The 144,179-nt window shown below is 41.8% G+C and overlaps 2 protein-coding genes across 8 annotated transcripts; both read left to right on the forward strand.

The window, feature by feature from the left end:
* Positions 1–4,988: 4,988 nt before the first annotated feature.
* slc6a9 (solute carrier family 6 member 9) lies at positions 4,989–94,095 on the forward strand. 4 transcript variants are annotated; one of them, XM_086202846.1, is made up of 15 exons: positions 4,989–5,088; positions 5,757–5,884; positions 26,735–27,073; positions 78,104–78,260; positions 80,401–80,532; positions 81,323–81,593; positions 82,446–82,578; positions 82,763–82,897; positions 82,999–83,102; positions 87,079–87,316; positions 87,921–88,055; positions 88,143–88,242; positions 89,221–89,321; positions 90,230–90,400; positions 92,459–94,095. In XM_086202846.1, the coding sequence occupies exons 3-15, from the start codon at positions 27,044–27,046 to the stop codon at positions 92,699–92,701; spliced, it is 1,950 nt and encodes a 649-aa protein (XP_086058972.1). In that variant the 5' UTR covers positions 4,989–5,088; positions 5,757–5,884; positions 26,735–27,043; the 3' UTR covers positions 92,702–94,095. The 4 variants fall into 4 exon arrangements, with proteins under 4 accessions (XP_086058972.1, XP_086058971.1, XP_086058973.1 ...); XM_086202845.1 differs by lacking the exon at positions 4,989–5,088 and adding an exon at positions 5,464–5,609 and having other exon boundaries at positions 5,766–5,884; XM_086202847.1 differs by lacking the exons at positions 4,989–5,088; positions 5,757–5,884 and adding an exon at positions 25,428–25,575.
* Positions 94,096–115,791: 21,696 nt separating this feature from the next.
* LOC147261018 (leucine-rich repeat-containing protein 24-like) lies at positions 115,792–131,951 on the forward strand. Of its 4 annotated transcripts, none has more exons than XM_086202849.1 (5): positions 115,792–116,240; positions 123,666–126,924; positions 128,135–128,413; positions 128,751–128,919; positions 129,763–131,951. In XM_086202849.1, exons 2-5 carry the CDS (start codon positions 126,703–126,705, stop codon positions 131,004–131,006), a joined length of 1,914 nt encoding a protein of 637 aa, XP_086058975.1. In that variant the 5' UTR covers positions 115,792–116,240; positions 123,666–126,702; the 3' UTR covers positions 131,007–131,951. The 4 variants fall into 4 exon arrangements, with proteins under 4 accessions (XP_086058975.1, XP_086058976.1, XP_086058977.1 ...); XM_086202850.1 differs by having other exon boundaries at positions 126,730–126,924; XM_086202851.1 differs by lacking the exon at positions 115,792–116,240 and having other exon boundaries at positions 118,945–123,851; positions 126,730–126,924.
* The last annotated feature ends 12,228 nt before the right edge of the window (positions 131,952–144,179 follow it).

Here is a 144,179-nt window from a genome sequence, read left to right on the forward strand (position 1 = left end):
AATACAGCACTTTCTACTGTCTGTGCTTGATGACAACAGGCATGCCTCCAACCTGAGGGTTTATGTCGCTGCTTTCTTAGCTGGACATGTCAGAATGGTGAACCAGACTGTGGGGTCTCACTATCTGGTTAAGCAGTTCCTGAAGGGGCCCACAGGTTTCAGCCACCATGAGTCCAAAGAAAGTCTTCAAGGGACTTATATCTTGTGCTGAGGCCATTATGCCAACCCCCATTTGAATCACAGAGTCCAGCAGACCTGAAGCAGCTGGCTCTGAAGTCTGCCTTCCTCCTTGCCATTGCATCAGCTAAGTGTGTGGGGGATCTCAGTCTGCCAGACGTGTATGCATTCTTGGGGTCTGGAGTCACCCTCTGGCCAAATCCAGCATTCCTACTCAAGCACTTGTTTCCTCATCATATCAACCAACAACTTCAGTTTGCTGCCTTCAGACACACTGGCCCACAGGGGAAGTCAGGCAGTACATCAGTCCTGTTGTACCCCTTGTGTTCGCTTAGGGCATATTTTGCAGGGGCTGCTGACTTACGTGAGACTGACAACCTCTTCATGTGATATGGAGGTTGCAGGAAGGGAGGTGCTTTCAAAGCAGAGGCTCTCGCATTGGGTTGTGAAGGTGACTTTCCATACTTCCCTGTACCTGGGGATATTAACCCTTAGGGACCCAAGCTGATTTTGGGCTAATTTTACATCCATTGATTTTGAGTTATTATCTTGGTGATTATAAGGTCAATCTCTACATGCTATAGCTTGTTTGTTTGGGGTTTTTTTTTCAGGACATCCTATGCTATCCTGATATGTCATCAGTTCACTTGGTACTACTTATATATATATTCTTAAATAATGTTGAACACAAAAAAATTTTCGTATTACAAAACATTTGGATTTTCTATATGTTTCTCATCATAGAAAGTTTCCAGCACACATATCTTTGCATGCTGAGTTGGAGGAGTTTCCCTGGAATCTGACAATATAAGCACCATGATGGTGGGATGTTCTATGACTTCACAATTTGCAAAAACACATGGTGAGAAAAAAGCCATTTTACTGAAATAAACACATATTCTGCCTATGATGAAAAATATGATCATCGCTCTACCAAGCACGTCTTTTCAGTGTCTGACACTGACCTGTAGTGACCTGACCTGAACCGATTTGCACATGTGCATTTCCAGTAGCTGCCGTGCATAAGCTACTGGAAATATGCATGTACAGTGCTTGGAAACTGTTTTGAGAAGCAAAAAAAAGGACGCAATGTCATGCTTATACTGGAAACTCTGTAGGAATTTGCAGTGATCAAAACCAGATTATGGACGAAGTTTGTCATAGAGAAAAACATGATAATCCAGCAGTCGCTAAAATCTGTTGTTCTTCTCTATAATGCGATTGATAAGTACAATTGAACTCCTGGAGTAAACAAATAAGGCAACTTATTATTTTTGCAGTCTTTTATCAGTCTAGTTGTAAAAAATTGCATTCCATGCACATGTAAGTGTCTTATATCTTCGTAAAGCTCTGTTTCATATGATTTCCTTGCCATATCTGTCCAATAATAGTTCATGAGTTATTTAGATGAGAGTGAAAGGAGTGCACATCAATGCACAGTTTTTTCCGAACCGTATTTATGATTAAATTTAGCCAAATTCAAAAAAAATATTTTCTAACAAATACTTGAATGCAAAAAAGTGAATAGTACGTGCCGGTACTGTGTACCACCAAAAGATTCACTGGTATGTAGTACTATTAACAGGGGAAAGGAATTATTTATCAAAACCCACTACAGCAAAGATGGTTCCTGTCACACTGAAGCAAAAAACATGTTTGCGAACATTATGTCGTCTTAAACAACATGTCATCTGCTTATCATTTGCTTCAAAGCCGTTTTGCATTGCTATGCCGCTCATTGATGGGAGCGAGACTCCAGTTCCTTTTACTGATGTTTTATTTACACCGTAGAACCAAAAGTGCAGACAGACAAAGACAAAACAACATCGGCTTGTAAAATCATTAGGAAAATAACACTGCTTTGTACTGCAGCTAATACAGATAAAGAAAACACAAGCGGATACAAACGTCTTCAGCCTGCTTCTAAACCAACAGCATAGTTATCTAATCTTATGTGTACTATTTCATATGTAACTGAAGTGAAAAACTTCAAAGCCTGAACTGACAAAAAAACAAACAAACTAGCAAGGTTACAGTACTACTACAGGTGCTCTTCAGTCCTTGTGTGAAGTTTACCTTAGCTGGCAGTACTTCCTGTTTCAGAATTTCAAAATAAAAACAAGTATTTCAAACAAAAGGTCATAGAAGGGCTGCAATTGCAGTTTGGGAACCTTAAATAGAGTTTAGATCCGTGCCTGATGAGAGAGAGCCCAACTGCCTTTCATTTCTTAACATTACTACTAGTCGACAATAGTGCAAGCATTGGCTAGCTCACTGCAGCTGACTGACTGGTGTTTATTGCAAAATCTCCCAAGGAAAATGTGTAACAGAAGAAGTTGTGATTTGTCTTGTAATTCTGTTTTATTCTGCCACCACAGACAGCACTTGTGTGTTACGTGATGATCAGGGACTCTTCTGTAACACAACAGTATGCTAACGTGTATGCGCATCTTACCTCTTTTCCAAAATGTTTGTTGTGTTGTTTTAGGATGTTTGATTTCTAATAAAGACCAAATATTAAAATTTGGATGAGAATATTTGAAAGTGCAAAGACAGACATTTATTAACTTGTATGGTGATAAATTGGATTAAGCTGTTGTGAATTGAAAAACAAAAATGTGCTAAGCCTCTTGAAGGCTTTACATTAACCATTTAAATAAATCTTTTACCATACACAATATCAGTGTTTCTGCTTTCTTTCTACTCTATACAGGAATTTAAACAGCAATTAAAATACTAACACATTTCCTTCAAGGGTGCATCAAGTTGGGGAGAATGAACAATATGAAGCAAAGAAGTGTAAAGCATATAAAGACACTGGAGGGAAGTGCTTTGTAATAAAAGAGGAAATGACACAAAATCAAGAGAAAGCAAAGAGCAACAGAGGTAATGCAAAACCACAACAGAAGAACAATAATATCCAAACTCAATCCATGACAGTCCACAACTACAAAAGGACAAAGTCCTCACAGGACTGTAACATAAACAGAGAGAGAGAGAGCCAAGGGACAGACAAGGAGGCAAGAGAGAAGGAAGATTATTGGAAATGGAAGAAACATTTTAAATGGGTTTATTTGACACTGTGTTGCTGCGAGGGACTCTGGTAGGGTTTTTAAAGCCATTTAGTCTCAAATTAGGGTCCAGACTACACCAATTCAGCAAACACTGATCACAGGTTGTCTTTAAAGTGCAGGAGCCCAAGAGACTGGGGAGTCCTTCTGGGGCCAAGCCTGGACTGAGGCTTCACTGGGGAGTCTTCAGTATTTGGGAACGTCATTCATCCGCTCAATATTCTAGAATTTATATGTATATATTATTACATCCCAAAAAAATATTTAAGTTGGTTTCTTGTCTTCTTACAAATTATTTTCATTTTTGTCATTTTATTAGCATTCTATTAAGATTTAAAAGGCCAGAAACCATAATATAAAGCTTTACCTATTTATGTCTATTGGTGCTGACATTACAACATACAGTAAGTGCTTTATGATTTAGTTATACAACCCTTGAACAGTTCACTTTAGTGGGATTGAGGTTTTGTGTGTGCACGTGTGTTGTCAAGGCAGCAAAGTTATGTGCGCCCCCGTTTGTTTATATAACCCAAAGGATTCTGGGTTTTGTCAACTGTCATAAGGTCAAAAGTCAAACTCCACTCAGTGTACAATCCAAGCCAGTGATGACATTTTGAATAAATCATATTTTCAGGTAAAATTATCCTCAAAATCATTTCAGGCAACATCAGTGCTCTCATACAGACTTCTATGTTGAAGAGGCTTTCTCTCAGACATGCTGCTCCTTCCACACTCAGGCCCAAGAAGGCCACCGAAGATAATCTTTAATGCCAGTGACAACCTCTGAAGTCTCAGTAGGAGTTAGGAAAAGAAGATGGCAGGGCTGAGAGAATCACCACACTTTCAATAAACGTCAGGAAACGATGGCGGATTTTACTGACATGTCTGACTCATGAAACGACAATGTTTTGTAAATGGACAACAGAACACACTTCTTTGATTCTTCGCATCATTTACAGTAAAAATGTGACATCATCGTTGAGGTTCAAATTCAAATTAAAGCTGTCTCTGACAGATGTGAAAGAAAATGATTTGAAGAACGGCATTTTGTTAAATGTGTTAGACGTCCCATCACACACACACACACATTCACAAATCCATGCATCCATCCATTTTCTTCCACTTATTCTGTTAAGGGTGGCGGGGGGTGGAGCCTATCCCAACAGCCTGCAGGTCACCAGTCCATGGCAGGGCCAAAACATAGAGACAGACAACCATTGGCTCTCCCAGCCACGCCTACGGTCAATTTAGAGTCTGGATTAACCTGGTCCCCTCTTGATGTCTTTGGACTGTGGAGGAAGCTGGAGTACCAGAGAGAACCCAGCAGGAACAGGGAGAACATGGAAACTCACACAGAAAGACCCCGTGCTCCAGCCGGGGCTCGAACCCAGAACCTTGTAGCTGTGAGGCGAAAGTGATGGCCACTGCACCACCGTGCTGCACCAAAGTGAAAGTATTTCAGAAAAATGTTCAGATATTTTAAGGGAGGTCTTGAGTATTCAACAGTACAAGATACATACACAGACAAAATGTACATTGGAATTCTTAATATTTCACATCTTTTCCTCAAGTGTTTGCCTTATAGTAGTTCTCTAATTACGGTTCTTATGCACTTCATGTTAAGTTTTTCTTACTTTTTAAGAGACCAGGGATATATTTGATGTTGACCGAAACCTCATTATAATATAATATTTGGAGCGCCACCACAAATCTTTCAATTCCTCAGTCGGCTCCCTCCTCTCACCCTAGCCTCTGACCACCAGCGCGCCTGCAGCAGCTCTCCTTTTCCACCGCCGTGGCTTCCCATAAACCCTTTAACCTGATCGGCCTTAAAGACAAGGTAATGCCCGATCTGCATGCCGAAGTCTTCGGAGTAACGTGATCCATTCTTCTTCTTGTCATCCCATTCTCCTCGTTAGCGAACGCTCCCGAGCATCCATGTCTCAGCAATAGCTGAGGCTACCTACCACACCTGTCTGTCTGTTTGTGTGTCTGTCTGCTTGCAGCATCGCATTGATCTCGCTTCACCTGCGGTCATAGACTACTGCGTTACTCACTTACTAAGCCCACTGCACTGCATATGAGATGCAATCACATCGGATGCCACCCCTTACACACTGCCTGCAAACACAAACCACAATGCAACACACACACACACACACACACACGGACGTGTGTGGGAGCTGTTGCAGCGTGCTCTACAACAAAAGGAGCAACATATGCCATCGCTCCTCCATCCGGCATGTTCCTCAGTTTTCAGTCTATCAGTACTCCACTTGTGATTTGGAGAATTCGCCTGTGGCACTTTGTTTGGCTCAGAGAAATGGAGATATTCCTCCTGGCTTCTATGTAGACATCGGCGTAAGAAGGCTGATTTCTGTGTTTTCAATATTTTTAATTAGACCCAATGAGTACACCGCTTATTGATACATCTTTGTCACATTGTGTGTGTGTGTGTGTGTGTGTGTGTGTGTGTGTGTGTGTGTGTCTTTCTGTCACTCAAACGAGGGGCTTAAGTTTCCGACACCGCTATGACCGAGGACTGAAGGAAGAAAAAGGTGATGCAAATTCCAGTGAGCCAATATTTGAGAAAAATACGAGCAGCTCAAGACTCAGGACGGGAGCTCGACATCTCAGTAAGCAGCGTGTCATCTGTGACACTTGAAATCATTTTGTTTCTCTTTTGATGTCTTCTAACCAGTAAATAATGAACGAGGTGTCATCAGATCGCGAGTAAAATAGTCAACTTTGTCATGTGTCGTGCAGAACAACGCGCTTATAAAGAGTTCAAACAGAAATAGTTTCCTAAACGTCAAAGGGTGTCATTTGGCACCATGCTTGGGTATTCCTATTGTGATAATAGTTATATTATTCAACATGGACGAACACGTGGCTGGTTGTGAACTTCCCCCTTGCTGTGACATGGTGGAAATGAAACCATGACAACTACAGATAGAGTTAGTATGAAGTGTGATACAACGGCCAAGTCCTCCCTTCATGAGGACTAACAGTGTTCATTCATAATTAATGTGTTACAGATCATTGTAATTATTATTGTTATTATATAATTATTTTTTGTTTTCTGACCTATAATGTGTTCCACCGAGGTGTTCGTAGTATTATGTCCATCTCATTTATATGTTTTATGGACGAAATATTAGGAAATAATCTCAGAATAAATAGGCAAGATTCAAAAACAGTTAAAAAAAAGGGCGAATTGTTTTTTTTGTTTTGTTTTTTTGCTGATATTAACAGATATGGCCATAGTTTTGTTGTTGTATTTACCAAACATAAAAACTTTGAAAAGCATTAAAATACTAAATTACTCATTATGTAAATAATAACATAAAATATCTAAGTGAAAGACATTTCTGCAAAATATATCCATCCATCCATTTTCTACCACTTCTCCTGTTAACGGTGGTGGGGGTGGAGCCTATCACAGCAGCCTTCAGGCGAGAGGCAGGGTTCACCCTGGACAGGTCACCAGTCCATGGCAGGGCCAACACATACAGACAGACAACCATTGGCTCTCCCAGCCACGCCTACGGTCAATTTAGAGTCTGGATTAACCTGGTCCCCTCTTGATGTCTTTGGACTGTGGAGGAAGCTGGAGTACCAGAGAGAACCCACGAAGGCACAGGGAGGCCCCATGTTTACGCCGGGGCTTGAACCTGGAACCTTCTAGCTGTGAAACTACAATGCAAACCACTGTGCCACTCTGTAAAATATGTGCAGTATGTTAAGAACTAATTGTATTTTATTGCGGTTAGTTGATTGCATAAACTTTATTTCAATTTAAATAAGCATGTGTCACTAAAAGATAAAGAAGAAAAACATGGTATCCAAATCCAGCTGCCAAAAAAATAGGTCTTTAGGATGAACTCTTGGGTGACCATCACATCAAAATGTAGGTCTTCTGGATCACATATCCAGCTTAAATTGAAATCAAATGTGGAAGGTGAAATTTATTTCAACTGTTTCCCGACAAGGAATGTGATCAAAATAGGTCAGTGATACTGAAAAATAACACTGCTGTTTCCTTAACTCGCTTCTCATAATAGACACCAAATATACCCTTCATATTATGCTGTACTCTGATCTTTCATCTATAAAACCCGACATCACAGATGACAAAGACAATGTGTTCCTTGAATTCCTTTGATGTTGTCAAATTCGTTCCTGGACTGAAGGTGAAATTAGTGTATGTCAACAGAAGTTGCACATGCATTAGTGGTAGTAAGTAGGCCCAACCCCTGACACAAACACACCACCCCCTCCACCTTATCTTAATCCACAGAGTTGGTTGTTTGCTCACCACGTGGAGGGCTCTGCTGGTAGCACATGTTAGGGGACAGGGACCACATAATCAGTGTAGCCTATGAGTGTAGTTAGAAAAGATATTTTGCACCAAGAAAAACTGACAAGTGCATCAGAAATTACGTGAAACAGGAAAAAAAAAAAGCAACTTTTTACTTTCTCTTTACTTTTTGCAATGCACTGTTTGGTGGACATTTGTAATTTTTTAATTAAAAATTGTTTGCATTTATTGTTCATCATAACATTTTGCATTTTTACATGCACACAAATGTTCAAGTCAAGATGTTGATTTGATCATGTTTTGTGCTCCATACTGTGGCAGAGCTCTGCACTCTCCTGCAGTTGGGATCGGATAAGCAGTGCTTTCAGGCAGAATGGCAGCATGAGGCAGGGAATGTGATGCGCAGGTGGGCTTTATATTGTTGCAAGAGAGAAGAGCATTTATCTGGGCTATGACAGAGGTCTGTTTTTTCTGTCTTTACTGGGAGAAACTCCCTTTTTAACTTTGGATGTAAAAGGCAGGTAGAAGTTGTAGAGCAGGATGTTGCTTTGTTATAGTCTAATATTGTAACTCACACCCTGTAAATTTCACCTCAGGTTCTCAGTGATTGGCACCAAATGTTATCTCTGGACATACAGTCACTTTGCACTTTATTTGGAACGATTCCCTTGTAGGACTAGGTATTGACACTGATTCTCTGAATGCTTCAGAAAACCGATTCCCGAGGACCCAATTGGATTTATTTTGTTACAGTATGGATTTTCATAAAGGCAAAGGGAATATTCTCTTAATACATATCAGAAGCTTAATCTTTACTATGTTATTATCTTCTTTTAAAACAAGCTAAAGGCCCCATTTAAACCATGTATGGCACCAGGCAGTAGGCGGATGTCTTAATAGTGCCTTGGGGTATATTCAGCCTCATTTTTGTATTTTAGAGAGCACACAATCAGAGTGCAAACCACAGCGCAAGGTGCAAAGAGGCCGTGGTAAGACACCTAATTATTCATAAGGGTGTATCTGGCTTGACATCAATCAAACCAATCAGATTTCCTTTCAAGCCAAAGTTGTGCCAGCACTAGGCAAGTTGCTGTTTTAGTGGCAGAAGGGTTTCAATTTGGGAGAAGTGACCATTTCTCATTTGAAGACATGGACCTACAAGGCCTTATTGCTTCAAAATACCACTCTGGATCGTTATCTGTAAGATTATATCAGAAAACTCCACTACCACCTGAAGTGCACATGGATTTGGGTTCTGATGTATGAAAAGTCCTCCACAGTGCTTTGTTTTATCATCAAAAAACTATAAAAACAGAAATGCCATGCCTACATTTGGGTGGGACCAATTAAGCTGTAATAAGTAGCATGCCAAGCTAACTGATCAGTCCAAGCTAGCTAATATGAAGGTATTTACAGTTCTGAAAGCAGACATTAATTCAGGTAGTATTTTCGATTCAATGCTGCACTTAATGATGCTGCTTGCTCCCTATCTAACATTAGATTTAGAAAATGTTTTGAAGGTTTCTGCTGCAATGTCTGATTCTCATCATGCACAGGGATGATTGTGGCCACTATATTAGTTTAAGAGTGACTGTAATTCAGTTCTGCAGCTCCAGCTTGAGTTTTTGAGTGTGGGAAGAGCAGCTGAACAGTGGGAATGTTTAGGAGCTACACTTAGGCACCAACACCACACACACACACATACACACACACACACACACACACACACAGACACACACACACACAGACACACACACACACACACACACACACACACACACACACATTTATCTCTACAGTGCACCACTTTCAAAAAGCTGGGAAGCTGGGCTCACAGAATGGGTAGTTGTTAGCACTAGAGACCAGGTGAAAATGGCAGAGGGCTGATGGCAGTGGGGGCAAAGTAGGATACTCTGGCAAAATTTTTAGGCCCTGAGCGCCAAAGGGGGCAGAGACCCTATTGTCTCTGCTTTGTTTCTTTCTTACTGTCTTTCTTTATTATTCTGCCATTTTAGACCTCAATTTGAACCCCTAAACATGCTCAAAAACTTTCCAACGGCTGAGCCAGCGCACCTCCTGGTGGTACAATATATCACCATACTGGGCATCTGTCTCATCAACAAGAGTTTTGAACTGAAGGTGTGAGAGCGCCTTTGAGCGAATATTATTGTCAATGCTGACACCCTGCATCACGTTTTTCAGGCCGATGTTTTTAGCGCACCGTTGCTCCTGATGCAAAATGCAATGTTATTTAAAAATCAAGCCACCAAACTCACAGACTTTGTCCGGCACAAGAGCAGCTATCCCCGCTCTCTTACGGACCGTGGCTGGGGCTCCATCAATTGGGATGCCAGATAATTTTTGACACTTCAAATCATTCTTATCCATAGCTTGCTGCACTGCCATAAAAATATCAATACCTCTTGTCATCTCTTTCAAGGCCCACTAGTCCTTGGCACACTTCAAAGTCCTCATTGACACCTCACAAAAATACCAGTGCTGAGTCAGATATGTCGGTGCTTCCATCGCATGCGATGGACAAGGCAGAAAACTAGGCTATCTAGCCCCGAACATCTTCGGCCATTTCCTCAATTCGGTGGCTGACCGTGTTTCGTGACAGGCTAATCTGAGAAAAAGCCTGTATCTGAGTTGGACACATAACTTCAGCAGCTATTGTCAGACACTGACGAAATCAACTGCAACAAAAGCTCGTCCACTTCTGACAATGACTTTGCTGATGAGACTGGCCAGGGTGGCATTTTCTTGTGCAGTGGATGGCTGAAGTAAAGTTTGCTGCTGTGTGTGTAGCTTTGTTAGCAAGTTTGCTACCTTCAGCTGTCAGCCCAGCTCTGAAAACATTTATGTGCGAGTGACATAAGCCCTTTGACTGGGCCACACCCAATGCTTGTAAGGGAGTGAAGGCCCATTTAACGCTGCTAGCAGCTTTAATTTTGTGTGCCACAGTGGCCAGGTTCAGGCTCGGACAGCGTGTGATGAGGAGCTGTATATCCCACAGAATCGAATTGATACTGCACCCTAGCATCTGAAAAAGTTCCCCTCTGGTTCACCAACAATTGTTAGTAACCCAGGGGCAAGAGCTTGCTAGGTGTGATGATTAACTAGCCACCGATTGAAGCTGCAATGCCTTTTCTACAACTTCCAGCAGAGGTAAATCATCAGGAGCATTAACAGTCCCCCCTTGGTTTAGGTTTATTTGTGTGTTATACCAGCGGATCCCTTAACAGCGTCCTCCAGAGCCCCAAATATTCAGAAGCTGGCCAGACCCCTCAGATCAGCAATGTAATGGCAGGCCAACTCATCTTTATGTTACCACCTCTTAAGAGGATCTGTTGCAGAGTGATGCTTTGTGTGGCAGTCATGTGAAGCATTCATCATATGTGGGTGTGGATCTAAGATCCCCAAAAATATGCTATGTCACTACCAAGGTAGTGAATGAGGATGGCTGTCCTCCATTCATCCTCACTCTCTTTTAATTATGATTCGAGAATCAATTATTTTAACCTAGTCTTACTTGATAGTTCTGTGTAAGATGAAGTGATTGTCACTTGATTTATGTGCATAACTACTTGTACAGGGAAGTTGTCAATGAGGATTAGTCAAGTAAAGGCAAGTCAACTTTATTTTTATAGCGTCATATCATAACAAAAGTTCTCTCATGACTCTTTACAGGTAGAGCAGGTCTAGTCCCACACTCCTTCAATGAATTTACGCCAACAATTCTCCATCAGCAAGCACATCCTGCAACAGCAGCGACGAAAACCTTCGTTTTAACAGGCAGGAACGTCAAGCAGATACAGGATCAATGGGGATGGCCTTCTGCTTTGACCAGTTGGGGGGAAAGAGAGCAGGAGGGTGGGGCAGAGAGAAAGACAGATAATGGAGGAGGACAGATAGACAGAAGGAAAGAGAGGGGCAGAGATAAAGAGAGAGAGAAAGGAAAGAGAATTATGGATAGACGGGGACGTGAACTGGTGATACTAAGGGTGGCAGCTTGAGCCTCTAAAGGTCTGTAGCCTCCTCCAGCAGCAGCATCAGTCAGGGATCTGGGAAGTGGGGAAGCACAAAGGCCCTGGAGAAGAAGACAGACTAGTAACACATATACTTCTACTTTTAAGAGACAATTGAAGACTCAATTGTTCAGAGAACACCTAGGCACTTAACCTGACTCTTCTCCTCTTTGGGGTAGAATAAGTCAGAGGGTCCAAGACCCAGCACTTAGTGATTATGTAGCACTAACTGTGTTGTGTGATGTTGTATGTCTGTCAAAAAAAAAAAAAAAAAAAGGGGAGGGGGCGACACTTCTTCTGCCACTAGATGGCAGTACCTGTGACCAAATCACAACTGAAGCACTTTTGCGCTTCCTATGGACTTTTCCTTAATTAAGTCTAAATTCTTGCTTGTGTTGTACGTCGCTTTGGACAAAAGCGTCTGCTAAATGAAATTGTAGAATTGTAGAATTGTAGAGTACAAGAAAGGCAAAGGCAAATTTATTTTTATAGCACCATTCATACACAGGGCAATTCATAGTGCTTTACAGAGGGAATGAGAAATTGAAAGTTAGAATCAGTTTAAAATCGAAAGAAGACAGAGAGGAGGAGATAGAAGCCCAGTGCACCATGGGAGATCCTCCAGCAGTCTAAGCCTATAGCAGCATGTGTAAAGACTAGCCGAAGCAGCCTTAACAATAAGCTTTATCAAAAAGAAAGGTCTTAAGTCTGCTCTTAAACATAGAGAGGGGATCTGGGTCCTGGACTGAAACTGGGAGACGATTCCACAGAAGAGGTGCTTGATAACTGAAGGCTCTGGCTCCCATTCTACTTTTATAGACTTGAGGTGTCATGATATGTAGAAATGAGTCACTACCATGATGCAGTTCATGTAGACGCCACAAGGTAGCGGTGTGGAAAGATTGAGCTGGGCAGTAAAAGTTATGGTTGAAAACCTGAAAGCCGTGTCCTGTGTCTGCTCTGGAAACCTGTCAGAAAACTGGAGAAGATTTTGGCAAAGGTTTGAGCTGTATTAGCTGTGACTGGAGGTGCTAGCAAGCCACCCGAGGTACAGTCATCTCTATTACTCCACATAGGTGGCGAAGAGGCAGTTGAACTCTACAATACCTTCACCTTTGAGGAAGCCGGTGATAAACTTAAGCTGGATAAAATAATGGAGAAATTCGAAGATTACTGTAACCTAAAGAAGAACATAACCTACGAACGGTACAGATTCTTCACGTGTGCAAGGGGATATGTCGATCAGCCAGTGCGTCACAGAGTTAAAGCTGAGGGCTAAATCATGTTAGTTTAGACTGTTGCAAGAATCCCTAATCAGAGATCGCATAGTGTGTGGAATCACATCAGATGCAATGAGAGAGAGTTTGCTGCGGCAAGGTGATGTTGAACTCAAAGAAACAATTCAGCTTTGTCTCGCTGCGGAAACTACTGAAGCTCAAATTAAGAAAATGCATGAAGAGGATCACGGTGCACAAACACAGGGAGACAAACACGTGGATGCAGTGAAACAAAAACAGACACGCAAAAAAGACAACAAATGCAAAATGAAGCAGAAAGACAAAGCAAGCACATTTAACTGCAAAAGATGTGGAAATGAGCATGCATCACAGCAATGCCCTGCTTTTGGAAAAAAATGTAAGAATTGTGATAAAATGAACCACTTCGCCAAAATGTGCAGATCGAAAAACGTACATGCAGTTGATGATGACGACGTGGATGAGCAAGCAAGTCTGTCCGTGGGAGCTGTGCATGCAAAGACACACTGACAATCAGATGAATGGACTGTAGAGCTGCAACTGGACCGCAAAGCAGTACAATTCAAACTCGATACTGGTGCTCAAGCCAATGTAATTCCTTACAGTTTGCTACGAAGACATGATTAAACCTGCAAATATGAAGCTGTCAACATACACTGGAAACGAAATAGAATATGAAAGGAAAGTGCAACTGGGTGGTGAAATACAAAAAGAAAAGCTTTGTGTTGGAGTTCATTGTTGTCAAATCAGAAGCCTAGCCAATACTGGGAATTCAGGCATGCGAAGAGATGGGCCTCATCAAGAGAGTGATGACACTGAATAAAAGTGGAAAAATGGACATCCTAAAAGAATATGCTGATGTCTTTGAGGGCCTAGGCTGTCTGGAAGGAGAACACACAATACATATTGACGACAGTGTGACACCAAAAATACACCCACCGAGGAAAGTTCCAGTCACTTTAAGAGAAAAACTCAAAGCAGAACTGAACAGAATGGAAGAAATGAAAGTGATTGCGAAAATCTAAGAGCCTACACAGTGGGTAAATCCGATTGTGATTGTGGAAAAGCCCAATGGACAACTGCGAATCTGCTTAGATCCACGTGATCTCAATGTAGCAGTAATGAGAGAGCACTACCAGTTACCAACGGTTGAAGAAATAACCAGCAGACTGTCGAAGGCCAAACCTTTCACTGTACTCAACACAAGTTCAGGATTCTGGCAACTTAAACTGGATGATGCCAACTCTCGCCTATGTGCGTTCAACACTCCTTTTGGCCGTTACAGATTCCTCGGTCTGCCTTTTGGAATTAATTGGGCTCCAGAAGTGTTTCACAGGACAGCGAGACAGCTGTTTGAAGGCATTCAAGGTGTTGAGATCCACATAGATGATCTGTGAGTCTGGGGGGAGACAAAAGAAGAACATGACCACAGAGTCAGACAAGTGCTCGAGAGAGGAAGAGCCAAAAACTTCAAGCTGAACAAAGAAAAATGCAAAGTTGGCCTGGATGAAATCAAATACCAAGGTCACATCTTCTCAAAGGATGGATTAAAACCAGATCAGAGCAAAATTGATGCATTAAAGAAAATGGCAACACCAGAATGCAAGAAAGATGTGGAGCGCTTTCTAGGCATGGTGACTTACCTTGCAAAGTTTATCCCAAACATGTCACAACACACAGAGCCATTACGTGAGCTTACCAGAGATGATGTTGCATGGCAGTGGGAAGGTGAGCATCAGAATGCATTCAACAAACTGAAGACAATGCTCACTGAAGCTGCTCTGCTCAGATACTATGACGTCAAGCTTCCAGTAACATTGTCAGTTGATGCTTCAAAAAGTGGACTGGGTGCAGTTTTATTACAAGAAGACAAGCCAGTTGCTTATGCATCACGTGCATTAACAACAACAGAACAGCGCTACGCGCAAATTGAGAAAGAGATGTTGGCAGTAGTGTTTGGAGCAGAACATTTTCTCCAGTACGTGGATGGCAGAGAAGTGAACGTGGAATCAGACCACAAGCTGCTTGAAGCGATAATGAAAAAGCCCCTGAGCAGTGCTCCAGCAAGAATACAGAGGCTCTTGATGAGACTGCAGAAATACCAAGTCAAGGTACAGTACAAGCCTGGTGCAGAAATGTACATTGCTGACACACTATCCAGAGCATACTTACCTGAGACCAGTTCACCTGATAAAGACATTGAAGCTCAGGTGCACATGGTAATTTCCAACTTACCTGTGTCAAATGAGAAATTAGAAGAACTCAAAAATGAAACGAAGAAAGACACAACGCTGAGAACTCCGACAGAGACAGTTCTGAACAGATGGCCAGAAACAAAACAACAAGCCGCAAAAGAAATACAACCGTATTGGAACTACAGAGAAGAAATTTCAGCAGTGGAGGGAATCCTGTTCAAAGGAGAGCGAATCATCGTTCCTGCAGCAATGAGAGCTGAAATGCTACAGCGCATTCATGAAAGTCACTTAGGCATTGAAAGCTGCAGACGCCGAGCGAGAGAACTACTCTTCTGGCCAGGTATGTCACAAAGTATCACAGACATGGTGAACAGCTGTGATGTGTACATGACTCATTACAGAAAACTGTCCAAAGAACCATTACTGCACATCCACATCGTGTTCCCGAAAGGCCCTGGCAGAAGATAGGTGTTGACCTATTCACCTTTGACCAACAGGAGTATCTCCTCTTAGATGACTACTATTCCAAGTTCATTGAGGTAGAGTGGCTGAAGTCAGTCACAAGAAGTGCAACAGTTATCACTCATCTCAAGTCACAGTTCGCAAGACATGGAATTCCCGAAACAGTGATTTCAGAAAATGGACCACAGTTCAGCTCACGGGAGTTCCAAGCCTTTCCAAAATAGTGGGAGTTTTCTCATAAGACAACAAGCCCTCACCACGCACAGTCGAACGGAAGGGCTGAAAGGGGAGCACAGACTGTAAAACAAATGCTGAAAAAGGCTAAAGCCGATGGGAAAGATCCATACCTGTTGTTGCTGAATCTGAGAAGCACACCTATGGAGGACATTGGAGCGTCACCAGCCCAGCTGTTCATGGGTAGACGTGTGAGAACCAGACTTCCAACAACACTACAAATGTTGAAACCACAAACTGTTCCCAACACAGTGCAACAAACACTTGAAAAAAGACAACAGAAACAGAAAAAATACTTTAATCAAGGAACCAGAGCGCTACAGAAACTTCAGATTGGAGATAATGTCCGGATTTGGCAACAGGGCACATGGAATCCAGCCCAAGTAACAGGACTTTCTGAACAACCAAGGTCGTATGTCGTCCAGACACCCGATGGCCAGGTGTACAGAAGGAACAGAAAGTTCCTGATGCAGTCAAGAGGAAAAAAAACAACACAGCCATTGACATCGACAATCCAAACAACACACCCAAAAACATGGACAGTCAAAATGTGAAACAGCAACATGCGAGTGACAACACGCTGGGAAAATGTGACATGGACATACAAAGTGGAACACCAAAAAAAGTCAGTCCTACAGGGCCTCCAAGTTCACCAGCAAGAACAAGGACTGGACACATTTTTTTTTTAAAAAGAGAGATTTCATGATATGTAGAAATGAGTCACTACCATGATGCAGTTCATGTAGACGCCACAAGGTGGCAGTGTGGAAAGATTGAGCGGTGCAGTAAAAGTTATGGTTGAAAACCTGAAAGCCGTGTCCTGTGTCTGCTTTATAAATTAGCATCTTAACAATGATAACCTAAAGTAACCCTGCATCCAGGGAGCAAAGGGTTCTAGCTGGATAATCCGGGCTCTTTCAGATATGAAGGTGCCTGATTGTTGAGGGCTTTCCATGTTAGAAGAAGAATTTTTATTCTATTCTGAATTTAACAGGGAGCCAATGCAGAGATGCTAGTACAGGAGAGATCTGGTCTATCTGATCTACCAGTTCTAGTCAATATAAAGCAGCAGCATTAAAAACCAGCTGGAGTCTATTACTACAGCCTGATAGGAGGGAATTGCAGTAATCAAGCCTGGAAGTGACAAAAGTATGTGCTAGATTTTCCTCATCTTTTTGAGACAGGATGTGTCTGGTCTTAGCGATGTTACGATGATGAAAGAAGGCAGTCATGGCGATTTGCTTTATGTGGGAGTTAAAGGACAGATCCTGATCAAAATAAGTTGTTCCTAAGCTGTTTTGGGTCCAGTAATATAACATTGGTTTTGGTAGAAGGAAAATATGGATCATCCTTGTTTTTATTTCCTTTAGACAGGCCTCCAGTTTTGTCAGATGATTTGTGTCATGTGGATACATTGATAAGTACAGTTGTGTTTCATCTGCATAACAGTGAAAATTAATGTTTCCTTAATATGTGACCTCGTGGAAACAGATACAGAGTGACGAGGCCTGGTCCAAGCACAGACTCTTGTGGAACACCATAACTGACTGTAGTGGTTTCAGAAAAAAAAAATCAATAAATAATAATAATAATAATAACAAGTACAAACTGAGATCGACCTATTACACATGACTTAAACCAGTTTCGTGTGGTTCCTTTAATGCCAATGACATGTTCCAGTGTCTGTGATAGGATATGATGGTCAATGGTCTCAAAGCTGCACTAAGGTCTAATCAGACCAGCACAAAGATGAGTCTTTCATCCAATGCCAGAAGGAGGTCATTGGTAATGTTGACTCGTGTTGTTTCTGTGCTATGATGAACCCTGAAACCTGACTGGAAATCCTCTAATAAGCTGTTGCTGTGGAGAAAGTCACAGAGCTGTTTAGCGACTGCTTTTCTCCAAAATCTCGGAGAGAAACACAAAATTTGTTAGTGGTCTGTGGTTGGCCAAAATTAAGGATCCAGGGTTGTTTTTTGAGAAGGGGTTTAATTACTGCTACTTTAAAGGATTGTGGATCATAACCAGATCACAGTGACACATTGTCAATGTCATCATTACACATCAAAGTGCGCTGTGTCTCAAAATGCTGGTGATGTTCCCATAAATCACTGTCTCAGAAATGTGTCGCCGGATCTTCTCTTCACCGCTGATGGTGAGCAGCTTGTGGACTTCACGATCTTGCCAGTGCACTGCCATGATCGATAAAAAAGATGTGAACATCGCTACACAAGTTGTTTATAGACACGGTGGTGCTTGCGCAGTTCACGTTAGGGTTCCCCGATTGGTGGGAGTTCCCACGCATAGATTAATTCACGTAAGATCATACATATTTAAATTGTTTGAGAAAAAGGAGTGAAATTGAGACTCTGGGACATCAACAGGAAGACTGATCTTATGGCAGAGGTCAAAACTTTATTGAGAGATGAGTGAGCAGCTCTCGCAGCGCAGACCAGCCCAATTTGTTTATTTAATTATTTTTTTCTGAAGCTTCCACAATGACAGCATGACAGGCAGCACAGTGACAAAATCAAATTGCGACAGGATGGTCGCAAAAACCCGAGACAACGCAGGTTGCCTTTTTTCACACTGCAGGTGAGAAGAGTAGAGTTGAGCCAAGCCGCTAAATACCAGGGTCGCTTGGCAAGTTGGTCGACCCTTTCAGAATGCCCAAACACCAGTGTTGACCCACGTTTTTGGTGCAGTGTGAAAGGGGCTTGAGATGAGAGATAGCACTTAAGAGATTTGATGCCCTGGATGACAGAGAATCTTCAGCAACATGTCTACCTGTGTTTCAGGTCACTCTGTTTGTCGTTGTCGTTGTCGTCCTCCGCTTTATCCAGTGGGTCCGAGTTGCGGGGGCAGCAGCCTCAGCAAGGAAGCCCAGACTGCCCTCTCCCCAGCCACTTCAACCAGCTCTTCCGGGGGAATCCCGAGGAGTTCCCAGGCCAGCCAAGAGATATCATCCCTCCAGTGTGTCCTGGGTCGCCCTCGGGGCCTCCTCCAGGTTGGGCATGCCTGGAACACCTCCCAAGGGAGGCGTCCAGGAGGCATCCTCACCAAATGCCCAAACCACCTCCACTGACTCCTCTCCACCTGGAGGAGCAGCAGCTCTACTCTGAGCACCTCCCAAATGACTGAGCTTCTCACCCTGTCTCTAAGGGAGAGCCCAGCCACCCTGAGGAGGAAACTCATTTTGGCCGCTTGTATTCGCGATTTTGTTCTGTCAATCATTACCCAGAGCTCATGACCACAGGTGAGGGTTGGAACGTAGATTGACCAGTAAATCGAGAGCCTCACCTTTTGGCTAAGCTCCCTCTTCACAACAACAGACTGGTTTAGCGTCCGCATCACTGCGGATGCCGCCCCAATCCGCCTGTCAATCTCCCGCTCCGTTTCGGTTTTATTTTGTTAGTGCTTCCCTCTCTTATTCATACCTTGGATGTGATGAGTGTTTACCTGAGTTTCATTTGCCTTTCAGAGATCTCAAACCAAACTAGTCAGTCTTTCCTAGCCCTTGCTATCAGCATTTTTACATGTAGTTACTGTAGGAACAACTTCGTGCATTCTGACATTGTTCCGTTTTGTTTTTATCAACCATAGAGATTTTTATGTTTTTGGAAGTATCAAGAGGTCATCTTTTTTGGAAACAGTCAAACCAGCTCATCTATCACCATTTCTGCTGTCCAGAGCCTTTCCCTCTGTCCTTGCCCTGCGTATGACAGCTCATAGCTTTTAAACATCATGGCATCGTCTTCATAATCATATTATATACATATAATTAATGATAAACTATACTATAATTTGTGAAAGATACATAAATGATTATAGAGATGTATGTATATATATATATATAATTTTTTTAATTCAGGAGGAAGTGCAGCGACCCCAAATTGAAATAGGAGCCTTGCAGATGGCAAAACAAAACGAATGTGCTAAAAAATGAAGACAGTTCATATATGATAGCTTCTTTGACAGCCTGTTTGTACAGAATTATTGTGGTGGTGCTGAGCCTCATGTTTTGCGTGAGAGGAACAGAGACTTAAAGGGGAAACAGAATGTACTCTTTTATGGAATAAATACTTGATTTGTAAGAGTCACAACAATGGATCTACAACTGTGTGACTTGGATGCTTTCCAACCTATCATGCAAACATGTCATACCACTGATTAGAAAACAATGGCATGTTATCTTAAAAAAACATGCTGAGCCAGCTGGCTTTGTTTTTGTCGGTTTAACAAACCACCATCATGTTGGGATCCTTCTTCATATGGAAGGACAAGTCTCCACTACTCCAGGAGCTGTTGTCTTGTCAATCTTGGAGGAGATATGTTGTAATATAGGTGTGATGACAGCAAGAAGCAACTGCACAAAGACAGCTTCTGCTATATAATCAATTATATCGCAACTGGAGAGGTTTTTTTTAACAAGAAGAAAAAGAGCAAAATGAAGGCGTTAATGCCTTCTGGCAGTGAAAGATGCGTTCATTCTTCTACTCTGCTCAGTGGCCTTTTCTTCTACAACTGGTTCATTCATCAGAATGGTTGAAGTTAGCCTGTGATAGATAGAGATAGATGGCTCATCTAATCCCCTCCCTGCCAAGTCGAAATAGTGACATCTATACGGATAGAAAGTCTATCAATAACTTTAGTTTCCTTATATCACAAAAGAGTAAACAAAAAAAAGAACTGAAGTTTTTCTCAGCTTCTCTACAAGCTCACAGAGGATAAATTAATTTGCCTTTTAATTCCCCCTCTACATGATTTACAGTACATGTGAGAACAGCAGTCATCCTTAGAGCAGCCACACCTACAAGTGTGGTAAGTATTTGTGTCCCATGGGTGGTTTCTGGGCCAAGGTCACCGTTTCATTTAAAAGATAAGACAGGTCAGCCCCTGCTTAGATAATATGTGTGTTTGTGTGCAGTCTTGTTGTAGCAGTGGCTATTCATTGATTGTCTGAAAACATCAATGAATGGGTTCGAACAAAAAGCTTTGAGAGTTTCATTACTGGAAGATTAACTGTGATAGTGTTTTTGCAGCAGTGCCCGTCTGACTTTGCCACAGCAATCAGTATCATGCAACCATGAAATCATGCAATTTATATTTAAATCCCATATCTTCCATTTTCCATTTCATACTGTAACAACTCAGTTTTTCCATCAGTTTAAATTGATGCATATTTTGCTGGCTCTATTTACTGTTTTTAGAGACTTAACAATTTCTAAGTTCTATTTACTTGTGCATAGTGAAAGGAAGAGGCTGTCTATCATGACAACACAGAGCCTGTGGAGAGCCAGTCAGATTGCTCCATATTGACATTATTGATAACTGACACAGCTACTTTTCAACCTTGATATTATGCTACATTTTAATTATGACTTGCTTGAAAAGATCCTGTTTTGTATCAAACCTTCTGTGCTGTCCAGGTCATACTGCGGTCTACTGTCAAAACTGAGAGCAACTTATGAATGATCTGTGTTGTAACTGTCTGCACGAGCCAGTGATTCCTGACATTTTTTTTCCTTAAAGAAATTAGTTTTAATTCAACTAACATCTAACAGTTCAGTATCATTCAGTTGTTTCCCATGTGACTTGCAGTTCTTTGCCTCAACAGGTCATCCTAGTGGGGCCCTAACAAAGAATGGGGTTAATGTATTACTATGCAGCATCCTTCCTCTTCTGGGCTAATATTTCCAAAGGTCTAATGCACCACTGCGGGAAAGCAGCAGTGACCTGAATGCTCAAACTGTAGCTTTTGTGCATGGTGACTTCATTTCATAAAAGAAGAAGGGCCAGAAATTCATTTTTCAAAATGTCTCCCATAAACTAGAACAATAAACATTTTGGGGAGATACAAGGGTGGGGCAGTTGTCTAAAATATATAGAAACAGACATTTACAACTTGTCACAATCTTTATGCATTCATACACATGGCATTTAAAAGTAATTCATTTTGTTTGCAATGCAATAAATTATGTTCCATGTTTTAGGAATTTAGTTTTACTGAAATTACATGGGAAATTCTTCACCAGACACTTTTGTTTCAAGCCATATTTGCTTTGATTTCAACTGTTTGAAATACTCAATAAACAGCCATAAGTCGTCAATTTTTATAGTTCAGCATAGGGGCGGCATGACTCAGCTGGTTCAGTCCTCACTTCCCCTGGTGACCATGTCAAAGTATCCTTGAACAAGCACTGAACCCCTAATTGCTTCTGATGGCCCTGCGTTGGACTGGCCCAATGTCAGCTTGGATAGGCTTTAGCCAACATGACCATTAATGGATAAGTGGTATATAAAATGGATGGATGGATGGATGGATGGATGGAGGGATGGATGGATGGATAGTCCAAGGTACGGTACACACCATGTCAGAACTACAATATATAAAACATAATATTTATCTATTAATTGTAAAAGAGGTAAAAGTAAAAAATAAACTGGTAATATTTTGAGGTCATATTGCCCAGCTCGATGTAATCCTAAGGAGCTCAACTGCAGGTCTTAACTTGTCCTCAGCTTGAACTTGGTTGTTGTCCTCCTGCTCACTCGATTCCTCTTCACATTGCATCTGTTCCTGGTCTTGCATTAGCATCACAGCCTGTCTATATTCTATTTAAGTTTGCTGTATGACCAACAGCATTGTGTTAATGTTGACATTTTGTAAACACCAGCTGCTCAAAGCCACATTACATACATTGCATACATTAAACAAAGAGAGCAGCTCATTTCAGTGTAATTCCCTCCATAGTCTGAGTCAGTTAGCTTGAGACGTCATGTCAGAAACCATATGAGTGTGCTGACTTTTTATGTTGGAAGTGGTGCGTCTGATACATGTGCTTGAATGCAAATGGTGGCTGAGCACTATTAAACATTTCCCTCAGTTCTTTCTGATTGAATGTTGTGGATTATAAGGACTAGATTTGCACAAATTCCTTAACTTTGTACGTTACTTGGCTGAAATTCTGGCCCCGAGAAAGGATGAGGATGTAGATGTGTGTAAAGTGTTAGTTACATGTGCTCCACACAAGTCAAGTCGAGTCAAGTCAGTTTTATTTGTATAGCACCAAATCACAACAGAAGTTCTCTCATGACTCTTTACAGGTAGAGCAGGTCTAGTTCCACACTCCTTCAATTAATTTACACCCAACAATTCTCCATCAGCAAGCACAACCTGCAACAGCAACAATGAAAACCTTCCTTTAAACAGGCAGGAATGTCGTGCAGATACAGCACCTGTGGGGACGGCCTTCTGGTTTGACTGGTTGGGGGTAAAGAGAGCAGGAGGGTGGGGCAGAGACAAAAGACAGATAATAGAGGATGACAGATATGCAGAAGGAAAGAGTGGGACAGAGGTAAAGAGAGAGAGAAAGGGAAGAGACTGATGGACAGACGGGGACGTGAGCAGGTGGTGCTATGGGTGGTAGCTTGAGCCTCTTCAGGTTTGTAGCCTCCTCCAGCAGCACCCAGGATCTGGGATGCAGGGAGCCCGAAGGCTCCAGAAAAGAGGACGAGTTAGTAACACGTATGACTATGATTTATATAAGACACATATAGGAGGACAGAAAGGAGGAGAGAGAAACCCAGTGCACAAGGATTGGTGCAGGCATTATGAAGGTGCAAAAGTGTGTTGATCACAGTGATCATGCTCGTATGAGCTATCATCTTGTATATATCAGAAATGTTTACCATGTACACCTTCATAGTTCAGTGCACTGTCAGGGTAATGAATTTGCGACATGCAAGGGGAGATAAAGCAAAAAATTGGATCCCCATATAAAGGAGGTTGTGTCAAGGCTTGAATACTGATTTGTAGGTACTTCAATGAAAAATACTCATTCTGGGTGAGTTTTAACTAGTTATAATTTTTTTAATGTACTTCTGAAAAGCCTAATAGTTGACATAGATAAGGGAGTTCTGCTTTATGTGTCTAATAAGGCCATAGTTAGTGCAAGTGTTAAGGTTTGGCAGCTGGAAAAAAACTAAAGTGAAAATCCAGTTACAAATATGTTAGTGATACTCTTACTTCTTTTTTGCAAATGTGTGTGAGAGGCACATACTGTAACTAGTTCATGGTTCTGTATGGAGGGGATGGTCATGCATTCTCTGAAAGGGATTCACTTACAACTACAGCCAAAACTTCTGTCTGAGGTGTTTCTGTTCTCTGCCATTTTAAGGTGGATCTTTGTCATTATTGTTTCTGCTTAAAGGTGCGCGAAGCCTTGTTGCACCGTTTCAGTGTGATTTCATTTTTGTCTCAAATCGTAGGCATCTCTCCTTGATCCGCTCGCTGCCTGCCCATTGAATACACTGTGAAAAAGTCTGGTCTCTAGAGATGACACAGGGCTCACAAACGGCAAACAAACACTGAGTGCACAGGATGTGCACATAAACATAACAAACCGAGCTCCAGCCAAACACTGACAAGATGGTTGGGGATGGTGGGGTTAGTGCGGATGCATACATTGAGGAATAAGCAGAGTCAGTTGAGTGGGGTAGAGGCTATGACACATGTAAGCCGTTTTTCAATGTTATAGTTTGTTATTTCTTGCTTACTCTATAGGTCCTAGCTAGCACTAGCATGGATTCCAGGAAAGACAAATTCTACGAGAAGTGTCTCTTTCACATAAGCTCGTAAAATAAGTTTCATTATATCAGCGGTCACTCATACCCAAACAAAATAATTTTAAATACATCAGCTGTAACTCATAACTTTATATCGTACAGATATTGTATAAAGACTTTGAATATAAATTTACTCACCAAACAGTTGGAGTTTGCTCACTCATCTTACTGACGTTAGCCAAGCACAGATCCACTATCCATGTTGATGCGCATTTTGACCCACGTCAACCAGCTCGCCAAGAGACCTGGGTGTTTAGCGGCTTGGCTCAGCTCGTCTGCAGTGTGAAAAAGGCAACCCGCGTCGTCTCAGGTTTCACGCAACCTTCCAGTCGCATCCTGATTTTGTCACTGTGCCGCCTGTCAGGCTTCACCTGTAGCTTCTTCGGCTCCCTTCCAGACGATCCAAAAACTCCATCCTCCTTCTCTGCATTAGCGCTCAGACATTTTCCAATCTGCGCCGAGTTTGTATGCTTTGCAAAAGAGACAACATTGCAATGCACGCAACAACAATGCTAACGTTCGACTCAAAGGAGTCCATGGTGTCGTTTGTTTACCTCTCAGTGTTCTGGCGCACGTTTATGTAAAATGATGACGTCAGTGCGATGATGTATGAGAGAGAAAAACACAGGCATGCAGCCCTCATAGCAGGAGTTCAGACCCAGGTCTTCTGGAAGCTTGAATGCGGCCTAATGCCGAGCAAACGTGGGTCCAAAAACCCACGTTGACACGCGTTTTTTAGTGTGAAAAGGTATTACAGAAACGTGGCGAGAGGGGCGAGCTTGCTCTGTGTGTGGTATTTACAACGAACGTCAACAGAAGTGATGTAAGGCAACAACGCTTACTGTACCTTTAATTTTGGTTCAAATCCAAAGACACTGAAACAAACTTTCATTGAAACGATGTGTCAGTCACTTAAGTTGTGGCCTGTGAACATCCCTTGAAAGCTTATGCACACGTCAGGTCTCTGGGAAGTCAGGTCTAATCTCTTACTGCCACTCCTCCTGGGATCACCCAATAAGCTTGCCTCAATTCTTGCAGCGTGTACATACATCAGTAGAGTTAGCCTGTGAGGTGAAACCAGAACACACTGACTTGATCACTTCACATCAGTTACTTTCTCACAGATCAATTGATTCTGTTTTCTCATGCTGAAGTTGACATTTCCCTCCTCCTCCTCTGTCTGCAGACATTCTAACATACATGGTAAGGTTTTGAATTTTAACCTTTTTTTTATGTTGCATGCTTATGTTGCGTACAAGTGAATGGTGGCTATTTTACTTTTTCAATCTTTTTGCTGGAAAGCTTTTAGTACATAATTACGAGTTTTTATTCACTGAGCTAGAGATGGAGTCAAATAAAAGCTGACTTACATCGTCTACATACTCCAGGCTCTGGACGGTAGCTAGGAATGACTGCAATATTTCCAAGTTATCTGATGACACCTTATTCATTATCACACATCTGAAACTGATTATTGGATTGGTTATTCAACAAAAAAAAAAATAATTAAAAAACTATGATCCCAGTTGTGGTTAAAAGTTTTGTTTTTTTTTCCTTGAAGCATTTTTCAACTGTATAGAACTTGAGAAATGCTGTATATAATCACTTATTTTAAAATAAGTTAATTATTTTGTTTGCCTAAAACAGAAGATTGGTTTTGCATGGAAACTGGTTAATTTCTCAACAACAAGTTTATAGTCCAGCCTGTCACACCGGGTTTTTGTTTGTTACAAAAATAACACCGGGGTCGTTTACAGATTACAATGGAATTTTTTTTTATGAAACGCTAATGCTTATGCAGCTCTGTGGTTTCTATCATAATGTGTTATTCATTCATTTTACTGGTCATATGTAACATACATTTTAAAGAGAATCTGCACACCAAAAATGCAAGTTTGAAGGTACTTTCTATCTTTTCAAGTTTTTTTTCCTCCAGATTATATATTCAGTCATTTTCTTTTAAATCCAGGCTGCTTTTGAGTGCTCTTTTCCCAGTTTGGCTTTCATACAACACTCGTCAATGGGCAGTCTAAACGTTCCCCTAACAGTTAATCTCTTTACACAAAAGGGCACTTTGTTATTGCAGCTGCTTTGCTACAAAATGCAAATCTGTTACTACACGTTGTCTAAATTCTTTCTCTTTCCTGAAGAGAAATTATGTTTACACCTTTTTGGTCAGTTCTTAATTTATTTATTTTATTTTTTTTGGTTTTACTGAGCAGGGGGTCATAAAAGTTTGACAAATTGTTTTGCACATGACCCAAGTGTCTATAAACTGTTACCTCTACCGCCTCTGCCCCTCATCACCCCCCCTCCTCTCCTCCCTCCATCCCTCTCCGCCTGTCACATGTTCTTTTCACAGCATAGAAAAAGTTTCTGGATTAGGGCAGAATTAACACAAAGCAGCAACGCCACTCCAGCTACATTCCCAAACAACACTGAAGAGGCAGAGGAAGGACGGTGACCGAGAGAGTTACACGACGGGGTGAAGACGCTCGAGCAAACGCCAACTCTGAAAGACTTCAAATCGTGATAACCAGAGGCAGTCCAGTCCATCCCAGGGAGAGAGTGAGAGAGAGAGAGAGAGAGAGAGCGAGAGAAAGAGGGAGAGGCATTAGAGGTAGAGACAGCGGAGAGGCAAAGGGGATCTTTGCCGACAAGGTCCTGAAGGATGGAGGAGAAGCAGTTCTCTGGGATCTTGGTGAGTTGAACTTCCTCGTCAGTGAACACATTCACACAGAATAAATCCTCCCTCCACGTGTGTGTAATGCTTAGTTTTTATTAAATCTGTTTGAGAAGATGACTTCTTTAAATATTTTGTGCTTCTGTTAACTGTATAATTTCTCTCTCTCTCTGACACACACACACACACACACACACACACACACACACACACACACACAAACACCACAACACAGAGAGATGCATCACTGGTGGGCTGCAGCTGCTGGACCACCAGTTGAGTCTCTTGGTTTCCTGTTTCTCCTAATTTGAGCAAAAGTGGCTACAGCACTTCATGGTCACTTATACTCCAACTATATTTTAATTTACCTCATTTGATATGTTTTCACACCCTTAAGCTGAATATTGCATTTTTTTAAGACAGCTCTTTATTCATCCACAACACCAAATGTTGTAGAGCAGTTTCTCAGTACGTTGCAAACAACGCCACTTGTTCAAAAGTGCCAGTGTTTTGGTTTTGTCTCAAGAAAAGTGTTTGTGACAGAAATGTCTGAACTCAGTGCAAGATTGATATGTACGTGTGGGAATCCACGTTTTTCTTACTTCATGGTAAATTTAGATCATCTTAGATTCCCTGCATCGTAAAACCAGTAGTGTAAATGCTGCATTTTTCTGATCTGTGTTCACTTGTTGTATTTTTAAGTTTTTGAAATAGCCATCAACTCATCTCCCACACCCCAGTCTTGTTTACCTTTAATCTCATTTATCTTGTGACTTTTTTGAACTCCTTTCCCTCTTGCTGAGATAAAAATCGTAATGACCTATGAACATAACAGGAAAGTGTTATCAGTCTCACTTGACCTGAGCTCTTGCGACTAAATATTCGAAGGTGGTGGATGAATGACGTCATTCCTGTTCTTAAACTTTTCTATGTTCTAGTGACTAATTGTCAATCATTCACATTCCTTAGTTTGAATACAGGGATGGGGTTCAGAAGTAGGGTGTCTTGTCACACTTTTCACATTTTTTACATCAAACAGCAAATAAGATTTGTCAGTGAGAAGGCACACTGTGAATCTTTTCGTTCCAATGCTCTTCTGTCACATACCTGTCCCATCTAATAGATGCATGAGCTGTTTTTCTTTTGTTCTTTATTTCAAACTCAGAATTTAAATCAATTACAGAACAAAAATCTGATTTATCATTGAACTTGACTCAACCTTGGAGTGAGCTTAATTAGTTCCAAGTACAACTGAAAATAATTTCAAATAAAAAGGCAAAAGAGCATTTGAGCATTTTAGATTAGGTTCCACTGGATTCACACTGCGTAATTTTTCATATTACATATTACACTAAAATCCCTGAGACAAGTTAGCCCAAACCTGCCATGATGGTAGTTAGCTGAAGCCATGACAATATTAAAAGTATACCAAAACACACCCTCTACCAGGTACAAATGTGCAGTTGTGAAGATTTATAACTACAATATGAAAAAACAATTTGAATTGATAATAAAATTCACGTTAACACCACACTCTTCTGGACTGAGCTTTCAAATGTTCCTCCTGGAATATGCTGGAGCCACTCTCCCAGATTGAGGGTCACTGCCAGTGTGCTTTGACTGTTCACCACCTATGTCCGGTTGGTTTGCCAGTAACTGTTTGTCAGTCTGAAAGCTGAAGTCCCACAGCACCTTAGTTGTGTTGTTCTCAACCACTTTTGGCGGTATGTTCCATTGGGATTTGGGTTAGTTTAGCTAATGGTAGTCTATGGTATCCGACAATGACATTGAGGTGAGTGTATAGTCCAATACTAGAGCAACAAGGTCTATTGCTTTGGCTGCAGTGACCATTTTCCTCTCCTGGTGCTTCCCAACCCTCGCCGCATTCTTCTCTTCAAAACGCTGAAGTCCAGCTTGGCAAGGTCTCCTCCATAGAGACATTCCAAGACAGAGCATTCCAGCTGCATGTGCTGTATCTCACACCTCTTGAATGTTCTTTTGAGCTGGTTCTTGTAACGCTGCTTTTGACCTCCTGCGGATAGCTGACCATGGTGTAACTGGCCATGGAGAAGCTGGCAAGGAAGTCTGCCCTCTGGCATCCTGATGGTATGGCCAACCCACCACAGTTGGTACTGGAGAAAAGTAGTCTCCATGCTTGTGGTACCAGTTCTTTCCAGGATTGGAATGATGATGAGATGATGATCCCAAGATATTTGAAGTCTGGGATCACGCCTAGAGTTGTGTTGTTGATGCTTAAGACAGGTAATGAAGGTCGGGTTGGGGAAGGGGAGTTCCACTGACAGAGTACCCCCGTCTTCACAGTGTTTATGGTGAGACCCAGTCTGCTATATGCCTTCACAGCAGCTGTTAGTGTTGCTTGCAGAGCCTGTGGTGTATTTGCCAAAAAGGCACAGTCATCTGCATACTGTAACTCCACTAGGTTTTCAGTTTTGACCTTTGTAACAGTCTTGAGTCTCTTCATCTTTGTCAGCGTTGTTCTCCGCTTATCTGGGTCCGGATCACGGGGGCAGCAGCTTAGCAAGGAAACCCAGTCTGCCCTCTCCCCAGCCACTTCCACCAGCTCTTCCTGGGGAATCCTGAAGAATTCACAGGCCAGCCGAGATATTAAAAACACTCCAGCATATCCTGGTTTGGCCTTGAGACCACCCTGCAGAGGAAACTCATTTCAGCCACTTAAATTTGCGATTTCATTCTTTCGGTCATTACCCAGTGCTGATGACCGAAGGTAAGGGTTGGAATTTAGATTGACCAGTAAATCGAGAGACTTGCCTTTTGGCTTAGTCCTCTCTTCTCCACAACAGACTGGTTTAGCACCTGCATCACTGCAGACGCCACCCACATCCACCTGTCAATCTCCCACTTCATCCTACCCTCACTCATGGACATGACTCTGAGATAATTAAACTCCTCCACCTGAGGCGGGACCTCCCCCTTAACCTGAAGTGGGCAGGCCACCCTGATTCTCATCACAGCCGCTTCACATTTGGCTGTGAATTGCCCCAGCAAGAGCTGGAGGTTGTGGTTTGATGGAGCTAAGAGGACAACATCTGCAAAAAGCAGAGACGACATCCTCCCGCCACCAAACTCAACACCCTCTACCACCTGGCTGCACCTAGAAATTCTGTCCATAAAAGTTACAAACAGAACTGGTGACAAAGGTGCAGCCTTGGCGGAATCCAACCCTCACTGGGAACAAGTCTGACCTACTGCCAGCACCGCAAACCAGACTGGTTGAAGTCCCTCAGTAGGACAATGGAGTCCCCAGTTGGGGTGCATCCGGCACCCTTCCCAGGGACTCCAAAAAGGGTGGGTACTGTGAACTGCTGTTCAGTGCATGAGCAAAGACAACAGTTCGGATCCATTCCCTGGCCCAAGCAGAAGAGCATCCCCATAGAGCCAGGATCTGCTCGATGTTCCTGTCTGTTGAAAGGAAGGTTTTTGTCACTGCTGTTGTGGGATGTGCTTGCTGATGGAAGCTCGGCCTCTCACACAGAGCAACTCCAGCAGAGGAGAGAGTCCAAAGCCTCTCAAGGACTTTGGTTACCAAACCGGAGCTATGTGTCGAGGTGATGTCAATTATATCCAACTGGTAACGCTCAACCACTTCCACCAACTCTTGCTCCCTCCCTGCCAGAAAGATGACATTCCATGTCCCAAAAGCCAGCTTCCATGTTTGGGGATCAGACCACCAAGGCCCCCTCTTTGGTCTGCTACCTGATCAACATATCACTGGACCCTCCTGGTCCCTCCTGCAGGTAGTGGGCCCACAGGGGGGACGAGTCAATGTAACCTTTTAGGGCTGGGCCCAGTCGGGCCCCATGGGAGAAGGCCCGGCCACCACGTGTTCGCCCACACCTTGGGGCCCCAAAAACCCTCTGAGCTGGCTACACATTCTCTTTTCCTTTCTTCCCATGAAGGGTCTTTTGAACCGTTCTTGTCTGGCCCTTCGCCTAGGACCAGTCTGCCTTGGCAGACCCTACCAGGGGCAAAATGCCCCGACAGAATAGCTCCTGGGGTACTTAGGGAACTCAAACTCCTCCACCATGATAAGGTGACAGTTCCAGGAGGAGGAGCCTGGAGTCTCCTGATATTAAAAAGATTCCCATCTCACCTGTAATCCACCAGAACACCACTGCTGCCTTCAACCTCTTTGTGCAGCAGCCAAAGGACACTCATGAGGAAGATGTTAAAGAGTACAGGTGCAAGTGCATAGCCCTTCCTGACACCTGTGCATACTTTGAAAGTCCTGGAGTCCTGTCCTCCTATTGACACCTTAGCCATCATCCCCTTGTGGAAACTTTGCAGGCAGTTTACAAACTTTTTCAGGCAGCCAACCCTGAGACGGACCGCCCAGACCAGGTTTCCGCTGACCGTATCAAAAGCCTTTGATAGGTCCACAAAAGCTGTGTACAGGTCTTGATGTTGTTCTCTACACTTCTCTTGTAGCTGGCAAGTCCACAGTGCTGCTATTCCCTCTGAAGCCACATTGAGACTCAGGCAGTAGATGTTCTGTCGTGCGCCATATGAGTCTGGACAGCATCATTTGGGTACTTCTAGTACATACTGGGTACAGATATTTCTGAGAATTATCCACCAAAAGGAAAAGGTGAGTTAATTATTCAGTTTCACCAAGAAAAAGCTTCAGTCTTCAAGGAAATAGCAAATTAAAAAAGGTCTGCATAATGTTGGACTTGCTGATATCTGACATACTGAATTTGTATAACTTATTTCGGCCAATAAGCAATATTTGCTGATGTTGATAATATCTGTAGAACAACAAATTTATGTGATAATCACATTTTGTATATTTAAAAACACATTTCGAAAGTGAATAGTAAAAAATACGTTTTTTTTCTCAAGTAATATTGGTCAACATACATACAGTATTCTGATATATTAAAAGAATGACAAAAATCTGCAAATACTGATGATGTAGCATTATTCTGGATCTCTGATTTAAAATTTTACTCTCAGTCAATAAATACATCAAATTTAAAATATAAAATCAGCAACAAGTATATCATGTGATCAAATGGTGGAAAACTACGTGTAAAGGCCGAAGAATATGTTGCATCTTTGTCTCAGTTATTATTTTTTATAGGCTAATAACCAAACTACAGACATAATTCTTTTCAAGAACCTCCTCTTGTCACTGCTATGAATTTAAATTTGGTTTTCATCAAACAATTTGTTCCTTGGTCAACTCTGAAGACTCATTCTTTAGGTGAACTTTGCAGGTAATACAAAAGCTAAAAAGATCATTTATATTCACATGCATTCATGGGCTGGGTCCTACAATTAACAGATAATTAAAATATTTTTTATGAATCATGTTAAATGAAGCTAAGATGAAAACACAGTTCTGTTTACAGTGAGCCCAGATCTTGTCCTGATGTAGTTTTCATTCCTTCCAAATGTCTAAATTATGATGAGTCATAATTACAAAACAACAGTCTTATCTATATAAAGTAGGTAAACATGCCACAGCGCTGTGGGAAGATTGTACAGCACCACCAGCAGTGACAGTGGAAACCATCAGGCCTCTCACCAGCTCACAGAAACGTACAATGCTAACATTTCATTCTGTTGCTGCTTCTCATGGATTGGCACACACATCTCTCCTCTTGTGATTGGAGCCATTGTCCTCAGCAGTGGTAAACAGAGATGTATGAAGCATCAGCAAAGAGCAGAGTGAGTCAGAGAGAAAGTGAGAGATAAAACTTAGAATTTGCTTCCACTTTTTTGTTGTCTTTACCATCCTTCTACCTATCAGCAGTATGTAAATCCTCCTCCTTTTTCTCCTTTTCATATTCTCAACAAGAATGATATATATTTATATATGCCTTAGAGGGGGCTGCACGGTGGTGCAGTGGTTAGCACTGTGGCCTCACAGCAAGAAGGTGCCGGGTTAGAGTCCCGGCTCGGGCATGGGATCTTTCTGTGTGGAGTTTGCATGTTCTCCCCGTGTCTGCGTGGGTTCTCTCCGGGTACTCCAGCTTCCTCCCACAGTCCAAAAACATGCAATTGGGGACTAGGTTGATTGGATTCTCTAAATTGACCGTAGGTATGAATGTGAGTGTGAATGGTTGTTCGTCTCTCTATGTTGGCCCTGCGATGGACTGGCGACCTGTCCAGGGTGTACCCCGCCTCTCGCCCGTTGACGCCGGGATAGGCTCCAGCCCCCCCGTGACCCTTAATGTGTAGGAATAAGTGGAAGATGACGATGGATGGATGGATGCCTTAGAGGTAGAGTGGCCATCTACCAACCAAGGACTTTGATCCTTACTTCCGTCTGTAACCATGTCAAAGTATCCTTGAGTGAGATACGATACCTCTAACTGCTCCTGATGGCCCATGCGACGGACTGGCAACCCATCCAGGGTGAACCCCATCTCTTGACCAATATCAGCGGGGATAGGCTCAACCGGAACTTTCTTGACAGTGACAGTGCTAACTATTGCACCACTGTATTCATATATATATATATATTTTTTTTTTTTTTCAGGTTCAGTCAACTCATTTGAGCTCTAATCTGAGTGTGTCCTGTTGTGTCCTTCTGAACATAGCGCTACTTTTCTTGGTAGCACTTTATTTACTGTTTGGTTAAATTTATTTGTGCTGGCACAGATGGTTGGTGGATGGACCCATCACTGTAAATCTTGTGATACACAAGGCGCTCGCTTCCTGCTTGGCTCGGCTGGTAGCCTTCTGCTGGGTCTCTTTCTGTCCAGACTTAATTCCTGTTCAAAAGGAGTCTCAGTAACCTCAATCTTCCTGCGTTGTCTTTGACTGCCCTGGAAGCCTCCACTTCCACCGAGCGGACGAGCAGATGGTGCCCTGGCATGAGCTTTTATTGGATGGATAGCTGTCTCTTTGTCTTTACTCCCTGGTTACTCCTTTCCACTTGTTGTCTTAAAAACGTCTCCTGTTTGGATGGATGTATAGGGATGTGAGAGTAGGAGGAGAAGGAGGAGGAGCTGAACTGAGGTTTTTCTTATTTGTTTGCTGATGGCTGTATTTATGCCTGGTTTTGCAGACACTGCTTCCCCTCCATCACCATTAAGGCCAAATGAGACAGAAAAAAACATTTAATGTTCCATATTGCAATACTCTCTATATTTAAAAATTTAGTTTTTAATTGTACTTTACTCAAATGTTTGACCTTCACTGTGCACTCCCACAAAGAATGCTGTTCTCACATTTATCTATGGAAGGGGGAAAGTTAATCTGATCGCACCTAGCAACGTGTTATTATGAGCTTAATTTGTTTTATCACAAATTTAAAGGATCTCTCCTGTAGTTTTCAACCTAGGCCCTTTTTTATGAGCTTGGTTTAAAAGGATTCATGTAGACAAATCTGTAAGAATTGCTACTGGCATGTGGGACAATTCCATCTCAAAGTCGGCCCACTAAAATTAGAAAAAAATCATGGAAATGGTTACATTTGCTCAGTTTTTTTTTTCATTTTACCCATTTCATACAATATTAAATGCGCAAAAGGGGATATAAACACATTGTCTAACAAGCTCTAATGATAGTGAAACAGTAACTCACGTGCCTGACCAGCTCTTCTGCTGCTGTCTTCTTTCCTTGATATTCCCAAACTTTGCCCTTGTCTCATGCAACATGGCCAGTACTAGCTGGTACTTCAGAACAATTACAGCGTGTCCAGCTGAAAGTAATTCCTCAAAACCTTTCTCACTTTACCCACATAAAAATGGGGGGGTCTACTTAGAGTTAGTGAAAAAACAGCAACATAATAGTGGGGAAGTTTATTACAAAACTATAAATAAACAAAAAGAATTGCCCCATAAAGGTAAAAAAGATGTAAACTATGAATACAATCCACATGAAAAAAATTGAATTCACCAGTAGAAATAAAAGTGCTGTACTAAACATTTCACTATGACCACACTACACAAAAATGTTCATGATGAAATAACCATTTAATATTGCACCGCAAGACAGATTATTGCTCAGAATGTTGCACTAAATTATCATAAAGTTATGAGTGCTGCAATAAGTTGTTGTACTGTTCTAAGAATGTGCCGCCACATGTTACACTATCGTAGTTATAAGACTGTTTGCTTCAGAAGTGAAATTATTGCAGTTTTTTACAAACCTCAAGTCCGTGTAGTGTTTGCCATTGAGGCATTTTGTGAGTTGGATGTGGTATTTGTTTCTCTCCTTAATTGTCTTTGTGATCAGTGTGGCAGTGACTGTGAAAGATGGGTTGTGGACTGTGGAATGGTGCTTATGGGTGGAGATACTCTGTTGGTGGAGATGCTCTGTGGGTGGAGGTGCTCTGTTGGTGGAGATGCTCTGTGGGTGGAGATGCTCTGTTGGTGGAGATGCTCTGTGGGTGGAGATGCTCTGTTGGTGGAGATACTCTGTTGGTGGAGATGCTCTCTGGGTGGAGATGCACTGTGGGTGGAGATGCTCTGTTGGTGGAGATGCTCTGTGGGTGGAGATACTCTGTGGGTGGAGATGCACTCTGGGTGGAGATGCTATGTGGGTGGAGATGCTCTCTGGGTGGAGATGCTCTCTGGGTTGTGCTCTCTCACCTTGCACCCAAAGGCCTTCCATGTGAACAGAGTGGCCTGGGTGGTGTCAAGCCCTGAGGATGCGCTTCTGGAAGGCAAGTCAGAGCTCATGTTTCTCTCTGATGTTTGGTGACTGAAAGGGATTATCAGTTAAAGAGGCCCTATTGTTCTCATGTCAGGGACTTTTAATACGGTGTTGGACCCCAGTGGGGCACTATTGAAAGATTCAATCATTAAAAAAAACTCCATAATTATCGCACATCGCGGTCTGTTTACTCCTCTATTCTGCCTCTTTCCTGCTTCCCTCTGAAATGCTCGGATCCAACACCCCCACCACACACACACGCATGCACACACACACACACACACCTTCTCTGCCCCACCGCACCAACTCTGCTGAGATTGGTCAACATACCGAGGGGCCTGCCCCCCACACTGCACAGTAACACGCCTCCTCTCACATTCAAGGAATTTGTCTCACCGCCTTGTTTACAATTTTAGAATTTTCAAAATGTTGACTTCAGTGATACAACCATACACCTTGCACCCGGAGTCTGACCCTGACAACGACTTTGGCAAGACGTCTCTGAATGGTAAACGCTGAATTCCACCACATCTCATATTATCTACTAACTTGTAACTCCTAACCACACTACTCTGTCACAGTTTTTTAGTCACAGTGGCCTGACACAAAACTTCAGCAAAGTCTCTAACGCTGCAGTGTGTGTACCTGCTGCTTTTATTCATGATGAGAGCAATTCTTTCACTGCAGTTCAGAGATAAAAACAGACAAGACACTGACAGAATCTTACTTCCAGCCTGTGGCCTGTGTCCTCCTCATGACCTTGTTAAGATGCGACAGCATTTGCCTTCAGGATTAGCTTTTTTGCAAAACCAGCATCGGACTGAGGTTTGTTTTCAGAAACTGCTGTCCATGAAACGCTGCCACAGGAGTAGCGAAGGCGTAAGAATTATTTGCTCCCCAAAAACAAAAAAATCTTCCCATTGATACCTTAATTCATCTTATTTGGGAAGTCCATGCAAGGATAAGAAGTGTTTGCACCCGAAAAAACACTTTCTGTTAGCCATTTTGACGACAACACCATCGTTCTGAAGTTTGCACCCTACAGGGCACTGAGACCAGAGCCAGGTGAGTTGGTGTATATGGAGCTTCCCCTGAATTTGTGATGTCACAAAATGAGACTTTTGAAAAAAAACTCTCCAAATCGGAGCATTTTCAGCAGTGCGGAGCTGCCTGAAACTGACCCCGGGATTACTTTAACACACGCCTACCTCATGATATGACGATATGATGACACTTCCACGTCCTCTAGAACAAGTATCCAACATTTTAAACACATTTATGAGACAGCAAAAGCATAATAGGTCCACTTTAACTGTTTGGCTTTTCTAAACCATGTAGTAATGTCGGCAGTGAGGATGCGCTAAGCAAGCGTCTGTAGGTCAGGGTGAAGGGCTGGTATCTGAGCCTCACCTTCTTTAGCAGACTGGTGATATTTAGACACTTTTTTCATTGATTTTTTGTTTTGGTTTTTTTGGCCCAACTCAGATTGCTGGTCATGAAGGATGAGAAACTTTCCCTGTGTTTTTCTGGTCTTTTCTATCTCCTCCAATTTATGTTCATTCAGTAGATTGATTTTTTTTTTTTTTTTTACATGTTTGTTTGTTTGTTTTTTCTGTAAGGGATGGGCCTAGAGCAGGGGTGGGCAACCATGTGCCATGGAGGGCCGTGTGGATGCAGGTTTTCCTTCCAACCAAACACTTTAACAGGTGATTCCACTGATCAACACTCTTCTGTGGCTGAAGGTGTGTTAATCAGTGGAATCACCTGTTAAAGTGTTTGGTTGGAAGGAAAACCTGCATCCACACGGCCCTCCATGGCACATGGTTGCCCACCCCTGCTCTAGATGTTATACAGTGATTCTAAATTTCAACACATCACAAATTCAGTTACAGCCCAAACAGCCAAAACAAGTTTTGATATCCCTGGAACCCACAACTCTGGATGTCAGCACATGGTCAACTTATATGAAGTTTGGATGAGAAGTTTACATTGTCTCTGAATGGGTGGTTGACATTCAGCAATGCAACTAAACCTGTATGTTATACAAATGTGGACATTTTAAATATGCAGAAACGGTGTCACTTATTAGACAGAAACCTGTCATCATCCCAAAGTCTTGCGTATCCCATGTGTGCTCAGCCATCCTGTGCAGTCATGAGAAAGCAAGATAGTGTCACTGTGTGTGTGTTTATGTGTATGTGTCTGTAGCATCTCCAAGGAGTTGTGTTGACTAATGTGTGCTTTAGGCTGTGAAGTGGAAATGAAAAGAAACTGTAGAACCCACTGCTACAACCTCCCCCCGGGTCAGAACACACATAAACACACATTCAAATGTGACACAGTCACACACACACGTGGTCCACAATAATACGTACGTAGGCACATCAACATGTTAGTCGGGACCACTCTCGTCCCAAACAATGACATGTTTTGGAATCGTCAATGGCTACTTCACAATTACTTTTGGAAGAATGACTTGGATGTGGGTGCACGAACGATTGTGGAACAAGGTACTGTCACATTTAGATCGGTGTGGAGAATGCACAAATTTAAACAAAAACTAGAACATCTTAACCAATTAGGCTTACTTAAACATATATGATACCAAATGAATATCTCAGAAATAATGAGGCAAACACTTTCTTAAAACAACTCTCATTAAAATAAAAAGGCAAAAATTAAAGAAGGAGCTCAGTAGGAGCAGTGTTGGATAACATTTCTGTCATCAGTAACTTGTTACATAAGACTACTCCATTATAAAGTAAGGTATTACAGTGTGACCTACTGAGAAAATTACTTTGTTTTAGTACTTTTGCATTCATGAATATGAAAAGCTCTTTGCATTCCTACCACATATTGACATAGGGATAACAGAAATGATCTTACTAAAAGATGGAGACAATGCAGCTGATAGTTGTAGTATCTTCCCCTCCAGCAAGTTTTATGACTTCCCGTACACGTAGTTTTGTAAGTGACAGCTTTAGCCAAACAGCGATTGCTGTTCCAGAAGTGTAGCACTGTCTTAGGATCACTCTCCTCAACCTTTGGCCTCAGAACTAGGGTGGCCTGCAATTGCTTCTTAAATATATAGAGTTCTTTGTAGCTGACATACAGCCTGGCACATTTCACTGCTCCTGTCTTTCAGCCACAAGTTCAAAATAATGCAAGTAGTTTCATGATGTGATTTCTGTCCTGTCTGCCGCCTCACTGTCTGAGTTGTACTTGTGACCCGCCTCTGACCTTCGACTAGTGCAGTTACAGCCAGAAGCACAGCCGATGTGCAAATGTGCCAAAGATATATATATATATATACACAAATGTTATACATTATTTGTAGAAGTATAACTAAAGAAGTCATTACATCAATTGCTAAAACAACCAGGTTAAAATGACCAGTTACAACAAAAATCTGAGTGTCCAACACTGGTGCTGAAAGATTTCTCAGGCTTGTTTGAGTCAGATTGGTGCTTGGCAATGTATGACGCCACACTCAGACTGGGGATTGGCAAGGACCTGTAATAGGAGATGGGTCACAATATATATTGCATTAAAATGTATAACATATTGGAGTACGCCACATAATTGCTGAAAAATTAAAAAAGCTGAAAGTACAACTCTATGTGTACTCTAAATATATATACATTCCATTAGTAATAACTCAACGGATAAATGCAGTCAAAACTAATTCATTCAGAATCTCCCCCTATGTATTTGAACAATATTTGCAAAGTTGTACTGTGTTATTTAACACACGAAATATAACTGCAAAAATATTGTTCTGAAAATAAAAAAGCACATTAGTTCTTTTGTCACAAACTGCACAGTAACACATAGAAATGTAGCTGCCTTAACATACATAGGTCACAATGCAAAACTATCATGATATACTGTGAAAAGATAAAGATACTTGGCAATTCGAGGGTGTGATATTGATACAGTTTTGTGCATAAAATATTGCAATACATGATGTGTTTAGTGGCTCAAGGCCGTGAGGCTGCTGTACCCTGTTTTGTGTGTTTTGTATGTATATTTTAAAAAATGAATTTGTACCCTCTGGAACATGAATCTTCTGTAAAGTGTGACCATGTGCTCGACGTAATATGAGAGCACTACTGGGCTACTCTCTGCCTATCCGTCCTTATGTAAGACACATACTGAGTTGCCAGTCAGCCAGTTTAGTGAACAGCAGTGCTCAGCAACCGTGCTGACTGCCTCTGGGGTTAGAGGCCAACAAACAGATGTGAACTATCTCTGAGAGAAAGGGCAGGTGGGGGGAGGAAGAGTCAGACATGATTTCTGTGTCTGATTTCACCCTTCGACTGACCAGCTGAATGAGAACCACAAGCAGCTGTAGAGGGGACAGGCAGCGACCAGTGTCAGCTTAATGACAGCCACTGTGGCTAACATACAATTGTGGGACAAGGGGCACAAATGCCAAACACGTCCACTGCTGGGCACTCTTTAAAAGGTAACCCACCACCAACCAACCCCCGTGCACACACATCACAGTAAGGAGAAAAAAAGGAACTCCTCTTGTTTGGACCTTTTGATTTTATTTGGAAAAAACACTCAGGCTGAATTTTTTTTTCTGATTTTCTTCCTCTCGCCTTCCTTTTTCTGATTAATGCCCCCCCCCCCCGCCCCCCCATAAAGAGAGACAAGTGAAGTAGAAAAAAGAAACTTCACTCTCTTCCTCTCTCCTCCTCTGAAGTTGGTGAAATTATGGACAGGGCGCTGACATTGTGTGGACACAACAGAGCTCTTAAATCTCACCAGTTTCTTTTAGTGTTATTATTTTCAATGCTTTCCAACTGAACTCCCTTCAAAGGCCTTTTCAGAATTATATTTAAGTAATTTGTTGCGCTTGAACCCAACCTGCTCCCTGAATCTGTGTGTGTGTGTGTGTGTGTGTGTGTGTGTGTGTGTGTGTTTTGAATGGCAGCTATAACCCTCAGACAAGGAGGGGGTCTTGCTTTTCTCAGGGTTAGACAGCCCAACCCCCTCACTCAAAATGGTTTTTGCCTTTTTGAAACAGTAAATGTGTAAAATAAGCTCTGACGTAGAGAATGTTTGGTAGATGGAAACTCCTATTATGAATACATTAAAACAAAAGTGAATATTTATGTAACAGAACAGCTGCTTCTGCTGCAGGTGTCCCAAACTTTGTCTCTCACCAGTAGTAGCATGTCCAATAGTTACTAGTACTTCAGAACAGTTACAATATGTCTAACTGAAGTAATTCCTTAAGACCTTTATACATTTTTCACATATGGATGGCTCCGCTTCTTCTTCTACTGTGTGTGTGACACTTATGTGTATCGTTGCCTTTACTGCCATCTTCTGGCAGCATTATATGTGATGGGCTCCTAACCACTTGATGGACAGACACCTCATGCGCATTTTCCTTTTTTTGATATATCTACAGCTCACGTCAAATCTGCTTGACAAGGCCGTGGCGTAACAGGAATGTAACTGTGGTCTTTGTAACATTACAGTCACATGGCAGTGGCAGAAAGTTTACAAATAGAAGTGAAAGGATTTCAACTTGAAATCTTTACAATATCCTCAACTTCAGCTCATGCACTTTTTGGGCAAATGTCATGAAGTGATTGTATGTGGGTACATAATGTAGGTAATGCTGCCATGAAGAAGTTGATGAAGTATTGCCATCTTGCATAGTGTTTTTTTTTTCTTTTCGCTTTAATGAACAGGACATTTCATAAATCTCTCTCTGGTTTTAGCTCTTCTTCTTTTGTCGCATTTCAGGCGACTTCTGCCACGTGCAGTCAACTTCAGTCACATGTACCTCATTTTCATTCCCAGCAATGGTCCCATATGTTTGTCAAAATGTGTATGTTGTGTGCTTTTTCCAGCCTGATTTGTTCCCCCTGCCTTCTCTCCGATGAGCCCCGCTCTCCCCGGGGGTCCAGGCCGAAGCCTCACGCTATTTATACAGACCTAACAGCTGGGGCCCTCCCAGCTAAAGCAGTGAGGGATGAGGGGTCGGGGGATGGGTAGGGAAATTATCATGGAAACTTCAGGTTAAACCAAGCGTTGGAAATGTCTCTCTGCTCCCTCTTTTTCCCTGTCTCTTGTCTTCTTCTCCGTCATTTCTCTCAATCCCCTGGGAAACCAGAGCGACCAGGTCAGGTCACTTTCAGCTGAGGTCAGCTGGACAGGCAGACAAACATGTCGCACTCATATAAATCCTGTTCGCCATCCCATTTCCCTTTTCACTTAAATCTCTTCTTTATCTCTTTGTTTCTTTTGATCTGCTCTGAAACTGATGTTTTTCCAATTAAAGCGCTGGCCGTTTCGGAATGAACAAGAAAGGCTGATTTTTCCCTCCAAGTGCGCTTCAACACATTTTGTCCTTTTGTTGTGCTGAACAAAGCCAACCTGCTGTTGCAAAACTGCTCTTTTTGTGTCTCTTTCCTTTTATTCTGGTCTGTATAGTGCATGTCCTGTTGTGAACTTCGACCATGTGAAGTCCTCACTGCTCTGCCCTTCCCTAATTTTGTCCTGCCTTCACTTCACTTCTCTCATCCAGTCTTCTCTCGCCCGCTCGTCCCTCTAATCTCTCAGTTTTTTTCTCATGTTAGCCGCTCATGAGAGGAGAGAGAAATCAGGCTTATGGATGCTTCTTTCAGTCCAGGGCCTGTGTCACAGAAAGACGTCCCATCACAGGCATGGTGAGCTAACGAGAGCTGAAGAGATATTAGCCTAATTGTTGTAAGGGACAGATATATATATTGAAGGGGATATAATAAGTCCAGACATGACTTTGGATCCTTAAGATTAAATTTCAGTATAGACTAGAATTTCTTCTCAGAGTTTCTTAATTATGTGTCTTTCTGCATTTTACTATGGTTCTATTGCCTGTTCAGTCTCAAATGAGCCAAGGGCCAGGATTATAAAGCAGTACAGGAAAGTTGCTGAGGGACCGACCATACTTGCTGAATAATCATAATCTCGCCGTTGGTCAGCAGTTTAGTGTCAATGGCTGCTGCTACTTAAAAATGAACCAGCATGGAGAGATGCGTGGCACTGTCTCAAAGCAGCCATCAGCGAGCTGTCAGCAGGATTAAAGTGACGGTGAAGTCTACGACAGTGAAACCGCTTGTGTTCGCGACAGATTGATGCTCGCATCGCTCTGAGGAAACACACACGCCTCAAGCAAAAGCTACACTGAAATGATTGAAAAACAAAACGCTGCTTACAAAAAATACCTTTGTCTTTCTTAGGTTCATCAGAGATGAACTGAAGTCCACAGATTATGAATGTTTAGAGTCACCATCAAAGACGTACGTTAGTTTAGTTGTTCCTGTTGGTGCTGCTGACCAAGGTCCTGGCAGAAGGCCTAGAGGCCAGTCCCTGGTCGCTCACTGCTCTGTAGAGGATTGGTGAAATGAAGAAGACAAATTTTGATGTGCAATGTACACGTAACAATAAAGACTTATGACACTCTAGTGTTCTTCATCTATGTATTTTCAAATCAACACTTCTGTCCGCAAGTGTATTTTGCTTTTGAAGTTCTCACAAACATGTCTTCAGCTTACAAAGACATTTGTTACACTTGACCCCAGAGTACAGAAAGAGCCACCCATTTGTATTTAGCTTGAAGCTAATAGCACACCATAACCAACATTCCACACAACAGAAAAAAAATTGTCCAAATGTCTCCTCAGCCTATCATCTGGTATAATCGCCATCTCCTTGATCCAGCTGTATGCTCAGTAATCCACAGAATCCTTTATCCCAGTAAAAACGGTTTAAAACTTCTCTGGTTTCGCTCCAACGTGAACTAGCATGAATGAGGGTGTTGATTCATCTGAATGCTGCTCGCTGATTTGTCACTGGTGTCACTAGATATGTGATATCAAAATATTGGAGATATTTGTTCGAAAGGGAAATGATGTTAGTTGACGTTCCTTTGTCTTTCCTCCATTTCTGAATGTGAAGCCACTGATCTACCATCTGGATGCCTGAACAAATCAGGTAGTAAACAATACAAATATGAAATTTGGTGACATGTTTTTACTGTTTGGGAAGATCATGTTTGGCTCAATTCCTGGCTCTTAAAGCCTTTGTGCGTACTTGATCTCTTTTTGCTTTGTTCTCTTCTCCTGTGCTTGTCAAAGTGGACTGTAGATTGCACTTGTTTAACAATGTCCACGTAGTCCAAATAGGTTTAGAAATGGAGTTGAACATTGCAAATAATTGCAAGGTGATGATGATGTAGTATTTATTCAGTTGGACATCAACTTGTCGCATTGATTGCCAACTATATCGATTATAGTGATAGAAAGAGTGTAAATGAGTTGCATTTCAGATGGAGCCATGGCTCACGCTCCAGTTATGTATGTCTTCTCTGACTATCAGTCGTGGCCTTTTTGAATCAGAAACCTTTTCAGCTCACCAAAGAATGGCTTGAGAGAGATTTATATTTCTTGACTAAACGGTGATATTTGAATTTATTTGTTGACACAGATAAGAGTGCTCTGAAGAGGGAGAGAAAAAGACTTAAATGAGAGGGGATAATTTTCTCCCTCATCATCTTCTTGAGGGATGCACCTTTATCTTTCGTCTGGCACCCCAAACCCCACCATGATAATCATAAAGTGTAGACTTGAAACAGTTCTTTCTAGAGGAATTTTAATTTCTCCTCAAGCAGGCTCTTCTTATCTAAGGGCACCTCTGGTTCCACCAGATATAAAACAGACCTTTTTTTTTTCCTTTATTTTTTCTTTCAGGTGTCAGACTTTTTTTTTTTTTTTTTTACTATTTTCCCTACAGTTATTACAAAGTGGCATTAAATTGTTGCTTCTTAAAAAATAAAACTTATTTTGCTCTTTGCATTCAAAGTGTCCTTCTGGCAATATGTCATACCATCAAGTTTACTTTTAGATTCAGCCTGCAAGCACATTTTATTGCTGACTTGATGTCCAAGCTGCATCAGTCTACCTGGGTTACTGCATTCCTTTTCCAGTCATCAGTCAGGTTACTGGCTTGTCAGGGTGAGCCTTTTTGTTATTCCTTCTCACGTTGAATGTTGTGGTGTTTAGGCCGATGTCTGTGTTGGCCCCTCCACCACCTATAATCAATGTTGGCATGTGATTTGAAGTTAACAAGAAAGCCTCGAGGAAAGAGGAGAACCCTCCTGACCTTATCAGTGTCGTGCTCCAGCTTCTGTCCATTGTTTGAGGCTTGTGAAAACCTCACGGGAAAAAGAAAACATTAACATTAAAGAATAGGAAATCAATTACATGTGGTGAGCAATTCGTTCTGTTTCATACAAAATCAAGTAATTTCATTCATTAAAATTTAAATGATCAAATAATAAGATCCATCAATTTTTAGATGATGAGGGTTGATGAGAGGCTATCAGTGTTCAATATTGTTGAATGGCTTTGACAACAGGGTTACATTTCTGCAACCAGTCGTCCACCACCCTCAGCTACGTCACAGGTCACGAGTCCCACATAACTGTTGGCTCCGCCCATTATTGTTTCACCACAGTAGAAAAAAATTGCTGTGGTTTATTTGTATCTCAAAAAAAGCCAAACATAGTCGACTATGTTTGGCATTGGCAGGTAAACCTCATTGTGTGTGGGAAACTTGTTTGCATATCCATGTTTTTGTAATATCTTAACAATTATTCACTGAAGTAGCCCAGCAGACCTGCCTTGATGCATGATGACCTTCACATCTTTGTCAAAAAAAGAAAGTTTGTTGTTGTTGTTTCATGTTGTGAGAGAGACTTTTAAAACAGCAGTACACAAAAAGGTGGAAGGGGCAAAGGTTCGGACAATGACCATTTCTGGCACAAAATGTTCTTTTGGATTGCAATAAGCAAAGAACGTTCTGATTCTGACAAAAAGTGGTGATGCTGTAAGAATGACAACTCCAGAACGCGAGACAAAGAATCTGTGGGAGAACTAACAAGTCTTGACATGGTTTCTGATTTTCTGTTGCTTCATTTCAAAGTGACCGTGAGTGTGGACATGGCCAATCGGAGTTTATCAGACCACTTCTGCTATATTTAATTGACCGTGGGGTCCTCTCAGCCACCGTATAGACAGCATCTTACTCCACCCGCCACATCAGAACCCTTTGACTACACCAACTTCTTGACAGTGACTTTTTTTCTCTCCCATTATTTTTTCTTTTACTATCAATCACAGAGGAGACAGTGCCAAATAGTATTTCCTCAGTTCCTCCTTGTGCGGCATGTCACCCTTGCATTCAGTAAAGTCTGTCCACCCAGTTTTGGCCAACATTCTGCTTGCCTCTGTCATGTTTCCTTTTTTAGCAAGGGCATGCTGTGTGTATAGGCACCATATATAGACATTTGCATCATAAAATAGGGTGGAGAAAGGGTGTACTATGCTTCTTCTGCTTGTATGCTCAATTTTTAACGCAGATTCATATTCTTGGATTTATGCATATGCATGGTTTCTTGTATATTTATTTGTGTACATCATTCTCCTGATTTAAATCCATCTGTACATCTGTTTTATATCACTTATCCTGTGTTTGGGTTGCCGGGCAGCTGGAGCCTATCCCAGCAGGGGCGGTGTTCACCCTGGACAGGTCGCCAATCCATCGCTGGGCCAACACATATAGACAGAAAAGCATTCATACTCACAACCACGCCTACAGTCAATTTGGAGTATCCTATTAACCTGGTCCCCAATTGATGTCTTTGGACTGTGGGAGGAAGCTGGAGTACCAGAGAGAACCCACGCAGGAACAGGGAGAACATGGAGACTCACACAGAAAGACCCCGTGCTCCAGTTGGGGCTTGAACCTTATTGTTGTGAGGCGACAGTGCTGACCACTGAATCACCGTGCCTCCTCCTGATTTAAATGTTCACTATGAATATTTTTTGATGTAATGAACAGTGTGCCATTGAAAAAGAGAGATTGCTCTCAATTGGCTCCCCTGAATAAATGAAGGTTTTGAATTCAATTCAATGTTTCAGACGGAAATCTGAGCAAGTCTTTGTACTTGAGACTCATGGTCGTTTCGACAATGTTTCTAAAATCGTACATTGTCTGCCCAGCTTGGGGTGTTTCTGACAAAATTAGAAGGAGATTTAACCATAAACCATGAAAAAGACATTTCCTGTTGCCACTAGGTGTAGCTATACATTTCAGTATTCAGTATTGATCTATAGATTTTTAGACTGGCATGTTTGTCAAATGTGAAGTTTGAATAAGATCGGTCCATGTGGAAGGGTGACATAATAATTCCAATTTTCATGGTGAGTTATGAAAATATCACTGAGATCTCTATTACTCCCGCTGGTTGAGTCATGGGAACCAATGGCGTTTTTTTTGTTTTTTTTTTAGGTCTTGTCATGTTTCTTGTGAAACACAAGGCCAGGGCCAGGGGGTGCTGCGGAGGCTTTTTTCACACCTTTGCACAGACCCATAAAACACATCAACTATCACCAGGCGCAATGCGCATGCAAAGTGTCATGCGTTTTTGAACATGTTAAGGCCTCCAAAAAGGTGATTCTTTGCCTAAGGGGAGGAGAACAATGCCTCGCATTTCAGTAGGACCAGTTGACGTTCAGGCCCTAATGATATTATAGACTCTATGTTTCATCCTCACAGATTTTAGCAGCTTACTCGCATGTGTTGTTTGCAACAACTTTGCCCGGTAAATATGCCAATAAAAAAACATTGTTGCAAAGTAGGTGTTTGTTTGTACACAGAGTGCAGGGAAGTGAGATCTAATTTCAGGTCGTCATAGGAATTGCATATGGAGACTCATTTTAAAGCCAAGTTTGAACTCACATTGTCAGAGCTGTCCACTTGTGGTGAGATCTCAAACAGGGGCTCTCAGTAGTGACGATTCTTGCTGCTCAATGCAGTTGTTCCTACTCTCTGCATCTGCACTGAAGCATATGCAGAAATAAACAAGTTGGTGTTATCAGCATCGTCTGGGCTCCTCTAGTTAGAGTTAAATTAGTGAATGCAATCAGTCGGTAATCAATGAAGCAGGTTCACCCTCACTTTCAAATCAGCCATGGCATTTTTTTTATGGATGGTTCGCCAATTCCATGTTAAGTTTTCACTGATTGTCTTCACTAAGGTTGGGTATTGTTAGATTTTACTGATTCCGAGTCCGATTGTCAATATCGATTCCCGTTCCAAACGATTCTCGGTTCCGATTCTTTGAGATGGAAGTCAACAGGTCACAGCCTATTCATCAGGAGAATTTTTTGTTTGTTTGAAAAAGCCTTAACACAGGACAATTTATTTATTCACATTGCCAGTTTTAGTCAAAAAACAAAGATCTGCAGCCCAAACGGATGTATATGTATATGATGGATGTACGATTCTGCTGGCTGGGGTCGCCAGCTGCTTAACATAGCAGCAGTAGGTTGTGACTGGCTAACGTTAGCATCACTTTGCGAGCGTTCAACAACTATAAACAGATATACAGTTTTAAGAACTAGTCATCTATCACTTTAGCAGGTTTGTTAAGAATGAGACAACCATAATTTTCACCTACCTGATTCTGATAGCAACGAGGAGTTGCTGGCTGATGATGAAGTTTGACTGTCCGAAGCACAGGAAGCAACGGGTACAGGAGAGCGACGCCCCGAGTTGAACACAATCCACCCGCTAATTGTTACACCATGCAGGCGAAGGTGTTTCGTCATGTTTGTGGTGCATCCTCCTTTGGCAGAAGTTTTTTTTTTAAGATGTTGCACTGTGCTACTCAAATTAAAATGAAACCAGACTTTCAAGCGTTTTTTTTTTTTTTGTGGTCCGTGTTCAGACGACTGATCTTCTTGCTAGTAGACACGCAGAAAATGCAAAGCAGAGTAATACATGCCCTGAAAACAAACTGGTGCAGGCACTCAGAACTGAAAAAGAAACAAAATTTAAAAAGCTGCTTAACAGTTCTGGAACCAGATGTTGGGAACCAGTTCTCAGAACCCAACCCTAGTCTTCACACTTGATGCTCACATGAGAACTTTCCATCCATCAATTTAGAGTAATCATATTGCATGTCTTTGGACTGTGGGAGGAAGCTGGAGTACTGCAGAGAACCTGTGCAGGCACAGGGAGAACATGGAGACTCCACACAGAAAGATCCCGAGCTCCAGCCGGGATTTGAACCCACAGCCTTCTTGGTGTAAGGCGACATTGGTGACCACTACACCACCATGAGAACTAAATTTAGGAAATTTGTTACATTTGAAACCAACCTGCTGCCTGCCCCCCCTCTCTTTCTGTGTGTGTTCGCTTGTTAAGTCTATCATTAAATTTGATCTAATCTGAGTCCAACAACAGGCCCTCCACACACACACACACACACACACACACACACACACATACACACACACACACACACACACACACACACACACACATAAGTATCAATCATCTTTTGATTTCATCTATTTATAGGCTTTATCATGCATTTTCTGTTGTTTTTCTGTTTTTCTTTTAATTAAGACTGCAGAGCAAGGAGGTTTTCAATCTTTTCGACAACTGATTGTGTTCTTTTCATGAGTAATATGGCATCCCAGTTGAACCTGGAAACTGACATTTCCAAGTTTCCATGTGGAAATTTAAACTTGTGTCACAACAACAACAGTTGTGCACACAGTACTGTTTATAACAACACCCCCAGTTCCTAGTTGAAAGGAAAATGTACAGTATAATACTGGGATAATACATTGTAGGAAACACAAGCAGCACTTGACTAGTCACTGTGTTTTCACATAGTAGCAGGATATATATATATATATATATATATATATCAACACAATTGCTAATTTCCAATAACAAAAACATATATATATATATATATATATATATATATATATATATGTTGGTTCCAATAACAAAAACATATATATATATATATATATATATATATATATATATATATATATATATATGTTTTTGTTATTGGAAATTAGCAATTGTGTTGTCTACAGCTCAGCCATGGAAACAAAGTTCAGTGTTCCCTTATTTCTGTTATACCGTTGATGCAGTGTGTATCTAAAAGCTGGCAGAATCATAACAAATTTCTATTATAAAAATATTCTTCTTGAATGTTGTTTTAAGTTGTCATGTAGAAAAGAAATACAAAAGTAACACTGATGTCACAAGAGTAGCTCGAAACAATGACTTGTCTGTGTCACCATGTGTGAGCCCATCTTTTCAGTGCCCCACCTCATTCTCCCAGCTCACTGAATGGGGCGGGTATATGTTAATGATTCTTTTATGAGATCCCCTGTGAGATTTTAATGTTAGACAAATGAATAGCATCCTGTCTGCGTTACCCAACACATGTTAAACATAACTGGAGGGTCTCCACTCAAGCGGCAGCAGCCATTGTCCAAAGCTATCAAACACCCATTAAGCTGGGCGCCAACTGCCTGTCAACTTTTGACATGTCCCGTACCACATCCAGTCTTGGTTTTGAAAGGCATCGTCTCATTCTGCTTCTTGAGTGATGTTTTTGTTGATTGCTCCCCTATTATGATGCACTATCACTTTTTCTCTGTTATTTGGTCACTTCCTGCCTTTCACCCCCGTCTTTGTTTCGCGGGTTGACATTTGCCATATGGTGGCAAACAGACACAACAATGTGTGCAAGAAAACAGAGCCTCCGGAGGGAAGCGCTTGAATTTGAAAGGGTGCAACTTTGTGAACATGTTGCAGACGAGGCAAAAGAGGAGGGCCTTGGCACAACCAGCCTTTCGGTGTGACACGATTGTGTGTGTGTGTGTTGGGGGGGGGGGCATTGGCAATGTCAGGGTGTAGAGACGGACGAGGATTTGGAAGAGTCAAGTGCTGCTGAAAGGGAAGTTGTTGGTGGTCTGCAGAGTTGCAGCAGCTGCCTCTGAAAACAAACGGAAGAAATAAGAGAGAGAGAGAGAGAGGTGGAGGGGGGACAGGGGAGTCCGGTGGAAAGCGTGTGGGCTCCTCACTTGTGGGCTCCTCACTTTTTTGTCTCTTGCTTTAATCTGTGTGGAGAAAAAAGTTAGACGGAATGAGGGAGAGAGAGAGAGAGAGAGAGAGAGAGCTTGGCCGCAGCCCATGGGGCATGGGTGCTCAAGACCCCCTACTCGTTGCACTTTACTGCAGCCAGCGAAACTAGAAGTTCAACACCCCTTGTCCCCTACACCCCAACACCACCACCATCACCACCACCCCATCGGTCCTCCTCACTCTCTCCCGTTTACTTGCTCTGTATTCAGCCTAGGTGCTGGAGTGACAACGAGCCATTCATTGTGGAGGTGCAGGAAAACTGTGGATCTCTCCTGTGTCTTTTTTAAGGGTGCAGGAGGGGGGGGTGTATAGTCAGAAAAAAGGAGGAGGGTGCATATATTCCTAAAATGGTGAAATACGATGGGGGGGCAGAAAAGAAAGTAAATGAATGAAAGGGGACAGAGAGAGGGGTGAGTAAAAACTAAGAGCGCAAGCAGAGGGAGGGGAGGGAGAGCTGGAATCACAGGGGTGGTGGGGGGTGGGGTGTAGGGAGAGAGAGAGAGTGGGCTACCATGCCGAATGAGTGAGAGAGGCGGAGAGGAAGCAGAGCTCCATCAGATGAAATGAGGTGAAAGTAATTCAGGCATTAATCAAGCCAGGGCAAAAGGGAGGGTATACTGTGTTTTCTTCCCCCTCTTTCGCTGCGGAACTGAAAGGCAAGGTGTGAATGACGGAGTCCACAGTGGCCAGCAGAGAAGCACCACTGGGTCACAGCATCAAATCATGTCCGAGTCGAACACCATTGCTGCTTCCACTGCCGACCAGGTCAGTTCAAGTTGTCATATTGTTTTTGTGTTTTTGTTTTTCTGACTGGCACCAAGAAGCATGCAGTCTTATTTGTTGCGCCTCGCACTGGCTTAAGCAGCAGGAGGCACCTTGTTAGAAGGAGACTTCTAGGAAACAAAACTGAACCTATCCCAAGTTCCGTTCCGACGTATATCATCTTTAGATCCTAATTCCAAAGTAGTTAGAGGAAGTTTATAAGAGCAACCAACTGAGTGTGTGTTTCTTGTACTATCAAAGAAATGATTGTTTTTCCCGGAGCTGCCTGGACAACGGTACAAGGTCCTGAAAGAATTGAATTCATCAAGACGAGCTATTGTCTTCGCCGCCTTATTTTTCGGTGATCATTCAGGGGCTCTGTGACGACTCAATACCCCCCGCACCACGTGAGGAGGGGGACGCAGCTCTTTAAAAACCTGACCACGTGTGGCGGCCCTGAAAAGTTTTTATAAGTAATTGCAGTGGGAAGTCCGGGCAGCGCTGTGAGAGATGGGATTGGTAAGGAAGTGGGCTGGTCTGCCGTGTGTGTGAAAGAGAGTGACAGAGTAGAAAAGCAGAAGTGTCCAGAAAAGGGAGATATTTATGCCCTCCTTCCCCCTCCAACCATCACCACCCACAAGCCGCTACAATCAAGCACTTTGGCACATACGTCCTTTACTCTCTCTTTTTTTTTTTTTTTTTTTTTTTTTTTACTGTTAACTGACTTTGAAACAGTTTTAGAAAACAAAATCCTCTGATCTTCTGAAGATAAGATAAACAGTTGCTTCCGTTATGGCAGGTAAAGATGAAACAATTGTGTGTGTGTGTGTGTGTGTGTGTGTGTGTGTGTGTGTGTGTGTGTGTGTGTGTGTGTGTGTGTGTGTGTGTGTGAGTGTGCATGTGTGCATCCGACCTTCCTGCCGGCTTACGCTGTGTGCCAAATCCTTGTCTCCTGTTTCCAGTTGCTACTGTCGAGGCTGAGTCAGCTTGCTGGAGTTCTGTAGGCAAATACACACTTAAGCACACACACACACAAACAGGCATACACACACACATACGCACGCACACACACACATGCAGGCATATAAGCACAAACACACACACAAACACGCCAACACAACCCCAATTGCTCGCACAAAAATATTTGTGCAAAAAAATGGGGTTGTGGGTGGAAGGTTGAAGATATTTTGGTGTGTGTGGATGCAGTAGCATCACAGAGATCTGTGTGTGGATGTAGAGCAAGAACAATCCCCCCCAAAGCGTGCTTTCACAACTCTGAAACACACTAATCCTCTAATTCTAGCCGGTCTAGATTTGTTAACATGGGGGGAAAAAAACAAAACATTTTCCAAAGCTTTGACTGACAGGATCAATCACAGTTACAGGTTCTGGAGTGTTGACAATAAATCGTGACAGGCAGGGGCTTGTATCTGTGAATGGATGCATCATAAATCACCGTAATCGGTTATAATGAAGTTTTGCTTTTCTCTTTTTTACATTTTCATGATCACAGGAATTTGGTCGTTCTTATCAAACATTTTGCAGACTGATTTACTGGCATACAGTTGTGTTCTTAATTTGTACAATTTAAAAAGGCATTTTTTTTCTTGCCCTTGTTGCCAAGTTCTTGGGAATTTTTTTGGCTCCTTTTAAATGTATAAAGAAGTTGGTCTACATGCGCTACATGAAAAGTCCCCCAAGTTATCTTTTCTTGTTATTTGTCTATTGAATATAATCAAATTGAATTACCTTGTCACAGGAACAATCTATTTCTACTTTCTATTCCTCAGGAAAAATTGACATTTTTGCATCCATAATAATTTTCAGAGAATATAAGAATACAATAACCACTGATCAGCATTTGACTTCTGATAATGTCTTTGTATTATAATGAAGAGTTTTAGACCATGTGATCTGATGCAATTACTTTCATACAGCAGCACGTCTATTTGTCAAAATGTCTTCAGAGTCACTTTATATCAGTATTTTTGACAACTGTAATGTTTACTAAACTGATTATCAATATTAGGTTAATAGTACATATTTTTGTGGTTAAGAGTACACATTTTTTTGGTTAATAAAGTATCGAGTTCACATTCCATCACAGTGGGTTTTGGTTTTGCTCCTTAATGCTGGTTACAGGCTTTTCACCTCAGCCCTGTCATCTTTTTGCCAGTGTGAGCTCATGTTGTCAGTGCTGTGTGTTCAATTGTTTGTCTATGGCCAACGATTTTTCCCCAAAATTGGTAGAGGGGTTTGGCATGGGCCGAGGAAAACCTAACTAAATTCTGGATCTGCCCCCTAATTTTGTGAGCTCATCCTTGGTGCAGGGTACATCTGTCCATAAAGTGTGATGAAATTCAGCTTTACAATGTTTGTGTAATACTGCTAGCAATAACAGCCGAAAATATTTGCAGATCTTGCCAACATGCAGGATAAAGTAAAAACAACGAGGCTGATTGTCACCAGAGTTGGTGGATGACTGGTGCATGGGCCAAGGAGGAAACCGTTAGATTAAAAGGTTCATCCATTCAACATCATGGAAAAAAGCGCTTTTATTTCAGCAACTGCACAAAAATGTCAAAACACACAAACAACTGAATCTGACTGACAGCGTTGCTTTGTTGGAATTCTTTATAAATATATTATAGATATTTCTTTTTCTTGGTTCAAATAATCCTGTCGTGAAAATCGGCCAGCCCTGTTTCAGGAACAAGAATGCTTAGTACTTGACTTTCAGCTGTGTAAGCGTGTGTGTGTGTGTGTGTGTGTGTGTGTGCGTGTGTGTGTGTGTGTGTGTGTGTGTGTGTGTGTGTGTGTGTGTGTGTGTGTTTTGTCAGTTTGAGAGTGCTATCGAAAAACGGTCCAATATCCTGTTCCCGAGGAACTTTTTCTGACTGGTAACTTTGATTAATGCCCCATTCATTAATCTCCACGGTCATTACATGGGTCACATCCTTCCTCGCAGCAGTAGGCTGAACTCAAGGTGTCGGGACAATAGTCTGAGGTCATCTGCGATTTCAAAGCATGCTTGACTAATAATTGAAGTAATAAGAGCTTCAGATGGATCTAGTAATTGCCAAGTGATTTTATCTGACATCTTTTCACTGAAACATCAGATAGAATTTATATATCCGTACAACTGCTCTGTCATTACATTTGACTTGATGTCACTGAAGAAATAAAGTTCATATTTGTTTTTGTCTTTATTTTCAGAAAATATTCATTTGAAACTCATTTTTACCGGCATCTTCACTTTACTTGACTATAAACTTTTTTGACAGCTTCTTAATTGTACCCACAAGAATTTAACACAAAAATCTGTACTTTGTACTCAAATTTTCAGTCTGTTTTGAGGAAAAGAGTAAGGTATCTTTTACGGGGGCATGTAACTTGTTCACTCTCCAATATAGGTGGTACTAATGCACCCAAATGCTGGTTACTCCTGGCCATTATGTGTAAAAGATGAATGGTAAAGGGAAAAAAAAGATTAATTAAGGACGCGCCACCCTGGATAAATGGCATCTAGCGCAGTGAAGAATGTGAGGACAGGAGTGATAGCATCAGCATGAGTGACAACATCAATGAGAGTGAAGCAGCCAACACTGCAGGCAGAGCACAAAAGAACCTCAATCCGTTACACCTTTGAGTACATTTAGAGTCCATACTTTATTTTTACTGAAGTGTATAGGTTAAATCAGTACGTCTAATTTCTGAGTGAGTCTTTTTTTCCACACAAGTTTCTGTACTTCTACTTGAGTCATAAATGTGTGTACTTTTGCCAAAGAATAAAAACAGAATAGCTTTAACAGATTGACCCAAATTATGGCCTGGGTATGTAAGCAGATTTTCTGCATGGCAGGGTGCCTTGCCAAGAAGCTAATGAGGCCTGTTGTGTAGAAAAGTACAAAAGTGTGCTGTGAAGGCAGTCATCCTGGGTGCAGTTGCGCTGCAGCACCTCCCTTTCTATGTCTCCTATTTGAACGTACGCAGACATATTTAGCTTGTTTGCCCTGCAGGCTGTCACAGTTTCAGTGACGCTTTAGTAGGGTGATGCTACCTACACTAAAATAACCCTTGTTTGTTTAAATGCCATAAACAGAGCTGATATTTGGCAGAAGTAAAAAAGAATAAATGTGACCAGGAAAGACTTATGCAACTAATTGAAATGGAATTGACTGAGAAACAACCATGGATGTCATAAATAACGTTTTTAGCTGTTAATATACAGTACATTACATCTAACGTAAGAAGCCAGCAGGGGCCCACGGTTGCACACACACACACACACACACACACACACACACGCGCCTGCACACACAGTCTCGACCCATCTGGGGGCAGGTGTTGTAGTATATGGAGCGGAAGTGCAAAGTAGCTGTGTTTACTCATTGCACTAAGGCTGTGGCAAGCAAGGGAGCATACTTGTTTCGACAAAAGAGAAAAGAGACGGAAATAGATGAAGAGAGTGTGTGTTTCTCTGTGTGTGTGTGTGTGTGTGTGTGTGTGTGTGTGTGTGTGTGTGTGTGTGTGTGTGTGTGTGTGTGTGTGTGTGTGTGTGTCCAGCTCCCTGTGGTGGCTCTAACCTTCGGTCTCCCTCTGACTTCACTAAGTCAAGCTTGCGGGCTCACAGCTGCCTTGCAGGAGCACATGGTCCTACTAAACAACACACAGCAAGCATGCATGGTTGGTTGGCTGCAGAGATGCAAGTTCTGCTGATGAGTCGGAAGGATGACAGCAGATAATGGCTGACTGGAAAGGTGGATGAGAAGCTGACCTCTGACTGGTTTACTGAGTAGAGAGCTGATGGAAGGGCTGACAAAGAAATCATATCGGCCTGCTTTGTGAATTTTGATTGGAGCTCATTTGCATTAGAGTTGAGAAGTTAGAGAACTGACTGACTGGAGACTTTTTTCCATGTGTTTTAATACGATGTCTTCTAATATCCTCGATGTTACGCAACACAGGCATTACATAAACAATTCAACAATATTAGTTTATGTTTTAACTAATATGGTAAACAACTAATAATTAGTTGGGAATAAAAACTGCTCTGGCGGCACGGTGGTGCAGTGGTCAGCACTGTCACCTGACAGCAAGAAGGTTCAGGGTTCGAGCCCCAGCTGGAGCACAGGGTCTTTCTGTGTGGAGTCTCCATGTTCTCCCTGTTCCTGTGTGGGTTCTCTCTGGTACTCCAGCTTCCTCCACAGTCCAAAGACATCAAGAGGGGACCAGGTTAATCCAGACTCTAAATTGACCGTAGGTGTGGCTGTGAGAGCCAATGGTTGTCTGTCTATATGTGTTGGCCCTGCCATGGACTGGTGACCTGTCCAGGGTGAACCCCGCCTCTCACCCAAAGGCAGATGGGACAGGCTCCAGCCCCCCCCCCCCCCGACCCTTAACAGCATAGGCGGTAGAATGGCAGATGGATAAACTGCTCCATCCACGGAGAAAAAGGCAGTCACATAGGTGTCAGAACGCTTTGACTTTGCAACATGACCCCGAACACCCGGTGATAGTGGGCAAATTGATCCAAATCTCACCTCTGCATCCGACAGCTTATAACAAGTTGAATATTGGGAATATTCTTCCCAATAAATCACTTGTCTTTGATTGGGTACCTCTAGTAGGAATGTTCCTTTGGAATCATAGGTGACTTTTCTGGAATATTTTGTTATATTGAATGTTTGTCAATATCAACAGATGATAGTTCTTTTTTTATGCCAAAAACAAATGTTTGTAATGATTTTGACTCGTAAGTCTACAATGTTTGTTAAAAGATTGACTGTTGGTCGGACAAACTTTGTGATTTTCGGATTTCATTTGTGGAAAGAATGTTATTTTCCACTTTTTCAGTGGCCCCAATTAAGGAATCCATAATGACAATATCAGATGATTGGAGCAGGAGAGGTCGTCCATCAGGATGATTTAGCTTCCAGACAACTCTGTATATGCAGGAAATACAGAGTACACTGCTTTTACAACAATATCCTCCATTTTGTATGATTACCACAGACAAATACATCAATACAAGTTAAACTTGATGCTGATCTACTGGAACATTAACATTGAACTAAAAGTGAAGCAATTAATTGATTTGATTGACAGGAAAATCATTGCCAACCATTGAGAAAATCAACTTATCCTTTCATTTTTTGTTTCTCAAGCATGAATATCAAAAATTTTCTGGATCCAGACTACTGAATACTGTAAATATATATTATTAACTTCCTTTTTTATCAACAGCCTTTGGTTTTTTTCAGTTTAAATACACAACAATATTACTTTTGGCTCTTGGACTTTGTGACTACTTTTCAATTTGTTCAATTTTTACTCACTGAACAATTTGTCTCTCAATCATGAAAATGATCAGCAGAAAAATTGATGGTGAAAATAACGAATAGTTGCAGCCCTGCATATGTCTGATGCATGTCCAGTTTAATTGAATGTAATAATCTTTATTCCAGAATTTTACTCTAGAAAGACCCTTCTAGTTTGGCAGAAGTTCTTTCGCGTTAAAAAAAAATCTGTTTTCCTTATATTTCCGAGTTGTGAGAAAATAGCAATATAAATAGCTGAAATAGAAAAAAGGAGGTGGGTGCCATCGGAACGGCATAAATGGCAAATAACTGCTGCAGAAAAGATGAAAGGAGAGGCAGCTTTGACTGAGGTTAAAGCCATCAGACATTGAGAAGCATCTCTTTGGTGCTCATATTCCAATAAAAGTATGTTATCTTTTTAAATTTCAACACTGTAAGTAAGCATTTGTTTCTTTGAATTAGAAGATGAGGCTCTTAAGAATATATGTGAGGTTACTGTCCCACGTTGAACCTCCTCGGGCAAGAACAACCTTTTGAAGAATGTTGGGTCAAGGAGGGTGAACTGCTTAAAGCCTGAGGGTACATAGGGCAACATTTTCCAGCATGAGAGTAAACATGAAACTAAACATGTTAGACTGACATGAACACAGAATTGGTGGCAGTGTTCTCGGGATAGCCTTAATGTCAGACGCAGATGAGCTATGACAGAAAAAAACATTGATTTGTTTCAAAAGCGTATTTCTAAGTTTCATGAGTTGCTCAAGTTATTGAAATCTTTATCAAAAACTAAAACTTAAGTGGGGAGTTGTAGTGAACTCTGATCTGCATTCCTCTGTGAAGGTGGTAATGGACACAGCAGATTTGAGTCAGTGAGGTGCTGACGTGCCGGACTCACACGGTGATATACTGGCAGGAAAACGCGGAGTAGATTAGTGTCATATTGAGCGTGTGGGTTACATTCTGAGGGAGGCTGCTCTATCAGAGTTTTATCTGGAATATCCATGTTGTGTTCTTATAGCTAGCTGTTATCATAGCATGAGTAAATCAATCAAATAAATAAGTTATACATTACCTGTGATTATTTTAACGGGTTTTAAAGAAGTTATCCATTCAATAAACTTATCTGCTATTGGTAAATTGATACTCCACATTCCAAACAGGGGGCGTCATATTAATGTTTGGATGTCCAACCCTATTATTTAGAAAAAGAAATCACTTAGGAACAATTCACATGAACTCTGCCAGTAAAATAGTGATGCGGGAATGAGTACTACATCTTGAAAGTAGGTTAATATTATTTAACTGCAGGTTCCATTGTCTGAAAGCCATTTTGTTTCATTAAATCGGTGTCTGACAAGCAAATTTTAGTGACATTGAAGTGCAAGGCGTACTTTGAGCATAGTACAAGGATTGCATTTAGATATACAGATTATCCTGCTGATTAAAATGTGTGAGTTTCATAACCTTTTGCCACAAAGTTTACTTTTTGCAGTCATCCAAAAATAGTCCAATGTAAAAATCCATAAGGATTTTGGTAAAAAGTAGGAACGGTCCAGCACTGGTTTGTCAGTCAACATACAAATAGAAATACAGTGAAGGTTGGGCAATACAACAATGACAAATCTGCCCAGAGATTTAGCAGTATATTGTTTTATGCACTTTTTATGAACTGGCCTACAAAATACATCAGCCTTTGAAACTCCTTCAGCTTTACCTGTATAAGCTATGGAATGAAGGAGTTTAAGTACCTCAGCTCACAAGTGGTAGACCTGAGGTAGACAAGCTCTTCGACAGGATCAGTGTGGCATCTAAAGGAATGTGGGCACTAAAGACGAAGCTCAGCTAAGGGCAAATTTTTATCTAATAGTCTGCATGTAATAAGCCTCAGCTATTGTCAACGGTTTAGGTAATAAAGAATGAGATTGCTGAATCTTTTACTGAGTTGCTGGACCTAAGAGTTTGGCTGAAACACAGTGTGACTCACTACTGCCCCCTTGGGGCCCCAGAGACACAAGCGATACAAGAAGTAGGAGCTGTTCTACTTGTTGGGCTTATGTGTCAGTTTGTTTGTCCGATTGGTTTAAGTCAACTCAACTTGTCTGATGCTTCTGTTAAGTCATATGACAGTCAAATTAATTCTAGACCAATTTTACATTGATTAATTACATGAGCAAATATTGTATGGTGATATAATATATATCCAGGTCTTACCTTGAAATAAAATGACACAATAGATTACTTTAGTCATATTGTGATAGCAATGGTCATGAAAACACCTATGCTGAAAAGCAGACTCTGATCCGAGGACCTTAACACCCTGCCAGTGACAGACAACTGCGCTAAATCAATGATGTAAGCAGGTAAGGTGCCTCACCATGCAGCGGCCAGATTGATGTTTATTAACAATTAATAGCTTTCAAATCAGCTCTTTGCTTCTACGTCACAATGTAACCTTTCCCATGTGAAAAGCGCAGCAAACCTGTGCGCGCTAGTGTTTGTTGACCGCATGTCTCCAAGATGTCGGGGAATGACGTCTGCTGCCTAACTCTGAACCCGCCGTTACAGCAGCATTATATTCTGTGGTCGTTCAAGCTGATGAACAGCTCAAGCTCAGGTGCTTCACATTTCGCAACACAACATTTTAAAAAGAAAGAGGAAGTTTAAGCAAAACTCTAGACGAGATAAGGAGAAAAGGCTGATGAGGCTCATTCATCAGCTTTGTCATGGATTTTTAGGAAGCAAAAACCAGGGGAGAAAAGAGCTGATGATGAGGCTTGTTGAGGCAGCATGCTCACCGTGTTACCAGAGAAAACGGGGGGGGGGCTGATAATGCTTGTCGAGGCAGCATGTGTGTGATGGGTGTGTGTATTTGCACACTTTTGTTGAAGCAGCACTCTTACACTGTGAGCAGTGAGGGGCAACTCCGTGGAGAGGAGGCTTGTTAATGCTGCCTCAAGTGAGAATGGGCAAAAACCGCAAGGAGAAAAAAAGGACAAATGGACAAAGATTAATGATGGAGTTGTGTTTGGGACAGAGAGCACACTGGAGGCAGCTACATCGTTAGCCAAATGCAGATACTCACCTTTCACAATTTAAAATACTATTAACAAGTTAACTGGTGCTGGTGGAAATGTTATATACGTTCCCACAATCAAACTCCTCCATGAAAAAGGGCTTCAAGTGAATGATGCTTTACTGCTCATGTTAATGAATGATTATTTGCATTTCGACTAATCCTACCATTATTTTAGGTTAGGAAATAGAGATGCACAATAATTATCAGCATGTCCTCAGTATCATCAGAAATTGGTTGTTTTTTTATATCCGTGTCAGTCCGATGACTGATATTTATATCGACCCGGTTTTGCTCGGGTCTTTGTTTATTTGTTTATTGTTGTCGGTGATGAGGAAACAAATATAAACATATTTATGGACTTTTCCAAAAGTTTTGGAAATTAAAGAAAAAGAATTTAAACTGCTTTTTTGAGTGTTTGCAAATGTGATAGTATGTGATAGATATCAGCTATTTATACAGCTGATATCAGCACTGGCAGATATTTGCCTGATCATCTGCTGAATAGAGGAGTGTTCCATTCTGTATCGGTCATGATATTTCATTTAGAGTCATATGTTCCTTATAGACATGGTCTCTCCATGTACGGGATTTGGCTCAATAATCCACCACTCACATCTGAAAAGACAAAGAAATGTAGCAAATCGTCAAATTTTAGAAGCTGGAAATATCCATCCATCCATCCATTCATTTTCTTCAGCTTATCCTGTTAAGGGTCGTGGGGGGGGGGGGGGTGGAGCCTATCCCAGTGGCTTTCGGGTGAGAGCCGGGGTTCACCCTGGACAGGTCACCAGTCCATGGCAGGGCCAACACATATAGACAGACAACCATTGGCTCTCCCAGCCACGCCTACGGTCAATTTAGAGTCTGGATTAACCTGGTCCCTCTTGATGTCTTTGGACTGTGGAGGAAGCTGGAGTACCAGAGAGAACCCAGCAGGAACAGGGAGAACATGCAGACTCACACAGAAAGACACCGTGCTGCAGCCGGGGCTGGAACCCTGAACCTTCTTGCTGTCAGGTGACGGAGCTAACCACTGCACCACCATGCCGCCCAGCTGGATATATATTGCTTGGTATTATCTTTTTTAATAAACCTAAAAGTCAGAATATTAGATAATCATTTCTGTAATATCAACCTATTCACGTATCCACAAATCTACAAAACAAAGCTGTAAAATAATTTCAGGTCCACTGCTAATTTTGTGCAAATACATCATGCATGTAGAAATAAAAGCTTCTTCAAGTATGTTTGATGTGGGTGTGGGTGTGGGTGTGGGAGGGAGGGAGGGAGAGAAAGAGAGAGAGAGAGAGGGGTGAGAGGGATGCAGGTGAACAGCTTGCAAGGGCCAACAGCTCCGCGGGCTAGTCTTGCGCATCACTTGACAGCCATACCCGATGAAGGCCTACGCATAAATGAACTTGTTAACCAAATGAGTGAACAAGCCAGCGAGGAGCAGAGTGGCGGATGGGATTGAAGCACGCGGCTGCAGTTCGACCTGCCTGACTGTCTGCACACATGAGCCTGGCTCTAACTCCTCGCTTTTCCCGTCTCCGTGGTTCAGCCGTTCTCTAAAAGAGCTCTATTTCAGTCTGCCTCTTCCTATCTTGTCCACTTACTCTGATGCAAAGCCATTGTTTTAAAGAGAACAGCCTATTTCTGAATTGGATTGGGAGATTATCTGATTATCCTCACAATGCTTTGACAGGATACTGTCATCCTGCACTCACAGGAAACAGATCCTAAACTGGATTGTCAGGAGAAACGTAGAATATCAACAGATACCACAACAAAGTCAATATATATTCATGGTATTAGCATGGATCTTGCATGTAGGGGACATACATAAACAGAATTGTAATTCCAGCTAGGGAATGGGTGATTATCTCAAGCCATCTTTCCCAAAATAAAAGTGTCCGCCCTCTCATGTGTACACACGCATGCACATGCAGAAACACACCTTGATCTTTGCAGTGAAGGAATGTGTCAGTCCATGTCTAAATTCAAATGCCCACCCCCTGCCCTTTGCCCTCACCACACCCGCCGTTCCCGGCCCTTCTTAGACCCCCAACCCTCCCCACCTTTCTCTCTTACAAAGACATTCACACAACTAGCTCCCCGCCCCCTCTCCAAGGGAAAGGCATTTGAGGATTCCAGTATGGTAAATGTAGTGCTAAAAGTATCAGGAAGTTGGGTAGGCTGGTTACTCATTTGACTTTTTGGATTATTTGAGGGGCTGATGCTGCTCATGCAAGCTTCTCAGCATGGCGAACCATGTCAAGGTAAGGACCTGACACAGTTGAGGCTTCTTTAGGTAACTGCAGTAGTTGATGATGCAAGCAGACTTGTTTTTAATCCAGATAGAGATACAGACATGAATAAAACTAACAGTTATTTGTATTATTGGGATTTCTCATTCAAGCTCTAGGCAACCTGCAACCATTGCCACTCAAATATTGTTTCTATTAGAGCTGCACAAAGTCATTGATTAGTTGAAGAGAGAAGAAAATCAATCCCAAGCTATTTTGATTATCGAAAAATCATAAATAATTCTCTTTTTCCATACAATAATAGTTGATTAATAGTCAAATAATAGTTGATCAAATATTAACTGGTTCCAGAGACTTTAATAGAAGGATATGTTTGTCATTTGTGAGAGAAAACGAAGAGCATTTTGGTTTTGGACTGTCTGATGGAAACATAATTGGAGTAGTTTGTGTACGTCACTTTGGGCTCTTGTCATTTACTTTTTTTTCCAGATTTTCTCGACTCTTTAGAGATTAAACGATTCATTGAATAATTGGGAAAATAACCAAATGTTGAATTCATCATGAAAACAATCAGAAATGCATGATAACTTTGGCATGTCATAAGTATATTGATGTTGGTGGGGTTCTTTTTTTTTAAAAGATGTATGTATCTGTAGGAATCTGATGGCTGATATTTATTGGCCAAGGTTTGCATGAAAGTCTTTTTCACTTGGCGTCAATGATAAAGTTACAACAAAAATATGATTTGTGGGCTTTTCAAAATTGTTTGGTAATAATGTTACTTCTATAATTACAAAATGTTTATATGTCCCTCTCAGTGTGTTGAAAATTTGGATATCATACAGACTTTTTTGTACTGATAGTATAAAGGCCAGAAATCATGTGAAATATTGACGTGGTTGATATCATCTAAAAGTCCAGTATCACACACCACTACAAAGAGTTAGCTGCAGCCCTGATTTCTATGTTGCTTTCAGCATGAGCATTTTAGACCAAAGGACTCAGTCTGTGCAGAAAGGATGTGTGTCTGCAATTTTTGGCAAATCTAACATTGTCATAGTTGGTTGATTTATTAGAATCATTTGGCCTATTATTGTTCTTAGTAATTCTTTTTGTCATTTATTTCTTCACTGGACTGAATCAAACCTTGGGGCAGTCAAAATTTGGGCCACTGGCCCCACTTTGGGCAGCCCTGATATAAACTAACTGTAACCAGGTGCTTTTTGGAGAATTGTCCCCATTTGACTTGGGGGGCCGTCAGTGTTCCCAGGCCAGCATTCATATAAGTCCCTAACCACCATAATGCAGCTTCAAGAATGCACTCACAATTTTTCTCGGTGACTTAAGTGTATATTTTCCAAATCTCCTTAAATGTTCCTTTTTTATTCCTCTGCTGCAGCTCAACTCAGAAACTCTGTCCAGAGAAGCCTGAACTTACTGAAAAGACTAACTTTCCGAAATGATCTCTCTCACTTTGATAGCATTTTGCTACATATATTTTACAATGAACAGGGGCAATGATTGCAGGAATGCAACCAATTTAATGTTAAGCTGCATCGTTAGGTCAGAAGTGTCCCTGGACAACACCAAATTAGCTTTATTAGTTATACCTAAATAAACCCTGTGAGACTAAATAAGGTTACTTAAGTTGTTACAGTGACCTCATATAAACTTTCGGACGGCTGTATTTGTTTTCAGAAAGTTTTCACTAACTTTTCCTCCCACTCAGCTGGTGCTCTGACTTCACATCCTGTTAGACGGCCCTGATCATCATGTACCAAGGAGAGTTTGTATAAAAGCTTGTACATCAATACTGAAAGGTTCCCCACATATGCAGTGAGTGACCCTGAATTTCTGGCCAACCATCTATCCCACCATTTTCTCTCCTCCTCCTGACATCCTATCCATTGGTTTTCATTAATCAGCCGTGGACGGAGATGAATTCAGTCCCTGTCCAATGGGATCTTTTGGTATGTGGCCCCAATGGTAGCAAGTTGAGAAGCCACAGGCTACACTGTCTTTAGCCCTATTACTCTCACCTCACAGCCCTCTCATAAAGAGAGCTTTGAGCAGCCTGTTTTTTGGGGGGGATCCGGTGGGCATTCTGTTCCATAATAGCTGAGTGGATTTAGTCACTGCAGACAGACATGTTGACTAAACTTTGCATAGGTGGAGCGCAGGAGATTATGTGTGCCACTTTGAATAACTGAGGCCTGATTATTGGCTGCTGAAGAATTAAATGCCTTTTTTTTTTCCTGGTACAAAGGAAACATTTTGGTGAACTGTTTGTTGTCATCTAAATAAAATATAGCAGTGTCAGACTTGTGCAAAATATAGGGATTTAAAGAGGGTTTAACCATTTCTGATGGGGTAGTTGCTTTATCAATCTGATGGTAAAGGCAACCAATTTGTGTGAAAGACTGACATGAAGCACACGGTGCTGTTAAAGTTATACTTCACCCAAAAAGTGTATTTTGCTTCTCAGATACTCACAAATAGGTGTCTCAGGGTCACACATTTTCCCTTCCTGCCTTATTAATTTTTGCATGCTAATTTTTTTTATTATTATTATTATTCTAAATGACATAAAAAGAGATATTCTAATGTAAATGTAAATAGAATATCATACAGTTAATACAGTTCTGGGTTATTACCACCTCCAATGGCATTTGTCTGTCTTTGTGTTTGCAGGATTGTCCCAAAAAATTTTTAAATCAATAGGACTGAAGTCATCTACAAGCTGTACTTAGTCATAGTAATAGGGCCACCTAGTGGTTACATAAAGTTAGCCTGATACAACAAACACCATTGGATTACATCACAATCCCACCATGTTGTCTTCTTTTGAGATGCACCAACAAATTATACATATTAGGAGTCTGTGCTTCAGCACATGTGCAGAACACAGGACAGCCACACTGTGTCATGCATGGGGGTGTGAGGGCCCGCTCATCGCTGCTTGCAGCTTTAATTAGGGCCCGAGAACGACAGTGCAAGAGGCCAAAAAGTTCCCCTTGGCAGAAATATGTGATCTCTGACAGCTTTCTCCTTTTGTCTCATGTTTGGTGTGTTAAACACATCAGCTTCTCCTGAAAAGTACAGGATTTAAGTCTTTGACAGCTAAATGGAAGATTCGCCATGAGTTGTAAAATCACAACGTTCACTCATATGTGGAGAGGAATAATGAAAATAGCTATGTCTGTATGGGGCAGTTAAATGGATGTGAGATACAAATTTCAGAATAAATTCAAAACTGATGTGGTTCATTTATCTTTCTTTTGATTAGGCCTGGTGACGAGGCCTGTTATTGATGTGCATTTTGGGCCATAGGATTGCAAAAGTTGCTTTGAGAATGGATTGTGATTCCATCAGCGAAATAACCTCTGGAGCTGATCATGGCGACCACATCGTGAAACATTCAAATGCGCATGTGTCTTCAACCCACATACGACAATTATGTGGGTGGATCTATGCAATTGAGTGTGACTGTCCCACTGGTGAGCTCGCAGGCAGTAGCCAGTTCGTGACTATGAACAATGTAATCTGGGATACTTGTGGATGGAGTGAAGAAGAGACCAAGTGTCTGCAGCTTGCAGTATCACAGAATATGCTTCTTTCAGGCTATAATTTTCTCTTGTATTTTCTAATGGGCTAGTAATGGGGATGAGTGAGCCCCCATCTCTCCTCAAACTCCTCCACAACGGCCCAGAGCATGTCCCCTTTTGGCCAAATGATGTACGGGCTTGGTAGTGGCTTAAAGTATGACAAACCTCCCAAAAGCAAATACAGAGTGTTGCTGCCAAACCCATGGAACAAGGTGTTATGTCCTGAGTCTGTTGCTTAGGTACCATTTGTTCACTAAGACACTCTTCTTCAACTTGTGAGGCTGACCACAAGTGTGTGTCTCTTCTGGATAATACTGGTTGAAGTTTGCAACAGGTGGTCTCAAATGTTTGGTGCACATAAGTAGATTTGAGGTGATATTCTTGATCTCTAAAAGTCTCCATCACTTTCTTCTTTGACTGGGATTCCCTGTCCGCACTGTCTTCTGGACAGTGACCGCAGCTGAAGTAAAAATAGCTCCATAAAGTAGTATGCGCCACTGCGTTTGTCTTCAGCATTACAGCTGTTGGCGGTGGTTTCTTTGCCTCCATTGAAAAGCGAGCAGAAGCACAAACAAAAGCCCAGCCCTCACAAAGGGCTTACTCCTTTCTCTACTCTCCTATATTTTTACCCATGCAACTGGAGATAAAGTGAGCTGGATAGAGCAATCATATATCGATGAGGCTGCGGGAGACACAAGAAAAAAGTACAGAAAGTATTATATAGAGATTTAGTGAGATTGCATCAAACGTGGTGTGGCTTGGTTAGGCTGGAACAAGCCATGAAAACGATCTACGTGGTGACTTTTTGATTTCTTTTCCTCCTTTTGATTTCTGACTGACAAGGCTTACAAATGTTTCTGCATCTCACTGGTCCACTGGTGTTGGGTTTCTGTTGAAACATGAACTGACAAATGTGTGCCACTCTGTCTCTATACATCACGTGTGTTTTGCCTCTCAAGTCAAAACAGGTGTCTTGAGCTCACTGAGATGTTCTTTCATTGCTGCATCACTTCTTTGTGACTCAAGAATATACAGTATAAAGGCTCAGTCATGCCGTATATATTAAGCTTGAAGCCAGGTGAGCCCCAAAACTGTCCCAATATGTCAATTTAAAATCACTTAAATGCATCATCCGGTATAATCCACATCTTCTTCATCCAGTTGTATTTTCAGCAATCAACAAATATTTCAAGTTGAACTTAAAACAAATTAACAAATTAATTATATACGAACTATAATCCTCCTCTGCTATCTTACTCACTCATTAGTCGATCTCTCGCTGACATCAATTTACACAAATAATCCAGCCAAATCGCTGTGAAATTGATAATTCCTCTATTCAAATGTCTTTGATGTAAATGGATGGATGAGGTCTGGCTGCCATGTGAAAATTAGCTCAGAGGCAAACTGTTGCGGGTAATTCAAATGATCTCGAATGTTATTTTTCTTTGAGTCAGACTAGTTTGAAACCATCAAATGAGGTCAAACCTGATGTAATTCTGTTCTGTAATACTGCCGGCTGTCGTTCGACAACAACCATGCATTTGATCTTTGCATACAGAAATGGTGCCCATGACTTGAGCGGTAAACTGACATCTCATCATCGGAGGGACAGCGGATCCTTCAGGTGTCCTTCAGGAAGTTACTGAAACCCTCCATGACTCACTGGCATGAGTGGCAACTATAATTTTGAAAAAACAGAATCCATTCAAGTGCTCACAGAGTGGCCTAGGAAGGGAAGGGATCAAATGTAGTGAGTGATAGATTATGATAGAGCAACGCCATTTGAAATGAAGCTATTTCTGACTTACTATTTTATTGTTTCTCGTCCTCTCCAGTCAGTTTATCTTAATTGTTTATTATTAGTAGTATTAATAGGAGGCCCTTGACACTCTGTCTGATTGAAGTAAATCAATCAAACTAACTGTTGCCCTGTCACAGTGCTATATAAGCACCTGAGCAGAGACCAGAGAGAATTAGAATTGATTGCTGGAGCTGTATTCAGGCTGCTCAGGGACACATTTCAGATATTTCGTGCGGTATGAATACAAATGAGTTTCCTTCTCCATTAAAGGTCAAATCTGCTCTGCTGTGTGCCGATAGTAGAACAAACACACTTTGGCTGCGGAGAAGTTGTTAAAGTGGCATCTATCTGCACAGAAGCCAAGACACTAAATGTAGTTTCATGTTCACCAAAATCGATGATGGTGTGAATTGCAATCCGATTCAGATGATTCTCGACTCGATGAAGACGAGCTTTATCCATTCACGATTATTTCATCCTAATGTCTTTCAAAGTTTGCACAAACGTCTCCAGTCCTCACAAGACATTCCTTGAATTGTTTTCTGCTCACTCAGTTCCCTTACATTAACCTACTTAATTGCTGTAATACAATAATTTTATTTGGCAGCACATTACATAATGCAGTTTGTTCAGGGGGCACAATGCTTATTTAAAAAAGATGCATGTTTGGGTCCAGGTTTGTCCTCTTCAACCTCTGACCATAACACACATCTAGGCAATTTGATTTTAAACACAGGGGAAGGAAGGGAGAGAGCATGAGGGGTAAATGAAATAATCAGATAAATTAAATGATAGCAACATTAGTTTTATATCAGGAAAAAATCTATAGGCAAGTAAATGTTTTGTAATGTCATGTCTGTTCTAAATCAGGTTATTTTTCAAACACATTATGCTACTTTATTTCAGTGAATGACAGTAAAATCACTAGAAAACGCCTGGATGAACAGGACGTACTTTATCCTTAACAAATGAATAGTTTCTTTCCCAGGCCCCAATATTAGCCTTCAGTTTTGGCCTTCCAAGAGAGAAGTGTCAGCATGCATGTTCTCAAATATGTGCACTCCTGGGAAATTCACTTTCAGTGCTCTTATTTTGTCACAGAATGACAGAAATGCTTTGGGTTGGGTACTTTTGGTGTCTGTTGTGGAACAACAAGCAAGCTAGAATGATGTTGAAAAGTCAGTGTGAGGTCATGATCATGATCTCATATGAAGCTCACTTGCGCTGAGACTGCTGTAGGCACAGAGACAAAGTTACATTCAATCTATTCCCAAACATTTTATTGATGCTGGATTTCATCGCAGTGTCAGGCCTTGGTGCAAGCAATTGAGTGTTTCATTCAAATTCATTTTATGCATCACAAAACCACTCAAGTCACTTTTTCTGACCACAAGTTACTACAATTCTACAGTTTCATTTAGCAGACGCTTTTGCAACATGAAGTTTTCCTTTAAAGACATTTTGATGAGATGCTCCATGATGTCTACGACGGCAGCCTTTAAATGCAGCCGCTCAAAACAACGTCATGTCTCCTGTAACTTAGCTCATTTCAAGCATAGTGGATTGTGTGTGTGTGTGTGTGTGTGTGTGTGTGTGTGTGTGTGTGTGCGCGTGTGTGTGTGTGTGTGTGTTGTGTGTGTGTGTGTGTGTGAGCAGCTGTTATAGATGATGGGATAAATTAGATTTTTCAGATAATTGTGAAACTCTGGAAGTCATGTAAGGAAATGTCTAAATATATGCTACTGCCACCTCAGTGCCACCCTTATGACTTTGTTTTAGACTGTTTGTCCGACACTCCTCCAAGCCGCCATTTTTTCAGTCAAATAACAAAATATCATTAACTAGATACCTTAAAATTCATTCATCATATTTCTTGCTTTAAAAAAAAAAAGACAGTCAGATTTTCTTTGCAGTAGATTTGCATATGGCCGCCGAAAGAGAGACCCTCTCCACTGAGAGATGGAGACCACAGTGAGCTGTCAGTAAAATGCAAACACTCTTTAGGAGCTGTGGCTAAATACAGTGATTGCAGACAGGACACACAGTCAGCAGTGGTATGACATTAACAAATCAGGTCTGTGGAGGAGTTTATCAGGCTTTTGCAGAGCTCTGCACTCTACTCAGATCGGCCTTGCCACGAAGAATCAGGAAGCACCTTTTTATAGCTCAGAACATGACCCAATGAAGTGTGTGAGAAAAACTCAAAATATAGAGTGGAGCATCCACGAGCCGGGTTTCCTTTCTTTTCATCCATGCCAATGAGGTTTTAATTGCCATTAGTATGCATGTCCACTATCAGTACAATGTAACATCTGTCAGGCTTCATCAAAGTGGAGGTGGTAGAGCAGGGGTCAATGATGAATTCTATTGACAATCCCAAAACTTGGAGTTCATCCAAAAAATATTGTTTTTATTGTTTGTATTTTATGCAATAGGATTTGGAATTTTTCATTAATTTTTAGGAAACCTCATGAAAAAACAAGCATATTTAATTTGATAATGTCTTTTGTTGCAATAGCTCACCAAAAATGTATGTTTTACCTTTCACATTCTCACAAATAGGTGTCTTGAGCTCACAAAGATGTTTTTGACTTCATTGGGACTCGAGAAAGAGCCAGTCATGTACATTTAGCTTGAAGCTAATGGTGACTGATGGCTAACAACAGTGAAACTGTCCAAATTTTGTTGATGGTGTTTGTGAGTGTACTTGAAAGGCAAAATCCACTCTTAGCTTGAAGTATTGCTTGAATATGTAGTATGGATCTTGCTAAAAGTTCAGTCCCATTAAAAGTAGGAAGGATGGCCAGGGAAGAAGATTCTCCATAAACTAAATGTGTAGTTCCTGCTACCCTTGCATCGTGTCTTTCACAGAAATGGCAGTCAGCTGTCAGCAGGCATCATTTTGAAAGGTCGGTACTGCTGTGTGTGTGTGTGTGTGTGTGTGTGTGTGTGTGTGTGTGTGTGTGTGTGTGTGTGTGTGTGTGTGTGTGTGTGTGTTTGCATGTGCTTCCATGTATGACAGAAAGTGTAGGTCCTTTAGTGGTGTGTCTTTCAACACAAGTGCCTGTTATTGTGCAATGAGAGGGCAACAACAGACAGAAGAGAGGGAACACTGCAGAGGCGGTAAAGGTTCAACATTATTTTATTTCTTCTTTTTTCTCTTTCATAAATATCGAGCAGGAGAGTATTTAAAAAAAAGTGCAACACAAGTTGTATATATATATATATATATATATATATATATATATATATATGTTTCTATGATGTTTTTACAAATGTTTCTCATGCAGGATCAGGCTGTTCATTACTTTACTAACTGTATGTTGGAGGCCAGAAATGTCCTGTTTCACTTTCATAGTTTGTCTTATTTGAGAGAAGACACAACGTGTGCACGTTGTCAAAGAACAGCAGCGTCAGAGTGCTTCGGCTCTGAGGGCACAATTTTATGGGAAATCCAAGAGTAATTTGATAAAATTTTGCATTAAATCAACCTGTCTACAAATGTAGAAACTTATTCACTTCAATATCTACAATACATATCTACATGTTTATGTCAAACACAGATCTGTGTTGTGAACTTTTAATTTTGGTTTAAAAAAGTTTGGCTGGTGAAAAAAAAAAAGCCTTGTAGCTCACATGCCTCCATCGCGGCCCGTGGGATAATTCCTGTGATATGACTGAAAATATATTTACTTTCCCCCTTTTTTTTTGGGGGGGGGGGGGGCTACATACATATATTCCTTTCCTTTGAACACAAATAGCTCTAAAGCTCTCGGGTTTGTTTTTTTTTTTTTTCATTTTTTTCAAATTTGGCACCAATCCTCTTTTGTACTTGATGATTAATTAGACTTCAGTCAACATTGAGCACAGTTGCAAATTTCTGTTTTTATAAATTGTACCTCACCTTCACTTGTGTACCACTTTTGTAATCATTCTTAATCCACAAAAGATGGAATGCCTTGTTTTTCTAAGTAGTAGCAGAGATGTGCATCCCTATATGATGAGCAAATACCTCCCCAGCTGGTAAATAGCCACTGAGTATCTGTGTTAAAGTATAATTACAAATTGTTACTCACCAGAATTGGTGCGTCTTTCTCTAGATCCGTTTGGTGCTGATTTTATGGTGGCCCTGACTCAGGAGTGTCATGGAGATGAACATGTTCACATTTCAGCCAAGTAAACACTGACTTGATAGAGACCTTGGAAAGAGAGGAAGGTTGCTCTAACTAAATAGAAGGTGAGACAGGCGGGGCCATGTGTGGTCTTACATAAAGCCCAGATGGTCCTAGAGAAGCATATGACAGTGAAAGCGAGGGATGGAGGGATACGGAGGGTCTGTCGGTCTCTCTGTCTGTCTGACTGTCTGACTGATTGACCACGGGGCTCCCAGCAGTCAGCACCACAGGCTACAACACCTGGGAGGAGAGAGGCGGACATCGGGGTTAGTGAAGGGAAAGATGTTATGAAAAACTCCCAGGTTCAGCTGTTGCCCAGAGGACTGAGCTAATGTAGCCTACACCGTTGATCCTGGCTCTCAGCCTGCAGAGAGACTGCAACTTTCCAGCACTTTCTGATGTTGTTCTTTAAATTTACTTTAGACCACAGAAAGAATGAGAGAATGCGTTTAGTTCCACTGTGGCTCCACTGAATGAATTGATAACTAAGAGAGACAACTGCGAGAGCTAGATGTTTGGTACATGAGGTCATATCAGCGATGTACTCAGCCCCAGGTCAATCGGCCCTGCAGTGGATACAGGTATTTAGCAGCAGTGATTGAAATACAGGATCCAGTCATTTGCAGCCTACTTCCAGGCCTTCGTGCCTCCACTTAACATCATATGTGAAGGCTCATCTCCTCAATCATTATCTCACATGAATCACCTTTGGTCATTTCAGCCACCAGTTCAACCAATCTGTGTTCAACATTGTTTAGTCAGTGCTGTAAAACAGACTGAAACAAAGCATGTAACCCAGTGACCCCAGAAACACTGTCGCAGTCCTCCATGCTGCTTTTTCTACAGCGACCAAAGAGTGTGCATGTGTCACTTCTCTCGGATGTTTATTTCCTCTCTTGTCATTTAAGGAAATGTCTTTACAACTTTTGGATGTTGTGACATATTAGAAACACAGCCTGATGTGTAATAGAGAATATATGTTGTCCAGGGAGCTGACTTCTTTTATGTAACACACACATTCATGAGTCTACTCGGCGTCCGTAGTCCTGCGCCCTGCTCTATGATTGCTCCTCAGCCACAGCTCTTGTGTTTTGTGGCAGAAAACCAGTCCCATTGTAAACATTTGAGTGGTGCCTCACAGTGATTTGTTTTGGGTGGAGGTTTTAAATTAGATTACGCCTAACTGTGATGGCCTCAGGGTATCCACTCTGCCTGTCACAGCTCATTTTATCTGGTCACTGCAGATTGAGATCCAGTGGATCAGATTTTTGCATTCCCAGTAGAAATGGTTAATTCTTTTGAACATCATCAGAAAAATAGTTTGATTTGCATTACATCAACAAAATCCTGCTATAATAATTCTCATATACAGTATATATATATATATATATATGTGTGTGTGTGTGTGTGTGTATGTATACATATAATTTTGCAGCAAAGTCAGTTCTGCAAAATAGACTGAAGTGACCCACAAACACCATCACTGTCCTCCATGCTGCTTTTTCAATATTTATTTTTCATGTATTTATAAATGCAAAATTATGCATTACTTTGGACGTGCACTATTCAGTGTTCATGTTTTACATGTGCAATGCTGGTCTTCTGGCCAGCAACTTTTGGTTATTTAGAATTATTAACCCCATCATCAGAGCATTTGAGTGACTTTCTTTTCTTTTTCAAGTTTAATCATTTAGCAAAACAAATCAGAAGATGCTCTAAATTGTTTAAAAAAGACAGTTCTTCTATTTAGAAGAGTCTTGATGGGTAGGACCTTATTACAAAATTAAAGATTAAAAAAATACATATCGTATGCATGCATTATAAAAATGTATCTACTTTGAGCTATACTACAGATTCCATTTATACCTTTAGCACACTGCTGTTTCCTATATATTTTGCTACATTAACTGCAATGAGCTGTCATCCATGACGTACGCGGACGCAGGAGAGCTCCAACTGGCCTTCCTTGCAGTACAAAGAGATGCATGTGCTTGAAGGCAAATGATATGCAGGGTCCTTCAGATCAAAGCAAGTGGTTTTGTTGGCTGCATCACCATACAGGCAACAGGTTAGGCTGCTAGCCAGTATATTATATTGATATGATTCTAGCCTTGTGTAAATTAAAAAAATTAATATTGTGTATAACAGAAATGGTAAAATTAGAGATAATGAACATGAACATTCCTTAAACTAACCAAATTTGTCCTACTTGATGCACAAAAATGTAGCGCTTGACTTGAACAACATTAAACTCCCCGTGATGATCTAAAGCCTCCGCATGCAAAACCAAGGGTGTCAAACCTATGGCTTGTGGGCCGTACGGCCCGGCCCAGGTTCCAGTCCGGTCCAAAGGATGACTTAGTATAGTGTGAAAATGGCAGGTAATCATGATTTCGTGTTTGTGATCTGTAAAGCAGAGGATAACTTTAGCTTCCGCCTCCGGAGCTTCCACTTTGTGGTGTGCTGATTGTGTCAACAATACTATACAGCTTTGGACATGTTATTTGACTTATAACCAAGTAGCCTGAAATACTACGGGTGTGTGTTCAGGATGTTTTTTGTCTAAACTTTCATGGATATGTAGATAAACTGTGATGTGTAAATTACGCACATTGTTGTTTGACATACTGAATATTGAAAAACTGAGAAATATTGCTGAGTCTGCACATATTGTTTCTCAAGATGTCTCAGGCAGTTTATCGTCTGTTTTGGAGTGTAAGTTTGTGAGTTCGTGAAAAGAGATATTTTCAGAAAGTTCTTCTTCACTGACTTATATTTCGGTTGTTATGCAGTGGTTTTCCTCCAGCACATTTGAAATCAAACTCGGCTGTATGTGGCCCATGAACTGAAGTATTTTTTTTCTCAACTTTTTCTGAAGTAGTTGTCAAATGCTTTATGTTTTGAGTCTTTTTTTAATAGGTATGGCTAAGTTTATCTCCTTGTTTGCTCTTCTTTTATTTAATACCTTCTGTACTGAACCCAATAATCCATAAGGTAAACCTCGTGGTTTGCACCGTGTGCTTTTCTGAACACGTCAGGCAGAGTTGTAAAAACGTCCAGATTTGCAGGTCATTGCTATTCCCACTGTTTCTTCTCTTGCGCGATTTGACAGGTTGTTGACCTGAGCCAGCCTGTCAACCTGTGTATGTATGTGTGCATGTGTGTGTGTGTGTGTGTGTGTGTGTGTGTGTGTGTGTGTGTGTTTTTGTGCATGTGTATCTTGAGGTGCACACCTGGTTGCTGATAGGGAAGTCAGAAGTACAAGATAGACAGACGAGCACTAGGTGCAACAAGAGACACACACAGCTGCTCACTGTCTCTGTGTCCCTGGCGGTCTTGCTCCTTCCAAAATCAACTCCAGACGGAGACACCATAATGTGCGAACTGCTGTGATGGCGGTCTCACCGCTGGGGTTTTCTTCTGGGATACTGCTGTGAGCCCGGCTTCATTCTGAGAGTCTCCTTGCCAACAACACTCATGTTTGCTGATCTCCCTGTCTGTTCCACCTGCAGTCTTCAGTCCTGGACAAATACAAGGTCAAGGATGCAGGAGAAACACTGTTTGTTTGCCCTCCAAACATGCGAGCACAGCCGGACTCAAAGACAAAATGTAGAGCTCCGGGGAAAATATGGCAGCTGTTTGTTTTATGTAGTTGTTGCTGTTTTGCTGTCCAAAATTTCTGTGTATCTCATTAGCCACGCTTGGTGCTGCCTCAAAGTTGAACTACAGCACCACAGGGGGAAATGTTGAGAGATTGTTTTTAGCTGTGAACATGATGTGTCACTCTGTGTCAGAAACTGCATTCATCTACTTTGTGTGTATATATGGGTGTGTGTATGTGTGTATGTGCGCGTGTGTGTGTGTGTGTGTGTGTGTGTGGACTTTGGTCTGGCAGTTTCTTATAGTTATAATAATAATAGTCATGTATTGTATGTAAGATGAGAAGGGCCTTGCCAGCAATATTTGATAATACTAAACTTGTTTTCTCGTTATGGCTTAATTGATCTTGTTATGTCAATAACAGCAACACGTTAATTAACTAATAATATCTGTTTTGTCTAGTTGATTAACTCAATGGGTCAAGAAAACAGCCTCATTTTTCTTGAGCAGAAAGTTAAACTGTTTTGAAAAGAACATTTGCAATAGTTTACTTGTAATCTAGAGATAAAGGCATTCGAAATGTAATGACAAGCATAGCTGCTCTTGGCATTTTAATTTTCTGTTTTTCATCTTAAGATCTTTTAATCTGCCAACCGCAACTGCAGGAAATAGCCCATGCCTGCTTCTGCATTAACAAGATATCACAGGATTGAATGATAAACCAACAGATTAGATTTACAAATTGGACCTGCAGTTTTGTCTTATTTAAGCTTCATATCTGTGCAGTCTAATTTTGTATCAGCAGGAAACATTGTAAAGATGTGAGTGTATGTAAAATAGAGAGATCATTATATCAGTTTGCTCAAGACTGTCATAACAATCAAGTCAACTCTCTTAACATGCCACACAAGCCAAAAGAAGAGAAAAATAAAACGAAATTAATTATTTTTCTGCTGGATTGTCTTCATTCACGGCCCGAAACACACAGACAGACAGACACAGCTGAGGTTAGGGAGCAGGTCAGGAGAGAGGGGCCATCTGATCCCAGCAGATGGAGGGATGGAGGGAGGAGAGGAGAGGAGAGAAGAAGCTGGAAATCAGGACGACAAGACCAAATGCTTCACTTTAGATCCTGTCTGCTCCAGCACGCCTGCTTCACCTCGCGCTATGATGTACTTTACAGGTTATAATCATTAACGATGAACCATCAGCATGTCTGTATTTGTTACATGAATAATTCATGTACACTTGTTTGGCGGTTTACTTAATTGTCCATTTGTAATTCTGATAAACATCACACTTTTGAACAATTGGGAAACTTTTTTTGCTCCAGCCAAGATGTAATTATTAAACGGTATCGATAGATATTTAGATGGATCGTCACCCAGTTTGCTAAAGATATTCTTGTTCCTGAGAAGATGTGAGTCTCTGTTGATCCCTTGACTCCCCTTTAAATTTTTGAATACATTTTTCAATAATTATTGGATGACATTCAAGTCTTCTCCAGGATTAACTGCAACCTTTTCCTCCAGTCCACACTTTTACCGTCCAACAGTGTGATGTAAACATGAAGCCTTGCATAAGAGGAAGCAGGTTTTTCAGGGCTTGATGCATTCGAACCATGTCAGGTGGCATGGATGCTGCTCTCTGCATCTGTTCTGATTGATGTCAGTGAAGGAAATGCGATTTAACATGCACCGGCATTTCAGGTTTCTCTGTCACCTAAAGTCCCCTCAGTGTATCTCTCTGTGTCTTGGTTGTAGAATGGAGCAGTTCCAGGTGAGCCTGTAAAGCAGGATGAAAACTCCCGGAGAGGAAACTGGGGCAACCAGATTGAGTTTGTCCTCACCAGCGTGGGCTATGCTGTGGGTCTGGGCAATGTCTGGAGGTTCCCCTACCTCTGCTACCGAAATGGAGGAGGTCAGTGAGAAGCAGTATTAACGTCTCTGTGTATTCATGCGAGGCTCCTAATTACATACATGGAATTTAGTAAAGGTAAAATACATTCAATACATTGACCTTATGGATTGCAGCAGAGGTGGATCCTAAACATTGAGGAGAACAAGCTGAATGAAGGTGATGGACAATGGGAAGGTTTAGTTTTACATGCATTTCATTTGATTTATTTTTAATAATTCTTATGTTCCTTGAAGCAGATGTTCTCAGCTCAGTGATACTCAATGCACAATCCTTCTAGTAACATGTATGACAGGATAAAGTAAATGATCTATTTTTTTTTAATTATTCCTAAGTATTTTTCTGATCTTTTCTTAGTTTCCCAGGCAAAAAAGAGGGAATAAAGATAATCAAAAACAAGAAAAAAAAAACAACAAAGACCTCACTGATATCAGCCTGAATTTCAGTCACTGGATCGGAGTTGCCTCCAATTTGGTTTGACAGATGGATCAGGCTGTTTGTAGCTGTAGCATTACTGTAGATGACCTGTGTAAAGCAGTCCTCCTGGATACTGAATATGTACTTGACGAAACATCGGTGAATACAAACTACAGAGCCAGGATTATATGCTAATCTATTGATATGAAGTATACACAATACTTGGGTGTGATTTAAATTTGACTCTGCAAGTAGTTTGATTCAATATTACAAGTCATTGCAATATTTGTTTGCGTTCTTACTACAAGGGAAATGATTTAGTCAGTATTTTAGGAGGCAAAAGCATCTACACTGTATGTTTGTACATGTAATTGTCTGGTCAAAATAAAATTTAGCAGAGTTACAGATAATCAGTGGCGTTTGTCAGGTTGCTTCTGCAAAAACATCTCGTCTAATAAGCAGAGACTAAAATGAAACAACTGAATGAGAGAATTGTAAAGCTAACATTTGGGAATGAATGGACAATGCGACGGGCCCGTGATTGCAATGTCAATTCAACGAGCTTTTTGCTTCCACTGCTTTCAACGGGATGATGCTTGTAGTCTCATTTTTCCACTTGTTAGAATCCACCATATCAAGGGAACCAGGCGACATTCAACATTGCTAACTTACTTCTGGGCTTTAGGACTCATTACTACATAACTCTCCATCACAACATCTTTAAAAAATAAATCACAGCACTTCAGAGTGTCTCTGTTACACACACACACACACACACACACACACACACACACACACACGTGTGCACTCACATACCCACTCACTATTCCCTGTAGATGTCTGTCTGGTTTCTGGTCCAGCCTGAACCACCAGAGAGTGTTGCAACACTGAACAGACTCAGCTGTGACCTCTCTGTTCACTCATGGGAAGTCACGATGACAGATGAGGTTTACATTTCTTTATTTATTTTCAGGTTTTTAGATGTTGCATTGACCTTGTTAATGTTTTAAAATTTCCAATTGGCGCAGTGAAGACTCCCAAAGATACTATTCATCCAATGAGCAGGGAGTCCTAATCCATAAAGCCTTTCTCCATTAACGCAAATATATAAATCCCACATTTACATGGATACTCTGTCAGTCACACACTCACATTGTAAACAATATTCTTTTTTTTGTCTTTGTGAGCTCATCATCGTGGGTTGAAGCGCTACGTTTTAGCTGCTTGAAAGATGACTCAATCTTCACGTTCTTATTTCCACAAAAGCCTTCCACATTTGCATATTTACATGACTGTCCAGTATATCATTGTGCCAGATGACAGTATAAAATAGATTGATTTTGTATTTCTGGTTTCCTTCAACATTTAAAAAATACAAATTAGGCAGTTTAGAACATGTTTGTTCTTTCTTTCAAAGTATGTATGTATATGGGTGACCTTGGGGGTGGCCTGGCTCGGAGGTAGTGTAGCCATCTAGCAACCGAAGGGTCACTGGTTCGATCCTCACTTCCCCCGGTGACCATGTCGAAGTGTCCTTTAGCAAGATACTGAGCCCCTAATTGCTCCTGATGGTCCTGCGGGGACTGGCGATCCGTCCAGGGTGAACCCTGCCTCTCAACCAGCGTGAGATGGGATAGGCTCCAGGCCCCCGCCCCAGCGGGTTTGTAAGCACATTCAAAGCTGATGCTTTGAATGCTAAATGTATGTCTGTGATTTCCCCCTGCAGGTGCCTTCATGCTCCCGTACTTCATCATGTTGGTGTTCTGCGGCATTCCTCTCTTCTTCCTCGAGCTCTCTTTTGGGCAGTTTGCCAGCCTTGGATGTCTCGGAGTCTGGAAGATCAGTCCTATGTTCAAAGGCATGTGTGTGTGTGTGTTTGTGTAATTTTTAATACTGTATTAATCAAGGTGTCAGTCTGAATACATGCACATGTCGAGCTGAGAATGTTTATGATCAAGGCAGCTACGTCAAAAATTTACAGGGGCGGACAATGGTCGGCCATGCTTGCAATAAGTAGTTTTATTCATTCATTTTTTTTTTTATTCATTTTCTCAACATCACAACTTAATTATTGCACTATGATTAAAACTGTTTCCTGGTAATCACATGGGATACCGTCTCAAGAAACTGGCTCTTTGTTTTCCTTAGATAAGCAGATCAGATCATTAACCTTTAGGCTAATTGGATACTCTAAATTTTCTGTAGGCGTGGCTGTGAGTGTGAACAGTTGTCTGTCTCTATGTGTTGGCCCTGTGATGGACTGGCGATTGTTTAGGGTGAACCCCGCCTCTCGCCCGAAGGCTGCTGCGAGAGGCTCCAGCCCCCCTGCAACCCTTAACAGGATAAGCGGTAGAAAATGGATGGATGTATGGATAATTAACCCAGGAAAATTTGAATTGCAGTAACAGTTATTCTGCTCTTTATCTCAAGCAAACTGCCTTTTCTTCAAGACAACAACATAATTTAGCTGCTATTTCCATGATGTAGCCTGTTAGCACAGCAAAACAAGCCTTATCATGAGACAGCAAAGCAATCAAAAAGCGATGACAGGCATGGTTGTTCTCAGCTTTTGTAGGTAAAAGATGTGTTATTGATATCACTATCATGATTCTCATGCTACCTATGCTTCCTCTCCTCCTCCCCCACAGGTGTGGGCTATGGCATGATGGTGGTGTCCACCTACATTGGGATCTATTACAATGTGGTTATATGCATTGCCTTCTACTACTTTTTCATGTCCATGACAAACTTGCTGCCGTGGACATACTGCAACAACCCCTGGAACACGCCGGACTGCAGCGGCGTGGTCAGCAACCACCTCAACAATAGCCTGGCTAATGCAACCAACAGCCTGGTATCCGGTGTCACTGAGGTTGTCAACCGCACCAAAAGGACAAGCCCCAGTGAGGAGTACTGGAAGTAAGTCCTTGAAGGACATTATAAGCATCAACACTCCCATGCTTCACATGGGGGCATTTCACCAGCTCCACCAGCTCAAGGGAGGGCTCTTAGGAGACTGACGCGGGATACTCTGAGTTCTCCTGGTCAGGAAAAAAATATAACCATTAATTAGCTTAAAAAAACAACCTGTTGTTTTCTCAAGATAACAAGATAAATTAACCATTTTTCACAAGAAAATAAGCCTTCTTAAGATTTAAAAATGAATTACAAGCATGACTTTTCTAAGGTTCCACAGGTAAGTGGGGTGTGTGGTTTTTTTTTTTTTTCATCATAACATATTAATATTTTAAAATATTCCAATACATCATGCAGGAGGTTTCCGATAAAATCATTCACCTGCTGTAAAGGTTGTATTTTCGTTTTCCACCATAAGGCCAGTTAAAGCATACCAGTTACAGCTCATTCAGACACCCACAGTACAGTTGTGGCACCGTAATCTTCAAATTAGGAGCTGCAGATAAAACATATCTACTGCTTCTTTAATTCAGTTGCAAGGTAAAGACTTTCATACCGAAGAGTGTAGAAGCAGCCGATGCTGGTTGACTGAAAGAATGACTTGAATCTTGAAGTATTAGAAACATGAGGCATCAATAATGGAGCAACACAGCAGAGCCCATGCTGTATTCATGAAAATCAACTCAGGAAACAGTGTCAGCACATGTCTTTTGGTCTCCGTGAAGATGACACATACAAGTTTGTCGTTTTAAGGAATATGACACTTTGTCAGTGCAGAAAAGTGAAGAAATTTGAAAAGACAAACAACTCCAGACTTAAAGATATTGTGCCTGTGTTTTTATCTCTCTCCTACAGACACTATGTGCTGAACATCTCTGACGACATTGGCAACTTTGGAGAATTACGCCTCCCTATCCTGGGCTGCCTGGCTGTGTCCTGGTGTGTCGTCTTTCTCTGTCTCATCAGGGGTGTCAAATCTTCTGGAAAGGTCATTCACGTATTCATGCACATTCATTTTAGCATAGAGACATCCAGCATACTGTGCCAAACTTATACACAAGTTTCCATAGGCTTTTACCTAACACTTGAAGGGCATTTGCCATGATGTGTGTGTGTGTGTGTGTGTGTGTGTGTGTGTGTGTGTGTGTGTGTGTGTGTGTGTGCAATCCCAGGTGGTTTACTTCACAGCCACTTTCCCATATCTTGTTTTGACCATCCTGTTCATCCGTGGTATCACCCTGGACGGAGCCATTAATGGCATCAAGTACTACCTGACTCCACAGTGGCAGAAGGTCCTCGATGCAAAGGTATTTTCTAATAGAAACAAAAAAAGAAGGTGAATATATTACAAGTAAATATGCAACAAAACGGACTCCCCATCTACTACATCTGAATATGTGTTTTCAAGGTGTGGGGCGATGCTGCATCGCAGATTTTCTACTCCCTGGGATGTGCTTGGGGTGGTCTCATTACCATGGCATCTTATAACAAGTTCCACAACAACTGTTTCAGGTACTTTTATGAAATATAAACATTTTATTCCTAAAGTGACGATTCACCCAAAAATTGTAGTTTTGCTATTCAAATATTTAAAAATTAATTATTTTCCCTCCCTCTTTTGTGACTCCAGAATGCTAAAAGAACCATAATCTCTATTTAGCATGAAGCTAACGGTGACTGACACCTAAAAACAACTGAGCTGCCCACAAAATTCATTCTTAAGCCAAATATAAACAAGCCATAGCACTTTTGTTATGGTTCTTGTTTCATTTGTTGCTGCTGTGTACTTGAGTTTTTAAATGGATGTATTTTGATACACTTTTGTTGTTGCTCGTCTTCTTTCTGCATACTGGAGCCAGGAGTAATGCAGGAGGGAGAAACTCTCTTTGGATTTATGAGTACTTCAAGGATATTTTTTCAAATAGTATCTCTTTAAAGCAACAGCTAAATATGTTTCAAAACAAACTTGTTTCCATTTTTTGAAGAGACATACTGTAGATTGGAGGACCGACGCCTTGTTCTGAAGCTAGCAGACGCTGAATTTAGCTTAGCTTAGTTTAGTGTGATGATGAGAAACAGAGGGGAGAAAGAAAAAAACATTCCTTGGTCCAAAAATTAAAATATTTGTCTACCACAACTTTTATTGCTAGTTGTTTAGAATATTCAATTTGGTCATGGTTAGTGTTCATATAAGTTTTTTATTTCCCTGTTACATTTTCAGGTGTTGTACTCAAGAAATATTACGAAGCATAAAGCTGGATAAAGAGGATGTGGATTACTCTGAATGATGGTCGTTGGTGTTTCGAATTTTAGCCGTCACTCACCATTAGCTTCACAAAGCCAATGAGAAGTTAGTCAGGAGGGAAAAATATCTTCGTGAGCTCAAGAAACCTGTTTTTAAGTAACCTCAAAGGCAAAATATACATTTTGATGATTTTTCTTTTAACCAGACAAGATTTTGTTTTAACAGTTTTCAAGGTTCTGCTCCGCAGTATCTTAGTTGGTGTTTTTTGAAAAGAATTTCTTCTTGTCCTAACTGGCTGATCACTGCTGCTGCAAATTTACTGATGGACAGTGGTATTAATCTTCTCATCCAACTTGCAACAATTAGAAAAAAAAAAAAAACTAAAACTAAAACTATTCCCAACCAATATGAGCTATTGTCAAAGACAAAATGTGGTAGAAACAACTTGATGATGACATAACTTATACACTTGGATTTTGAGAAATATATTTGAATGTTTTTGATGTTTTAACTCTGGTGCCAGCTGTGGGCCAGAGGTGTAATGTTTTTCAGGTTGTCCATACATACATCTCATTCATTAAAAAGGTAGAAATGCCTTTTGGGATTTCAGGTTAGGCATAAACATCCACTGGGACTCCATGATGATCTGAAACAATTTTGGTGGGCAAATCTCCTGAACTGTAACAAGCACAACTTATGAAGGAATACAGCAGCAACAGTATTTCTAGCTCGAACCTAATTGTGTACTTAAATCTGAGGTTGTCAAGTGTTGAGCCTCCTGTCTCTGCCTGTGAGAATATAACACCATTTCATTCAGCATCAGGCTACATTTCTGTAGCGTTGCTGCCACTCTGTTCTGAGAAATTGGTTGTGGTGCAAAAAGATGAAAAGTAAAGAAGGTGAGGAAGGCGAGACACCAAAGGTGTCAATATGTGGCACCAGAGCAGCTAGTAAGAGAGGGAAAGTATAAGACGAACTGTTGAGTTGAGGTTTTGCTGGCCAGGTGAGTCAATTCTAAAGAAGGAAATGTTGGGAGGAGCAGGTTAAAGTAGAGAGGAGCCGGCTTCACAATCATGGGCGTAGGAGCGGAAATTGAGATAAGGTTAAACAGAGATAGTAGGGGAAACACCAAAGGACACTGAGGAGAGGGTTATGATAGAGGAAAGGGGTATAGAGGAGCAGATAAGGTGGGGACAAAATGGCATTTGTCCACACATGCTGACAGAGCGAGGGCATCAGGGGGTTAGAGGAGGAGGAGGGCTGAGGGTGTCCTTCATTCCTCTGCCAGGAGCTTGAGTTTGTGCTATCTGCACCCACAGCTGCCTAATCAGCTTGTGTTCTGTAACTCCGTCCCGGTGGAGCTGTTCTCTGCACACCTGTAACAGCATCAACTGATGTACACCAGCAGGTGCAGGACAGAGGAAGGACCCCCTGGTTTTTGGTACCTGAGAAAGAGATGGCAATCAGTGTTAGAAAACCACTTTGAGAATGGGAAACGTGAGGAAACCAAATCATCTTTTTTACAAATATTCCAAATCTATGCCTGTGAAAAATGTCACTTCTTAAATGAATGATTAATGCACTGATACAGTCACATAGTAATACATGGTTTTAAATCTTGTTGTATAGTGTGTAAAGCTGAGTGACTGTAGACGAAAAAACGACCAAGCCTCTACCCCAACCACCTGTCAATAAAGCATTAACAAACGTGTAAAACGCTGACACTGCTTTTTCTGTATTAAGTTGTTATGAAGCAGGTAAAATTAGAATTTTCAAGATACCCAAAACTTTGACTTTGTTTGAACCAAAAAAATTAGTACATTCTTGTAAACATTGGACTTCTTGACACTGACTCGTCAGTTATTGAGATTCATCAATAATCAATTATTAATCGATTGTTGGGTGGTGCTGAAGGGACTGACTCCATTGATGTCCATACAAAGCCCCTTTCACACTGCACCAAAAACGTGGGTCAACACGGGTTTCTCGGCACTCTGAAAGGGTCGACTCGGCATTTCGACCCACGTCGACCGACTCACTAAGCGACTTGGGTGTGTAGCGGCTCGGCTCGCCTGCAGTGTGAAAAAGACAACCCGCGTCGTCTCAGGTTTCACGCGACCTTCCTGTCGCATCCTGATTTTGTCACTGTGCCGCCTGTCAGGCTTCACCTGTAGTTTCTTCGGCTCCCTTCCAGATGAGCCAAAAACTCCATCCTCCTTCGTTGCTTTAGCACTCAGACATTTTCCAATCTGCGTCGAGTTTGTATGCTTTGAAAAAGAGACAACATTGCAACGCACGCAACGACAACGCTAACGTTCGACTCGGTGACGTCCATGTTGTTGTTCGTTTACCTCTCGGTGTTCCAGCGCACGTTTATTTGTAATGATGACGTTGTCAGCGCGATGACGTACGAGCGAGAAAAACACAGGCACGCAGCCTCACAGCAGGAGTTCAGACCCGAGCAAACGCAAGTCCAAAAACCCACGTTGACATGCGTTTTTCAGTGTGAAAAGGGTATAAGAAACACATAACAGCACTTCAGAAACACATGCAGCTCAAGTTTACCTGAGATCTCGGACCTTTGTTAGATCTGGCAACTTTATATGCTGTTGATCTGCTGATGCTCTATTTATCACTGTTGCGTCTCAACTCTCACTGGGGTATGCAAACGCCATCCCATCTCCCATTTAAGGGCACGTTTTTGGAAATCCTCATATAAACCATCCTCCCCAGAGTCACACGAAAAAAGATGGATCCCCCAGCCCTCCTTGTGTGTATTCGGGAGCTGAGACCCACAGAGACCAGCAGACTGCTAGTTAGCTTGGCACGGTGAATAGTAATGTATGGGCTGTGTCGTACTTTACCATGAAATAACTGTATTTTTTAATTTGATTCATAGCTGAACAACTTTCCTGACAGGGTAGCAGTGATTTGACGCGGCACCTCAAAGCTTTTGGCTAATAAAACAAAATATTTTGTTTGATTGTGAATTCCATGCCTCCATTTGTAATTCCTTGTCAAACTACTCTGGTTGATTTAGTGAACGTATAACGTAAGTAGTATAATCAGTATAGTCAACTGCCCAGAAAGTAATAATGTAAAAAAAAGGGAATTACTTTTGAATGAAAGTAGCAAGTAATGTGGAGTACATTACATTTTGGAATTAACTTTTCAAACTCTGTATCCCAGTGATTCACATCTGTCCGTTTATTTAATGCTCCGTATGTTTTCCTTTTCTCACAGAGACAGCATCATCATCAGTATAACCAACTGTGCGACCAGCGTCTATGCCGGCTTTGTCATTTTCTCCATCTTGGGCTTCATGGCGCACCACCTGAACGTCCCGGTGTCGGAGGTCGCTGACCATGGCCCAGGGCTAGCTTTTGTGGCCTACCCAGAAGCCCTCACTCTTCTGCCCATTTCTCCTCTCTGGTCCCTGCTCTTCTTCTTCATGCTCATCCTGCTGGGACTGGGAACTCAGGTGAGGCAGGGAAGCTTTACACTACACATATACTCAAACCTAATTCTGTCAATCCTAATGCAGTAAATTATTGCCTCAGTGTAACTCTATATATATATATATATATATATAGAGAGAGAGAGAGAGAGAGAGAGAGAGAGAGAGAGAGAGAGAGAGAGAGCAGTATATACATGTCATAGAGTTGGTTGGCAACCCTACCATTAGCTTCAAGCTAAATATTCGTGGCTCACTCTTTTTGCATTCTTGTATCATGCAGGAGGCAAAGGTGTTTTTGTAAGCTCCAGATATCTATTATTTAGTATTTTAAAGGCAAAAAGCACTTTTTGTAGGCTGTATCACTTTAATGCACATTATTCATTAAAGTTAAAAATAATATCCTGTTATGTGGAAACATGTTAAGCTCCATAGAAGCAGACATCATGCTTGGTTGATTGATTTTGTTGGGTTCCCATCTCTGAAGCAAGTGTGTTGTAAGTGTTACCATTGACAGCTCTGTTTCCAGGGTTGGGAGTGTGTCCATGATGTAAGAACAACTGTCAAAACTCATGCCTCATCCAATTTAATCCATGGACCCTTCAGTAATTCTCACTGGCGCTTCTTTTAGTTCTGTTTGCTGGAGACTCTGGTGACGGCTATTGTTGACGAGATTGGTACAGACTGGATCATCCGACGGAAGACCATAGTCACGCTGTCGGTGGCCATTGCAGGATTCTTACTGGGAGTACCACTAACCACACAGGTAAGGCCTGAACAAATGCCTGTGCCTCTGTGCCTTCAAAAGATACTCATGGAGATGCAGTTTAGACTCCTGTGTTTCTGTCTGCAGGCAGGAATCTACTGGTTACTCCTGATGGACAACTATGCTGCCAGCTTCTCCCTGGTCATCATCTCCTGCATTATGTGCATCTGTATCATGTATATTTATGGTAAGCAGGAAGGCAGGGTGTGTTTCCTTGCACTCAAAATTTTATTGTGTGGCGTTTTACAGTAAAGGAACCATTTTGCATGTGTCTGGATCCATCACCAATAAATGCTTGAGGTCTGAGTCAAGCAAGAATGGAACAAAGAATGAAGGAGGGTAAAGGTTCAAAGAGGAGTTTCTTGAATCCAAAAAATGTTTAGTCTAAAAAGTCAAAGTAAACAATTTTTAAATAATTTTGAGCAGCAAAAATAGTTATTTTCTGTAGCAAAAAATGTTACAATAATATGGTTCACTTTTCAGAGGAGTGTATTTTCATGATAACTTTAAAAAATGTCGTTATTGTACAAACACAAGAACAAACAGAAATGCAAGTGTGACATTTTTTACATTTAAGACAGTTTTTTTCACCCCACTCCCTCTTCTAACCAGTCTCACCCACCAGCCCCCGCAGCCACAAAGTGTAGAAACATAAGCAGGAAAGTATGACAGGATGCATATGTGCCTAAAAACATCACACATGTTGAATGACACACAATCATAAAATACATTCAATATGTATTTGAAAAAAAAAACTCACAAAAATGTATGAAAAAAATCAATTACATTAAAATGAGCGGTCGTATAGAGAAAAATTTGAAGAAGAAATAGAAGTAAAAATAATAATTGCTCCACATAACTATTACAAAGACCAAAAAAAATGTTATGTTGCAACAATTACTCAAAAATGTTATGGGGTCCAAAATGTTGGTAACATTTACATTGAAGCAAGTCTACTTAAAAACTGTTGAGGATCTCTGAGCCAATAGCATGAACACACTGATGTCATGTGATATCTATGTGTGGTCAGGGTAAGAGTTTAGAGTGGAGGTCAGAACCTATACCAGCCAAGACAGCCCAAAGAGGGCGAAGCAGAAGCACATACACAGGAGGAGAGGATCTGTCGCGAGTGTTTTCACTTTGGATGCCACTCTCTTGATTGCAGGTCACAGGAACTACTTCAAAGATGTTGAGATGATGCTGGGCTTTCCCCCTCCCCTCTTCTTCAAAGTCTGCTGGAGATTCATCTCGCCTGTCATTATTTCTGTAAGTCAACACACATGCACCCCAGACCAACTCAACATATCGCTGACATATTTAGGAATCTGACCTACATTTCAGTTTCATCAACACTAATCTGTTTGGCTACTGTTGGCTTTGTTTCCAATTCAAACCTCTGAAAGCAAATCTTTCTGACTGGGAAATGGACACATGCTGCCGCTATCAATGCTTTTTCCCAAGCAGACGTATTAGTCCACTAAGCTGCTGGGCAGACCAAGAAAATCATTGTTGTGGATTACTGGTCAGATTTCAGGCACTTTTGTTCTCTTTCATTTCATCACTCGGCTGAATGCGGGTTCTCCAGTGCCTCTGCTAGAAATGTGACTAAAGCTCACTGCTTTTGGCTACAAACAAAAGTCTGTTGGGCTCCAGTCTACACTATTATTGTTTCACCTGCACCAAGTCAATTAGAGAGGTTGTTTTTTTTTACCTTTTATTACTAATTTTGTTGTGAACTTGTATTTCTTTAGTCTTGTTTAAATTTCATGCATGAATAATACATTTTAGTGTTATAGCCTAGAGTTATAGAGCTGTTTCCATCCATCCATTTTCTATACAGCTTCTCTGTTAAGGGTTGTTGGGGGGGTGGGGGGGCTGGAGCCTATGCCAGCTGACATTGGGCGAGAGGCGGGGTTCATCCTGGACGTCACCAGTCCGTCTAAGGGCCATCGGGGGCAATTAGGGGTTCAGTATCTTGTTCAGGGATACTTCGACGTGGCGAGCAGGGAAGTGAGGAACGAACCAACGATCCTTCGGTTGCTAGTTGGCCATTCTACCTCCACGCCATGCTGCCCCCTGTTATAGAGCTATTTGTCACTGACAAGTCTCAGTTTAAATGTTTTCATGAGCAGCTGTCAGCCTATTATTCACTTGTTTCTCTTTCACCCCTGTAGTTCATCCTGATCTTCACAGTGATTCAGTACAAGCCCATCACCTACAATGACTATGTGTATCCTGGCTGGTCCCTCGCCATCGGTTTCGCCATGGCTTTGTCCTCAGTGGTCTGCATACCCATCTACGCCCTCTACAAAATCTCCAGGTCCCCAGGAGCCACCTTCAGAGAGGTAAGGCACCCTGAAAAGTTCAGGCCTCTGTCACATCTAAGCTTTCAAATTGAAACGAGAACACTTTAACCCTTTAAGCATAAGGCAAAGAAAGGTTGCCTCCACAAAGTATACACTCTCTGAATCTTACACCAAAAATAATAATCTCAATTAGTTTTTAATCATTTCTAACATCACATGCACATTATATATGCCTCAGAACCTGCAACACGTAACCCATTTAAACACCAAATTGATGTTAACTAGGAAAAGTATGACAGAAGCTTCGACTAGTTAGATGTTCATTACCTCAAGACTGACTCATTAACCCATACTAACAGTTAATCTGAGGTTTCGCAGTTTTCTTGACTTGGATTTTAGTTTTTTCTGAAAATTGCTTTGCAGACTAAAAGGTATTTTCAACGAAGTTATCAATGCAGTATCAAGATTCATGAGCAATGACCACTCAACGGAATTCATTATCTAGAGTTAATTATTCTGCCACATCCTCGTACGAAACAATCATTGCGACCTAATTCCCATGTGGATATCCTTGAGGTGATGCTAGTCACCCTCATTACCCCCAGCTGTTCCTCATCAGCAAACCAATATTTAAACTGTACTCACCATTAGCCCCTACATCATTAGCTCCAAGCTTGGCACATCCCAGCACCACCCAAGCAGCAGGGCCCTTTAAGGCCCATCTCTCTCTCTCTCTCTCTCTCTCTCTCTCTCTCTCCCCCCCCCCCTCCCTCCCTCCCTCCCTCCCCCACACTCACTCTCTTGCTATTATTTCAATCAGACCTCAGCTCCTCCTACAGTAGCAGGGCCTCTCCTGCGATCCTTATCAACCTCGTCCTGAGCACCCAGACAGACATGGGACATACTGCAGTACTAAAAATACTGATATGAATACTACTTATACTAATACTAGTACTAAGGGTGGCTGCCCGAGCCTCTTTAGGTCTGTAGCCTCCTCTGGCAGCAGCATCAGTCAGGGATCTAGGAGGAGGAGAAAGCACAAAGACTGGGAAGAAGTCATGTTAGTAGCAAACATGTATGGGATATGAATGAGAACAAAAGGAGAGAGAAGCCCTGTGCATCATGGGAGAGGCCCTGGCTGTCTAGTCTGGAGTAGTTTTTTTTTTTTGGGGGGGGGGGGGTTTAATTACTGTTACCTTAAAGGACTGTGGAATGTAACCAACTAGGCTGATTGGATTCTCTAAATTGACCCTAGGTATCACAGTGAGTATGAATGGTTGTTCGTCTCTGTATGTTGGCCCTGCGATGGACTGGTGACCTGTCCAGGGTGAACCCCACCTCTCACCCGTTGACGCTGGGATAGGCTCCAGCCCCCATCCCCCCGACCCTTAACAGGAATAAGCTAAAGAAAATGGATGGATGGATGGATGGAATGTAACCAGATAAAGCAACAAACTGATCATATTTACTAAAATGGATTAGAATACATGATATGATAGAGGTGCTAACTCAGGGTAAATTGTCTTAAAGCTGGAATGGGGTCAAAGAGGTGGGTTGATGGTCAGGGTCAGGTATAAATGCTGAGAAAGATTTTCTCAGAAAACATCGAAACCCCACACTTTGGAAAAGTCATGGACCGAGAGGCTTGTTCTGGTTATTTAAATAGAATTATTTGCAGGGCGGCACAGTGGGTGATTGTTTCTGTATTTCTCTGAGTCACAAGGTAGTGATGGGGGGTGGCGGCAAAGTAGTGCAGTGGTTCACACTGTCGCCTCACAGCTACAAGGTTCCGGGGTCCCGCCCCGGCTTGGGCACGGGGTCTTTCTGTGTGAGTCTGCATGTTCTCCCTGTTCCTGCTGGGTTCTCTCTGGTACTCCAGCTTCCTCCACAGTCCAAAGACATCAAGAGGGACCAGGTTAATCCAGACTCTAAATTGACCGTAGGCGTGGCTGGGAGAGCCAATGGTTGTCTGTCTCTATGTGTTGGCCCTGCCATGGACTGGTGACCTGTCCAGGGTGAACCCCGCCTCTCTGTGTTCCCTCCCTTTTTATCCAGCTCTTTATCACAGCCATTTGTCTCTTTGTCTTTCCGTCTCAGCGGTTGAAGAACGCCTGCCGACCACATCCAAAGTGGGGTCCAGCCCTGAAGGAGCACCGGACAGGCCGCTATGCCCCCATGGCCTCTGAAGACACTGTGGAGGTGCGCCCCCTCAAGGAGAAAGAGGAGTTGAAGGAAGAGCTGAGAGAGGAGGAGAAGGAGAGGAAGGATGAGATCAGCCTCACCATCCAAGGAAGCAACGGCTCCACCAACACACACAACAACCCCAACCCGAGTGCATAGACAGTGGCAGCAGCCCACTCTGTCAAGTGCTACTGTCACCATCCCCCCTCCCCCCTTCTCCCCCATCCTCACCCCACTTTCCTGCAGTCTTCTGTGGGGGAGATCCTATTCGCTGGAGACCTTTACATATTGTAAGGGCTTATTATATCTATCCTAATCTCTTCTATCTAGCAGTCTTTAGAAACGAAGACAAAAAAAAGAAAGGAAAAAAAGTGGGTCATCGTCCAAATGATTTGTGTGTATGTTAGTGTGTGTGGGTGCGTTGTTAATTTGTACCACATAATTTAATAATGCAGTTTGTTTTTCCTTTCTTTCTTTTTTGGAAACTTGTAAATGTCATCTTCTTATGCAGTTAAAGGTACAGTAGATTGTGAAGCTGCATGTGTTTGTTTTGTATATGCAGCAGCATAGAGACACACACTGTTCTCCTTGACTCTGTTAGCTGGGCCTGTTTGGGATTTTCTAGAGGCAGCGCCAGTGGTTTGACAGCTGGAGACTAGAGGAGGAAGCTGAACCGTGCCTGTTCTGGCCATTTACTGTGTGGGATGAAGCTGAAATATATGGAAATAGGCTCAATTATATAGCCAGAAAAAAAGAGGGGGATGCACTCATTCACACCGATACACTCATCATACACATTTTACAGCACACAGTGACCTCAAACTTAGTTGATCTCAGCTTAAAACTAATCCTGTTGTTTTTTATGCTGCTTCTTCTGTAAGGAATTTACACAGAACACAAAAGTTTTACAAACCCCCAAGATGGCAATTGGCATGGTGGATTTTCCGTGGAAATGTTCGCCATTTATGTTTCTCTGCACTAAAGCTGCTTAAACTGAGTTCTGTGTTCACATGCACACACACACACACACACACACACACACACACACACACACACACACACACACACACACATACTCTATATTAGGGTTGACTTTTTTGACAGCAGAGATACCAGTGCCCATTTCTCAGGGTCCAGGCGACGTTACACTTTGTTGACTCGTACTCAGATGGCCCAAGGTGGCCTAGGGACAAAAACCACTTGAACAATCTTGCTGACTGTAAACACCAACACATACACACTTGCACATACATACAGAAAACAAGTGGATGCAACTCTGTGTATAGAAGTGCCATCGCTTTTTAAGTCTTCCAGGCATTCGTTTTTCAGTGAAATGCAACTTGGGATGTGGTTCTAGGAAGGAGAGTGTGAACTAACAGAGGTAGCTACTGAAAGCATCACAGGTGTGTAACTTGGTGTCGTTGTCATAGCGTCGTCGTCTGTGTCTCCTTGGGTTGTAGCAATCTGCCCCAGTAAGGCATGTTACCAAAAGCATTACCTAAGATACCTGAGTTTTTGGTAACATATATACACATTTTATATATATATATATATATATATATATATATATATATATATATATATATATATATATATATATATATATATATATATATATATATATATATATATATACATATATATGTATAATTATAATAATGATTATTTGGAACCTTAAATGTATTTTCTTGAGGCTCTTAACCAAGCTGTACTGAGATGGAGAGACAGACAGCCGAGAGATGCAACTCATTTTCAGAAACAACAGGCATCCTAAATGAATTATGTATTTTAAATGTAGCTGTATAGTATTGTTCTCTAGAAATAATCCTCCTTTCTAACTCCAACTATTGTAAAGTCTAAAGATAGGATATGTTGATTTTGTACAAAATGAAAACTACGGAATCTTGATTAGCCGGACTTAACCATTTCTTAGTGACTTGATTCGTTCGTTGTCCTGAGGTCAGGTGTGATACAATAGAGAGGAGTCTCCTCAGCAAACAGTGTTGGGTCACCTGAACATGATAAAATGTTTCCACAGCAGCCATTTTGACATGAACCGTAGGTACACACAGGCGAAACTACTGACATTAGCAATGTTCTATTTGGGTCGAGATCCTTAGTTAATGGTGTTTGTGACGTCTGCATTTACCCATAACAGAGACAACAACATGTCCCTTGAGGGTAAAACGATGACTTGCTCTCTTTATTAATTCAACGTGCAACAGAAAAACAGAAAAAGTCCTAAAAGCTGCCGTATAGCGTGATGAACAGCCAACAAACCGATAGAGAATCCAGCACTGTTTTTAGAAGCTGCAGAACTTAAAACTGAGAGGAGAAAGAAAGAACCAAGGGCTGACACGCTGACTACTACGTGATAGAAATGACTGGAGCAGAAAACATCCGATGTCCCTGGATTGTGATGGGCCTGTTAGAAAGCGAAATGACCTGGACTGATAGAGCATGGTCTACCTTGACTGGAAAGCACTTCATGGTGTCGCCTATTGTTCAGTGAAACCTCAGGTAATGTTAGCTGTAGTCAGCAAGCTTGCTAACTTAGCCTCCAGCTAACATTGTTCCTGGGATAGCCTCACTAATCAGTAACAGTCCTTTTTCAGTGATAGAGTGAAGATTTTGTCTGACACATCTATATTTTGAGGGACAGACAGAGACTTAAATTGGTTCTATAGCCTGTTGGAGGCTCATCCCACTACACAGCAGCTATTATATATTTACCCTGTTCTTACTTGTCACACAGACAGTCAAAGTCAATGAAAGCGATGAATTGTGTTCTCTGGATTACTCCCTCTGTTACTTGGAACTTGTCAAAATGGATGCTGTGAAAAAAGCCAATAGGAAGATTTATGCAGTCAAGAAACAGAAGACACTGGGGAGAAGTGGTGGAAGCAGCAGTCTGTACACTGAACAAACGGATCACATCTGTGCCACATGTTGTTTTTTTGTTGTTTTTGTTCTTTTTTATATTTCCAACCTATTATGCTTTGTTGGACACCTGCTCAGGTGAAGGTGAAATGTTTTAGCTTCACGGGCAGGGAGGATTTGGTGGATCGTGCTGTTTCATCGCACTCTAGTTTGTTGGGGGGGTTTTTAGCTGCTGAATAATCAAAGTGGAACTTGAAGCGCTATGGGCTACAACACCATTATGTTCATAGAACATTTAATATTGTACTTAAAGGATTAATTTGACATTTTGAGGAATTATTCTGTTTCCACTTTGCCTCTGCGGTGGAGGAAGGGACTCTGAGTTCTCTCTAGTTTTAAATGTGACATTTGAATATAAGATTATTAGTGAGTTTGTGAGCTAGAGAAATGCCGGCAGGTTTATGTTGGACAGGCCAGTTGTTTCCATCTGTTTTCAATCTCAGGCAGCACAGGGGGTGCTTGAGCCTCTTCGTAAATCTGTTAGCCTCAGTTAAGCGTTCCTTCATTTTAGTATTGACAAAAAAAGAAAAAAGAAGATGTTCTTTAATGATAACCGGCCATTATCTTCCCACTCTGATCTCTGGACCTGGTGGGGAATGGGGGTTCTGACACGTTAGCTTCCACACGTTGGGCTGCATTTTGGGAGTAATAGGCCCTTTTCACAGTCGCCATCTTGACATCATCGCACAATAGACACAGGTTTTATCAGTAACATTGATTAAAGCCCAGTTCTATTCAGCTGGGCCAGGAAATGCTGGCTCACTGGAATGCTGTGACACTAATTATATCTGCTCTGATGTGTCAAAATGACTGCTATGAAAAGGACACATGACTTTTATCTGAGCGCGAGCGGAAAATGAAAATCTGCACTGTTACCCTCTCCATCTAATAAGTCTGAGAAAGGTGATAGTGAGCCACGGCTACTGTTATATTTTCCCAAAAGCCCTACTAAAGCTTAGATTTGCAAATTAGAATTAGCTTTTTAACAAATACTGTGATACATCCATCAGACAGCTGTTCTCAGCATGTCGATGTAAATTTTGATTGCATGAAAGTGGTATTAATATTTCCCCGAAATGTCAAACTATTCCTTCAATGAGACCAATGTCTTATTTTCAGTTTTCCTCCATTTTTTATTAATATTGAAGCACAACTCAGATTAAATTTGCACATTCTTTCTGTCCTCTTACCAGTTGAACTCACTCGTTTTTAGAACAGTGCAGTTGCTCTGTTAGTCCACAAGATGGGGCGATGCTCCCACTCAGGTAGTAGAGGCACAGCAGCAGCTGAAAATGTGAACTACAGCAAAAAGACAGATGACTTCCTCTGGCTCGGTGTGTAAATGAGGACGGAGAGCTTCTATAGAAGGAAAGATGCCTTTTAGGTCTCTGATTCATTCCTAAACTATTCATATAACATACAGTGTATTTTGTAATAGTGTATATTTCACTTGAAATCCTGCAGAACCAAGGTGCCCTACCTACAAACAGCTTGCAGTCTAAATATATTGTGTTTCTTCCTCTGATTAAGGAACATTACACTTGTTAAATAGGAACTTGTTGTCCTCAATGTACTCTTGGACGGCCGGTAGCTCAGACTGTTGCCTGTTTGTGAAGTCTTGTGTGTTCACGCTGTAGTAAGTGACGCTTAGCCACTATGGTATTGTGCTTTCTCTATAGATCCCATCCCCTCCGTCTCTACTGGCCCCACAACTCTTCCTTCCTTTGTACAGTAATGTAAAAAAATATATAATCAGATTTGTGTATGTGTGTGTTTCTCTTTAATTTTCTTTGGGGGATGGGTAGGTGTGTTTGTGCGGGGCAAGGGAGGGGTGGGTATTCTTTTATTTTGCTTTTGTCATTTTCCTTTTAGTGTAACGTAGACAGTGTCAGGTATATTGTGTACTATTTGTGTAGTGGATTAGCTCTTAATGCAGAGTCTGTACGTAGAGCAGATGTAGTTTCAGTATTGATGTATCTGTAATCTATCAGAACTAGCTGAGTCCTATCTGCTAATGATATACAATACGATGCATTCTTTTAAAGAACATTTTATACTAAAAGAAGAGAAAGAAAACAATGTATTTTATCTTCAGACTTCGGCATTGTTTATCCATATTCTTTGACACTACTTTTGTTATTTTTGAAGATGTATTCATAGAATAATACGATAAAGCCAGCTGATATTAAAAGCATTGCCAAACAAAAAGCTTTGGATTGAAACTTGAACAACAAAAGAATGGTTATTTTTTTCCTAGGAGCTTGAGTTGAGTTGAGTTGGAGCTGTAGCCCCATGATAATACTCAGAGCTATATTTTACATGGTGCAGTGCCAACAGTTGAACATTAAATTGTTCAAAGAGGTCTTGTGTATGAGCTTCACGATGCGTCTGTGTTTACTTTGAACATTTTTACGGCCCTGAGCCCAAACACTTTGGCTTTTTTCTGCCTGGTTGACACGTTGAAAACGGAACAACACCAAAATTACTCACTCTGCAACAAAAAGAAAGATTCACCATATGTCAGGACCCTTAAAGCATCCAGGACACGTCGTCACATTTTAATAACGTCGTGTGGTATATCTTTTGTTTTTGTGCAGCTCTGGTGTATAGAAATGGTACACAAAAGTGTTAAATGGGGACAGGTTAGGAAATTCCATGACATATGTGTGTGTGCGTGTGTGTGTGTGTGTGCGTGCGTGCGTGCGTGTGTGTGTGTGTCAAAGCCTCATCGGGCCCTTCCAGGAAAGAAAACACAACTGACAATAGTTAGCGTTCAGGTTCTAACCCGATTGCTTTTTCTCTCTGTACACAAGTCACTGATGTTAATATTGTGAAGTACCACGTTGAGAGCATTTTTATAAGCAAAATTCAAAGCACAACTGCTAAAACTGAGATTTTACCTTGCTTCTGTGGTTCTCTGTACATTGCAGAACGTTACCTCTCAAGTCTTTCTCTACTGCTCATATAAACATAATCTCATGTTACAGCACTTTAAAGGAAGGCTTTTGTTTTGTTTTTTAAGAGCAACCGGAGGAAAAATGCTAAGAATAATAATTCACATAATTTAAAAACAAACAAACAGTCCGTGTCAGTGGTCTGATTGACAGAAAGTGTCATTGGACACGTGCTGTGCTGTTGCGATGCCAATGTCAATTGTCTCATAGGAGGAGTGGAGAGAAGAAGCACAGGTGAAATGCGAGCACAGTTCTTCTGGTACCTTCTATCATATCTATTTGTCTATCTATCTAACCATCTGTTCTTGTTCTTCAACCTTTAGGGCCAAAATACTTTGAAATGTCTTAGTTTTGTCAGCTGTATATCGTAAACTGTTGAATTACATTGGTAAATAAAATCTATTTTAAAGATCAGTGTATTGCAGAGTACTTGCGGTGTAGTACAATGTCTTTTGTCTTGGTTCAGTGTGTGAATTCTCCGTACTGCACGATTTTATGTGTATATTTGAGAACAGTGTATTGACAGAGATGCACTTCATACAATAGAAATCTACATTACACAGCCACAATGAAAGAAATGGTCTGATCACTCGTCCTTATTTCTGCCTTAATTGTTTTTTTTTAAGCTTAAACGTAATCTTTGTGGTTGTCTCTATAAAAAATATGTAACTGGGAAAAAAAAATCCTGAAAAAGTCCTGGACTCTGCCAATGGCCATTTCTAGGCCTGGAAAAGGTTTTGATGAATGAGAAATGGCAGACGTTATTGGAGAGAATCATGAAAAGGTGTGAATCAGTTCAAATCAACTTGGCGACTTTGATTTGCTGTAAGCAATATTTATGTTGTAGTCCCCCCAAACTCATAGTTTTTCATGTATTCTAGTTAATTAGTTTATTTTTCATGTGCAACCATATACTTCGGAGGATATATGCCCATTTTCCTCATTTTCCTCGGCCATGGAAAAGTCATAGAAAAATCATGAAAATGTACTGTTAAAATAGCATAAACCCTGAAATTGACCTTCGTTCACTTCACCCTAAGAGTCAGAAATAAAAGACATCCTTTTTCATGATTGCTAGTGTTGCTAAATGTCTAGGGGACTTCAATCAAGGGTAGCTGGATTGTAGGGAATTGTGTCACTCAACTTTATTTTGCTTGACAGCATTTCATTTCAGCATGAAAGACATGAAGGAGGGGGAACCTAGTATATACAGTCGCTTGAGGCATAATCAGAGAGCCCAAAGTGATGCACGGATCAGCGTGTGGTTGTGTCCATAGTGTGTATTCCTGAATATTATATGTTCATCTGTTTTCTGTAGCTGTTCAGTAATATTTGTGAATTGTGTATTTGAAGAGTACCGAAGCAGCAGAATACATTACATAGTTAAGTTAGAGATCATTTAAAGACAGTTGTAAGAACAAATCTTGTCACTCGTGTTTTCAGAGGTTTGATTTGTGGATTAAGTTGGGTTATAATAATGTTTCCCCAGCAGGAGCAGCCTTTAAATAAACCTGTTGACTCTCAGTGCTGTAAGAGGCCTAGAGACAAACACACTACCAGCTGCCAAAATTTTCATTCTCCTTTATTTAATAAATTTCCCTATTAATGGGGATGAGGTGAGAGAGAACAGAGAGATATGCATGTCAAAACCGACACCCCCCCCCCAAAAAACAAAACAAAAACAAAAACAAAAACAAAACCCACACACAGGGAAGCAGGTGAGGGACAAAGGCTCCTTGCATGGTGGCCAGCCGAGTGTGCTGGTGTGAACCAGGAAGCGGTGGTGGCTGGGTCACTTAAAACTAATTCCCCATCTCGCCACCAGCAGGAAACAAGGGCTCTCCCCTCCTCACACAGGACAGAGCTCCAATACCTTCCTGTCTCCACCACCAGTGACAGCAGAAGTCTAGAAAAGGCTCGGCTTCTGTTGTGCTGTATCTCCTTCGGCAGATGTAGGAGACTCTAGAAACAGGTTCAGAACCACAACTCTGACAACAGAAAACCTAGCACCAGTCCATCTTACAGTGTGATATCTGGACGTACAATAAATCTGAAATGACTTCTGTACGATTGCATATCAGGGCAATCTTCTCTCAGGAGCACAGCTGAGGTCATCATGCGTTTCATTGCAGAACTTCCCTTGACAGCTTAAGCACAAGCTAAAGCAGTTGTGATAACAACATGCCACTAGATGGAGATAGAGAGTCAGCCTGACCTCAGACCCAAACTTTGGAAACAGACTGAACTGGTTTTCTTTAAAGGCTTGAAAAGGCTATTCATAAACTACTCTCATTTATAATTAATACATGCATATTTGAAAATGTACATTAAAGAATACAAGTAGACAGTAATGACTGAAACTATCACATTTACACGAGTATCAAAACTCTTCATTGTCCCTTGAAGCTGTGACCTATAAAACACATTAGCAGAGTTAGCGTCTCAACAATATGGAAAATACTTCATAGCAAAAACTGAGCAATAAAAGTGCAGCATAAACAGTATCTCGGAAAACACAGTCTTCCTCTGCATGTGAGCTGAGCTGTATGAATTTTCAAATCTGTTTTGATTAGCATGAATCCAAAACCCAACTGACTGCTTGCAGTACATGAAAAGGTAAGAAGAGACTGAAGCAAAGCATGCTTGCTTTTTTCTCTTAAAGAAAATTGTTGGACGTCTTCTTTGCTTTAGCGTCTTCCACATGTAAAAACGCAGCCCAAAGTTTTTAACGGCACGATGTTAAAACACAGGGGAAATACAAGAAAAATTCAAATTAGAAATCTGGAGACATATAAAGAGGTAAAAATGGTAATAGAAGGGAATAAAAACATCCCTCAATCAGAAGAGATGGAACATTAAGAGACGGAGTGATTTAAAGCCCTGATGCTCCCATAATCAACAGGCAACGTAATTGAAGGCAATAAAAGGCAAACAAACTTTCATCTGATAAAACAGACCAGTGGTTCCCAAACTTTTTGACGGCCTTCCCCCCCTGAATTATTCAACCATCTGCTGTGTGCACCCTGTACCTCCACAGATGTTGCTAGCATTAGCTAGGCTAGCATTTCTAACAGTAGGAGTAGCTCAGAGAGACACAAAGCCCTGGACGGTCAGGGCTCGGTCTTCAGCTGTTCTGCATCCATTGACAGTCTCAGCTGTTCCCATGGGAGTGAGTAAGATCATTTCAACCATGTGTCCATATTAAAGCAAGTCAGACAGCATATTGAGCTCTTAAAGGCCTTATTTTTCCAAACCAGAGAGAATCCACCTCGCCTGGGGCCCTACTCTGTCTCTGACTAGCTTGTAATTGCTGCCTTTGTGTGGAGTGAGATGGAAAGGGCCACACAATCAGAGGAAGAGAAGAAGCAAGGCTTTGCAGAAAAAAAGGGTCAGGAAATCATAAAACACTGGTTTGTCAGTGTTTCTGAGAGGATCCTAATGATTTTTTTGGCCATAACCCCTGATGGAACTTCATCAAACAGTTATGCAGCGTTCAAGAACAAATGTACATCAAATGTCACCAACTTCTTCTTGTTGCTCCCACAGGTCTGCTAGCAGTTCTTCACATCAGTTATAAACGCCTTCAGCTGCAGCAGTTACATCATGTGTACTTAATCAAGCATCAAGTGACAATCCTCGTGTCCTCAGCACAACACTACCGTGAGTCAAGACTTGTTTTAAAGACTGGACTCACCTTTTTTTTTTCTTCTTTTTTTTTAAACAGAAAGCAATTTTGTCGCTCGTGAGGTTCTTGTTATATTTTCCAAGAAAGGTGACTCCACTTCTGGGAAAACAATCTTTCTTCTTACCAGAAGAGTGAGTATTCCCTCACAGAAGGTCGCAGTGTATTGGTCCTTCTCACCAACGTATCGGCAGTGTGGCTCTGTAAATGTACACTTTCAGTAATAAGGTTAGCAAGAGTGCGAGAGTGGTTGTGATTGTTATTCAGATCAGTGGACACTGGCCAGAGATGAATCAATTCCCTGAACAATCCTTCATCCTGATGTCAGCCCATCATCGATCAATGTGATACATGTGTAAAACTCAAAACACTACCGGAGAAGTACTGATGTCATTAGAGTATTAGAACAGGGGGCTTTGTCCTCAAAAGTTCAAATAAGAACAGGAACTTAAGTAACAAAGAATGAAGCTGCAAACAGATCTAAGTCGTTGCTCATCTGAAGAAAGAATTTGTAAATTGATCAAATTAATTCTTTTATTACTTGATTATCCACCAACAGTTTTCAGTCAGTTTATCCAGAATTGCAACTGAATAAGCAATTTAAAATGGCTACCCTGAGCTTGGGAGCTGTCAAAAAAGCCTTTTCTAGTTGATTTTTATTATTATCATTTTTGATTGACAACCAAAATAATTGTCAGCTAGAGATACAACGTCCAGAAACTATACTTCCCATAATTCCAGTGGATAATCACTTTATGCTGTTCTTTTCCAATAAATGTTGTCATTGTATGTTTGATGATTTGTTATCATGAAAGAAAGAAGCGGCAGTTTTTCAAGGATAGTTATTTGAGTGACAACGATATAATAATGCTTAACGTTGCAACTCATAGTCACAAATTTGAGCAGCATTGACAAGTTAATTTCTGGTTAATAATTTCTGTCCGTCGACTGAATGAGGCTGCAGCAGCAAAACTCTTGAGCATACAGGGGCACAAAGACTTCTTCAGAATTAAGCCATTAAATAAATACAAATCAGACTGTCTTTTTGTCTTTTCCATCACAGATAAATGAGTCTTTTCAAAATAGATTTTCTTTTTTTCAGCATTCTGTCAAGAGCATAAACATTCATGTTTGAAGAAAACAACTGACTGAACCATGGTATCGCCTCTAATTAATCAGTCTGCGTTTTAAAACGCTTTTTGCAATCAAAACCCCTCACGGACTAACCCTTCCACATTCTCTCTGTTTCAGCTTGTTGGAACATTTTGCCAGATTTACTTTGTAGACATAGCTAAACGCATAGCCGCAGGTCTGTCAGTCAGCCAGTAAATTGCTTTGCCATTCAGCATTTCTCGTCAAGTTTCAAGGGGAAAGTAGAACATGTCAGCTGCTAAACTGAAGGAAAATAGTTTCTGGTGGGAGGCGACAACATTGATGTTATTGAATTAACATGGTATTGCCTTTTTTTTGAAGTTTCACGAGTCCACCTCAGTTGAAATTACTAAGTGAAGCACAGCTAGGCTTTACATTTACCTTCTAAATAAAAGAACAGTGTGTTTTTATCTGCGGGTAAATGATAAAAGGAAGAATGTGTAATATGGCACTTTAAAGAGTTTTCATTTTAACAGAGGCCCGTTCAGTTACCACTTTTGATGTCACAATACAGTACAAACCTCCACATCCCTTTCAACCAAAGTGTCCTTGTGAAGGAGTGAGAGCAGTTTCTATCATGTCAAACGAGAATGATCTCGTAGTGTTTGAAGAACTGCCTATCAGTTTCAGGAAATTCAAGTCAGTCATCGCTGCAAAGAACTGAAAAAAACTGCAATTCCATTCACTTACTTCAGGCATACATCCACTATTACACAAAGTAATTTCATTTGCCCAAATAAGTTGGGAATTGCTTTAAAGGTAAGATAGTAAATTGTTGTAGAGAGTTAATAAATGCCGTTTCTCTCTCTTGAAGCATTTGAAACTCAAATGTCGTTGACGGAACACATTTCAGGAGAGCCGGTCAGATTTTCCCCGGGTCAAGCACTCTTTACCCTTCACGTCGCCCGAGTGTTGCGCTGTCATGGCCACAATGACGGATTTGGATCAGTGGGTCCTGAGAATTTGTCTCGACTGCAGAAGGTTGGGGAAACAGACCGTTCATCACCTTAATGGAGGAGTATTGATTGCAGTGCAGAAGCACAATACCCGTCTGCAATAGTAATGGACTTCCTGAGGAATCACAGTTGAAATGGCATCAGGGGATCTCCAGGAAGACACAGACACCACGCTACCGATTGTTGGCGCCTTGTTATCTGTGCGCGCATGTGTGTGTGTGTGTGTGTGTTTGTGTGTACAGGCTTCTTTTTAAATTAACGTGTCAAGATAGGCACAGACAAGTTAAAGGAGGGGTAGGCGCCACCTGTTTTGGCCTTTTTTTTCTTGCTTTTCTCTTTACATATTCTTTTATTTTCCTTTTTTTAATTTAACAAAAGAAACGTGATATGCACACAGAATGGCATAAATCTGTCTTAATGGTGTTTCCTTCGTTAAATTAAAAAAAACAACCACGATTTAGAAAGATTTATGCCATATTGTTTGTATATCGTGTGTCTTTTGTTAAATGGTGTATAAAAGACCTTTTCTATTTGCTGTGTTTTCTTCTGGATCCATGCTCGTCCTCCTTGATGCTGCTCACCCGGCACCAATCCAACAAGGCATTGATCCAGTCCCTGCTTTAGGTTTCCCGGTCTCAGCCTTTTGACCGACAGCTAAGCTGCCCACTCAGGTGCATTCTGGTTTCGGATACTGATGGACAGCTAAACGGGCTAACCAATCTAGCTGGTAGCGGTTTTTGATTGGGTGGAGGTAAATCTGGTGAAAATTTCTCTGCATAGTGATGCCAGAAGCAATATTTATGAGACCAGGGTTTAAGGTAAGCTACCAGTCACAAAATTGGACAAACTGCATATTCACTTTAAAGACGAATATAACAAAGTCACTCACTGTGACTGATTCCAGTTTGCTCTTTGGGGTGATGACCCCTGTGCGAGGCTGATTTCCCAGATAAGCTCCAGGCGTGGGAGGGGGATTTGAAGTCTAACCCCCCCCCCCCCACACACACACACACACACACACACACACACACACACACACACACACTAACACATACACACTCTTCTAATGGATATGACAAACAAGACTGTAACAAGGTGCGGCAGGGCTTAGAAGTGGAATGGCTGTCTAGCAACCAAAGGGTCGCTGGTTTGATCCTCACTTCCCCTGGTGACCATGTCCAAGTATCCTTGAGCGAGAAACTGAACCTCTAATTGCTCCTGGTGGCCCTGCGATGGAGTGGTGACTTGTCCATCGTGAACCCCGCCTCTTGCCCAATGTCAGCTGGGATGGGATGAACACTAACTTAGCACAATGAATGGTATGGTGAATGGACAGGTTAACATACCTCTGTCTTGCCCATCAACTTCCAAAGCCTATAGTTCACCCTTAGGAGGAACTCCTGTTCAGACAGATCCGTCCAGAGTCCTGGTTTGTCCAGAAGTAATCATCTTTTCCTTCGCTTACCAATTTGGCCAGTGCTGTGGTGCTGCTTCAAATCACAGCCACCAGTCCGGGTGTATCTCATTCTAAATCTACCATGTTACAACTTCAAAATGTTCCTTCATTGCAAATTCTATGCACAAAACTGTATTTATTAATTCCAGCAATGCTACAGAGCCTATCCACTTCCATTCATTTTGCTCAGCTGACTAGCTGTTAGTGTAGTATGCCAGTATGTAAGTCTCAGCCACCTAATGAGGGAGAGGTATGAGAGGGGGACTTCTTGTTTGAGCATGGCAAAGAAGCATATTTCCATAGAAGTTGATGTGCTCCACGGAGCTCACATTTGATGTTTCAGCAGTTTCTACTTTACCGCCCGCGCGCGCACACACACACACACACACACACACACACACACACACACACACCATCTTTAAAAAACACACGCTTGTTTCCAGATGTACAAGCAACACCCTACAGTGTCTTTGTGAGGAACTTCAAATTGCCGTGTTATTGTTGATAGAATATTTCATTCAAAACTGCTTCAGAGGAAACTGAGACAGAATCCAATTGATGCCTCAATAAGAGCGGTGAGTGCCAAAGGCTTCAAACATCCAAGCAAATAACAATAATGTTGTCTAATTTTTCTGCTTAATCATGCAAGCTAAAACCACATAAAGTGTTGATGGTTGTCGTAGTCCTTTTTGAGATCATGAGGATCTCTATGACTGTGTGGATTCTTCTAGAGGGTTATAAATCAGCCATCCATCCAGTTAAGGGTTTTCTCTTTTTTTCTTCACCCTTAATCCTGGCTTATTACATCTGCCCTCTACTTTTTTTTATTTAACCTTTATTTTACCAGGTAGTCACTTTAGATCAGGTGATCTCTTTTTCGAGCGAGACCTGGCCAAAATGGCAACATCTAAAACAAGCAAAATAACACAAAATCAGACAAGAACAAACAAAGTGACGTGCTACAGAGAAAAAACGAACAGTGAAACAAGGCCAGAAGTAGATAAAAGTCGAAGCAAGGAGGCCGGGGGGACGCTGGGCTTAACAAAGGGTCACTGAGGAGAGAAGGTCAGGTTCATGGAAATGTGATACATTATCCAGCAAAACAATTACACTGTCCCTTTTCAGTCTTTAAAATGTCCAAAGTCTGTTTTTTTTAAATCAGATATGGTGGTGAGAGCTTGCAGTTTGAGAGTTTTTTGAAGTCCATTCCAAGTAACCGGAGCAGAAAAAGAAAGAGCCCTTTTCCCAAACTCAGTGTGAGTTCTGGGTACCGAGGCATGTAAATGATCCTGTGAGTGTAAGCTGGAAGAAGTGTTTGGAGTGAATGTGATGTATGAGGACACATAGAACGCAAGGTTACCAGGGATGGCTTTGTAAATGAAGGTGTACCAATGACGCAGTCTACGGACAGAGAGAAGTCCAGCTTACCTTTGTGTACAGAGTGCAATGATGGGTTAATGCTCTGTAGCCAGTCATGAATCTTAAAGCACTGTGGTAGACAGCATCCAGCATATGCAACGTGGTGGAACAAGCAGACATATATAAAACATCACCATAATCAAGAACTGGGAAAAACGTAGCAGCGACAAGGCAGGACTTATTTCTGAAATAGAAACCCAGCAACACTTTTAGTTTCTTTGACAAATTTTCGACACGGGGTTTAAAATTAATTATTAGTTAATTGCAGTAGCTGGGTTTCAATTTCCTTAAAAGCAAGTTGTAAAAGTTATCTAAGCCATATCATCGTTAGTGTGCAGGGATTCACTACAAAGTCGTAATTCTAGAAATTCAGGCACTGCACATGAACGGTCCAGTCTGGCAATTGATTTCTTACTCTCTGGGTTTGCCTCATACACTGTGTGATTCATCACCATTTACCATTTCATCCATTGTTAAGACAAAAAAATTGATTAGTACCTCAGCTTTTAATATTCTAACAGCAACACTTCATCCCAGAATAATGGCTTCCCTAGATAATCAATAGAACACTTCTCTGATGGATGATCCAGACCAACACTTACCGTTTGCGGAAAGACACTTTGCTGCTGACTTTTACATTGTAATTTGTCCACACTGAGCATGAAAATGTCAATCATTCATCCTCATCAAAAAGGATAGAAGCAGATTTTGGGGTCGATAAGACAAATCAAGTGATTGATAATTTGTTTTGTTTTTTCCATTTTCTTTTAAATTGAATCAAGCTTTGATGCTATTTATCTAACCCCCCCCCCCCCCCACCACTTCATGTATACACACACACACACACACACACAGAACATGACTTTTCTCCTCAGATCAGTGTAATCCCTTTACTCTGTTGTCTCAAACGTCGACATCAGTGACAGCTGTCAAGGTGTGAGGGCCAAGGTGGGGGATGATGGACAACTTGCGCGTGGGTGTGTGTTTTGTTGTGAAGCTGCAGCAGCTGCAGGCAAGACCTAATAACATAAGACTCTGTTGGCCTCCATTCAGCTGTATTTGACAATCCCCCCCCACACACACACACACACCACCCCCCCACTGATTAGTGGAACAAATGTCTGCCTGTCGCATTACAGTTGTTGTTTTGCTGGCCATTTGTAAAGCTTTCATGTCCTGCATGCTTTTCATTGGGAGATCATCTCATTACACAGCGTGTGTGTGTGTGTGTGTGTGTGTGTGTGTGTGTGTGTGTGTGTGTGTGTGTGTGCGTGCGTGTGTGTGTGTGTGTGTATGTCTAGGGTTTGCATTAAATCACTCTTATCTGCCCAGCATGTACCAGCGCGTGTTGTTGATCCAAACCCTTGAAGACCACATTACAAACAAAAATGGCTGTTTTCTCACCTGGGTATTACGTTGTCCACATTTATATGGAAATTGCACTCATTTATTTTACACCATAGAATATTCAAATGGAAATTATATTGCCCTGTTGGTAGTTGGGTTTAGTGTTTGACGGTGCATCATCAAATTCAAACCAGTCAATTTGGCAACGACTATGAGTTTCTACCATAGTGTCGCTGTTCCTGGGAAACTCATTCTCATTCTATGAGATAAGATGAGATGAACTTTATTGATCCCAGAACAGGGAAGGTACCACCAGCTGAAATGTAGAAGGAGAAAAGGAGTCAGCAATAAAGAGAACAAATAAAATATGACTAAAATTATACATTTTTTTACTATTTCACATTTTAGGGCTGCATGGTGGTGCAGTGGTTAGCACTGTGGCCTCACAGCAAGAAGGTTGCGGGTTCGAGTCCCGGCTCGGGCACAGGATCTTCCTGTGTGGAGTCTCCATGTTCTCCCCGTGTCTGCGTGGGTTCTCTCTGGTACTCCGGCTTCCTCTGCTGTCCAAAGACATCAATTTGGGGACGAGGCTGATTGATACTCTAAATTGACCGTAGGTGTGAATGTGAATGGTTGTTCGTCTCTGTATGTTGGCCCTGCGATGGACTGGCGACCTGTCCAGGGTGAACCCCGCCTCTCGCCCGTTGACGATGGGATAGGCTCCAGCCCCCCCGCGACCCTTAATGTGTAGGAATAAGCGGAAGATGACGATGGATTTCACATTTTACAGATATAGTCAGAAACTATGGATATGTACAGATATCTGTGTAGAGAGACAAACAGAGAAAGATGGATAGAGAGTTTGAAATACATAAAAATGTAAAGAAATACACTATATTGCAGTACATACTGTATATGCTGCATGAAATACAACTGCCTTACTGCATGAGGAGGAGCAATTTAGTAGGATAGCTCCATCTGTGTCTGTGTAAATGGAAGTTCCTGGACGATGCATGAACCAAAGGCCAACAAAGATACACAATTCATTATCAATAAAGGATAAAGGGTGCAGGACTGCCCAGCGAGGCAGCATCCGCATAGCTTTTCTGTATTGAGGTGTTTTCATTTACAAAGCAAAGTTGAGAGAGAGAGAGTTCTAATTACAGCCACTCCCCATGAGAGATTTTGAGAAGGAATGAAGGGAGTCTTTCACACACATACGCACACGCACACGCACACACACATTTAAACTTACCCTTAATCATAGCCAAATAATTGCCCATCATTCAACTTTGATTTACCTCACAAGAAGGCTACACCCTAACGTGTACATTTACACAGAACTTATATGTCTTGTTTTGTGTTTTTCCCCACGGCAGCACAGATTGAAAAGCCCTGTCTTCTACATTTGGCCACTGAGCATCACTGATGGAACGGTGACGAGATCAAGTGCTCTGAGACAATGAGAGAGACAGTGTGTGAGTGGGTGTAGAAAACATTTCCCTACAGTTGCTGGGATTCAAACTGCAGAGCATGACATTATACGTCCACCTGTCTAACACTGAGGCTGTTAAATAAAGTGATTTTGTTTTTTTGCGGCTGGAACAAAACAAAACTTGTTAGGAAAGTTTATGGACCAATTTATGTGCAAATAAAATGTGGATAGGCTTGCACATGCATACAAATAGGATGCGAGATGTGTGTTGCTTCCTCCATGAGCCAAAAAGCAAAAGCCAGGAGCAGCAAAATGAGCACAATGATGGTGGAAGGAGTCCACTGCTCTTGCAGACATTTCAGTGTGATGTTAATTATCCTGATGTGGGTCAAAATAGGCTGGTGGAGGCCCAGAGGGGGTAGGAGGAGCTCATTAAAATCCAACCTCAAACACATACAGCGTCTAGCTCATCTTCACACAGACACAATTAGATGAAAACTAATGTACCTGCTCAAGCAGAGGAAGTCTTTCACACAAAGCAGCTCTAACCAACACATACAAGTAATGCTATATGTGGGTCAGCACGGTTTGAAGCACTGTGGTGTGATTAGTGTGTGATCAAGAAGTCATCAAACACATGCTCTGAGGTGACTGTGTATATCTTCTACACCCAACTATTGCTCTCCATGAGCATATTCTGCTCTGCAGGAGGTACTCTGGGTACCGTGGGTACACGGAAAATCAAAAGCAATTTGCTATAAATGCTCTCAACACAAATGAACACTTAAGCTAAACCTGTCCCCCAAAGAAAACCTGGCCAGGTTGTAACCACATGCATCAAAAATAACAATTAGCTGGTGATTAAGTGACAGATGCCAAATAGAGGCGGTTGTAGCCATGACCCCAGGAAAGTTACAAATCAGGTTATAGAAGATAGAAAGTTACGGAGGCAGGACACCGGTGTGGGAGCTGTTCATTGTCTTTTAGTGCGGATATTGAACTAATAGAATAGAATAATAGAACAAACTTTAGTGATCCCAGAGGGAAATTTTGACACTTCAGTTCACTCACTTAAAACATTCAATAAGTGTGAATTATAAGAATAAACTAAAGACAAAATACAGAGATGGTTAAAAAAAAAAGATGAAAATAAAATACGGGATGTGGCTCAAGTAAACATATCTACATATGGCCTTGTACTGTATATACAGTCAGGAAATAGCAGCGTGAAGTGTGCACGGTGAAGTTGATAGACAGTATTTACAGTCAGGTATGCTAGTGCAAGAAGATGGCACGCGCAAGGATGCATAGTAAAGTGATGACAGTTTGTCCAGTTTGCCTCAATGTGAGGCGTTGTAATGGCTGCAGGTACGAACGATCTCAAGTGTTGTTTTGCATTTAGGGACAATGAACCTTCCACTGAAGGTGCTCATTCTCACCACCAAGTCCGAGTGCAGTGGGCGAGAGGTGTTTTCCATGATGGCTTGGAGTCTGGTGAGGCTCCTTCTCTCTGACACCACCAGAGAGTCAAGCTCCACCCCAACCGCCTTACTGGCCCTCCTGGCCGGCTTAACCAGTCTGTTTGAGACCATAGTCCTCAGTCCGCTACCCCAGCAGGCCACTGCATACAGGAAAGCGCTCGGCACCACTGACTCTTAAAACATCTTCCACATTTTTGAATTGAGCTCCAGGCCTCATGTGACTCATTTAACTTACATGTCATGAAGGCAGGAAAAAACTGAGTAAAAACGAATGTTGCAAACATTGATTTCAAGCTGTCAGAGTTCACTACACACTATGTACCTGCAGATATTGAGCAGTATATTTCAAAACATGATAAATTAAAGATTAATGAGCCCTGTAATGCCCTTGGAATGTTTTTTTGAATATTGAAATAATTGTCCAGATTTGCATTTTCCAGATGTCTCCAATTCCCTGATAAACTTCTTCTCGTCGGGCGGCACGGTGGTGCAGTGGTCAGCACTGTCACCTCACAGCAAGAAGGTTCTGGGTTCGAGTCCCGGCTGCAGCACGGGGTCTTTCTGGGTGAGTCTGCATGTTCTCCCTGTTCCTGCTGGGTTCTCTCTGGTACTCCGGCTTCCTCCCACAGTCCAAAGACATCAAGAGGGGACCAGGTTAATCCAGACTCTAAATTGACCGTAGGCATGGCTGGGAGAGCCAATGGTTGTCTGTCTATATGTGTTGGCCCTGCCATGGACTGGTGTCCTGTCCAGGGTGAACCCCGCCTCTCACCCAAAAGCTGCTGGGATAGGCTCCACCCCCCACCACTCTTAACAGGATAAGAGGTAGAAAATGGATGGATGGATGGATGGATTTCCTCTTGTCCTACTCCAGAGAGTCTCTGAAAGCGTCTCTGAAAGCCTACAAAAGTTTGAAGGGCTACAAATAGACACAATCTTGCTTTTTATTCTGTAACTGATGTGAAGTTTGCCTCTAACAGGTTTTATGGCAGTGATCCAGTCCTGTCTTCCTTAAAGATCTTCAGAAAAATTGCTCTTCCCTCTGTATGTCCTTGACTCTTGCAATGTCTCAGGTCACAACAGCAATCCAGTATGGGCAGATTTTAAAATTTTAACAGGTGATGAGATGAGCTGCCAGGATTGTATGCCTGGCAGCTCATCTGAATACTTTCTTTTTCCTGCCAGTATGTCAGTGTTTTGATTTTGACTGCTGCATGATGGGATTGCATGATGTCCTGGAGATCTGTAATTGGGATGCACCTGACTCTTGTCTATGGTCAGGGAATATGGGTCACCACCATTACAACAAGATTGCAGATACAAGCGGCTGAAATTGGTTTCCTCAAGAAGGTGGCTGGAATCTCCCTGAGGGATAAAATAAGTTCATTCATCCGTGAAGGATTTGGTGTGGAGCTGCTGCTTCTTTGTTTCAAAAGGGGCCAGTTAAGTTGGGTTGTGCATCAAGTCATGATGCTTCCAGCACATCTTCTGAGAGAGGAGTTCTGATCAGGTTCTGATGTGGATCAGACTGACGACCAGGTGGAAGAATTGTATCTCCACACTGGCCTGCAAGGAACACCTAAGGATCACCTGTCAGAGTTGGTTGGTATCGCTGAGAAAAGGGAAGTTTAGGATTCCCTGCTGTTGAGGATCAATGGAGGGATATTGGGATATGTGGGTGTACTGGTTAGACTATCCACACACTGGGGGCACATCTTTGGCGAAGAAACTGCGAGCTCACATGTGAACAGTTCTCAAGTGACCCCATGACCCTCAAACCATTAAAAAATACTGTATAGTCATTTGTGTTGGAGATTTTGTTAAAAATTACGAGGTAAACTGGTGCCCAGTTGACTATAACTAATAACAGGAATAGTCAATAAAGTGCAATAAAGTGACTGGATCAATGTAGGTAATGTGGATAAACAAGCAAATACTTCTGTTAAAAGCTAAATTTGAAGTTCTTAGCTAAAATGAACCAATAACATAGCAGGACCAGCAGACTCAGTTAATGGATGAGATAGTTAGCCTGCAAGTTGCTTTAAACTGTTTCAATGATCCATGCTAAGCTCAAATGAAGCCTATACTTTTGGTGTTGAAGTTTCCTGGGATCCTATCTTATGCCATACATTGGGGGCGCTAGGGCCTAAATAAGGTTGGGGTTCGGTTTCTCATTTCGGCATGTTCTGTGGAGTGAAACCTTAGCCACTGGATGATGTAGATTCCTAAAATAGTAAATTGGTGTCAGATTCAACCAGCAAAACAATATGACAGTTAATGTGCGTTAACGGAAGAATTCACTGGGGCAACATAGGTAGTATAGCCACCAGGAGCTCGAGGCAGTCTCATCAATACACCCTTGTCACAGCAGTCTTTTTGACATGTGATGGCAGGGCCCTGCAAACATTACATCAACCTGGGGGTTGACAGCAGATCAAATGCCTGAGTTGTTTGTGAGTAGACTTGAAAAGACATCAAGGTTACTAGACCACAGAACAACCTTACAAGTTTAGGCCACGTGTAGAGTTTAATTTCGTACCCTAGCAATTATGTTGAGTCCTTGTATGTGCATTCTTTAATGTTAAAGTTATGTTTGTAACATAGGTTATAGGAAGCTAGTTTATTCACTGGTCTGCATTTAAACTGTTAAAAGTATGAAATTCCAACAACTCCGCATGTGTTGCACCTGGGCAATAAGGGATGGTGCCAAGGTGAGAAGAAGACACCAAGAGAAAAGAAGCACATACAGCACAGCACTCAGAGGCCCCTTCAACGGGCAGGCCAGGCGATGGAGGGGGGGTCAGCGACCACCAAACATTTTCTGTTATTATTATTTTCCTTCCTTCATTGTGTGTTTTGTTTTTTTGACTATATGGCTTAATGTCTCAGACATTAAGCCATATAGTCAAGCCCCCCATGTGGCGACCACACCACGCACACCACGTCCACTGCCAGGGGGCTCCCGGAAAAATCTTGCCTGGGGCACCAAATGGCTTGGGGCCGCCACTGACAGCACTTGACGGTTTTCATGATTTGTCATTACGTTTATTAATGTAAAACATTAGAGGTGATTTTTCTGCGTTCTTGTGTTATAAAAAGTAGTGTGAAGTTTGTGTGATGTGTTCTTGTGCCACAAGCAGAGTTGAGGACTTTTGATTTCAAAATAGTGGCATTTAGCCTCCTGGGTTTTTCTGTGCAATATGGGATTTTATAATATTGAACACTGCACCGTTTGAACTGTAGCAATAGCATTCAACCCCCCTGATGTTCTTGCTGTATATTTTCAAGGCCACAAGGTTTACAAGGAAGGTAAATACAGCTGTAAAACTGTACGTTTACATGTTGGGAAAAAAATCAAAATGTTGTGTGCTGTTATTTTTTGACTCACAGGATTTTTCAAATAGGTGTAACATGTTAGTCCCTTTCAAAGTGGGACAAAAGTACCTAGATACTGCAGTTGGGGTTCAGGTTCCAGGTAAACCCTTCAATCAGCCTGGCTGTCTGCATGTGTTCTGTCGGGTCAGTGACCTGTCAAGGGTGCTCATGGTGGGAGAAAAAAGCAACATACTTCTGATCAAACAGACGAACGCCATGCTGTGTCAGCTTGAGAAGTCACTGAATTCACAGTCGCCATTTGAAAGATGTACTGGTTGTTGCTGGTTATTTTATTTGGTATGCAACCTCGAAGTTGAAACATTACAAATATCAAATGTGAACATGTGTAGTGGTGCAAATAGAGATTTCATCCAGTTCCAATATCAACACTAAAGTACCGCTGATGAATGTCTGGTCAAGGAACCCAGATGCCTAATCAGTACCAATGCCCCCCCCCCCCCCCCACACACACACACACACACACACACACCATCATCACCACCACCACCAGTAGTGAGCTACCTGCTAAGACTGAACAATATGGCTCCTCCTGATTTTGAAGGTCCTGTGGTTCACCGTGAATTCACTTGTCGGAGAGAAAGTCTGACACTTCTACACTTCGATCTTTCTTCCTTTCTGTCGTCGCCGCCTCCGTGAAATGTCCCTGCATTGCCGGGCGCTGATCCGTCAGAGGCGGAAGGTGGACGATAGCACATTCATGCGGCGGCATGAGCCTTTCACAATAAAAGAGTGCGTTGCTGTCCATGGTCCTGGACACCCCCCCCCCCCCCCCCCCACACACACACACACACACACACACATAAAGAGAGACAGAGACAGAGAGAGAGAGAGAGAGATCCCGTTGTTTCACCAAAAAGTAAAATTAATTAGTTGTAAATTGTATTGTGTTTTAAGGTGAATGAAAATTAACGCCCCTTCTCTCTCATTCTCTCTCTCTCTCTCTCTCTCTCTCCCTCGCTTTTCTTTCACACGAAGAGGAAAAAGGGGGAGGGAGACAACTCAAGCAAAGATAATTACAGGAATGGGCTACTATTGGAAGATAACGTTGGACGTGGAAGGGAGAAGCGAGGGGAAATGGGAGGGGAAACAAATCAAAACGGCATACAAAATATGAGAGGAGGGAGATGAGACGTCTAAATCATCAGCGCTGACGTCCAGTGTTGGCAGATGCGAGCAGTCTCCTCCGGCTCGCAGCGTCCTATTACAGAGGAGCAGCTCCGCCTGCGTGGACTCTGAACCGCTGCCCTGCTGGAAGCCAGCAGATGGAGGGACGCACTGCTCTTGTTTATCTGGCTGCAGTGATTTGAAGTGGGATTCCTACATTGGTTTTATTCGTTGTTTTGAGTGTGTGTAAGTGTGTGTGTGTGTGTGTGTGTGTGTGTGTGTGTGTGTGTGCGCGCGCGCGCGCGCGCGCACGTCTGAAGTCAGCAGAACAAGAGAGGAGACCTGCGGATATCAAGTCCGTACAGCGGGGGAAACGGTAGGTCGCAACTGGGTTCTGGGTGGGGGTTATTGTGGGACAGTGGGACACTATCACGTTGTTGTTGTTTTTACATGCAAGACACTTGCTTCGAAGAATAAGATAGAGTTTAATCTCAGAAGAGAGGACTGTTGTGTTGTTGTTTGTGAAAGTATGGAACTGCATGTATTGTTGCTGCAGTTAAAACAAAGATGTGTTTAAATGTCTTGAACTCACGTGTCTCTGTCTGGTACCTATGTATAAGCTGCAATGGCAAGAGTGAAAAATATAATGGTTCTTCAATTAATGCAGAATAATTCAACTACACAACAAACTACACATTCCAAGCAGAAGGTGATGTTAATATTGGCCAGTGTCTGCAGTCCACTCATATAGAAGTCAGCAACAGAACAAACATCTCCAGTTCATCCGACACATTTCCAAAAGTGCTTAAACACAAGCTGAGCTGAAAACCTCCACGAATGTTAGAACTGTACGTCAAATTGATTGCAGTACATCACCTTTTGTTTGGGTTCCTTCACCATACTGTATCAGTGTCCAGTCCCTTGTTTCCTATTGCAATATATCGTGATGAAATTGTACTGTGACTCATGTATCATGGCAGCTAGATTTCTGCGTTACTCTCCAGGAGTGACAAAAAGCTGACATGCAACGGAGCATTTTTCTTTTCTAATCATTTTGAATGGAAATTTCGAAAGTTATCAGTTTAATGTCTTTTACATATTAGATTCTACACCATTTTGAAATGTTCAGCAATTTCTGATGAACATTACAATGTTTGTCATATTGTAATATATTGAGATGAAATTGTATCATGATACTATCATATCTTGAGTGTACAAGCATCGTCGCTGAGTTTAGGTCTTATTGTAGGATCGTGCATAAACAAAACCAATGGCAATATTGAAGTGATATTGAAAATATATCTCTGAATATGTAATGTCATGGCTGGCCAGAGCACACGATCTGAAGGAATCTGAATATACTTGCAAGATGCCAGAAAAAGATAGAGTACTTAAGGTCATCAAAAATGTACTCTGTTGCACCGCAAATCTGTTCTGGCCTGACCTCGTTAGTTCATCATGTTTTCTCATTGTGAGTGTTAAATTTCCCCTCCTAATGCTTGTCACTCTGGTTAATTACTATTCAGCACATGAAGCATTGTGGAGCCCAACAGCAGGCTCTTGGATAGAACCTTGTTTGTTTAACTCCGAGGGTTGGGGTGATGCTCCTTTGTGGACTCACTGGTATAAATGAGTTGACTTCTTATGTCCGCAAAGATCATTACATTTGTTTTTATGAGCTGCTGTCTGCCGTGCAACGAAAACAAAATCTCTCTCAGTTGTAATTGTGTAGCTCCCCCATTCTCTAACTTGAAATTGAAAAGATCAACTGCAATAACAAATGCATGAGGGGGGAAAAGACGAGGAAAAAGTAATTACTTCTGTGGTTTCATCATTTCCTGTCTATGTACCAGACAGCAGATAACCAAAATATAGGCTACATGCCAGACTGTGATTTGACATACACCTGACACCCGCCACTTGCTGTCACTTCCATGGCAACTGAGAAACGTATTCGGATTCAAGGCAGCAAACACTATTGCACACCCAATATTAACTGAATTGCAGGAGAATGATAAGCAATCGTTATCAAAGCTTCATTTCATTTTAGGACACACACACACACACACGCACGCACGCACGCACACACACGTTGCCCACACATTTTATTGCTGCTTGAGTAACTCGTGCTCTTTCAATTCAACTGCCGTAAATAGAGGGATATTTACAATTCAGATTAAGTCACAAGGAGCAATGTGGAAAACACAGTAATGCATGAGCTTTAACTGGAAACACAATCAAATAGAAAGTCATCCATGTGAATAGTTATTATGAAATGGAGCAAAATGTTATGAAAGGGATTTTTCTGCTTCGCAGTAAAGGAGGAGGTAACTTCCTTTTATCCATCATTCAAACCTGTCTGATCTCGTCTATCAATAAGGGTAAGCTGCGATGAGAGACAGTAGAGTTTAGACACTCCCCTGGTGACAAATGGGAAGGAACCTGGAGGAGGGGCGTTCAACCAGGTTTGTGAAAATGAACCATAAATAAATAGAACAATCCTACTGTCTATACAACCCTACCATAATCCAGTAGATCATAAATTATGTGGCATATCAGATGAAGCTGCTGTGAATGAAATGGCTTTGATCGATTACATCAATCAACCTCAGCCATTAGAATGGACCGCGTGTGTGTGGGCAGGTGTGGGAGGAAATGGGCATTTGAAAAAGGACAACAGAAGAAAGCAGGAGTCAAAGTCAAACAGTCAAGATTGACCCTGAGATTCGTTTGGAAGTGTTACGTAAAGGAAACACTGACCTTTGGATTTCCCATGTGCCATCATTTATGGAAGTGCTGCAAGCATGATCAGCAGTTGACCACAAACACACCCTAACCCTATTTTTGGCTTCATTATCTTGTATTGTCTAAAAACGTGATTCAGTTCCCTGCAGAGTTAGATGAGAAAAAAATCACTTTTAAATGTCTACATTAAATGTGACACCAGCAGATAGTTGGCAACTCATCGCTAAACTCTGCTACAGTATATATATATATATATATATATATATATATATATATATATATATATATATATATATATATATATATATATATATTTTTAGAAATGTAATAATTAATAATTCACCAGTAAATCTCTTCACCCAAAACTAAGTTGAAGTGGCAGATTTAATCATAACTTCAGAAGCATCAGTATCAAATTGATACTTCACCCAAAATATATATTTCGTCTTTCAAGTATTCACAAATAGGTGTCTTGAGCTCACAGTGTTTCTCCCTCCTGCGTCATTACTCTGTCACAGCTATGTATGTTTAGCTTGAAGCTAATAGCACGCTGCAAACAACAATGAAACTGTCCCAAATTGTTTAACCTTTTACAAATTCAAGTGCATCAACTGGTAGAATTCATGTATCCTTCATGCAGTCATGTGATCAGTTATCCACAGACACTGATTTTACTTCCAACTTCTCTGGGGGTGGATGAGTCGGTTGAACTGATTGCACCCACAGATCGTGCTCTGAGGTGGAGGGCTTTAATACTCCAAACCCTGGTTACCTATTGTTGAGAGATGTCTTGCTCTGCATGTCACATTTCAAATGCAAAAAAAGATTTTCATTTGAAAAACTGCCACACATCTAAAAGGCCGGCCATATAATTGTCTCCCCTTTAGCTTTCTGAACCTTCCAGTTACATAGTTTTCAATAAAATGGAGTCGTGGAACGTATTGCCTAGCTATTTGAATGTACATCTTAGATGGACATGTTTCCAGTAAAGTTAATGCCATCATCAGGGAGTAACTCCAGGTCAGTCAAACTTATGGAGAGGTGAGGCAACAGTGAGACAGCCCCCCAAAACTAAACGGTTTCCAGGCGGTGGCCACAGACCATTTCCCTCCTCATCCTCCTCGGCTGATTTTTCTCTAGTTTTGCATTTTGCTAGTGAGGCAGTACCTGCAGCCCTGCTAGAGCACTATTAAATGAGCTCCAGTGGGCTGCTTATATGACACCCCCCCGGGACCTCAACCGATTGCTATGTATGCTACAATGCTATGTATCAGTCCATCTGATCCATTGGCATTGCATGTATGTATAAGAGGATACAATAAGGGTCAGATTACCTTATCATTAAGACTGCTAAACTAGCAAGATTGCCTGAACCCAATATTTGAATCATTATATTTAAATCTGAGCAAATCAAGTCATTGTATTGATAAAGCTTAGCTTCGAAATGTTATATTTTTGACTGATATCAACAAAGTGGGTTTTTATTGCGTGAAGAATATCTATCATTGCCAAAACAAATAAGATGGAACAGTTAAAACCACACTTTCAGGGGCTCAGATGCTATGAAAGGAACAGAACTGGGAGCATACATCTTATATCAAGTTGGTTATAAACCATTATTAAACTCGTGCGGGTAGCATTTTTCAATCAATGTCACACTAGCACACTGCGATCATCAAAAAAATGTCAGTTATGGCTTATGAACATTTGTTAATCATTTACCAACATTGAATATCAGTCTCATCTTTTTTTAATGGTTGCTGCCTCAAAATGGCCAGAGAGTCTTCACCACATTAATAAAATGTATGATAACCTCAAGCTCAGTAACAATTTTATATTTGATTTTAATAAATAAAAACTCCTGTCCAAAACCCAAACATTAGTGCATAATACTTACTTCGTTGTGAACATTTTTTGGCAGTGCTGTCTTTGTTTGGTCATGCTGCTAAGCAACTGGACTTAAAGCTAAGGAGGCAACAAAAAACAAAAGATGCAGTGGGCTTTGAGCAACACTGATGTGAGATCATTAACAACAGGGTTTGTTTCTGGACATTTTATTGCCCCGGGCAAGAAGTCTGCTGGCACCCATGAAGGAATTCATCTTTTATTTATACTATTTTATTCCAGACCTGTGTCATCACCTTTTATTAATATTTTTACATGCACTCCAGTTCACGTTGTGTATTGTCCTGAATGTATTCTTTCTCAGTGTAACATCCTGTAACTTTATTCAGATCCCTGGTGGCTTCATTTTTATGTGCTTGTAGATCTCTACCATCAGTTGCAATTCAAATTAAATTGCAAGAATTTCAACACTTGTTTCACTGAAGCAACTTGTTCAAACTGAATAACAAATAAATGTTGGCTCATCCTACTTATGTGGAGCAGCAGGGCTGTTATTCATGGTGAAGTAGAAGTGGTACCACTGCTGCAGCCAGTCTTATATCATCTCCCCCTAAACAGCATCTGAGTTTCTTTGAGACTTTTTAGCACTGGTCAGCTCACTTTACTAACAACAGTTACAGCAGTTTATCATTGGAACTGTTTAATGCAGAGATTTATGGAGTTAATCTTTGCAAGGGGGAGTTGGGGTGAGGGTTTTTGACAGAATGCTCCACTGGAAGAATGATTGTGCCCACCAGGATGGCCTGATAGTGCTCCAGGTACATGGGGACATTCAACAAAAATATTCCTTACCCTCATAATTCACAAACTAGGGTACCCCCAGGGGTACACACATATGATGCAAAATATGCTGTATCCTCTCACCCGCCAGCATTCCTACTCTTCTCATGACTGCATCTCACTCCACATGACTAAACTAGGCCTCAAGTACTAGCCAGTCAGAGGAGTAGGGTCTTCTAGTATGTCCAGTATGTTGAAAAATATACAGCCCTCATTGCCAAATTTGCTCAGTACGAATAAATTTTGAAACAGATAAACCCACACCCATGGGACCTGTGGAAACTGTTGCAGAACAATAACTGAGGCAAATTTATCCTCATTAATGAGAAGTCATGCTTTTCGCATGTGAAATAAAGATATGAGACTGAGCAAAGTGCAAGCTCTAGTATTTGCTTCATGTAACAGGCTTGCAAAACAAAATGTACCATCTTATGAGAGTTGGCCTTCTGTTGAGTTCAGTTAGTTATTAGACGAATGTTTCAGGGGTTATCCAAATGAGACAGCAGTCAAAAAGGATACTTTCCATTTCAAGGACTACAAAATATGTATCTTGAGCTCCCAGAATTTTGTTTTTCACTCCTGCAGTACTTCTTTGTGACTCCTGAATGCAGAGTCTTCGCCACATACATTTAGCTTGAAGCTAACTGTGACTGAAGGCTAACAACAAAGAACAGCCCCAAATCATTAATAAAACTGACATGTAGACCCAACCATTAGTATCCTCCACTCATTTACTTAGTTTGTCTTCATCACAGATATTTACAAATGCATCCTGAATCAATGGCTGCAAAGCCCAGTCTGACATAGTAGTAGTGGAAAAATAAAGAAATCAATGGTGACTTGTTAGCAGAGCAGAGCCTCCTTGACCACTGACAGACACACATATACAAACACACACACACACACACACACACGTGAGAGTGTGTTCCACTCTGACTTGCTGTTTGTGAATGATGATGGTGGCTGCTGCTTGCAAGCAGGATGTGCAAATGCATAAGCAGCATGTTCGTCTTCTCCTATGTGTGCGTGTCTGTCAGTCAAAGTCTCTGAATGGTGTGCACCTTGTCTGCGTGAGCTGCATGTTTATGAGTGTGTATGTTTGCATGTGTTTCTGTGTGCCTGGTTGAGGCTATCGCTCAAAGTCAGAGTGTTACTCTTGGGTTCGTGCCACAGTGCCTTGGCCTCAGTCTATTTGTGGACAAAAGGATGCTCGGAGACAAATGATTTAGCACCTGTCAGTCAGAGCAGAAGGACGAGAGATGAGAAAAAAGGGGTCAGAGATGGAGATTGGCTCTCTTTCAGAGAAATGCTGAAAGAGGCCAGAGAGTCGATCCTGAGTTCCTGCAGGACACTTTACGATAACGCTGGTTGATCACATTCCTCCGAGCAATTTCCCCAAGAAACGACTGCCTCTATTTCTGTGGGGTTGTTTTCCTAATAAGAACTGTGTCTGGCCTTTGGGTCCTGCGGGCAGAATTCTGGTCATCACAAGGGTTACCATGACAACGGATGAGGCTGACCTGGACCACTGGCAGCACAAGGTTGTGAACTTGGCCTGCGCCTGCAGCACTCTGGCTGTCTGCTGTTTCACTCAGAAACTGCAACATCTTCCCTGCTTGGACGTAGAACAACTCTGCATGAGTCAAATTAATTTTGTGCTGTGAATATTTTTGTCAACCTGGCTGTGAGTTTTCAGATGATGTTTATTTGTTTGGGATGTGAAAACAAAGCTCCTGTGTCAAATAAAGAAGATGTAGCGGTTTCAGGGATACCCAAGTGAACAAGCTGGTCTGGAGTCAGTTCAAATGCTGTTTGCTATGATGACCCAGCACTTGGATGCTCGTTGGGAGATAGATGCTAATGAGCAATACAACCTTCACCCAAAAAGTGTATTTTACCTTTCAATTACTCACAAATATGTCTTTTTTCGTGTTATTATTCGTGACTACAGAATGCAGACAGAACCAGCCATGCATATTTAGCTTTAGGCAAATGGAAACTAAGAGCTAACAGTAGCTACAGCAACAAAACAGCAGCAGAACTGTTTAAAAGCATTAGTTTAATAATTCTCAAGTGCATCATCGTGTGATCCATATCTACTTTATTCAGTCGCACGCTCAGTAATCCACAGACACTATTTCAAGCTAAATACAAACAACCCTTTCAATTTCATTCAACTGTGATTAAGTATGAATGTGTGGACAATGGCTAGCCACAATACCTGAACAAGTGCTGAACACAAAGTGTGATATGATTACTGAGCATACTGCTGGAAAGAAGATGTGGTTAATAACAGATGGTGGACATGAGAGTTTGTAGACTGATTTTCTTTTGACAGTTTTGCTGTTTTTTTGTCACCTTTACCTCCAAGCCAAACTCATTTCCCTCCCTGAGATCTGTTCGCACCATCTAAGCGGACATCACAACAACAACACTTCACTGGGCCGACGGCAGCTATAGTCGTCCCTGTCTTCTTCAGAAAGCCATTGTTCTTTCTTGTCTCAGGGGAACAATTGGACAGAACTATCCGGCACTTCGAGAGGCTGTTACTGTGTTTGTACGTAACAAACCACTTTATACACCCATAAACAGTGGCTTAGCATGGCTCGTTCTTGTCCATCCACAGAGTAGACTACATTCCAGTTGCACCATTCACTTCCTCTTTCTCTCATCCACTACCATCTGTTTTGTTTTTTTTTCAGTCACGGAATGGCAGCAGCTTAGTCCCACCATCGGTTAACCTCACTAACAGTCTGTGAATACAAGATGGAATAAAAATATTTTAACACCATACAAGGTGTCTGTCCACACAGGCTCTCTCTGCATTCTTGAGTCAAAAAGAAACAATGCGGGAGGGAAAGAAATGCATGCATGAGCTCAAGGCACCTATTTGTTCGTACTTGAAAGGAAAAAGACACTTCTTGAAATAATGCTGGTCAAGCCTTGTTTAATGATCAGTGTATTAAAATTCCTGGCCTTTTTGGACTGACATCTGCTCTGGGAGCTTGCAGCTGCATGCTTCTACACCTCACACATTAAGCTCTCAGCATCCTATTTTCACATTTTCACACTGTCAATAGAAATAAACTGCTGACCTTGTTTTTTTTAATTCAGAACAAAGCAGCCGCCAATGAAAACGTCTAGTGCTGAGAGCAGCTTAGCTAACAAGCATCTGATTGTACAGATTACGCATGTTCCGCAGAGGATTACTGAGACTGAAATGAACAAATTGACCTCTTACTACTGAAATCCCACATCAGCACGACAAAAGCACAGCGAGAGCAGGCTGAATGGGAAAGAGAAGCGCGAACACAGAAGTTGCAGTCAGCAACATTAACTGAAGACACTTCTCGCTGAGCAGTTTTATTTCCATCATCATATTTCTGTTTGTGCGTAGTCTGATAATTCCATCCTTGCATCTATCAGCCTTGTCCTAACACCGAACCACCGCCCAGGAAGAGCGCTAATGTTGAAATGAGCAGAGAAATGCAGCAGCTATTTTCTCAACCTGGCAGGGTGTCATTTGCATTGATGTCGGCTCATATTCTAACAATAAATATCAGACTCTGCATCCTTTTGTGTGTGTATTCTTAGCCGAGGGCAGGCAGGCAAGTGTCTCTCCTCTCTGGTTCCCTTCTGACACTTTTCATGCAAGTCAAAGCTGTTTAAAAGTCATTTCACTGTGGGAAGCAACAAAAGCTCAATGACAGTCCAAGGCCTTATTCAAAATTCAATTTTCTACTTTTTTCTCCACGACAATTGAAATACATAATTTCCCTCCTCGCCTGTTTGGAGACCTCTCGAGAGAAAATGACATGCTTTTGTTTAATAAGTGTCTCTCTGATGATTGAGCAGTTTATGTAGGTCACATTGTATTAATCTAGCTGGCTATCCTCTAAATGAGCTCTAAATCTAACATGCAATATTAACACTCAGTTCATTGCTCATTCACTTAATAATGCAGTGTTGCAGCATTGAGAATGACGTCTCAGAAATGGAAGGATGAGTGTTTTTTTGGGGGGTGCGGGTATTAAATTACTGCACTACAAATGAGACATGCTAGATATCAGTATGACAGAAGAGTTCAAACACCCTGCAAATTGAATATTTATCAGTCACAGTTTATTTCAGGCAAAGAACCCTTTCATCGCTTGGCTGTAATAAGATCGTCTTTGTGAAACTGTCAAATCATGCACGCTATCATTGATCTCCTGAGGTAATCAAAATTTCTCAAGTCGGATGAGCTGAATGGTATAGCGAGACAAGGGCACATGAATGTTTTGTAATGATGTAAGCCTTTCGATAAAATCAATGATCTGATTCTCTGCTGGATGAAGATGCTCTGGAGGGGGCTCGCTAAGGTACAATAAATCTACCTGCTGCCGTTGCTAAGGCAGGCAGGCTCAGTGTGACATTTCAACATGTGTGCGTCTACAACCCTGTGGCGCTGTCATGTGATTTGATTGGCTACGCGGAATTGGATGGTAATATGAGCAGCTGAGCAGAACAATGGCTCCTCAGAACTTTTTCCTTCCTGGATAACTTCTTTGTGAGTCCAGAATTCAGAAAGAGTCAGCAATGTACAATATAGCTTAAAACTAAAAAAAAAAAAAAAAGGAGTTGACAGCTCACAACAGCAAAATTGTCCAAAATCACTAGTGAACTTTAGCTGCAGCTGTTGTTGGCAATCAGATACCATTAGCTTCAATCTAAACGTACATACCTCCTTAAGAGGCCCCATCTAAGTGAGCAAGTACACTATTTAGCTTTAAGCTAAATATATACGTGGCAGGCCCTTTCTGCATTCTGGAGTCATGATGAAGTGATGCAGGAGTAAAAAACTCATCTCTGAGAGCTTAAGACGCCTATTTGTGAGTGTGCTAAAGGTAATTTACACTTTCTGGTTCACCCATCAAGAGATGAGATGTAGTCAGCAGCCAGAGCTGACATTTTTAATCAGACAATTAGAGACCGTTAGCACTGGAGGAGGTAAACGTGGTCTCAAAGATTATATGGGTCAAAACTAAGCCTAGGTCGCTACTGTAAGTTTGAGAGTTGGTGTTTCTGAGATAAAGACACTACTCTGTGTGCGTGTGTGCGTGTGTGCGTGCGTGCGTGCGTGTGCGCGCATTAAAAAGACAAGAGAGGTCCTTGAGGCAACCTGCAAATCTTTTATCACATCTTTAATTAATAGAAGCCCATTATAGAAGCTGCTGCAATTCCACTGAATAGATGCACTGAATGGAACACAGGCAGGGGTGGAGGAGATATTCTTCTTCTCCCCAGCTTTTTTTAAACCACCATTGCCATTTCATAATCATCTGCAACATATCTGCAGCTACTGCTTTGAGGATGTGATAAATTACTGTGATGAAAAGCTTTGTTGTAACTGAGGGAATGAATGCTTGATGCTTACTTTGAATCCACTCCTTCAGTTTTTGTCTCTCAAGGTTTTCTGGGGGACAACCATGGTCCTCTTGTGGCTGTCCAGACTTGCCCTGATCATGCTGCCCTTTGCTCCCCCACCTTCACTGGGATGCCCCTTCAGCTGTCGCTGCTACAGCCTCACAGTGGAGTGTGGATCTCTTGGGATCAAAGAAATCCCACAAGGTGTTTCCTCGCTCACAGAGGTCAGTCGGCCAGTCCATACAACATTAGGGCATGAGGTGCTGCTACATTGCAGTTGACCTCAGCTACTGCAGCAATGATTTTGTATCCGTTGACTTCCACTGTGATCCGTTCTTATTACAATGATGACTGTGGTGAATCAATTCCCTGTGACCCTCTTTGATGTAGGCCTGAGGGAGGGGCTGAGCTACTGGCTATGCAATTATTCATTCTGGCTCAGAAAGTGACTCTCACACACCCTCTGATCATCTGTTGAGAAGATGTTTAACATTTACACTGTATGTTTCTCTCCGGTTCAAGCCCCAACATTAATGCAGCTCATGAATATTAATTAAAGCATGTAGCACGTAAATTGTTCCATTAACCTCAACCAGCAGGTCCATCTCATCGATTGTGCTTCCCCTTGTAGCACATGCTGTCCTCTTTAAAATGGATGCACATTACCTATCAATCAGACAGTCATGATTTACCAGTCAATAACTAAGCAGTGTAGCTCCTCCCTTTCTCAGAACATTTGTAAATTTTGACTGTTCTGCATTTGGTGAGAGAACTTAATTACAAAATGTACGAAGCTCTGCACAGTCCAGTCCGTGCTGAGAGTCTTGTGGCACTGCTGTCAATAGTAAAGACATTTTCTGCCAACTGAGCACTGCCCACATTGCAAAACAAAACAAAACAATCCCCCATTCCTCCCCTTCCACTGTGCCTCTGAAAGCCATTATTCCCAAACTGGGGTATGTGTACCCCCAAGGATAGGCATAGTTCATGTCAGGGGGAAAAAATAAAAATATGCAGTAACTTCTCAGAAACCCTCAATCAAAAATAAACCAGTGTTTTATGTTTTTTCCCACCTGTCTTCCCATTCTGCAATGATCATTCCTTCTCTTCATCTGTTTGACTCTGACCCTGGTCCATCTCACTCCACATGCCTAAAGGCACCACATACTAGCCAATCGATGGCAAAGTATGGCCGCAGGTTGAGGACCCAGTGGGCCTATGTTCAGGTCCACTTTCCTGGGTCCAAAAAATAAGGCCCCTTAGCACCCAATAGAATGTCTAGCCTAGCATCAATGGTGATAGCACCATCTGCGGAGGTAGAGGGTACAAAGCAGGAGGTTGAATTTTTCAGGGGATGCAGGTTTTCAGAACCACTGTCTTTATGCGGCTGATTAAAGATCATTGTTTGAATTCCATCTTCCATTTTCTTCAAAGACCATCTTCCTTCAGGACAACGCTATAGTGCAGATCCGTCTTCAGGACCTGACCAGCCTGGATGGCCTCCATTACCTGTACCTCCAGAACAACAGCATTTCTGCGCTGGAGCCTGGGTCATTTCTCAGCCAGGGACAGCTGCTTGAGCTGGCCCTCAATGGGAACCTCATCCATCTGGTCACTGCAGACATGTTTCGTGGCCTGGAGCACCTTCGGATCCTCTACCTTGCAGGCAATCAGATCACCCGAGTCCAGGATTACACCTTCAGGGGGCTGCAGGTTGGTGTGTGTAATTCCAAAAAGAAAGGAATAGATGACCAATACATGCATAGATGGGTGGAGAGTAAACGGTTAATTATCATTTTGGTTTAAGCTTCCCAAAAGTCTTTACCTCAAACTTTTTTTGGCTCAGAGAAAAAAGGCTTAGTTCTGGCAAGAAAATCTCTGGCAATTCCATGATGGTATTTAATTTTATGGCCTGCCAATGAAATAACATGTCTAACTAATCCTAATGTACAGTACAGACTGAGTCAGGTGGAACATTTTCACTTCACATTGACATTTTTATTCCTCCTTCTTCTCACATTTCTCCTCCTTCTCTCTTCACTGTCTGCAGCGTCTACAGGAACTCCACTTGCAGGAAAACAGCATAGAGCTGCTGGCAGAGCAAGCTCTGTCTGGCTTGTCATCACTTGCTCTGCTGGATCTCAGCAGAAATCACCTCCACACCCTGGGTGCCATGTCGCTCAAACCGCTAGTCAGCCTGCAGGTGCTTCGTGTCACAGGTAGGCTGACTGAAAACAGAATTCAGTGGGCACATTAGGTTTGTTATACAATACAATACTCCGAGATTGAATTTACTGCAAAGCACATTGAGATTAAAACCATTCTTCTGTACCAGAAACTAATACACTTACAAGAATAGAGAAATTCACACACTATCACTGACATTGTGTCATAACTAGAAAACTCATAAGAGAAGAATTAATCATCCTCAACGTTTACAGATTTTTCTATACCAAAATAATGCATCGCAGTTGCATGCCTCCACAATCTATGCTTGCTAGTATGACTTTTACCTTTTATCTCATACTATTATAATCTTTCATATTCAGCCAACAAGAAATTTGAAGAAATTCCCTCAAAGGGAGGATATCACAAATGTACACATGACTGTGACTTTGACCTGTAACAACCAAAACCTTTTCAGCTCATCCCTGATTCCAAATGGACATTTGTGACAAATTTGACAAAATTCCCTCAAGGAGTTCCAGGAAGTTCTGTGTGAATGAAAATGAGATGGAGATACAAACAACACCAAAAAATAATGCATCAGTCCCATCACTGTGTACGTTACAGAGGAATAACAAACAGCAGGACATTTAAAATGATTTATTGATTAAACAGAGAGAGAAATCTCTCTGGTAGTCCAGCAGTGGTTGAGATCAAATACAGATCATATCTAAATTGCTCATTTAGCAGCTTTTCTTCAGCTTTCAATCCCATTAAACAATTTCATAACATGGTAAAATTCGTATTTTTTCTGATCACCCTCAAAATCATTCTTTACACTGGAAAGAGCATTTGAAAAAAACATGAACCTCACTGCTTTCATGTCCCTCCTGCAGAGAATCCATGGCGCTGTGATTGTGCCCTGGGCTGGCTGAGAACGTGGATCAGAGAAGATGGACAGCGTCTCCTCAGCTCGGCTGAACAGCGTCGGCTGATGTGTTCTGAGCCACCTCGCCTATCCCACCTTAGCCTGGTGGAGGTGGCTCCAAACAGCCTTGTCTGCATCCCTCCCGTGGTGCAGCTCGAGCCCAGCCACCTGACTGTGCGACTCGGGGAGAGCCTCCGAGTGTCCTGTCAAGCATCGGGATATCCTCAGCCCCAGGTGACTTGGAAGAAAGCTTCTAATGGCAAGGCCCAGTTATCACCTCGAGGCTTGGTTCAAGAACTGGGACCCAACGGGGAGCTCTTCAGGCCTGGTGTTGGAGGAGTAGTGACAGCCTTGCCAAGCAGTGGGGGAATGAAGGTGGGAGGTGCTGGAGGTGTTACTGGGCTTGTGCGTGGGACTGAGGAGGGTGGTGAGCGGGACAGCTTTGACCCAGACATGGGGAGCGGCATGCTCTTCCTCAGCAATGTGACAGTGGCGCACGCAGGGCGCTATGAGTGTGAGGCCTGGAACCCTGGGGGTGTTGCCAGAGTCACATTTCACCTGGCTGTGAACATGTCCTCCTCCTCATATTCATCCCAGTTCTGGTCTCGTTTAAACACACACTCCTTTATTTCCTCTTCGTCTAATTCATTCTACCAGCCAGAAGTTCTAGACATTAGCCAAGAGCTGCTATATGAACAGGACAGCATGGACTTCAACGCTCTCGGCCCTGCCACACAGACCGCCATAGCTGTTGGTATCTCCTTGCTGGCACTCACTGCAGTTCTCCTCTTGATTATGATTTACACTCGCCACCAGCAGTATCACAAAGAAGAAGGAGGATCCTACTGTACCAGCAAAGAAGAGAGCATAATTTATGTGAATGATTATTCTGATGGACCAACCACCTTTGCACAGCTGGAAGAGTACCGTGATGACCACGGCCACGAGATGTATGTACTTAACAGAGCCAAGCCTGTGGGGTCCACAGCAGCTCGGTGTCCAATGATGAGTGGGTTTGTCCACCAGAAGGGTATAAAGGAGGCTCTCTTGGAACAGGAAATGGTGCAGACACTGACCAGATCAGGAGGAATGGGGCTTCGGAGGAACCCAGCAGATGGCGGGGAAGGACCCCTGACAACAGACCCAGAAGAGATCTTCCTCAGTCAGAGTCTCCTCTTTGGATCACAGGTTTCCTACGAGATCCACTGCTAAGGGGTTTTAATAGCATATGAAAGAAAATGATGACTTATTAAAGGTGAAGTTTGGCGTAGGCGATCAACTTAAGAATGGAGATCACCTCTATAATTGCCGAGAGAAACCTTGGTCACAAAAAGTGATTGATTGCATAAGATTACGATAGGTCAGAGAGATGAACGGTTGTGATTTAAAGGGGTAAAAAACAACTGAACCAAATCCTTGGAGCTCTGGAGTGGCCACAGATAGAAACCTTTTTTGTGTGCATAGAGGAAAAAAAGAAACAACTGTTTTGAAGCCAACGAGCTATCCTGCAACTTTCTCCTTCTATTAAGTGATTCCTATACCACAAGATACAACTTGTTCAAAAATATAAAACTATATGGAAGGTAAGAGTTATCTTGTCACCAGAAATAAATTAAACTATGGGAATAATTTACATATTGGTGCCCCATTTTTCTCTCTTTGCCCACATAGAAGGATTCTCCGAAGCTCTATACAAATCAACCCTTTAAAGATAGAGGAAGGAGTTCACACTGTGGCGCGCAGAGTTGCAACTAACATTTTGTTATATTTTCTTTCGGCTTTTTGTATCATGTTTTGAGTAAATTTAACAAAGCTGATTTTCACTATTAAGTTCATTTATGGAACTGTTGCAGATCCCATTAGAATTAAACCTCCCTCTACCAAAACTGCATATGGGGGGAGTGGGCTTGGGTGGATGGATTTGTTTAAAGAGCTGTATTGTATATGCAAAAGCAAGTGTTGTTTAAAAAAAAAAAAAAAAAAAAGCAGTTGAAGTATTGTGTACCTTGATGTCATGTCTTTTTTTAATTATTATTATCATTATTCAAGTTGCAACTCCAGAACAAAGCATTATCATTGTGTGAAATTGAATGTTTGGTGGAATTAACTCCATTGCTGTCTGTCTGTAACAGCCATTCTATTGTGAATATTGTAAATTTTGTCTGTTCCAGTTTCTATATAATAAAATGGATTTTAAATGATGTGGCATATCTTTTCTTGCAAGGTGAAAAAGTACATAGACAGAAATGTGCTGTTGTTGCTACAATGTGCTGTAAAACCTAATGTTTGAATGTTTTTTTCCGCCTCTTTTGACCTCCCCTCAACCCATAGCTATTAGGTAAGACATATATTTTTTCTGGACTGTTGCTCTCAGACACAGTGTAGAGGTCAGTCCATGACACATAAACTTGGATTGAACTCCTCTCCTGCTTTCAGAGCAACGAGTGGACAAAGACCAGCGTTTAAATGTTTAAAATGTGGGCTTCAAGGCCAATAACCTGAGTTTCATACCAAAATAATATTGATTCACAATGGAAAAATGGTCAAATGGTCAAGAAGCTAGTTCATGATTAAAATCGGACAGCATCATCATAGACAGCTGATGGAGCTAATGCCAGGGACACAGTAGAACATTTCCTTCACCTTGAGAAAAACCCCAGACCTAACTAAAGCCCATCAGTGCACCCTCTTATCACAGTGGAAACTGCATTATGCAGCCTGTCTGCCACAATGAAATGTGAAATATCCTGGTTGTCCTGTGAAGCAAAAAGAAATCCTTTCTTTGCTTGCTGTCATGCTATTTTCAACTTGTGTTATTATATAGTAAGTCCAACAAAGCCTGGCGTACAATCGTTGTCACGGGGGCAATGGATTTTATCCAGAAGTAAGGAGGAGGAGATGTGAGCTCTGTAGCCGAATCCTCACGATTGAGGACTCTAAGACTCAAGTACTTTATTTGCCATTTGCTCATACACAAGTGCAAGGAATTGGAATTCTTGTGCAGATCTCACAGTCAAGAAAACAATCAATTAGAACAAAAAAAGTAGAGGGATATTTGAACTGTATCATCACAATACCTTAGATTGTATGCCTGCCAGCCTACAGAGGCTGATGTCTGGAGTTCCTCCACCTAAATTCAGTGTCCAGGGTGAGACGGGCCTTTGAGGATGTCCCATACTTTGTTCATGCAGTTCTGGGGGTCAGTGGAAGGAAGCTGTATTCCTATAATCCTCCCTGCCATTCGAATGATCCTACTCCTTGATCCATCTCCTTAAAAGTGGTGGTCCCTTACCACAGTCTAATACCTTTGGTGAGGACACTGTCCACCAGACCTGTGAAAGCCTGGGGAGGCGGCCGCCAACTCAGGCTAGCTGTCTTCAATGATCTAGTGAGGTGGAGCCATTGTTGAGCTTTTTGGACAGTGGCTGAAGTGTTTACTAACTGACTCAAATGTTTGGTAATGCCCAGGCCCAAAAACCTGAAGCTGTCAACACTTCAGTGTCCTTAATCCACAGAGGTTGCAAGAGGACAGCTTTTTTTCTAAAATCCAGGATTAGCGCCTTGGTCTTGTCAGTGTTCAAAACAAGATTGTTTTCACCCCACTACAGTGTCTCATCTACCAGCCAGGATTCATTGTTTCCCTTGATGAATCCCAGGGTGGTTGTGCCAGCAACAAATTTGTAAATGTAGCTGCAGTAACCTCACGCTTGGACTGACAGCCATGCGTGTAGACTGAGTCTAGCACTGAGGCAGCAGCCCAACCAATGATAAGTACAGCTGATGTCATATTTCTCACTCTTACCATCTGTCAAAAAGTCAAAAATCCAGGTGCAGGCTGCGGTGGGCAGATGTACCCACTTTAGTACCAGCTTGGTGGACTGGGCAGAGTTAAAGACTGAGTTTTAGTTCAAAAAGAGCATGCAGGCAAAAGTGTTGGGGGTGCCCAGGTGTCCAAGGGCTGCATGGAAAGTGAGGGCCACCACTTCATCCACGGATCTGTTGTCCTGGTAGTAAACTGGAGAGGATCAGTGGTGGCAGGAAGGAGAGAATTCATTAATCTCAGCACCATCGCTCCAGGTTCCTCATGACAACTGATGTGGGCACCACTGGACAGTAATTGTTTGTGCAGGTTGCAAGAGGCAAATTAGGAACAGGTACAACAACTAAGAGTTTACAGTGGCATGGGAAAGCAGCCAGAGCCAGCAAGGTATTGAGGATGTCAGTATCTGCCAGCTCAGCACAAACTCTCAGACATCTCAGTGATTCTCCATCCTGCCCTGCTGCTTTATGGGGGTTGACCTGCTGTAGGAACCTTAGGACTTGCACTTTTGTCACCTGGAGGATGCCCTGATCCTAGGGACATGATGCTAATGCTGGTGAGATGTCTTGGTGAGGGGTTGTCAAACCTGTCATCAAGAGCATAGTCTGTCTGGGAAGGTGAGACCTTTACAGTGGACCCTGTGTGTTTATTTCCCCTGTAGTTTGTGACAGTCTTGATATCTTGTTACATGGGGTAGGTGTCACTGTCAGCATAGCAACTCTCCAGCTTTTTGTGGTTAGGGTTAGGGGTTAGGGCCTTTTTTGCTGATTTGAGGGATTTCAGCAAAGCATAGCAAGCTTATTATTATTAATAATAATAATAATAATAATAATCATTACCTGCCTGTGTGGCAGCATCCAACCCTGAGTGGTAAGAGGAATGAAATCCTTTTCTTTGGGTTAGATATACAGTACCAATTATAAGACCAGACAATGTCACTTGGAATTTCACCCAGGGAATTGTTAAAGGGATGATAATCAGAACAAGGGTCATGTGACAACCACACACACCTCCGTGAAGGCCCACCACCAGGGGGAGGACAGAACACAAGTAGGAGGGGACACCACCAGCCAGGACACCAGCACCACCACATTAACACTCAGCAACTCAAAGGAAAGGAGATCAAATCAGTCAGGAGCACCCAAAGAAACCCAGATAGCAACAAAATCTGAGCAATAAAGGAAAACAATTTACTCAACAAAGGATATCAATGAAAAAATAGAAAAAATTACAAAATTAAAAAAAAATCAGTAATTTAACCTGATTGGACAAATCCCTGTGCAGTTAAACCAGATTCTAACATCAAAATACATGATATAAATGAAATTTCCAAGTTACCTACAATAAGCAAATGAAAGGAATATACAACAATTTCCCAAGAAAAAAGGTGGAAATTCATTAATCCAAGTGAATAAAGTGAACACAAAATAAACTAAACAAAAGCAAATCCCTCACCAGGAGAGTGCTGCCCTTACAGCAGCAAACATCAGGGCATCTGCATGCTGCTCACAGAGTAACAGGACCGCTGCATCTTGTAACAGACAGCGTTACGAACATATCTGTACCACAGGCTGAGAGGACAGAAGTGCTGCAACCTGGAAATGGAAAGGGCTGCACACTAAGCAGCAAGAGGGCAAAAGATGGACACTACCCACTTTTTACAGTGTGCTCCCATGTAACGATAGGTTAGCGTATCAAATTGGCCATCCTGCGTCACCTGGAAGGCCATGTTGTGTTCTATGACCTTAACTGGGACGTCCTGGTTTAACCTTTTGATTAGGAAAGACCTTGAGGGACATACACACGGATATGGACCCGCCAATGTAGCAAATTAAAATCTCTGATAGATGTCCGTAGTCTTTCTGATCACTTCTGTGTTGGTAGAGTCAAAACAGGTGTGTAATTCATTGTTATAAGACCACTTTTACATAGTCTTCATCACGACTGGTTCAGCTTGAAGCTAATTTGTGTGTAAGAATTGAAGTTAAATAGAAATTTGGTCCGATTTGTCAAAATTTGGCTTGAGGACTACAGTCATGCCATTTCAATATTGCTGCAGCATTGGTTCTGCAGGGACGGTGATGTAGTGATATTATTTCAGTAAGACAGACTTCAGGCTGACTGTAGAGTTCTCCAAATTCCTCCTCCAAATTAGCAGATGGTGGGACGTAAACAGCAAGCACTATGATGCACCAAAGTGCCCTTGGTAAGGACAGCCAAATCCTTAATGTCTATACACCATTAGCATGTGTCCCTACTCTGAGCTTTACCACTCTTTTCCATGCTTCGGTCACATACATGGAGCGCATACTCTCCCACTGTGGAGCTACATGATCATACATTCTATGACATAATTTCAAATAACTGCAACTGTTTTGCAGTAAAGGTCCTCCGTCTTATTGTGCAGTGATGATGCTGGCAAAGAGAATACTCAGGAAGGTTTGCCTACTGCGGCTACTGTAGCACCTTTAAGATAATCTATATCTTTTTAAGTGACAGCTTCCAAAGCAATGCTTATTTTTACTTTGTTTATTGTATTTGTTGTTTATTGTATTTGATTCCGTACAAGGAGGCGGAGTATCTTTGCTCAACACAGATGAAATGCAATGACAAGGAAGACCTACAAAGTAGTGCCTGATGGCTGTTGACGACAGTCATGTGCCTGGTGCTGCTGTTCTGATAGGCTGCATGATTCTGCCTTAGCTTGCCAGTAAAGTAATGGATGAATTGTTCTTTTACAGCAATGCTGAAGTCACAATTGGACCAAGATTCTCAGATCAACATTGCCTCCCAGCCGAACACGATTGAGGGATGGTAATGATGGCGTGAGAGTGGCAGACTATGAGGCCAGTATTAAGCAAGTTAATGGTTCAAGTCTGCCAAGAAATGCAACAGCAAGTAGTTTTGTTGTTTTCTGAGAGTTATAATGCATGAAACATGGCCAGAAAGATGTCAAAGCACTGAGAAGATGTCCTTATTGAAACAGAAAAGAACTTTTTGAAACTTTAAGAGGACTTCAACAAGTTTGTGAACATTGTAACATAGCAAGAAAAGACAATATATTGAAGACATGTTCATGAAGACAAAACCTGATGTGACCTAGTCAAGCATGTTTACTTCATTTTATGACTCCAAGAACATGAAGGCATAACCGATGCACTATGACAGAACCAGCTGGAGGTTGATGTCCAGAGAACAGTGTCACATTGCCCTCCATCTGCCTCCCATGACAGTGATGAGGAGGAGATGCACAGACTATGCCAGAGCAACAGTTGAGGCTATGCACTATGTCTGGTGTTGCTGGAGAAACAGGTGCAAAGCAGGGGGGCTCAGCTCAGAGGTAGACAATCCAGTAGCAACAGCTGCAGAGCAGAATCCTCTAGCAGATACAGGCGGATCTTTGGGATAAACAGACATGTTGGTGAGTACATTTCAAGAGAATCTTTGAGTTTCAGTAGCCTTGAAAGTCAGATTAACAGTGATTTAAAGGAAAACTCTCCCGAGATGGAAATTGTGGAAGCAGTGAAATGTGCTGAGCCCTTGACATACTGTATTTTGAGAGCTTACTATACAGAAAAGGATACAGCTGTGTTGTACAATAGCGATGTACGAATCACTCTTTAACCAAATTGTTCACCCAGATTCATAAAATGACTTACGACTCATGGATCTGTCATGCCCTTTAACTGGGAACAGTTGAGTCCTACCGTATTTGATTAATATTATCAATAAAAATTACAAACGGCGTCACCTGGCTCATGGTTCATAGCGGTTTCTGAGACCACAGGATACGACTCTGAATCAAAGGATTGAGGCATGGATGCATCACGGTTCATAGCATAGCACCGCCGATCTGTATGAGCCTAACACACAGCCAGATCACAGGAGCTCCCTGCACCAGACGAGTGAATCCAAATACAATGAGCGAATCTCCTACTGATCTGAGCCGTCCACTTGATTTTCCCTGCTGGCACACTCTAAGTGAGTGATATAAACATCCTTAAATTATCATGAAAGTTGTTCAGCATGTAGGGATTTGGCTAATCTGACACAAGTGACTCAAGTGACTGGCAAAACCTGGATCCTTTCCGTGAGTGTCTGAGTCTAAGCTGAATCCTTGATGGGATCCAGGTTTACCATCACTAATGTATGAGCAACTATCAAAAGCTGTGCAGGGACCTTGTGAAGCTTCCCTTGAATTCTTAATTGGGGTTTTGGCCTGAAATATAACTAAGTCAGTCCAGGGCCATTGTTTTCAAATGGTTTGCCAAATAACAGGGCAAGGCATCGATGAGAAGGAAACTGCATGATGACAACAGACGATGGCTCCATATAGAGAAAGTGAGAGGCTCAGAAGAGCAACACCTGTCTCAGCTTAGTCTAACAAGCAAGTCAAAGAAATTCGCAACTTACAGTATTAGAGGAGAGCGATGCTGCCATGACCAAGAAATGCTGATGATACCAAACGAAATAACATGCAGTCACATGAGACAACGAGTTGCAAGCCAGCCAAATTGACTGTAACCGTTGTTTTAAATGTGACATCGGCCACAAAGAGTAGGGGAAATGCTGAGGCTATTGGGAATGTGGCAGAGGTCATGACCTCAAAATTTGAATCTTAAAATGACCCAGATGTTAAATGGCCAATGAAGCAACCATCTCATTACTACAACCCTAACAAAGTAAGAAACTTGCAGAACTGATTGGTTGTCTTGTCATTGGCAAAATCAATAATGTAAGCCTGCCAGCTTCTTTTTCTTTCTTCCTTTTTGTAACATTTTGCCCAACCCTTCAATCATGACACACATGCTGAGTAAACACCTCCTCTAATCACTCCATATTACACTGCCAGTGTACCTGCCAGGTGCACTGTTGATTGGAGACATCCATAATTGATTTAACAGCCAGAAAATTATCATACTTCGGTGATAGGAGTATTGTGGAAATCAAGGTTGAAAGCACATTCCCCTGAGAAGCTTGCTGTACCTGTTTTAAAGCGTGCTAGAATGTCACGCTGTGTCGGTCATTGTATTTGGGATGTTTTTACAGTAAGCGGATTATTTTGGTGCAGAACGATAGAAAGAGTTGTCAGTTGGTTTTAGGTGAGGTTACAGTTTTTGCTTTGGATACATAAATAATTCAAGGAATGTTAATATGTCTCCAGCATGTATTCACACACCTGTCTTTATTTCTGGGATGCTGTTCCAGTCACATTCCATACAGATCCTTGACTGTGTTCCTATCAATCTACATGCGAGTGAGAACTCATGGTTTTCATGCTGATGGTGTGTGTTTGTTTTTTGCTCGCGTACCTTCTCTCAATATCTGCTCTCCTATCTTTTCCAAGTTCCTTCGATTGATTTTTCTAGCAGGTCAAATATGAGATATCTGAGATTGAATTATTGATGCATCTCTGCCTGACAGCTTTCTCAGAAAGTTGAGTTGGTAAAAATGATATTCACTGTCACTAACATTGTGTAAGTAATATAGACGCCATGCTTCCAATTTTCATTCTGGATGAATGCATGTATGAGGGGTATGTGGTGTACCTTAGAGAAAAATTTGTTGTTGTGAATTTAAGACGTCAGTTTTTGAGTGAAGTATCCCTTTAAGGCTTTAACCATTTCATGAACATTGCAGACACATTCTTCAGTTGCTCCATTTGCCAAATTGTTTGACTGTGCAGCAGCTGGTCATCCTCTAGCTGCACTACAGTAATTAAGATTATAGTTTGTTGGGTTTTTGCTCAAATCACTATGTTTATAGGTTACCAAGAACCATCCATCCATCCATTTTCTTCCACTTATCCGGCATCAGATCGCGGGGGCAGCAGCCTAAGCAGAGAGACCCAGCCCTCCCTCTCCACAGCTACTTCAGCCAGGCATTCCCAGACCAGCTGAGAGACATAGTCTCTCCAACATGTCCAGGGTCTCCCCCGAGGCCTCCTACCATTTGGATGTGCCCTGAACACCTCTCCAGGGAGGCGTCTGGTAGGCATCCTGACCAGATGCCCAAGCCACCTCATCTGACTCCTCTCGATGTGGAGGAGATGTGGCTCTACTCTTAGGTCCTCCCTGATAGCAGAGCTTCTCACCCTATCTCTCAGGGAGAGCCCAGCCAACCTCTGGAGGAAACTCATCTGGGCTGTTTGTACCCACAATTTTGTCCTTTCTGTCATTACCCAAAGCTTATGACCATAGGTGAGGGTAGGAACGTAGATCGACCGGCAAATTGAGAACTTTGCATTCCAGCTCAGTTCCCTCTTCACCACAACGGGCCGATGCAGAGTCTGCATCACAGTAGACGCTGCACCAATCTGCCTGTCGATTCTCATGATCCATCTTTCCCTCACTCATGAACAAGACCCCAAGGTACTTCGGGCAGGGTCTAATTCCCGATCCAGAGATGGCACTCCACCCTTTTTCGGGAAAGGACCATGGACTCATTACCATGAACAGGAAAGGATCAAAAAGATGATGCACTTTGATGTCTTTAAACAGATGTTTTTGGACAGTTTTGCTGTTGTTTTGCTGCTTTAGCAGTTGTTAGCCGTCTGTTGCCTTTAGCCTCAAGCAAAGTATACTGTATGTCACTGCTCTTTTCGCATTATGGATTCACAAGGAGGATATGGGGGTGGAAGGGAATGTTTTTGTGAGAGCAAAACACCTATTTGTGAGTACCTAAAAGGCTAAATTGAGTTTTAGGTCAAGTATTGGTTTAATGTTAGGAAACACATCATACAAAGTTGTACATTATCTTAAGAATGGAAAATGACATCGACCTGGAGTGAAGAGGTGAACGAAAATAGACTGCAATCGCCTTGTGTGTTGATTCAAGTCCTGCAATTATTACATGTTTTTCAAGCTGTTGTTTGATCACAATTCTCAATGTAAATGTTTTAACTGAGTGCACTTGTTTGCATGGAAATTTTTATTCAGGGCAAGACTGAACAGCATGCGATTTCTTGCCAAGGGATTACATGATTGAATCCTGGAAAATGCATTCTGGTCAAAATTATGTTTTTTTTTTTAAAGCCAGCATTCAGTCTGTCGAACAAATGGAGGGGGTGGGATAAAATCAAAGATCTCTTCTTTTTTCTTTTTTTTTTGCAACAGAAAGCCTTCATAGACAGCACAGGCCTGTAGAGAGAGAAAGAGAGAGTAAGGAATGCCAATGAATCCTGCTGTGTTTTCTTGATAACTGCTACCAATTTAATTTCCTTCAGTTTTATTTTGTGTTCTAATGCATGTAAGAACTGCACAACATAAAAATCACACTTCATCTGTGGGAAAGGGCAGCCAGTGCTAAAAATATATGTTGATGTATGTTATTGATCCCCGGTGAGAACATGAGTCACATTGCAGCTTCTCCCATTCAAGGAGAAAATAGACACTCACTGTCCATTTCATTATATCCATGTCTAAAATATCTCACTGTAGAGTATTATCCCACTACAAAACCTCTATGTTCCCTGGATACTGAGATACTGGAAGTTCCTAGAGACTGCAAATGTAGAAGAGGAGCCAGGTTCATCAGTTATGGCACTCCTCTCCTGTGGAAGCGTCATTGCTTTCAAAAGTGTAATACCCACAAATGTAGTAAATCCACCATGTATTGTCTTACTGCAGTTTATCCATGTTGTTAACTCTTAACATGTTGTACACGCAAGTGACATTTTCTTCCTGGCCGCCAGGCGTCCTCGAGGTGGTTCCCAGGGATCTACAGTGAACTGATAAACTGTATGAGTGATTATTTTGAACATGATATTCCTTTTCTCACTCTACGTGCAATACTGGAAACAATGGAATTTTGGACAAAATCAAATCTGACCATAAATATATTTCCAGATTTTGGGGTTGAGTCTCAAAATCTCATGATATGGGGTCTGTAGCCCTAATGTTTCCTTGATATGATGAATCTTATTAGTATTATTATTATTATTATCTTTTCATATCTGTCATGTTTTATTTTATGTGTACAGGAAGTTTTGTGTACCACAATATGCATCCATAGAATGCATAGTATGCCATAAAGGTGGTTGTCAGCATCCGATCAGTCTGGTACATTTTTTTCATCTATTTTTTTCTCTCTTTCTGTCTTTCTCTCCATCTATCTGTCTTACTGTCTCTGTCCCCTTTTCTTACGGTTGTTGTAGTCTCTCTAGGTGGCGCTATAGAGGAGAGCATTAATTTTTTTTTTTTAATGATTGAATTATTGGCGGTACCAGATGTGCGTGCCAAATTTGGTGAGTTTTTGAGCGTGTTTAGGGGTAAAATTAAGCGTCAAATTGGCAGCGGAAAAAGTGTGTTTGAGAGAATGTAATCGAGACTGTGCGTTCACACCGAACGCGAATTCGCGCGAACAGTTTCCATTCAAAGTCTGTGCAAACGCGCGAATGACAAGAATTTCAGTCTGGCAGCGCGAATGAGGCGAATGCGTGAATTCGCTTCGTGAAATTTGCGAGGCGAAATATTTACCAGTCGCGCAAGTTGAAAATATTGAACTTTGCCGAAAAAAATCGCATCAAGACAGCCAATCAGCGTTGAGGATGTCCCGACGTCACGGCTGACTGTGACTGACAAGATGGCGGACAAGTTGATTATGGCTATGTGTGGAAATCCGGTGCCACATGACACTACGTGTCAAAATTACAAGAACCGGTTGAATAAATTGGTGTCCATTTGTGAAATTCTGTCACCGATCCCAGCTAGCAGGTCGTTAAAGTGGCCAGTCGTCATCCGAAAATACCGCTTGAAGCGGTGGTTATCCAGACGGAGCCCCTGGAGGAGCTCGGTACACCAAGTGGTGAAATTCACCTCTAGATGGTGTTGATAGCCCAGATACGACGGTGTTAAGTTTTCCGACATATTTCTGCCTTCCACAACAGTTCTGTGAATATTCATGGTGAAATGGCGGAAAGAAACGTTGCCGGAAATACTCGCTACTTGGGCAGGTGAGCGAATTCGCGTATTCAACGCGAAATACGCGTTCGTGTCCGGTGTGAACACACAGAGAGAAGGCAGCCTCCCAACTGGTTTCCATTGTAGGTGAAAAGTGTCTCCCCAACTTTGAGGACTTCTAAAATCCAAACCGTATATAGAAGTTTTTAATAAATTTTGATCACCAGAGGTTCCTGAATCATGTATTAAATTTGAACTCGTACCATGAACGCCCTAGGAGGAGATAGCGTTTGTCGAGGTCAGAAATTGTCAAAAATTGGACATTTGCATCCATATTGTGGACTTAGATGGCATCACCTTGACCCCGAATACAACTGCAAGGAACCTCGGGGTCATTTTTGACCAGGACCTTTCCTTCAGCTCCCACATAAAGCATGTGACCAGGACCGTCTTCTTCCATCTGCGAAGTATCGCTAAGATTAGGAATATCCTTTCCCAGAGAGATGCTGAGAAACTGGTGCATGCATTTATCACCTCTAGGCTGGACCACTGCAACTCTCTCCTGTCAGGATATCCTAAATACTCCCTAAAGAGTCTCCAGCTGGTCCAGAACGCTGCAGCGAGGGTGTTGACGGGAGTTAAGAAGAGAGAACACATCTCTCCCATTTTAGCTTCTCTCCACTGGCTTCCTGTAGGATCTAGAATCGACTTCAAAATCCTTCTGCTGACTTATAAGGCTCTCAATGATAAAGCCCCATCCTATTTGAAAGAGCTCATTAGTCCCTACTGTCCCACCAGAGCACTCCGCTCCCAGAATGCAGGTCTTTTAGTGATTCCCAGTATCTCTAAAACAGACTGGGAGGTAGAGCCTTTAGTTACTGGGTTCCTCTACTGTGGAACCAGCATCTCTCCATGGGTCAGAGAGGCAGACACTTTAACTACGTTTAAGTCCAGGCTTAAGACTTTCCTCTATGACAGAGCCTTCAGTTAGGACTGGTTCAGGTAGCTCTGAACCATTGATAGCTATGCTGCTACAGGCTTAGACTGCTGGGGGACACATCAGGTTACATGGAGCCCTTCCCTCCCCTCCTCTCCTCTCCTTTCCCCCTCTCTCCTCCTCTCCTCCCTGCACATTTTTGGAACTGTCATTACCACTACTTGTTGCACTTTGTAGTTTGGCCTTGGTGTCTCTCAGTCTCTCTGTGTTTCCACAGATCCACCAGAGCTCCATTTCTCTGCTCCAATGCCGCCTGCATCGCCCCCCCACCTCCCCTTTTTTTATCCCCTGCTGTTACTCCGGCCTGTACTCCCCTTCCATGAACCAGTCTACCATCCAGTCCCCCATCAAGCTGGCTTGCTCTCCCTGCCTCCCCTTCCAGAAGCTTCCTTCTTCAGCTGTTATTAACATTTCCATGTTTCCTACATTCTGTGTTATAAACTGTTGTCTGTACCAACATCTACTGCACGTCTGTCCCTCCTGGTGAGGGATCCTCCTCCCCTCCTCACCCTGAGGTTTCTCAGATTTTTCCCTGTTAAAGGTTTTCTATGGAGTTTCTCCTCAGTTGATGTGAGGCTCTGAGGACAGAGGATGTTGTTATGATGCCATGAACCCTTTGAAACAAACTGTAGAGCAACGGGCTCTACAAATAAAATTGCCTTGCCTTG

This window comes from Aulostomus chinensis, chromosome 5 (genome assembly GCF_037954235.1).
Source record: "Aulostomus chinensis isolate RoL2024-O1b breed Wild chromosome 5, RoL_Achi_v1.0, whole genome shotgun sequence".
Taxonomy (NCBI): Eukaryota; Metazoa; Chordata; class Actinopteri; order Syngnathiformes; family Aulostomidae; genus Aulostomus; species Aulostomus chinensis.

What these genes read in the sequence shown, in the direction of transcription:
- slc6a9 (XM_086202844.1), top strand. Translation starts at nt 51,455, where the DNA reads ATGTCCGAGTCGAACACCATTGCTGCTTCCACTGCCGACCAG. An exon ending in TGCTGGGACTGGGAACTCAG is followed by an intron (nt 87,317 to 87,920) that starts GTGAGGCAGGGA and finishes CGCTTCTTTTAG; the next exon opens with TTCTGTTTGCTGGAGACTCT. An exon ending in CTGTATCATGTATATTTATG is followed by an intron (nt 88,243 to 89,220) that starts GTAAGCAGGAAG and finishes TCTTGATTGCAG; the next exon opens with GTCACAGGAACTACTTCAAA.
- LOC147261018 (XM_086202849.1), top strand. Translation starts at nt 126,703, where the DNA reads ATGCTTACTTTGAATCCACTCCTTCAGTTTTTGTCTCTCAAGGTTTTC. An exon ending in ACACCTTCAGGGGGCTGCAG is followed by an intron (nt 128,414 to 128,750) that starts GTTGGTGTGTGT and finishes CACTGTCTGCAG; the next exon opens with CGTCTACAGGAACTCCACTT. An exon ending in GCAGGTGCTTCGTGTCACAG is followed by an intron (nt 128,920 to 129,762) that starts GTAGGCTGACTG and finishes TCCCTCCTGCAG; the next exon opens with AGAATCCATGGCGCTGTGAT.